The sequence below is a fragment of the Tachyglossus aculeatus genome, chromosome X4 (assembly GCF_015852505.1).
Source record: "Tachyglossus aculeatus isolate mTacAcu1 chromosome X4, mTacAcu1.pri, whole genome shotgun sequence".
NCBI lineage: Eukaryota > Metazoa > Chordata > Mammalia > Monotremata > Tachyglossidae > Tachyglossus > Tachyglossus aculeatus.
Window position 1 is genome coordinate 9,123,977 of NC_052098.1, and position 121,896 is coordinate 9,245,872.

The following is a 121,896-nucleotide window of genomic DNA, read 5'->3' on the forward strand; positions in this document are numbered from 1 at the left end:
CTTTTGGGGCAGAACACCAAGACACGCACCAGCAGCTGCAGCGGCCCACTGTCTTTCTCTGCCCAGAAGGCCAGATGCCCGCTCTGCAACCAGAACCAACACACTGAGGCAAGGGCTGCGGGAGGGGTGAGTGTCTCGTGGGTGGGACCCAGGTGCTCCGCTGTGGATGGGCATCATAAGTGGATTCCTCCCATGTAGGGAGAGCACATGGTGTGAGCTAGCCACCCACCATGTGCGCGGGTAATGTAATGAATTCCTCCCATGTGGGAAAGTAAGTGGATTCTTCCCGAGTGGGAAATGCACATGGGTGAGAACTAGCCACCTCACCCATGCACGATTAACGTATGATTGTGTTCCTCCTGTTAGGGAAGCTCGAATATTGCTAATTGATTGCATTCCTCCCGAAAGGGAAGCTCAATCCATTGCACCTAAACAACTAAATAATTCAATTCGCCACGTGGAATAAATTTTATATAAAACTCAGGCTTTCCATCCCTGGCCTCTCTCTCGCCTCGCCGATTACTGAACAAACCCGTCCCCGGACGACGGGTGACAGTGCCACATTCCAGAGAGGTCCCGCCAAGGTCAAGAACTAACTGCCTCCAAAGCCATCTTCCTTCCTGGCTAATTGATGTACACATGCAAGCTGCAGCGCTATTGTGTATTCATTCACTCATTCATCCGATTATATTTACTGAGCACTTACTGTAAGCAAAGCACTATACTAAGTGTTTGGGAGAGTACAATAAATAATAATAATGATGGCATTTATTAAATGCTTACTATGTACAAAGCTCTGTTCTGAGTGCTGGGGAGGTACAAGGTGATCAGGTTGTCCCATGGAGGTTGGGGGGGGGGGGGGGGCTCACAGTCTTAATCCCCATTTTACAGATGAGGTAACTGAGGCCCAGAGAAATGACTTGCCCAAAGTCACACAGCTGGCAATTGGTGAAGCCAGGATTTGAACCCATGACCTCTGACTCCAAAGTCCATGCTCTTTCCACTGAGCCACGCTGCTTCTCTAAATAGAAAATTAAACAGACACATTCCCTGCCCACAGCGAGCTGGTGGGACCTGTTAATAATAATAATAATAATATAATAATAATAACAATAACAATAGTGGTATTTGTTAAAGCACTTTCCATGTGCCTGGCACTGTTCTTCACACTGGAATGAATTCAAGCAAATCGGGTTAGACACAGTCCCTATCCCACATGAGGCTCACAGTCTTCATCCCCACTGTATAGATGAGGTAACCGAGGCACAGAGAAGTGAAGTGACTTGCCCAAGGTCACATAGCAGAGAAGTGGCGGAGCCGAGATTAGACCCCAGGTCCTTCTGGCTCCCGGACCCGTGCTCTACCCACTAGGCCATGACATGTCTGCCACCTGTGTTGTATTCTACTCTCCCAAGCACTTAGTACTCTGTCCCTACATAGTAAGCATTCAATAAATCCTACCAATTGACTGATGAGTATAGGGCCTACTTTTGTCCAAGGTGACAGAACAGTTCCCTTCAGCCACAACAGCGAAGATGACAGCAGTAGCATTGGTGGTTCTTCTAGAACATGTGTGTTTCCTGAACGTTTTGGCTAGATCGTGCCAATAGAATAAGGGAGCATTCTTCCTACAATGCGAGCCTGTCTGCTTAAAGCATGATACACTAGCAGCAAAAAATCATCACGTACCTGAGCTTGTGTGCAGAGGAAAACAAGGTATACGCTATACCACAACTTTTCCTTAGTACATGGTTCCACAAAAATGGAAACAACCCCCCCCCCCCCGCCCCAGGCCTCCATGCACCCCCCCCCCCAATACACACACACTCTCTCTCTCACTCAATCATATTTATTGAGCGCTTACTGTGTGCAGAGCACTGTACTAAGCGCTTGGGAAGTACAAGTTGGCAACATATAGAGACAGTCCCTACCCAACAGTGGGCTCACAGTCTAGAAGGGGGAGACAGAGAACAAAACCAAACATATTAACAAAATAAAATAAATAGAATAGATATGTACAAGTAAAATAAATAGAGAAATAAATATGTACAAACATATATACATATATACAGGTGCTGTGGGGAAGGGAAGGGGGTAAGATGGGGGGATGGAGAGGGGGACGAGGGGGCGAGGAAGGAGGGGGTTCAGTTTGGGAAGGCCTCCTGGAGGAGGTGAGCTCTCAGTAGGGCCTTGAAGGGAGGAAGAGAGCTAGCTTGGCGGATGTGCGGAGGGAGGGCATTCCAGGCCAGGGGGATGACGTGGGCCGGGGGTCAATGGCGGGTCAGGCAAGAACGAGGCACAATGAGGAGGTTAGCGGCAGAGGAGTGGAGGGTGCAGGCTGGGCTGTAGAAGGAGAGAAGGGAGGTGAGGTAGGAGGGGGTGAGGTGATGGAGAGCCCTGAAGCCAAAGGTGAAGAGCTTCTGCCTGATGCGCAGATTGATTGGTAGCCACTGGAGATTTTTGAGGAGGGGAGTAACATGCCCAGAGCGTTTCTGGACAAAGACATTCCGGGCAGCGGCATGAAGTATGGATTGAAGTGGGGAGAGACCCGAGGATGGGAGATCAGAGAGGAGGCTGATGCAGTAGTCCAGACGGGATAGGATGAGAGCTTGAACGAGCAGGGTAGCGGTTTGGATGGAGAGGAAAGGGCGGATCTTGGCAATGTTGCAGAGCTGAGACCGGCAGGTTTTGGTGATGGCTTGGATGTGAGGGGTGAATGAGAGAGTGGAGTCGAGGATGACACCAAGATTGCGGGCTTGTGAGACGGGAAGGATGGTAGTGCCGTCAACAGTGATGGGAAAGTCAGGGAGAGGGCAGGGTTTGGGAGGGAAGACAAGGAGTTCAGTCTTGGACATGTTGAGTTTTAGGTGGCAGGCAGACATCCAGCAGGAGATGTACTGAAGGCAGGAGGAGATGCGAGCCTGGAGGGAGGGGGAGAGAGCAGGGGTAGAGATGTAGATTTGGGTGTCATCAGCGTAGAGATGATAGTTGAAGCCGTGGGAGCGAATGAGTTCACCAAGGGAGTGAGTGTAGATCGAGAACAGAAGGGGACCAAGCACTGAACCTTGGGGAACCCCCACAGTAAGGGGATGGGAGTGGGAGGAGGAGCCTGCAAAAGAGACTGAGAATGAACGACCAGAGAGATAAGAGGAGAACCAGGAGAGGACGGAGTCTGTGAAGCCAAGGTTGAATAGCGTGTTGAGGAGAAGGGGGTGGTCCACAATGTCAAAGGTTGCAGAGAGTTCAAGGAGGATTAGGATAGAGTATGAGCCATTGGATTTGGAAAGCAGGAGGTCATTGGTGACCTTTGAGAGGGCAGTTTCCGTGGAATGTAGGGGACGGAAAACTCGTATAGGAAAACTACAAATTCTGCCCGTGGAGGGAGGGTATGTTTAATCTGTAAATATGATTAAATTTGATTTTCAATCAGTCAAGCTACGGTATTGCTGAGCCCTCACCGTCTGCAGAACACTGTAGTAAGAGCTTGAAGGAGTACGATACAGCAGAGTTGGTAGACACATTCCCTGCCCACAAGGAGCTTAAGGTCTAGAGGGGGCAACAGACATTAACATACATAAATAAATTACAGATACATACCTAAGTGCTTGTGCTGCTGAGGGTGGGGTTAATATCGAGTACTTAAGAATACAGATCCAACTGCATAGATTTTTTTGTGAGTCAGGAGATTGATATCAGTGCATTGCTACAGCCCTGGATAAACAGGCTGGAGTAATTAAGAGCTGCACGGCTTCATTGCTAATTAAATGAGGAAGTAACACTTAGCAACAGCAGGAGGTTCAATGGGGGTTTCCAGCAGTAGCAAAGAATCCACATCTTAAGGTAGACAGGCATTGTAACTGGCTGAGAGGCTAGTTGTAACATTAGCAATAGTAGTAATTTATTTATCTATATTAATGTCTTTCTCCCCCTCTAGACTGTAAAGCTCATTGTGGGCAGGGAATGTGTCTGTTTATTGTTATATTTTACTCTCCCAAGCTCAGTACAGTGCTTTGCACACAGTAAGCGCTCAATAAATATGATTGCCCACTAAATGCAACAGTATCATGAGACAAATCCCCTGCCCACAAGGAGCTTACACTTTAATGGATCAGAGAAGAAATCCCTCCTGGTCAGATGGATATCTAGCCTGGCCTTCAGGACAATAAGTTAATTGCTGGCCAATCAGTGAGAATATTGATAGCTGAATGTAGGAGAGGGTATTTAAAAAAAATAACTAGAGAATTGGGTTTTCTGAATCTGCTGTCTGTAAGGGAGAAGATGAACATATTTGAGGGGGCTAAAACAGGATGGGCAATGGACCTGAAAGGGGATGGAGCCAGAGAAGGAGAAAGGGAAAGAAAGACAGGGAGAAAGGGGAACGTGGAAAAGGAGGAAAGGCAAAGGAGAAAGAAAGAAAGGATGAGGCACTTGATAGTCACTTGTTTCCTCCATTCTGTTGAAAGGTGAGCCCAGGTTAGAGGACCTGGGCTCTGTCAGAAGCTCCTTGTGGGCAGGGATTAGGTCTACCACCTCTGGTATATTCTACTCTCCCAAGCGATTAGTACAGTGCTCTGCACACAGGAACCACTCAATAAATACAACTGATTGATTGACTGTCTCTGCCAACATGCCCGCTGTGTGACCTTGACCGAGTCACTTAACTTCCCTTTGCTTCGGTTTCCTCATCTGTGAAATAGAGAGTCACAGCCTGATCTCCTTGCTCCTCAGACTGTGAGACCGATGTGGGACAAGGACTATGTGTAACCTGATTATCTTGTATCTACTCCACAGCTTAGTACTGAACTCAGCACTTAGTAAACAATTAACAAATGCCGCAATTATCGTTATTATTATAAAGCTCCTCAAGATCAGGAAGGGATCTTTTCATCCTAATGTTTGTTTGGTCCTCTACACCTAGTAGATGCTCAGTAAATACTGATGATGATGATAATGATGGGGGCTGGGGCCAGAGGGAGGGAGAGAGGAGGAAAGAGAGAGGGGGGAAATGGTAGGAGGGGGAAAGGGAAGTAGGGGGTGGGTGAAGAGATGGAGAGAGATAGGGACAATGGTAAGACTCAATGGTAAGACTTTACTTTTTCCATCACCATCCTCTGCTGCTGAACCTCCACTCCAGCCACAGGGAAACCCTTCACAGGTCCCACTTGAGGCCTGTCAGCTAGCAGGAAAGAGACCAGACAGTGTCTTCATCCCGCCTAAAGCAGGACCTCTGGTCACCTTATTGCTGGGAGGCCATCTCATGAAGGGAATGTGCAACAAGGTATTAGGTGGGATTGGCTTAGTGGATAGAGTACAGGCCTGGGAGTTAGAAGGACATGGGTTCTAATCCCTGCTCTACCTCATGTCTGCTGTGTGACTTTGGGAAAATCACTTTGTTTCTCTGGGCCTCCGCTGCCTCATCTGTAAAATGGGGATCAAGAGGGTGAGCCCTATGTGGGACAGGGACTGTGTACAACCTGCTTAACTTGCACCTACCCTAGGGCTTACAATAGTGCATGGCATATAGTAAGCACATAACAAGTACCATTACTATTATTAGTACTATTATTATGATTGTTTGAGAGAGTTTAAGAAGGCATTTATTTTATGCATGCAAGGTCGTACTTTGCATTGCGTTAAGATACACTTTTATATATGTAAAAAGTGGATCTGGCTTTTAATACTATTTTTTTTTACCTAGTTACACCTATAGAATCCACATAAATCCAAAATAAATTACTCCTTTGGAGAGGTAACTTCTCTACGTCAGACCCTTAATGGCATCTGTATCAATAAAGTCCTCTCTCAGGTCTTAAACGCTTCATCACACCATGGAATTGAGACTTACCCCCAGCATTATCAGTCCCCTGCAGTGATCATTCAGCGAGCACGATCCAAGTCTAGAGCCTCCGGGTAATTATGTCTACATCACTGGTTGTAGCCTACACTGTTAATGGACAAAAAAGATTCCAATTTGTACTTCCCAAGCACTTAGTACAGTGCTCTGCACATAGTAAGCGCTCAATAAATACGATTGATGATGATGATGATGATTAAGATGAAGGCATTCAGTTTGGCCTCGTGTTGTAAAATTGGAATTGTTGCTCTGCTGTCTTTGTTAAGGATCACTGACATTATATTTGAGAACTCTTCTCCTTCATACCTAATTCTTAGATTCTCTCACACTTTCCCAGAAATATGTCAATACTGGTAACAGTTTTGGAAAGAATGGAGTATTTCCAATTCTCCGAAAACACAAGGGACTATTCAGCAGGAAAGTGGTGATCCCAGTTCTGCCATCCATATCGTGTGTTTTCACTCTGCACGTTTGAGCAAGAACATTGTTAGGGAATTAGGGAAAGCTCGTCCAACGACATGAGCCTGTTTGGACACAGGAGGCCAGAGTGTTGGAAGAAAAGAGTTCATTCATTCATTCAATCGTATTTATTGAGCACTTACTGTGTGCAGAGCACTGTACTAAGTGCTTGGGAAGTACAAATCAGCAACATATAGAGATGGTCCCTACTCAACAACAGGCTCACAGTCTATAAGGGGGAGACAGACAACAAAACAAAACAATTAGACAGGTGTCAATACCATCAGAATAAATAGAATTATAGCTATATTCATATCATTAAAAAATAGAGTAATAAATATGTGCAAATATACACAAGTGCTTTGGGGAGGGGAAGGAGGCAGGGCAGAGGGAGGGAGGGGGTATGATGGGGAGGGGAGGAGAAGGAGGGGAAAAGGGGGGCTCAGTCTGGGAAGGCCTCCTGGAGGAGGTGGGCTCTCAGTAGGGCTTTGAAGGGAGGAAGAGAGCTAGTTTGGCAGATTTGTGGAGGGAGGGCATTCCAGGCCAAAGGTAGGACGTGAGTCAGGGGTCGATGGCGGAAAAGGCGAGAATGAGGCCCAGTGAGGAGGTTAGCGGCAGAGGAGCGGAGGGTGCGGGCTGGGCTGGAGAAGGAGAGAAGGGAGGTGAGGTAGGAGGGGGCGAGGTGATGGAGAGCCTTGAAGCCAAGAGTGAAGAGTTTTTGCTTGATTCGAAGGTTGATAGGCAACCATTGGAGATTTTTAAGGAGGGGAGTGACATGCCCAGAGCGTTTCAGTAGAAAGATAATCGGGGCAGCAGACTGAAGTATAGACTGAAGCGGGGAGAGACAGGAGGATGGGAGATCAGAAAGGAGGCTGATGCAGTAATCCAGTCAGGATAGGATGAGAGATTGAACAAGCAAGGTAGCGGTTTGGATGGAGAGGAAAGGGCAGATCTTGGTGATGTTGCAGAGGTGAGATCGGCAAGTTTTGGTGATAGCTTGGATGTGAGGGGTGAACGAGAAAGCGGAGTCGAGGATGACACCACGGTTGCGGGCTTGTGAGACGGGAAGGATGATAGTGCCGTCTACAGTGATGAGAAAGTCAGGGAGAGGGCAGAGTTTGGGAGGGAAGATAAGGAGTTCGGTCTTGGATATATTGAGTTGTAGATGGTGGGCAGACATCCAGATGGAAATGTCCTGAAGGCAGGAGGAGACCTGAGCCTGAAGGGAGGGAGAGAGAGAGCAGGGGCAGAGATGTAGATTTGGGTGTAATCAGCGTAGAGACGATAGTTGAAGCCGTGGGAGCGAATGAGTTCACCAAGGGAGTGAGTGTAGATAGAGAACAGAAGGGGACCAAGAACTGACCCTTGAGGAACCCCTACAGTAAAGGGATGGGAGGGGGAGGAGGAGCCCACAAAGGAGACTGAGAATGAATGGCCGGAGAGTTAAGAGGAGAACCAGGAGAGGATGGAATCTGTGAAGCCAAGGTTGGATAGTATGTTGAGGAGAAGGGGATGGTCCACAGTGTTGAAGGCAGCTGAGAGGTTGAGGAGGATTAGGATAGAGTAGGAGCCATTGGATTTGGCAAGAAAGAGGTCATTGGTGACCTTTGAGAGGGCAGTTTCGGTGGAGCGTAGGGGACGCAATCCAGATTGGAGGGGGTCTAGGAGAGAGTTGGAGTTGCAAAATTCGAGGCAGTAAGTGTAGACAACCCATTCTAGGAGTTTGGAAAAGAAGGGTAGGAGGGAGATAGGGCAATAACTAGAAGGGGCAGTGGGGTCAAGAGAGGGTTTTTTTAGGATGGGGGAGACGTGGGCATGTTTGAAGGCAGAGGGGAAGGAACCAGTGGAGAGTTGTCTACCTGTGCACGGTGTCAGACTCCATGAGTACAACAGCATAAGCTCATTAAATATGATTGAATGAATGAATGATGTTTTCCTTAACACTGAGTTTTGTGAGAACACATTCCCTGCTTTTTAGGAGGATTGGGTGTACCGGATTAACTAATGATAACAATACAATGCTAAAGAAATAGAAATAGGGAACTTGCTAGAGAATCCTTCATACTTTTGTTTTCCAAATCCCTATAACTGTAAATAGTGCCAGTCATATAATTGAAAGGTTCAAATGCCCTCAAATTTGAACTTGAAGTTGCATCACTTTATTATTAATAATTATTATTATCATTAATTATAATCTATAGTAATGTAATGTATAATATATTGTGATGTAATGCTTAATATAATATTGTCTGTTATTATTAATAATACCACTTTAATAGATAATAGCCCCATTTAATGGCACTGAGGAAGAATCGACCCTCATCTAACACCAATTAGGAATTTATGCACTCATACACTCACCTGAAGCACGTCCGTCCACAACGACTTAAATATCCTACTATTTTAACACATCTACAAATCCATTTTCATTTCTCATCTTCTACCATTCATTCATTCATTCAATCGTACTAGTGAGAGCATACTGTATGCAGAGCACTGTACTAAGTGCTTGGAAAGTACAATTTGACAACAGATGGAGACAATCCCTACCCAACAATGGGCTCACAGTCTAGAAGTAAATTATTTGGTATTTTTCTCCTCTAAGATGTAGACTGTAGAGGGCAGGGATCAGGTCTTCTAATTTGTAGCACTTAGTTCAGAACTCTACATGCAGTGAGCACTCAATAAATAACAACTGATTGATTGTTTGAGGAAACATCAGCAGTCAAGTATTGACAATGCATTTTCCTTCCTGGTCGTTTCAACACTCGGAACTGGTGCTCACCAGATGACTTGGCCATCTGATCAGACTACTTTGCCACAGTCTAAAGAGCCTGAAAGAAGACTAGATGGACAAGAGACTGATGGCTAGCTATGGATTTACCCTCTATCCTCATGACAGCCAGCCTGTGTTGGCAGAACCTGGAGTCCCCCTGAAACCCGCAGCAATCATAATATAATCAGAGAGGGAATATTTGTCTCGCCTTCCTGGAGGGAAAATATAATTATTAACTTGGTATAATGCCTAGGGTATACTGACACAGTATTATTCAGTATTTTTTAATAACCATTGCTGAGGCTATTGTTTCTTAGTGATAGGTAATCCGTACTAGTATATGCTGCAGGAACAGTTGAGTATTAGAAACTTTCTAGAAGTCTGAATGAAACTCAGCTGAAGTTTTTCTGATATTTCTGGACATTAGAAATTTGTATAAAAATAGCTACATGTATCTACATCTATAAGTATTATTTAAAGAGGGGCGATGCAAACTGAACACATTTACGAGGTATTTTAATTTAATTTATTTTAGGAGGTTGTTTTAATTTGAATCTTGGGAGTACATCTTGTTCCCAGGAGATAAAGAGGCTCGCTCCGCTATGATGTGGTTTAAAGTGGGTGCCTGGCCATGTTGATATTATCAATCAATCAATCAATCAATGGGATTTATTGAGTACTTGGTGTGTGAAGAGCACCATACTAAGCACTCCAGAGAGTATAGTACAACAGAGTTGGTAGACATGTTCCCCTGCCCACAAGGAGCTTACATTCTAGGTGGAATTATCTAGGAATTATCTAGGTGGAATTTATCTAGGTGCCCAGATTATTTTTGTACAGAAACACTCTGGGCATGTCACTCCCCTCCTCAAAAATCTGCAGTGGTTGCCTGAGCGCGCCGCCATAGACGCCCGGGACTCCGTTCCCGAGAGGCCCGCCCGCACCCCCCGCCCCCCCACCCGCCATCACACCGAGTGGCCCCCAATGTCCCAGGAATGAACCTCTCTTCTCCTCAGAGCGCCGCCATCGACGCCCGGGACTCTGTTCCCGAGAGGCCCGCCCGTCCGCCATCACACCAAGTGGCCTTGCTGCTACCGGAAGGCTCCTCTCCTCAGAGCGCAGCCACTGACGCCCGGGACCCGGTTCCCGAGAGGCCCGCCCGCCATCACACCGCGCGGCCCCCGCTTCTCCCGGAAGGCTCCTCTCCTCAGAGCGCCGCCATTGACGCCCGGGACTCCGTTCCTGAGAGGCCCGCCCGCCCGCCATCACACCACGTGGCCCCCACTGCTCCAGGAAGGCTCCTCTCCTCAGCGCGCCGCCATAGACGCCCGGGACTCCGTTCCTGAGAGGCCCGCCCGCCATCACACCGCGTGGCCCCCGCTGCCCCAGGAATGAGCCTCTCTTCTCCTCAGAGCACGCCGCCATCGACGCCCGGGACTCCGTTCCCGAGAGGCCCGCCCGCCCGCCATCACACCTCGCGGCCTTGCTGCTCCCGTAAGGCTCCTCTCCTCAGAGCGCCACCATTGATGCCCGGAACTCCGTTCCTGAGAGAGCGCCGCCATTGACGTCCGGGACTCCGTTCCCTAGAGGCCCACCCGCCCGCCATCACACCGCGTGGCCCCTGCTGCTCCCGGAAGGCTCCTCTCCTCAGAGCGCGCCGCCATGGACGCCCGGGACTCCGTTCCCGAGAGGCCCGCCAGCCCGCCATCACACCACGTGGCCCCCACTGCTCCCGGAAGGCTCCTCTCCTCAGCGCGCCACCATAGACTCCCAGGACTCCGTTCCCGTATGTACATATTTATGCATGTACATCTCTGTATGTACATATTTATTACTCTATTTATTTATTTATTTTACTTGTACATAGCTATTCTATTTATTTTATTTTGTTAGTATGTTTGGTTTTGTTCTTTGTCTCCCCCTTCTAGACTGTGAGCCCACTGTCGGGTAGGGACCATCTCTAGATGTTGCCAATTTGTGCTTCCCAAGCGCTTAGTACAGTGCTCTGCACATAGTAAGCGCTCAATAAATACTATTGATGATGATGATGATGATGTCAACCTACGAATCAAGCAAAAACTCCTCACTCTCAGCTTCAAGGCTCTCCATCACCTCGCCCCCTCCTACGTCACCTCCCTTCTCCCCTTCTCCAGTCCAGCCCGCACCCTCCGCTCCTCTGCCGCTAACCTCCTCACTGGGCCTCGTTCTCACCTGTCCCGCTGTCGACCCCCAGCCCACATCCTTCTCTGGCCTGGAATGCCCTCCCTCCACACAACTGCCAAACTAGCTCTCTTCCTCCCTTCAAAGCCCAACTGAGAGCTCACCTCCTGCAGGAGGTCTTCCCAGACTGAGCCCCCTTTTTCCTCTCCTCTTCCCCATCCCCACCACCCTACCTCCTTCCCCTCCCCACAGCACTTGTATATAGTTGTACAGATTTATTACTCTATTTTACTTGTACATATTTACTACTCTATTTTGTTAATGATGTGCATATAGCTATAATTCTATTTATTCTGACGATTTTTTCACCTGTCTACATGTTTTGTTTTGTTGTCTGTCTCCCCCTTCTAGACTGTGAGCCCGTTGTCGGGTAGGGACCGTCTCTATATGTTGCCAACTTGTACTTCCCAAACGCTTAGTACAGTGCTCTGCACACAGTAAGCGCTCAATAAATATGACTGAATGAATGAATGTGGGATAGATTTAGGCCCATCGAGTGTCAAACTGGATTGAGTAACCCACTTCAGGGGTTAAACTTACCCATACGACTTGTGTGCTGTGGGATCACAGCCCAGCCACCAGGGTGAAGGCATCAATGAGTGGTATTTACTGAACTCCTACTGTCTGTGAACCAGTGTACTAAGCTCTTAGGAGAATGCATCAGAAGCAAGACACCCCTTTCTGGCTCTCAAAGAGTTTATCATCTAAAGGGGGACACAGACAGAAACTCTTTTCTAAAAGGGTGCATAGGAGGATAGAAAGGCAAGTAGTTCAAGTGTATCAGGGTAAAGTAACAGAATAAGTAATTGACTCGGCAGATGATAATCCAAATAAAAATGTACATCTGTACTTAAGTATAGGGCTAAAGCAAAATCCACATGTCCTGTCACACTCACACTACTACGTTGGAGGTTCCCTTTATTCTTGTTTATAGAAGATTGCTTTTCTGAAGCCTCATTTACAATGCAATTGGAATCAGATACCTTTATGGAACCGCAGGGGTACAAAATTGTTCACTAAAACCAGTAGGAAGGGGAGAAATGCTAGGCACAGTAATGAGAAAGCCACTTTCCTCAATATGTCTCTGCTTTCACCCATACCTAATTTAATGGTTCACTGCAATGTAAAAGGTAAAATCAGTCTGCTGCTGACTCAAAAGCCCCGTGCATGCTAGGCACAAAATGATGTCTTTGGGGAGACCCTGTCACTTTCAGATGTCTTGGTTTAAAGAACACTCCTAACAAGCACTATTAGAGGTACTAGTCAAATCTTCCTCTTCTTCTTCTAGACTGTGAGCCCGCTGTTGGGTAGGGACCGTCTCTATATGTTGCAAACTTGTACTTCCCAAGCCCTTAGTACAGTGCTCTGCACACAGTAAGCGCTCAATAAATACGATTGAATGAAAGGATGAATGAATCTTCCTGACAGCTCTGCAAAACATTGCAACACTTGAAAGAAAGGCCTTTCTCCTCTAGGAAGTGTATTCTGCTGCAAGGCTTCTGATGGCTTATTCAATTGTATTTATTGAACGCCTACTGAGTGCAGAGCACTGTACTAAGCGCTCGGGAGAGTACAATACGGCAATAAACAGACACATTCCCTGCCCACAACGAGCTTACAGTCTGGGGCGGGTGGCGGAGGGAGACGGGCTTAATCATAAAGCCAGGTGCTTCCATTCTCCATCCCCCAGCACAACCTCCACACTTGCAATCCGTGAACTTCACCCTCTTCTGCTCTTCACTCCCTCTCCCTCAACCTCCACAAAACCTATTATGAACAGGGAGGACAGTGCTGACATTCGGAGCGCTTAGTACAGTGCTCTGCACATAGTAAGCGCTCAATAAATACGATTGATTGATTGATTCGGAGCCCCACAGGGGAGGAGGACTGTGTTTAATTCCCACCTGCGTATTCTCTCCCAGTGCTCAGTACAGTGCTCTGCACACAGTGAGTGCTTAATAAATACTTCTACTACTATTAGAACAGTGCTATGCACATAGTAAGCACTTAATAAATGCCATCATTATTATTACTAAGGCAAATGGTGTGTGGTCCTGTGCCGGCATTACTCATACTCCAAACTGGGCTATATTTGCCCCATGCAGGTCTGAGACAACACAGTTAAACCAAAGATGGAGGTGGCAGAAATTCTCCTGGTATATACCAGGGATTTATTGTGACATGAAGGTATAAAAGCACTGGAGAAGCATTGATCTAGTCATCTTTAGGACTTATGTATTTATTCAGATTCAAGCAGCATGGCCTAGTGGAGAGAGCACAGGCTTGGGAGTCAGAAGGGCCTGGGCTCTAATTCTCACTCTGCCACTTGTAATAAAATGAATAATAATGATAACTTTGCATGGCTAACTCATCTGTCAAATGGGGATGAAGACTGTGAGCCCCCATGTGGGAAAGGGACTCTGTCCAACCTGATTTGCTTGTATCCACCCCAGTGCTTAATACACTGCCTGGCACATAGTAAGTGCTTAACAAATACCACAATTATTTTTCAATCAAACATTTAATTATCACTCTGATTATTCTCTTTGTAAATATGTTTTATATCCATCTCCCCCAGTGAACTGTAAGCTTCTCTTGCACAATCATTTATTTCTGTTGTACTTTTCTAAACGCTTAGTACACCCAGCAAGTGCTCAGTAAATACCATTATTACTACTATTACACCTTGTATAGAAATGAGAGGCTTTCCTCACAACTTAACACTCTGTACTGTTTCCATAGTATGAAAAGCAGCATGGCCGAGTGGAAAGAGCAGGGCTAGGAGTCAGAGGACTTGGGTTCTAACCCTGGTACTGCCACTTGTCTGCTGCGTGACCTTGGGCAAGTCACTTAATTTCTCTGGGCCTCAGTTCCCTCATCTGTAAAATGGGGATTGAGACTGTGAGCCCCACGTGGGACAAGGAACTGTGTCCAACCCTATTTGTTTGTATCCACCCCATCACTTAGTATAGTGCCTGGCACAGAGTAAGCACTTAACAAATACCATAATTATTATTATTATCATACTCTCCCAAGCACTTAGTACAGTGATCTGCACACAGTAAGCATTCAAAAAATAAGATCGATCAACTGATTGTATGTACGTCAGTGTTGTGTAGCTGAGGGTGGGGAGAATAAAGGGTGAAAATCCAAGTGCAAAGGCAATGCAGGAGGGAGAGGGAATAGGGGAAATGAGGGCTTATTCGGGCAAGGCCTCTTGGAAGAGATGGGATTTTAATAAGGCTTTGAAGGTGGGGAGAGTAATTGTTGGATATGAAGGAGGAGGGAGTTCCAGGCCTGAGGTAGGAAATGGGTGAGGGGTTGGGGCCGAGATAGAAGAGATCGAGGTACAGTGAGTAGGCTGGCATTAGCGGAGCGAGGTGAGGATTGCTGGGTTGTAGATGGAAACAACAAGGTAAGGTAGGAGGGGGCAAGGTGATGGAGTGTTTTAAAGCCAATGGTAAGGAGCTTCTGTTTGACGCAGAGGTGGATGGGCAACCACCGTAGCTTCTTGAGAAGTGGGGGAAAATGGACTGAACAGTTTTATAGAAAAATGAACCGGGCAGCAGAGTGAAGTAAGGAGGAAGGTGGGGAGAGACGGGAGGTGGGGAGGTCAGCGAGGAGGCTGATACAGTCATCAAAGCAGAGTAGGATAAGTGCTTGAATTAATATACAGTTTGTACGGAAAGGAAAGCGTGGATTTTAGTGGCCAGACGTAACACTGACTGCTCCTGCTCTCCCTGGACCAACATTCACTCACTTCATTATTCATTGAGCACTTACTGTTTGCAGAGCACTGTACTAAGTGCTTGGGAGAATACAAAAGAGTAAGTAGAGTCGCTCTCTGCCCTCAAGGAATTTACATTATAGCACCCCTCCCCTACCTCAGTGCATTACTCACCCACCCCCATCACCACCAGGACTATTTTTAGCCCAGTAGCAGCAGCAGTGACGGCCACTACAGAGTAGGAGAAGGGGGAGGAAGGGATGCAACCCTTATGATTAAAGTGGCCCTGCCTGGAAGCAAGTGTGTTTGGGGGGGGGGGGGGGGGTTGAGGGGCAGGGGGGAGAGAAGGGGGTGGTGAGGGTAAAGAGTTTCTTCTCACCGAAAACTAGGGGGTGAAGAAATGAATATCATTGCTTGTCTCATCCCCCATGAAATCAGGAAGTAACATAAATGTGAATTCTCACAACCAGATATTTCAGCTGTTAACGTGCTAGAAAGAAACAGTATACAACTGGAGTTAACTTCCACCAGATCTTTGAGCTGTTCATGTGCTAGAAACAGAATTACACTAAAGTTAACTTCCATATTAGCAGCCCCAAGAGGACTTCACGTCTGAGGATGCAAGACTTCTTAAGAGTGATGATAGTTATTAAGCCCTCACTATGCACAAAATAAGTAAGTGCTGAGGTAGATACAAGATAATCAGATCTGCCACGGTACCTGTCCCATATGGGGCTCACAGTCTAAGAGGAAAGGAGAGCAGGTATCTTATCAATATTTTACTGAGGCACAGAGAGGTTGAGTGACTTGCCCAAGCTCACGCAGCGGGCCCAGTGGCAGAACTGATTCACTGATCCATGATCACTCCACTAGGAGGCCTTTCTTGTGTAACTTCAAAGCTCAATAAGAAAACAATCCCCACTTTGAAAATTAGCCAGCAATTCTACTGACATTCCTTTGAAAATGTCCACTTCACACAGCCTGCTATAAGGAGAAGCAACATGGCCGAGTGGAAGGAGCAGGGGCCTGGGAGTTGGACAACCTAGGCTCTAATCCCGGCTCTGCCAGTTGACTGCTGTGTGACCTTGGGTAAGTCCCTTAACTTCTCTGTGCCTCAGTTCCCTCAGCTATAAAATGGGGATAAAATACCTGTTCTCTCTCCACCTTGGGTTGTGAACTCCATGTGAGACAGGGATTGTGCCCTGCCCCAATTATGTTATATCATCCCCAGTGCTTGGCACATTATAAGCACTTAACAAATACCATTATTATTATTATCTAGGATGGCCACTGCTGACACCAAGGATTCCAGTCACCCTTTTGCCAGCTCTCCCCACACACAATGAGAAGTGGATAGATCACAGGCCTGGGCTGGGCAACATTGCCAAGATCCGCCCTTTCCTCTCCATCCAAACCGCTACCCTGTTCGTTCAAGCTCTCATCCTATCCCGTCTGGACTACTGCATCAGCCTCCTCTCTGACCTCTCATCCTCATGTCTCTCCCCACTTCAATCCATACTTCATGCCGCTGCCCAGATTATCTTTGTCCAGAAACGCTCTGGGCATGTTACTCCCCTCCTCAAAAATCTCCAGTGGCTACCAATCAATCTGCGCATCAGGCAGAAACTCCTCACCCTCAGCTTCAAGGCTCTCCATCACCTCGCCCCCTCCTACCTCACCTCCCTTCTCTCCTTCTCCAGCCCAGCCCGCACCCTCCGCTCCTCTGCCACTAATCTCCTCACCGTGCCTCGTTCTCGCCCGTCCCGCCGTCGACCCCCGGCCCACATCATCCCCCGGGCCTGGAATGCCCTCCCTCTGCCCATCCGCCAAGCTAGCTCTCTTCCTCCCTTCAAGGCCCTACTGAGAGCTCACCTCCTCCAGGAGGCCTTCCCAAACTGAGCCCCCTCCTTCCTCTCCCCCTAGTTCCCCTCTCCATTCCCCCCGTCTTACCTCCTTCCCTTCCCCACAGCACCTGTATGTATGTATATATGTTTGTACATATTTATTACTCTATTTATTTATTTATTTATTTTACTTGTACATATCTATTCTATTTATTTTATTTTGTTAATATGTTTGGTTTTGTTCTCTGTCTCCCCCTTCTAGACTGTGAGCCCACTGTTGGGTAGGGACTGTCTCTATATGTTGCCAACTTGTACTTCCCAAGCACTTAGTACAGTGCTCTGCACACAGTAAGCACTCAATAAATACGATTGATTGATTGATTGATTGTTGTCTGCTGTGTGACCTTGGGCAAGTGACCTCACTTCTCAGGACCTCAGGTACCTCATCTGTAAAATGGAGATTGAGACTGGGAGCCCCATGTGGGACAAGGGACTGTGTCCAACCCGTTTTGCTTGTATCCACTCCAGCACTTAGTACAGTGACTGGCACAGAATAGGTGCTTTACAAATACCGCTATCATTACAAATACCACTATTATTGGAACAGACCAGCTGAAAACCAGACTGCCAAGTCTAAAACCAAACAAATAATAATAATGGCATTTATTAAGCACTTACTATGTGTAAAGCACTTGTTCTAAGCACTGGGGAGGTTACAAGGTGATCAGGTTGTCCCGGGGGGGCTCACAGTCTTAATTCCCATTTTACAGATGAGGTAACTGAGGCATAGAGAAGTTAAGTGACTTGCCCAAAGTCACACAGCTGACAGTTGGCGGAGCCGGGATTTGAACCCATGACCTCTGACTCCCAAGCCCGTGCTCTTTCCACTGAGCCACACTGCTTCCTACTGCTGGTAGGATGGTCATCCTATTGCTTCCTACCAGGAAGGGGAGGCTATAGGCTGAGCCAGGCAGGGTAGCCTTGGGCAGTAAGAGATGTAGGAAGCTGCCCAAAGCTGACATAACAGTCTTGCCCAACAGTTGAGAAGTAGTGGGAGTGCTCAGAATGGGGCAATGAAGTCAGGGGGGCGGTAGGAGAATGGTGATGAAAGTTTCATTTGCACTTTCTACCACCTCACTCACCCCTACCTCCAAGTTGGCCCCTATGCCTAAAATCCATCGGAAACTCTTGTCCAAGAAGTCCCCGAATGAACCCTCTTTTCTCCCACTCCCTTCTGCATCACCTATCAATCAATCAATCAATCGTATTTATTGAGCACTTACTGTGCGCAGAGCACTGTACTAAGCGCTGGGGAAGTACAAGTTGGTAACATCTAGAGACAGTCCCTACCCAACAGTGGGCTCACTATCTAGAAGGGGGAGACAGAGAACAAAACCAAACATATTAACAAAATAAAATAAATAGAATAGATATGTACAAGTAAAATAGAGTAATAAATATGTACAAACATATATACATATATACATATATATCTATGCACTTGGTAGTCACCCCACCCTCAGCCCCACAGCATTTACATACGTACCCGTAAATTATTTATTTCTATTGATGTCTGTCTCCTCCTATAGACTGTAAGCTCCTTGTGGGCAGGGAATGTGTCTCTTTATTGTTAAAGTATACTCTCTGAAGCTCTTAGTGCAGTGCTTTGCACACAGTAAGCACTCAATAAATACGATTAAATGAATGAGCAGGTAATGTGTCTGCCAACTTTGTTGTACTGTATTCTCCCAAGCAGTTAGTGCAGTGCTCTGTACACAGTAAGTGCTCAATAAGTACCATTGATTAATCAATCAATCAATCGTATTTATTGAGCGCTTACTGTGTGCAGAGCACTGTACGAAGCACTTGGGAAGTACAAGTTGGCAACATAGAGAGACAGTCCCTACCCAACAGTGGGCTCACAGTCTAAAAGATGATTAATGATGTACCTGACCATATCCTCTCTCAGATTCCTGATGAGGGGGGAGTAGAATTGCGTTACACAACAGTTCCACTCAAAAAGAATCCAGTTAAATGTTCTGACCATTATTAAGTCACTCTTTTTAAATTGTAACGGAGGGAATGACCAGCCTTGCACCAACTAGCTATCGGAGTCATTGGTTAAGCTCATTGGGGGCAAGGATCATGTCTAGCAACTCTGCTGTCTTGTGCTCTCCCAAGTGCTCAGTACAGTGCTCTGCACACAGCATGCACTGGTTCAATAAATACAATTGACGATGATGATGATCAGTTGCCTGACACTCAGCTCTTGGCTTCTTTAAGCCCATGAAGTGCAGTTCTGCAGCTTTCTCCCTATCTGGCCAAATCAGAGACTGATGAGAACAATCTGATAAGAAGTTACCCTAGAAACAGCCCAGACAGGCAACAGGAAACAAATGTGGGTTTGGTGGTGATTGGCGGAAGGTATTTTGCCACTATAATTAATGCTCTGATAGGGCTCTTTTTCATTCCCAGGGCCCTTAATGTCATGACATAATTATTTTCGGCACAGAGACTTTCATTTCTTTTTCCTGGTGTTTTTCTCAATTGATCCCAGCCTAAGTAACTGGGATAGGCCCATCTTGAGGCTCCCATTTGCACAGCTGGAAGCATTAATGGTTCATACTTCATGCTGCTGCCCGGATTGTCTTTGTCCAGAAACGCTCTGGGCATGTTACTCCCCTCCTCAAAAATCTCCAGTGGCTACCAGTCTGCGCATCAGGCAGAAACTCCTCACCCTCGGCTTCAAGGCTCTCCATCACCTCGCCCCCTCCTACCTCACCTCCCTTCTCTCCTTCTACAGCCCAGCCCGCACCCTCCGCTCCTCTGCCGCTAATCTCCTCACCGTGCCTCGTTCTCGCCTGTCCCGCCATCGACCCCCAGCCCACGTCATCCCCCTGGCCTGGAATGCCCTCCCTCCCAACATCCGCCAAGCTAGCTCTCTTCCTCCCTTCAAGGCCCTACTGAAAGCTCACCTCCTGCAGGAGGCCTTCCCAAACTAAGCCCCCTCGTTCCTCTCCCCCTCGTCCCCCTCTCCATCCCCCCGTCTTACCTCCTTCCCTTCCCCACAGCACCTGTATATATGTATATATGTCTGTACATATTTATTACTCTATTTATTTATTTATTTATTTTACTTGTACATATCTATTCTATTTATTTTATTTTGTTAATATGTTTGGTTTTGTTCTCTGTCTCCCCCTTCTAGACTGTGAGCCCACTGTTGGGTAGGGACTGTCTCTATATGTTGCCAACTTGTACTTCCCAAGCGCTTAGTACAGTGCTCTGCACACAGTAAGCGCTCAATAAATACGATTGATTGATTGATTAGTGGTTGCAAGACACAGTGATTCACCTGGCAGCAAAGATTATAAGCTCCTGGTGGGCAGGGATCATGTCTACCAATTTTACTGTACTGTACTCTCTCTCCCAAGTAACTACTACAAACCAATCCACACACTCCGCTTGTCTATGACCAACCGACTCTCTGTGCCTCAGTCTCTTCTATCTATAGGTAGCAGCGTGGCCTAGTGGAAAGAACACAGGGCTGGGAATCAGGGGACCTGAGTTCTAATTCTGACTCTGCCACTTGCCTGCTGTTTGACTTTGGGCAAGTCACTTCACTGCTCTGGGCCTCGGTTACCTCATCTGTAAAATGGGGATTTACACAGTGGGCCCTACATGGGACAGGGACTGTGTCCAACCTGAATACCTTGTATCCACCCCAACGCTTAGAACAGTGTTTGGCACATAGTAAGTGCTGAACTAATACCATCTATCCCACCACTAACCTTTTGCCCACATCCTCCCTCTGGCCTGGAACTCCCTCCCTCTTCATGTCCGACAGTCCACTGCTCTCCCAACCTTCAAAACCTTCCTAAAAATCACATCTCTTCCAAGAGGCCTTCCCAGACTAAGCCTTTTATTTTTCCTATGTGCCCTCCCCTCTGCGTAGACTATATGAGCTTGCCTACGTACCCCTTAAGCACTTTGATAGTCACCCCAGCTGAACAGCTTTTATGTACCTATCCAATATCTAGCTATCCCTGTAAGTTCTCCGTGGGCAGGGATTGCATCTACCAACTCTGTTGTAGTGTACTTTCCCAAATGCTTAGTACCGTAAGTGCTCAAAAAATACCACTGATTAATCGATCAATTACAGAGCTCTGCACACTCAATAAGCACTCAATAAATCCGAATGACTGATTGGGCCAGTAGGGAACTGGGACAGCTGCCTGGAGTCATGGGAAACTGGGAGCTCCACCTTCCCGCCATTGCCGTCACTTCTCTGGCTGCTGGCCCCCTGTCCCAAGGTGACCCTGGGGTACCGGCCATCTCAAGGTCAAAAGCTATCTCATGACCACCTGAGCCAGCAGGCAGAACTCGGAAGTGAGGGTGGGATACCGCCCCCACAACCAAATCTACTAGATTGACAGCCCAAGCCGGGAATACAGAAGGTGTCCCTCGCCCCCGTGCCAATCAAATTAGATATGGAGGAGGGCAGAGATTGGATAGACTGAGGCCGGAAGCTGGAATGGCAAGGGGCACAGGTGATAAATACCTGTCGCCTCTGACCTTCGGGGTCAGAACACCAAGACACGCAGCAGCAGCCCACGTGTCTCTCTCTGCCCAGAAGGCCAGATGCCCGCTCTGCAACCAGAACCAACACACTGAGGCAAGGGCCGTGGGACGGGTGAGTGTCTCGTGGGTGGGATCCAGGTACCCCACTGCTGATGGGAATCATGAGTGGATTCCTCCCATGTAGGGAGAGCACATGGTGAGAGCTAGCCACCCACCACGTGCGCGGGTAATGTAATGAATTCTTCCCATGTGGGAAAGTAAGTGGATTCCTCCCGAGTGGGAAGTGCACATGGGTGAGAGCTAGCCGCCTCACCCATGCGCAATTAACCTACGATTGTGTTCCTCCCATGTAGGGAAGCTCTAATATTGCTAATTGATTATATTCCTCCCAAAAGGGAAGTTCAATCCATTGCGCCTAAACAATTACATAAATTCAATTTGCCTCACGGAATAAATTTCATATAAAACTCAGGCTTTCCGTCCCCGGCCTCTCTCGTCTTGCTGATTACTTAACGAACCTGTCCCCGGACGATGGGTAACACCCCACCACCGCCCTGAAGGTTGGGTTCCCTGGGACAGAGCATCACTTCAATTCTCAGAAGATCTGCTCACCAATCTGCAGCTCTGCCTAGTGGATAGAGCATGGACCTGGGTTCTAATCCCAGCTCCGCCACTTGTCTGCTGTGTGTCCTTGGGCAAGGTCACTTCACCTTTTTGGGCCTCAGTTACTCATCTGTAAAACGAGGATTAAGACTGTGAGCACCATGGGGAAGAGGAATTGTGCCCAACCCAATTTGCTTGTATACACCCCAGTGCTTAGTACAGTGCCATGGAGCATAGTAAGTGCTTAATTACTAGTATTTTTATTGTTATTATTATTATTGTCCAGGCACCGAGAAGGATGGGCAATGGTCTCACTCAGGCAAATATAAAGGTAACACATATGCATTTCTTAATCACGACCACAGCTTTCTCCCAATCTGGACTTTGGTTCATTATTGTCCTTCAGGGCCAAAATCAAAAATCATGTTTTTTTGTTTTTTCAATCAAGCTATTGATTCATTGGGGTTTGTACTTGGGCTGTGGCTGTTTATTTAGGCTTGTGGGAAGCATTCAATAAAATGGATTATTTTAAAGCTGCTAAAACTAAGACAGCATGCATTAGACCAGAATTCTGTTAGAGGGAATATGGCCAATTCCTATTTAAGTCGTGCCCATTCATTGCAATCAGACTCCAGTTTCCCCTGATCGATACTTGCAAATGGAACCATTCAACACTTCTCTTTATTTCTCTAAATTATGACAATGATTTCTGATGGTCCTTCACCCAATTAGAAAGTTGTACTACTCACGTACACATAGTCCATATAACTGCAGCAAAACTATGACGGAACCTCATTTTGTATAACGAGGCGTTAAAAGGAAACTTTGGCGTAAATTTTTAGGCTCTAATTTTGGCTAAAAGGCTTAGCCAACCCTATATGGTTGAAGGCAGTTTTAAAGCAAGAATAGAGTAAAAGGTTTATTTTCATGAGCTAATGACAATTTACTAAGAATAAGGAGAGGAATGCCGATTTAGCTATTGTTTTATTTGTTTAAGCTAAAATTTAAAAAGGCAGTTTACCTTGTTGGTCCTTAATTACAATCCAAGGATGTGTTTAAACAACTTCCCTTCTAGCTCTTGGTTAATTGCTTAGTTCCTCTGCTTTACTGTACTCACAGGAGTTTGCAAATTTCTTTCTCACTGTTTTCACTGCTAACAGGATACTTTTTTTTGGCAGGGAACATGCCTGCCAACTCCATTAGGTCAAACTCTCCCAAGTGTTTAGTACAGAGCTCTGCACTCAGTAAACAGTAAATATCATTGATTGATTGATTGATTGATCATTTTCAGCTGGGAGGTGGATAGGTAACAACAGACTCTTTCTAATCACTGTTCTTGACAATTTGGCAATATTCGGCATTTGAAAATCACATCTCTCTAACCTCTGCTGCCTTCACTGACTGCCTCCTACCTTCCCGAAGAATGAAATACTGCCAGCTCTTACCATTTACAGCAGTTAAAGTATCCCAAAACATCTTGAATGGCAGATTCATGACTGAAGGATTAGGGTCAAGGGTGGTGAGGAGATCGCCCAATAAGATCGTGACAGAGCTCATGTTCTTTTGACCTGTGCAGGTTTTGAGCCAAACCTGTGTGCGGAGGAGCAAATATCCCGCCTATCTAATGTTGTTTGAATAAGTTTTGTGATGAACAGTGGCTGCCAAAGACTTGTCCAAAATGAGCCTTTCTGCAATGAAAATATGCAAAAAATGGAGGGAATGCACCAGGAACCAGGAGTCAAATACACAGTGGGTGACCACAGAAAAGCAAAACCATGAAGGTAAAGCCCATGAATGACAAGGGCCCTCTGTATTCTTTCCAAAGGGAAATGGAAAGGAAAACCAAGTTCAGTCAAGTTAACAGGATGGTAAGCAAGGTAGTTACAGTAATTCCTTTATGTCGCAGATTTGAAACACGGTTCTTAAAGGAATTGATGAAATGGAAGTGAAAAGGAAAAAGGTTGAAAAATACTAATGCAGAATTATATACAACTGGAATTCTTCTCAATTATTTTTTCGTGATTTCTGGATTTGCTGAAAGGATTAATCAATCAACAAATCAATTGTATTTATTGAGTGCTTACGGTGTGCAGGGCACTGATACTAAGAGGTGGGAAGACCATATATAACTGAGTTGAAAGACACATTCCCTGCCCATAACAAGCTTATGGTCTAGAGGGGGAGACAGACATTTATATAAATAAATGAATTACAGATATGTACGCAAGTGCTGTGGGGCTGTGGGAAGGGTGAATAAAGGGGGCAAATCCAAGTGCAAGGGTGATGCAGAAGGGAGTGGGAGAAGAGGAAATGAAGGCTTAATCGGGGAAGGCCTCTTGGAGGAGATATGCTTTTAACAAAGCTTTGAAGGTGGGGAGTGGGATCATCTATCAGATATGAAGAGGAAGGGCATTCCAGGCCAGAGGCAGAATGTGGACAAAGGGTTAACAGCGAGATAGGTGAGATCGAGGTACAGTGAGTAGGTTGGCAATAAAGGAGCAAAGTGTGTAGGCTGGGTTGAGTAGGAGAGTAGCGAGGTGAGGTAGGAGGGGACAAGGTGACTGAGTGCTTTAAAGGAGCTTCTGTTTGATGTGGAGGTGGATGGGCAACCCCTAGAGGTTCTTGAGGAGTGGGGAAACATGGACTGAATGGTTTTGTAGAAAAATGATCTGGGCAGCAGAGTGAAGTATGGACTGGAGTGGGGAGAGACAGGAGGCAGGGAGGTCAGCAAGGAGGCTGATGCAGTAATCAAGGCAGGATAGGAGAAGTGCTTGGATTAACATGGTAACGGTTTGGATGGCGAGGAAAGGATGGATTTTAGCGATGTTGTAAAGGTTGAGCCGACAGGATTTGGAGACAGATTGAATATGTGGGTTGAATGAGAGAGATGAGTAGAGGATAGTGCCAAGGTTACAGGCTTGTGAGACAGGGAGGATAGTGGGGCTATCTAAAGTGATGGGAAAGTCAGTGGGAGGGGAGGGTTTGGGTAGGAATATGAGGGGTTCTGTTTTGGGCATGTTAAGTTTGAGGTGTCAGCAGGACATCCAAATAGAGATGTCCTGAAGGCAGGAGGAAATATGAGATGGCAGAGAAGGAGTGAAATCAGGACTGGAAATGGAGATCATTCGCATAGAGAAGGTAGTTGAAGCCATGGGGCCAAATGAGTTCTCCAAGGGAGCGGATGTAGATGGAGACTAGGTGGGGACCCAGAACTGAGTCTTGAGGGGCTCCCACAGTTAGAGGGTGGGAGGCACAGAAGGAGGAGCCCATTATCAGTCTCTTTCATGGGCTCCTCCTCTTCCTCCCACCCCTTAACTATGGGAGAGGAGAGGAATGGTAGGAGGGAGTTGGGGCAATAACTGGACAGAGCCATGGGGTCAAGAAAGGGTTTTTTTTTAGGATAGGGAAGACATGAGCATGTTTGAAAGCAGTGGGGAATAAACTATTGGAGAGTGAACAGTTGAAGGTGGTGGTCAGTGAGGGAAGAAGGAGGGGGCAAGTGCTTTGAAAAGGTGCGAAGGGATGGGGAAGGAGGTGCAGGTGTAGGGGATAGATTTTGAAAAAAGGTGGGAGATCTCCTCTTGAGATACTGCTGTGAAAGATGGGAGAGTTGGAGGGAGGGACTGGAGAGAAGTAGGAGAGATTTTTGGGAGATCATGTCTGATGGTTTCAATTTTCTCAATAAAGTATGTGGCCGGGTCATTAGGGGCAAGCGATGGGAGAGGCGGGGGGAACAGGGCTGAGTCTCCTAGGCTGTAAGCTTGTTATCGGCAGGGAACCCATCTACCAACTCTGTTGTATTGTATTCTCCCAAGCACTTGGTATAGTGCTCTGCACACAGTAAGTGCTCAATAAATACCACGGATTGATTGATTGAGGAGGGAGTTAAACATCTGAAACAACTGGTGATTAGTTCACGGATGCCCTAGTACAAAATACACTTGAGAGTTCAACGGCACATTAAGTTATACTTAGCCATTTCCCTGTCTGAAATTTATTTTCATGTCTGTCTCCCCCATTAGACTGTAAGCTCCTTGAGAGCAGGGAGAGTGTCTGTCAATTCTATTGTATTGTACTCTCACAAGGGCTTAATACAGTGCTATGCAAAAAGTAAGAACTCAAGAAATACCGTTGATTGATTGACTGATGGATTGACCCAAGCCTCAGGATCCCTGGAACCTAGTCCCAGATCTGCTTTCTGCCTCACACTGTGACCCAGGACTCACTGCCCCTCACTGTTCCCCAGCTTTTCCTAGATTAGACTGTAAGCTCCTTGAGAGCAGGGAGAGTGTCTGTCAATTCTATTGTATTGTACTCTCACAAGGGCTTAATACAGTGCTATGCAAAAAGTAAGAACTCAAGAAATACCGTTGATTGATTGACTGATGGATTAACCCAAGCCTCAGGATCCCTGGAACCTAGTCCCAGATCTGCTTTCTGCCTCACACTGTGACCCAGGACTCACTGCCCCTCACTGTTCCCCAGCTTTTCCTAGTTACAAACTGGGGTAAATAATAAGAGGAGCTGGGAGGGAACGGGGGACTCTTTGCACTAGGTTTCCCTAACACTGGCTACCAATTTCATTCCAAGAACAATTCTAGGGGATGCCCTAAGTGTACAAACCCCCCCCCCCATTTATTATTAGTATTACTATTATCAATAATAATAATTGTGGTATTCATTAAGCACTTACTATGTGCCAGGCACTGTACTAAATGCTATGGTAGATACAAGATAATCAGGTTGGACACAGTCCCACATGGGTCTCACAGTCTAAATAGGGGGGAAAACAGGTATTGAATGGTTATCTTGGAGTTTCCCACAATAATCTCTTATAATTGACCATCTTCATTGTTAAGGATAGTCCCCAAAAGTTTACTACACTATTTAAGCCTTTCCTAGTAGGGCACTTTCTTTTCAGAGGGGTGTATGATCATGTTCACCAATCTTCTACATCTGCAAGGTAAGTGGATCCTCTGCGCTCTATGCCTGATTTGTTTACCTTGAATGCACTCCAGTGCTTGACATAGAGAAAGCCCTCAATAAATGTCATAAATACTCATTCTCGATTACCCAAAAATTTTGAGATACAGAGAAATGAAACCTGCTCCAGATTATAATGGTCTCATTGACAGAATGGGGATTTTACTTTCCAAGCCTCTCATTTTACCGCCTGTTGGTAATTCTTCAGCCATAGAGCCTCCCCCTCTGATGAAGCACAGGGTCAAGGAGCTGCCATTTATTTGTTTTGCTGGGGGAGGGGCATGGGTGAAGTACTTCTAATGAATATAATAAAGATGGTATTTATTAAGCCCTTATTATGTGTCAAGCACTGTGCTAAGCACTAGTGTAATCAGATCAGACACAATCCTTGTCCCACACAGAGCTCACATTCTAAGAGGGAGGGAGAACAGATATCTTATCCCCATTTTACGGATGAGAAAACTGAGGCCCAGCAAAGTTAAGTGACTTACCCAGGGTCACAGAGGAGGCAAGCGGTGGAGCTGAGGCTAGAACCCGGGTCTCTTGACGCTAATCCCGTGCTCTTTCCCATTTCTCTAGTAACAGTTTGGGTCTAAATACTTTACAGATCCAACCCCGTGAGGGTCAATTCCCCCATCACATCTCTGAGAAGCTTACGACTGAGGATGGAGTTTTTCCATTTTGTAATGCTGACACTGCTATTCCGCTCTCCGTACCTGTGCTTCAAGAGGATTTCTGGTCAAATACTTACACCACATTTTCTCATCACAGCTAAATCCATCATGGTTCAGGGGAAGAAATTAAGATTTTCCTGCTGATAGAATGATAGAGAAAGAAGAAAGCAAGATGTTATCTTTAAGAAGGATGCCTGATGTGAGAGAAGCTCTATCTTTTAGCTGCTGTGAGGAAATCATGTGAAAAGATAAAGCGAAAATTACTTACATGTAAAATTAGGAGGAGAGTAAACCTTTAGGGAATGAGGCAGAACCAATTACATTTGGAGGCAAATCTTTAGGATTTAATTACAACTTTATGTTGTATGTCTACAGAAGAGGGTCAACTCATTTCAGCCCCATGCAATTTTCCTAGTAGGCATGAATTAAAGTGAAACAGTTATTAGCATTGCAATAAAGCTATACACAGAACTGTAAAATAAGGGAGAAGGGTTAGTGTAGCTCAAGCAAATGAAAATGCCCTTGGATTTCCTAACTGATTTGAAAATGAGTTTCCCAATGACTAATTTTAAGTCACTATGAGCTTTAACGGTGGGCCTCCTACAGGTCTCCGCTGTCCAAGGGAAGGCCCATTAGACAGGCATTGCTTAAGGTTAACAACAACTTACTGAGACACCTATCTTAAGAATCCTCCATCGACCTTACCCACATTTTTATCATTCTAGAACTGAGGATAGCACCGCTGGAAGTCCAGGTTCAAATGCCTCCTCACACTGCTTCTTGTAATTGAACAGAGTCAGACTGAAATAGCACTTTTTCCCGGGGAGCAAAGAATCCATACAATATTCACGTATCCACAATGGGCTACAGTAATGGGGCAATTATCCATGCCTCCTTCAAAGTACTCACCCTTGCCGCTTGCCATAGCTTTACCCCTCTCTCTAGCCAACCCTTTTAACAGAAGATCATAGTAAAGAAATAGACCCATATGATTTGCATCCCCTTTCCTCCTCTTAGAAGGGGGAATGCTAATCCGTTTAACTAGTAATGAGCACTGAAATGGCCCAAATTCAATCAATCAATCAATAGTATTTATTGAGCATTTACTGTATGCAGGGCACTGTACTAGGCGCTTGGGAGAGTACATGATGTAGTGGGTAGGGCACGGGCCTAGGAGGCAGAAGGTCATGGGTTCTAATCCCAGCTCTGCCACTTGTCTGCTGTGTGAATTTGGGTAAGTCACTTCACTTCTCTATGCCTTAGTTTCCTCATCTGTAAAATGGGGATTGAGACTGGGAGCATGTGGGACAGGGACTGTGTCCAACCCTATTTGCTTGTATCCACCCCAGAGCTTAGTACAGTGTCTGGCATACAGTAAGAACTTAAATACCATTATTTGTTTTTACATTACATTTGTTTTACATTACATTTGTTTTACATTACAACTTCGTAGGCATGTTCCCTGCCCACGAAGAGTTTACAACCTAGGTGGATGCAGCCATCTGAAGATAAATGAGGAGAATCAGAGAATCTGGAAAACCCACAAACTTGATCACTGAGAGTGATCATAAAGCAGGAAGTTTCAGAAGTAAGAAATGGGACCAATAGAGTCCTGGATGGGCCAAGTCTAGCCCATGGATCATAAGTCTTAGGGATGGGTCCAAAGTGCAACCCAGTGGCCAATCCACCCCCTCTCCACCTCCTGTCTGCTACCAGTCTACGTGCCTAAGGAGAAGGGGGAAAAAAAGAAAGCTACATGCACATTTATGATGAAAGAGATGGAACAATAGTCAATTCAGGGTTCAGTAGGCTTTGTTATATCTGGCATGCTAGGGGAATTTTACTTAGGGTTAAAGAGAGTCAAGGCTGATCAGGTTGGGATTTAGCATAATCACAGAGAGGGTTACTGTGTGCAAAGCACTGTACTAAGCACTTGGGAGAGTACAGTACAACAAGAAAGCTCCAGAAGGTTTATAAGGAGTCACAGCACAGGGATCCCAGAGGTGTTCAGAAGGTGCTAGCAGATGCCTTAAGAATAAAAGAAGTGGGACAAACGTTTCATTAAAGTTGAAAACCCACTGGCATGGTCAGCAAACATCTGCACCCTCCTGCAAAGACTCAGAATCATATTACAATGCCTCATTTAGTGATTGATGGTATTAGAATTTATCTTATAAAAATTAAACAATTGTTGAGTTTAGTGACATTACCATTATGGTATATAGCATATAAAGGAATTTACTATTCTAGAGGTTTTGGAATGGATCTTACTCTGTGACAGGGAAAATATGGGAAAATGTACCCCATGATAAGACCACATTTTCCAAGAGCATACTTGGTTCTGTCATCTGGATAGGTCCCTATTTCAACATTCATCGTGGCTTAGTGGATAGAGCACAAGCCTGGGAGTCAGAAGGACCTGGGTTCTAATCCCAGCTCTGCCACTTGTCTGCTGTATAACCTTGGGCAAGTCACTTCACTTCTCTGGGCCTCAGTTTTCTCATCCATAAAATGGGGATTAAGACTGGGAACCCCACATGGGACAGGGACTGTGTCCAACATGACAGCCTTGTATCTACCCCAGTGCTTAGAACAGTGTCTGGCACATAGTAAGTGCTTAACAAATACCATATTTTTAAAAATTCCAGTATTAATCAAAGTGGATGTTCATTTTCTTCCAATAATAATAATAATAATAATAATAATAATAATAAAGGCATTTGTTAAATGCTTACTATGTGCCAAGCACTGTTCTAAGCACTGGGGGGGATACAAGGTAATCAGGTTGTCCCACATGGGGCTCACAGTCTTAATCCCCATTTTACAGATGAGGTAACTGAGGCCCAGAGAAGTTAAGTGATTTGCCCAAAGTCACACTGCTGACAAATGGCAGAGCCGGGATTAGAACCCATGACCTCTGACTTCCAAGCCCAGGCTCTTTCCACTGAGCCATGCTACTTCTTTTCCTACCATTAGAAAAAGATAGTTTCTCTTTAGTACAGTAAATGCTCCAGTTTACCATATGCTACCAATAGGAGATACTAGAAAGTCTTCTAGACCAAATGCATTCTCCATTTGTCAAGAAAATTCAAACTCAAGGTACACTTGCCATGATTTTTTCATGGAAACCCCTCTAAAATGGCTAGACCCTATATCAAAGTTTTGGAAAGAAGACTCCAAAGAGGATGAAGGTCCGTGGTGAAAAACAGACAAAAAAGCTGTGATGAAAAGGAGAGTAAAATTCCAATGTGTTTGCAAAAGTCTAGTTGAATTTGGATTTGCAAGGATTTGGATCATGCCTACCCACTGTATGGAGTTCTCCTAAGCGCTTAGTACAGTGCTGTGCATGAACTGCTCAATAAATATTATTGATTTTTTTTAAGAAATAATGAAGGTAGCATGTATTCTAAACAATTTATGTAAATGAAAGGCAGGGAAAATGTGGACACCTCCATTTCCGTGAGATCTATTTTCAGTTCTTGGGCATTTGGATCATGATTAACAGCATGTCTTCCTTCATTTCCTATCAAACCCCCAAATTTCAAGTGCTTGAACAGTTCTACTTTGGAACCATGATCTAAATGCCTTTTTACCGATGGAGGAATAATAACTGTGGCATGTGTTGAGGGCTTACTATGGGCCAGGCACTGTACTAAGTGCTCGGATGGATACAAGGCCCTGTCCTACATGGGGCTCACAGTCTTAATCCCCATTTCACAGATGTGGTAAGAATAGTTAAGTGACTTGCCCAAGGATTTATAAAAGATTGAATTCCCTTAGGCTGTGAGCCACATGTAAGACAGGGCAATCTGTCCAATCTGTGTATCTTATATCTACCCCAGTGCTTAATACCAGTGCTTGGGCCACATTAAGCACTTGACAAATAGCACACTCATTATTATGACTATTATTAAGTTGGGAGAAAAACACAGAATCACTATTTGGTCAGAATTGATCCTACTGAGTATTAATTTCAGGACCCTCAAGTTTACCAGGAAGGTGAAAGATAAATATTTTTATTCTGAATACAATATTAGACTAGTAAGTCATTAAACCTGCAAGAAAAATATCCTATCCAGAAGGCTTTATTATTTTTTTTCCATCTAAAATATCACTAAAATTCCACATCCCTATGACGGGGTCAATATCGGAAAGATTACATGAAGAAGAAGTGGGATCTGTGTTTCCATACTGATGTTACTTGCTTTGCTGCAACTTTTCTCTTGGCTAATAACTGGAGTTAGGCAACGGAACAGGCAGGCCATGGAAGACCAACTGCAGAAAAGCTGGGTCACGTCAACCTCACAAGGCAAGCCACTCTGGTATGATAAAAAGCAAACTTCGCTCGAGCAAGAACTAGCTCAATAATCTAACTTGATCCCCCCAATGAAATCAAAAACTTAAAATATCAAGGCTTAGTCTCAATAAGAGCTGCTCACTTATGCAACTGAATCTGTCCTCTCCTCTCCATCCAAACTGCTACCATGTTAATCCAAACACTTATCCTAGCCTGCCTCGATTACTGCATAAGCCTCCTTGCTGACTTTCCTACCTCCTGACTCTCCCCACTCCAGTCCACTCTTCACTCTGCTGCCCTGATCATTTTTCTACATAACCATTCAAGCCATGTTTCCCCATGGAAACTACTCAAGAACCTCCAATGGTTGCCCATCCAACTCAGCATCAGACAGAAATTTCTTACCATAGGCTTTAAAAGCACTCAATCACCTTGCCCCCTCCTACTTTACCTCCCTGATTTCCTACAATGCAACCTGCACATTTCACTCATCTGACACCAACCTACTCACTGTACCTCAATCTCATCTATCTCACCACCATCTATCTCACTATCTCACCCATGGCCTGACTCTGGCCTCCCTCCCTCTTTTTTATAGTATTTGTTAAGCACTTACTATGTGTCAAACACCGTTCTAAGTGCTGAGATAGGTACAAGTTAAATAGGTTGGACACAGTCCCTATCCCACATGGGGCTCACAGTCTACGTAGCAGGGAGAATGGGCATTATATCCCCATTTTACAGTCAGGGAACTGAGCCACAAAGAAGTTAAGTGACTTGCCCAGGGTCTCACAGCAAGCAATTGGCAGAGCCAGAATTAGAACCCAGGTCCTTCTGACTTGCAGGCCCGTGCTCTCTCCATTAGGCCATGCTACTTCATATCCAACAGACGATCACTCTCCCCATCTTCAAAGCCTTAGTGAAGGCAAATCTCCAAGAAGCTTTCCCCGACTAAGCCCTCATTTCCACTTCTTCCACTCCCTTCTGCGTTGCCCTCAGCCCCATAGCACTTATGTCCCTATCTGTAATTTATGTATTTATATTACTGCCTGTCTCCCCCTCTACACTGTTAGCTCACTATGAGTAGGGAATGTGTTTACCAACTCCGTTGTCCTCTCCCAAGCACTTAGTAGAGTACTCTGTACACAGTAAGTGCTCAATAAATATGACTGATTGAAGTTACCCCAGCTCAATCCCCAAGAGCCTGGGACGCAAATGTGTTTTACACAAGAGAGAGCAAAGTCACACTGGTAGGTGGTTGCAAAGCCGAGACTAGCACACAGTCTAAGGTCACTTCCAGAACATGAAGCAAACACTCTCTTTTGTTCTTGGTACAGCAGCCACTGCAATGCAGTGTCAAAATAGTGACTTTAAACCCGGAATGGGCTTTTGTTGCTGAGTTCAGCACTAAGTGGTCTCTATGAAACCACAGATCAACTAGCAGACACCCACAAAAAGCTGAGTAAACACAAGAGAAAAATACATTTCCCAGGGGCCTCAGGATGCAGCTTAGTCTTGTTTTGTCTGAAAACTTCGTTCTTTAAATGCAAGACAACCCCCCACCCACTCGAAACAAAGCTCTTCTTTTCACTCTCTGAATTGAATATTAATTCTTCCCCTGTTAATTAACAATGATACAATTTCGATACAAATGTCAACTACCACATTATCTTCTTTCTGTGATCCTATTAAGCTATTTTCCACCTGCTCCCCTCATTGCTTAGGGCCAGGGATTGGTCTGATCTGGCGGGGGTGTGGGAGGGGAGAAACAGGCTGCTGCCACCGCCAGGTTTGCTGAAACTGTCCCCCCTAATCCCTTGTCTCAGCCCCACTGCTCAGGGAACCAAAGGAAAAAGAAGGAAGAGAGATAGAGAGACATAGGGAAGTTGGGGGATAAGGTACATGGAAAAGGGCTGCATTGGCAGCCAGAGATGAGACTGGTTACAAGGAAACAGTCAAGAGGAAGAGACGAGAGAAGGGAGAGCAGATGGGGAGAAATCCGAAAATGGCTATATTCCCATAGGTTTGAATCTAAACTGCACTTTCTCCCAGACAGGGCAGTCTTCTCGGGCAATTTTGAAAGGAAGAATGTTATCAGCGTGGCCTAGTGGAAGGAGCATGGGCCCGGAAGGCCTGCTGTGTGAACTTGGGCAAGTCACTTAAATTCCTTGTGCCTAAGTTTCTCCAACTGTAAAATAAGGGTATAATACCTGTTCTCCCTCCTACTTAGACTGAGTCCCATGTGGGACAGGGACTGAGTCCAACCTACTTACCTCATTAACTTTTTTTGTTGTTTTTATGGTATTTGTTAAGTGTTTCCTATGTGTCAAACACTGTTCTAAACACTGGGGTAGGTATGAGCTAATTAGGTCGGACACAGTCCCTGTCCTACATGGGATCACAGTCTAAGTTAGAGGGAAAACAGGTATTGAATCCCCATTTTACACCTGATGAAACTGAGGCACAGAAAGTAAAGTGGTTTGCCCAAGGTGACACAGCAAGCAATTGGCAGAACCAAAATTAGAAGCCAGGCCCTCTGACTCCCACTCCTGTGCTCTTTCCACTAGGCCACTATACTTCTCATTATCTTGTATCAACCCCAGTGCTTAGTACAGTGCTCAGCACATAGTACGCACTCCACAAATAGCAAAACAGGGATTGGGTCAGACCTGATTAACCTGTAACTACAACAGTGCTTGGCACATGGGAAGCACTTAATAAATAACATAACTATTACTATTCATTCATTCATTCAATTGCACTTATTGAGCACTTACTGTGTGCACAGCACCGTACTAAGCGCTTGGAAAGTACAATTCAGTAACAGACAGAGATAATCCCTACCCAACAACAGGCTCATGATGTGGCTCAGAAAAAAGTCAGATACAAAGTATCTTTGCTTGACTGCTTTCAGAATGCCCTAATGAAAATGAAAATTCAATATCAATCATTCAATCGTATTTACTGAGTGCTTACTGTGTGCAGAGCACTGTACTAAGCGTTTGGGAAATACAAGCAGTCAATCATATTTACTGAGCACTTACTGTGTGCAGTGCACTGTACTGGGTGCTTGGGAGAGTACAATACAGCAACATAACACTTTCCCTGCCCACAATGAGCTTACAGTCTAGAGGGGGAGACAGACTTTAATATAAATAAATTGCAGATATATACGTACGTTTTGTGGGGCTGGGAGAGGGGATGAATAAAGGGAGCAAATCAAGGTGATGCAGAAGGGAGTGAGAGAAGAGGAAAGGAGGGCTTAGTCAGGGAAGGCTAGGAGGAGATGTGCCTCAGTAAGGCTTTGAAGAGGAGGAGAGTGATTGTCAGATACGAAGTGGGAGGGTGTTTCAGACCAGAGGCAGGATGTGGGTATGAGGTCAGAGGCAAGATAGATGAGATTGAGGTACAGCGAGTAGGTTAGCAATAGAGAATCGAAATATGTGGGCTGGGTTGGAGTACAAGAGTAGTGTACTTCCCAAGCGCTTAGTACAGTGCTCTGCACACAGTAAGCCCTCAATAAATACGACTGAATGAATGAATGAATGGTGAGTTGAGGTAAGAGAGGACAAGGTGACTGAGTGCTTTAAAGCCAATACTAAGGAGTTTCTGTTTGATGCGGAGGTGGATGGGCAACCACTGGAGGTTCTTGAGGAGTGAGGAAACATGGACTGTAAGTTTTTGTAGAAAAATGATCCGGGCACTTTTAGTTACCTAAGAAGGTTTTGCAGCTAATATATTAAGAATGCAAGTATAAGTCGTTGACTAGGGTTCTCAGGGATTCTATTCTCAAAGCACCCTCAGAGAGAAACTTAAACAGCCAACAAAGAAATTCTTGTACTGGCAGTTTATTTCCTGATTGAGCCACTTCCTTCTTCAAGCATTTTCTTATCTTAATCAATGTGCATTATGAAATTAACATGAGACTTTTGGCCAAGTCTTTTACAACTGACACCAACAGCCTTGTCATTTTAACCAATTAGCCTCTCCCACTGTTTGTAGTACCAAGTAGAATTGTCATTTTAACCAATTAGCCTCTCCCACTGTTTTTAGTACCAAATAGAATTTCATGATCATGGACAGCCATAGTACTTACTGAGCACCTACAGAGCACTGTAGTAAGCACTTGGGAGAATACAATGGGGTTAGAAGATGTGATCTCTGCCCACTAAGCGCTCTGGCTCACTATTACTTTCCCCTCTTCGAAGCCTTATTGAAGACCTTCCTTCCAAGAGGCCTTCTCGCACTAAGCCCCACCTTTTCTCATCTCCCACTCCCTTCTGCGTTGCCCTGAATTGCTCCCTTTCTCTTCCCCGCTCCCAGCCCCAAAGCACTTATGTGCATATCTGTAATTTTACTTATTTGTATTGATGTCTGTCTCCACTCTAGACTGTAAACTCATTGTGGGCAGGGAATATGTCTGTTTAGTGCTGTACTGTACTCTCCCAAGTGCTTAATACAGTGCTCAGCACACAGTAAGCGCTCAATAAATAACGATGGAATGAAGGAATATTATGTCAGTGCTAACTGGGGATCTAGGCAATTCTAAATTTAGTTTCAACAAGAGGACAAGTACATACAAGTATCCATTCCCAGCCCCTACCTGTGCTCTGAGATGGTAAGATAAGAGACTGTGAGCTCATTGTGGGTAGAGATTGCCTCTTTTTATTGCTGTATTGTACTTTCCCAAGCACTTAGTACAGTGCTCTGCAGACAGTAAGCACTCAATAAATACGATTGAAAGAATGAATTAAATTGGGACTATATCTTAGGCTACACATCTGGATGAGTGGGCGGATGATCACGGCAGGGGTGAAGAGGGAATGGGGCCAGGTGGCTTCAAATGAAGGCAGTCGGTGGGAGTGGGCAACAGCCAGGAGATGCACCGCTCAGTGTCTCCAGTGCACCACCAACCCCCGCAGGGTCTGGTCCCCCACTCCCATCTCTGCCAGGGCTGTCCATCTCAGAGCCACTCTCCAATGCTCTGAGAGAGCTTGCTCCATATGCATGCGTCCAACTCCATCCTTCCGCACCTCTTCAAAATACTTGCCCCCTCTTTCCATTCATTCATTCAATCCTATTGAGTGCTTACTGTGTGCAGAGCACTGTACTAAGCGCTTGAGAAGTACAAATCGGCACCACCTTCAACTGTCCACTCTCCAGTGGCTTCGTCCCTACTGCTTGAAAACATGCTGACACCTCCCCATCCTAAAAAAATCCTCCCATGACCCCATATCCCGCCTACCGTTCGTCTCCAAACTCCTTGAGAGAGTTGTCTACGCATGTTGACTCCATTCGTTTCCTCCAATTTTCTCCTTGATCCTCTCCAGTCTGGCTCCCACCCCCTTCACTTCAAAGGAACTGCTCTTAAGTCACCAATGATCTCCTTCTTGCCAAATCTATTGGCCTCTACTACATCTTACTCCTCCTTGACCCTTCATATTGGTTATTTTGTCAACCAATCAATAGCATTTATTAATGGTTTACTGTGTGTGGAGGACTGGGAGAATACTAGTGGGAGAGTGCACCACGGCATAGTGGATAGAGCATGTGCCCGGGAGTCAGAAGGTATTGAGTTCTAATTCCGGCTTCGCCACTTGTCTGCTGGGTGGCCTTGGGGAAGTCACTTAACTTCTCTTTGCCTCAGTTACCTCATCTGTAAAATGGGGATTAAGACTGTGAGACGCATGAGGAACAGGGACTGTGTCTAACCCAATTTGCCTGTACCCACCCCAGCACTTAGTACGTGCTTGGCCCACAGTAAGCACTTAACAAATACCACAATTATCATTATTATTATTATTACTAAGCATTTGGGAGAGTACAATTGAATTAGTAGATATGACCCCTGCCCTCAAGGAGCTTACAATCTATTGGGAGAGACAGACCTTAAATACTTTACAGGGATTTTGAGTAAGCATCGAGGTGACATGGAAAGGCTAAGGTGGGTGAGATGAGAGATGAATAAGAGAAGTCCTCCTGGGGATGTGACTGTACAAGGGCTCTGAAGATGGAAGAGCAATGATCTACCGGACGTTAAGAGGTCAGGTATGAGCAAAAGGTGGGAAACTTATATTGGTCCTTTGTTTTTCTCCAGAGTTATTACATTGCACATTTTATTGCACCCTGATTTCTTGGCAGTCACAGCCTTTGTCTTGGCTTCCAAAAATTATTCAATCAATGGCCTTAGAGTGTTTTCTCTGTGCAGAGCACTGTACTAAGCACTTGGGAGAGTACAGTACAACAGAGTTGGTAGACATGTTCCCTGCCCACAACAAGAAGCAGCGTGGCCTAGTGGAAAGGGCATGGGCCTGAGAGTCAGTGGACCTGGGTTCTAATCCCGGCTCTGCCAAATGCTTGCTGAGTAACCTTGGGCAAGTCACTTAACTTTTCTGTGCCTCAGTTCTCCTGTTCTCCCTTCTATGTAGACTGTGAGCCCCATATGGGACAAGGTCTGTGTCCAACTTAACCTGTACCTACCCCAGAGCTTAGAAAAGTGTGTGACACATAGTCCTTAACAAATAATATATATATACATATATTATATAATATAATAATAATAATAATGAAGGTATTTGTTAAGAGCTTATTATGTGCAAAGCACTGTTCTAAGCACTGGGGTGGATACAAGGTGATCAGGTTGTCCCACGTGGGGCTCACAGTCTTAATCCCCATTTTACAGATGAGGGAACTGAGGCACGGAGAAGTTAAGTGACTTGCCCAAAGTCACACAGCTGACAAGCAGCAGAGTTGGGATTAGAACCCATGACCTCTGACTCCCAAGCCCATGCTCTTTCCATTGAGCCACGCTATAAAATAATAATAATAATAATAATAATAATAGCATTTATTAAGCGTTTACTATGTGCAAAGCACTGTTCTAAGCGCTGGGGAGGTTACAAGGTGATCAGGTTGTCCCACGGGGGGCTCACAGTCTTAATCCCCATTTTACAGATGAGGGAACTGAGGCACAGAGAAGTTAAGTGACTTACCCAAAGTCACACAGCTGACAATTGGCAGAGCTGGGATTTGAACCCCTGACCTCTGACTCCAAAGCCCGTGCTCTTTTATATATATAGGGGGGTGAGGGCAGGGAGGGAGGAAAAAAAAAGACTGAGCAGCCCCATGTGGGATATGGCCTGTGTCCAACCTGACTTAGCTTGTATCTACTCCAGCACTTAGAACAGTGCTATGCACACAATAAGCACTCAATAAATACAACTGGTTGAGTGAAGTATGGACTGGAATGAGGAGGGACAGGAGGCAGGGAGGTCAGCAAGGAGACAGATGCAGTAGTTAAGAAGGGACAGGATAAGTGCTTGGATCAGCATAGTAGCAGTTTGGATGGAGAGGAAAAGGTGGATTTTAGCAATGTTGTGAGCACAGAACCATCAGGATTTGGTGACGGATGAATATGTGGATTGAATGAGAGAGATGAGTCAAGGATAATGCCAAGGTTATGGGCTTGTGAGACAGGGAGGATGGTGGTGTTGTCAACAGCGATGGGAAAGTCCTGGGGAAGACAGGGTTTGGGTGGGAAGATAAGAAGCTCTGTTTTGGACATGGTAAATTTGAGGTGTCAGAGGCACATCTGAATAGAGATGTCCTGAAGGCAGGAGGAAACGCAAGTCTGCAGAGCAGGAGAGAGGTCAGGGGTGGAGAGGTAGATTTGGAAATCATCCACATAGAGATGGCAGTTGAAGCCGTGGGAATGAATGAGTTCTCCAAAGGAGTGGGTGTAGTTTGAAAATAGAAATGGACCCAGAACTGATCCCTGAGGGTCACCCACAGTAAAGGAATGGGAGGCAGAGGAGGAGCTTGAGAAAGAGACTGAAACTGAGTGCCCAGAGACACTCAGGAGGAGTGGAGGAGAACCAGGAGAGGACAGTGTCAATGAAGCTAAAGTTAGATAACGTTTCCAAGAGAAGGGGACGGACAGTCCGAAGTGTGGAAGGCAGCTGAGAGGTTAAGGAAGACTAGGATGGAATAGAGGCAAAATGTTCCAGCCAAAATAAATTGAGAAAGTACCAACTTAAACACAAGAAGTTTCATTTACTCTTGAGAGCAGTGATTAGTCTCATGGAAACCGATAACAAGGATAAAATGTCTTAAATGTTTATTTTAATTTTCATTGTCAAAAATCACTGACAGTTTTTCTAAAGATCATTTTTGTTTTATAACAGAAAAAGCATGTACCCTCTAAAATCCATTCAACTCTGGGGACTTTTTTTTAAAATCCCTGTTTTAAAAAAGCAAAACATATATCGACAAATAGAAAAAAATCTTTGTAGGCTAGTTTAGTGAACATAAATGCATTTTACATAGGAAAGTAATTTTTATTGGCGAATTGAAAGTGAAGACTATTAAGTTTACACAATTAATTCCTGACAGATTGCAATACTATTATGCTTATATATACTTTTTTCAGTTACCAACACTCCCTGGCGAAGACTAGGAGTGGCATAGGAAACAGGGATTTTAGTTCTCATACACTTATGGAGAGAACTAATCAGAATCTTCATCATCAAGATACTCTTCTGCATTACTTAATGTTCGCACAATATCTGGAAGGAAAAGGACACAGAATTTGAAGTTGTTTACACACTGCACAACCGCTTTTTACGTTAGGATGCTAAGTCAACATTCAGAGCTAGAATAAAAAAGAAGGAATAATGTTCTGCAGAACAACGTCCAGTAAAATACAGGATAAAATCTACTAGGCATGGAAAGAGGTAAAGGGAGATGGAAGCATGTAAAAAAAATAGTAAAAAGAAATAGCCAAAATTCCACTCCAATGATTCCCTCTGAAAGGGTTAAAAACCAGGAATGCAGCTGGTGACTGGAAGTTTTTTGTTTTTAGTTTTTTTGGTCAATGCCACAGTTTCCTCTCCTTCTCCCAGGCCACCTGTGTTGCTTTTGGGTGGCTGGGTAGCATGGCTACCCCAGTAGCCACTTGCTCACTCACTTGGGGCAACTCAGAATTTGCCTCAGGCAACTGGATGAAAAGCTAGGTATTTGGTCATTGCTTGGAGGAAGATTAACCCCATGGAAACTGAGCAACAAACAGAGGAGTCCAAGACTGAGAAAAGAAATAAAACGCTAAATGTCATGAAGACAAACAATAAAAATGCTTCACAAACACACTTCTGGAGCAAGGTAGTATAGGGTTCACAGTGAGGGGACCCTGACGGTAGAAAAGGCAGATACTGCCCTGAAACAAAATCATTTCTTTGTGTAAGGGTACAATAGAAGTGCTTTCCAGGGGGGTCAAAATGAAATATTAATGGGGATATTAGGCCTGACAATCAGAAAAGCATTTGGAACCAAATGGCTTGAGTCCCAGATCACTGAAATAGATGGATGGAAGTAATAATAAACACAAGAGCATATGTATAATAGTAGTCTTTAAGCCCAAAATAAAAGTAAGAAAAATGATCCAGGAATGGAAACTATATATGCTCAGCACCCATATTTAATGAAAGACCTTGGAATGACAGATCTAAAAAGTTCCATACTCAGCCTGACCATTGGGTCTATCTAACCTAGTATCTGTCCCCAATAAATACAAGAGGGTTTAGCATGTTCTAGTGGAGAGAGCATGGGCCCAGAAGACAGAAGGACCTGGGTTCTACTCCTGGCTCTGCCACTGCCGTTTGATCTTGGGCAAATCACTTCACTGGGTAGAGTTCTACCAGATAACATTCCAAATTTTTCACAATCTTCACAGACCATTTGCCAATTAAACTATCTAAACCTCTGTTTAACCATCGACATCTTCTGATCAAATTATTTTGAGCCTTCAAGTATTCAACCAAATACTTCTTGAGAACATATTGATATTTCTGACCTGCCCAACTTCCTATATAGTAGCAAAGGCTAACTCCTACAATGCGAAAAACATGCCCGCTTTCATTTGGTTCTTAAATTGTAACGAAGAGGCGTGCCAGGACTCAGGGAAACAACAGGACAGCACTGCAGATGCAGTGTGAAATGGCAAACCCAGAGGAGCTGTAATTTTGAATAAAGGGAGTAAGGCATTTGGATTGTTCTCAACTCCTCCCTATCTATATTGTCAAGCCTAGAAAACAGAGTCTTTTTGGTTAGTTTTATTGGTGCCTCTGCCATTGCAGAGATGATAATACCAAAAATGGTTACAGAGCTGCTTTAATTCTGTTTAAACTGGCAACCAGTTAACATACAGAGAAAAGGACTTATGTTGGGAGTTTTTTCAATGTGATTTTAAGCAAAGGTGTCACACAGCCTAACAGCAAAGGGGCAGAGGCACAAAAGATTCAACATCAGATCTAAGCCAGAAGTTGGTCTTCTCTTGCATGCAATGTGCACAAGACTGCTGGTAACCCAGAAGTCTTTTCAACCATTCATTCATTCATTTCATTCATTCATTCAATCGATCGTATTTATTGAGCACTTACTGTGTGCAGAGCACTGTACTAAGCACTTGGGAAGTACAAGTTGGCAACATATAGAGACGGTCTCTACCCAACAACGGTCTCACAGTCCATCACAGTCTCTCCTTTGAATATGAAGAACAACTAAATGATATGAAATGTGTCTCTTTCCTTCCTTATGCTGCTGAGCTTCTAACTCGTGGAAGAGACAAAATTCAATTTCAAGTCATAAAGCCACGTCATTCTAATATAACTACTTTCCAATCAGGAAAAGAGAGCAGTGGGGAAAAAAGCAATATATACAATTACCTGTCCCTTGTTTCTTTTTAAGCAAAGAGGCACAAGAAGCATTGGTAGCCATATCCAGGGCTAACTTCTTCTCATTGTTTTTTAAATCTGTTCTAGCCCCTAATCAAAACAAAAAAGGGTTATTAGCAAATTTATGAAAATGATATATACGGAGTCGTAACAAATCTCCCCAAATAAAAAGAGGTGAAAAATACTACCTACCCCCCTTCCAAAAAGTGCTTTTTTCAGCTCACAGAAAGCAAAGAACAATTTTGGCACAAAGGAGAATTTTTCAAGAGTTATGAAGCAGTGAAAACAGGCGATTATAATAGCTTGTTGTGGCATCCTTAATTAAGAAGTTTGTTGCTGCAATTGCTATGATTACAGTCAATTTACCACATTTTTATTATAGCAGTTACTTTAATGTTTCTATGAAATTGCCGTTGAAACGTTGTGTGAGTAGTTTCCAACCCCAAGAGTAAAAGCTGAATCATCAAATACATGAAGCACCAATAATTACATACATTGATGGGATTAAGTGACGTACGACCACCTCTTCTTCTCAATAATTCTCAACAGTGCTCTGCACACAGTAAGCGCTCAATAAATACGATTGATTGAATAATTCAAGAAGTTCTTTAAAAGAGAAAAAGGGTGGGGCAAGGATAGTTCTTGAGTGTGGACTACAGATCTATCCTATTAGTCCACAGAGCCCTGTTCGGAATCAATCATCCAGCCAATTTTCTTTCTTTTCTTTTTTTCTTTTTCTTTTTCTTTCTTTCTTCTTTCTTTTCTTTTCTTTCTTTCTTTCTTTCTTTCTTTCTTTCTTTCCTTTCTTTCTTTTCTTTCTTTCTTTCCTTTCTTTTTCTTTTCTTCCTTCCTTCCTTCCTTCCTTCTTTCTTCTTTCTTTCTCTCTCTCTTTCTCTCTCTCTCTCTTTCTTTCTTTCTTTCTCCCTCTCTCTCTCTTTCTCTCTTTCTTTCTTTCCTTTCTTTCTTTCTTTCCTTTCTTTCTTTCTTCCTTTTTTTTTTTTTGTTTTAAAAGAAAACTCTCATAGGCAGTATGGTCCTTGGGTCTCAAGATCACAAAAAGTTTGGTACATTAGGAAATATGGGATTCCTGGTCAGCCCTCACTCTAACCCCAGCTGAGTCTGGAATTTTGTCTTATCTTCTGTAGCAGCCAAGAGCACCCAGTTTTCTCTTCTCCATCTTTGAAAGGAAAGGGGATTCCTCTGTCCTGCTCCCTGCTCCAGATAAGCCGAACGCAGGCTGAAATAACAGGACCAGTCATTCCATTCTTCCTTTCATTGGTCCCATCTGGGCCCAAACTGACTTGAGAGAGAGGAGCAGCCCGGCCTAGTGCCAAGAACACACGTCTGGGAGTCAGAAGACCTGGTTTCTAATCCCGGCTCTTCCAGTTGCCTGCTGTGTGCCCCTGGGTGAGTCGCTTCACTTCTCTGGGTCTTAGTTTCCTTCATCTGTAAAATGGAGATTCAGTGCCTATTCTTCTTCTTCCTTAGTCCAACCTGATTAACTTGTATCTGCCCAGGCGCTTTGAACAGTGCTTGACCCATAGAAAGGGCTTAACAAATACAATATATATATATATATATATCTACCTATATATATACCTTTCATCACTATATATAATATATATATATATATATAGTGATGAAAGGTGGAAAATGAGCTTTATATAAGCATTTCACATCCCTGTACCCACTATATTTGCAGGGGCCACGATCACCTCCAGCCCAGGGAGGCTCAACACAGAGGAGACAGTCTCTAGACTGTGAGCTCACTGTGGGCAGGGAATATGTTTGATGTTATATTGTACTCTCCCAAGCGCTTAAATTGGACACAGTAAGCCCTCTATAAATATGAATAACAATAGGCCCCCACTGTCTCAGCTCTCCTTCCCATGGTTGGGTCATGGCTCTGCTCTTGCAGGGCTCTAGTTTTCAGATTCTCCCCTTGTCTGGGTTTATATTAAGGGGAGAACCTGCTGGTTATCACCAGGAGCCACGTTCCTCGTTGTGTGACGTGCAGCCAGTAACGAGCTTTCCTTGCAAACCCATTTTGGTTGTGAGGTGGGAGTGCCCTCCGACGAACTAGGGCCGGCCAGCTTCTTCCCCACTAGCCAGTCCCCGTTCTCAGGCTGCGACCCAGCGGTAGCACCCTCGGGCAGTAGCTGAGTTTAGGGACTCACTGTCCATGTGTAGGGAAGAAAATTCGCTCCCTCTTCTCTGGACTGGAAACCACAAAATCTTCATCTCCCCACCAAGAAGTATGAGGATTGAATCAGTCTTAAGGGTGAAATGCATGTTCCGGTCTGAAATGGACAAACTAACTCTATGATATATATAAACAATTTCAGTGAAAATGCTTACCTTTTGCCAGAAGCAGCTCTACAATATCTGCATAACCCTTCCAAGCAGCAGCATGCAAAGCTGTATCACCCAATTTGTTCTATGGAGTAAAAGACGAGAAAGCTGCACTATTAAATCAGAGGATTAAAAAACTCAATCTCAGAAGCACATTTATTTTTGAAGTCAATACGGAACGGGGAGAGATCTGTAGAAAATTAATATTCTTAAAAAAAATAGAAGATGCCTTTGAAAGATAACAGAATAAGTGTCTTACCTGTTGGTTTAGTTCAATATTTGGTTGGGTAAACAACACTTCCACTACATCTAAAATATAAATTGAAGTGAGTGGAGAAAAAAACAGAAATAAATTGATGAAATAAAAAGCAATAAGGAAAATTAAGAGTAGCATTGTTTAGTGGACACTCCCAACTTTGATCAGCTAAAGAAACTCCAGATCATTAAAGTGTTTAATGATTATGTTGAATTAAAAATTGCCAGTTACAATTAAGTCTGAAAAAAAATCAAAACAGTTAAGACAATGATTTCTTAAATAATATTTTCATGCTACATATTTCTAAATCACACACACGCTTAAAGCATTATTTTAATTTTCAAGATGTTGGTCATTTTCCAAGTCATTTTCAAGATTGAATACCTGTCTTTCAACAAAACACTACTTTGAAAATGGGCTAATTAATGTAAAATAGGCATTATGTACAGGGTCTGATTTAATATTTTTTTTCCCGCTTGCCAAAATGAATTACATTTCAGACTTTCCTATGGCATAATTGATTAGAATAGGTTAAGCAAAAGCTGGTTCATTACTTTGAACAAAAAAATCCAGACTGTCTCTCTCCCCGCCTCATGCGTAAGTGTGGATCTCTGTACTATCTTCTTTAGATGGCAAGCTATGTGAGAGGAACCACATTTCTTACCCAGAATTAAGCCAGAGTAATCTTGTTTATGATTTTGTCTTCTCTTCAAGAATCTAACCCATCTCCCCTAGTGATGATCCAAGAACTCTTTGGGGACACAAATTGTCACTCCTCCACCTCCTACTTTAATTTTAAGGGTGGGAATAAGAACGAGATTGCTCCAATTGAGCCCAGGTAAGGAAAACTGTTCCCTGTCCAATAAGGGAACTCTGGAGAAGCAGCGTGGCTCAGTGGAAAGAGCACGGGTTTGGGAGTCAGAGGTCATGGGTTCTAATCCCGACTCTGCCACTTCTCTGCTGTGACCTTGGGCAAGTCACATGACTTCTCTGTGCCTCAGTTACCTCATCTGTAAAATGGGGGTGAAGCCTGTGAGCCCCACGTGGGACAACCTGTTCACCTTGTATCCCCCCAGCGCTTAGAACAGTGCTTCGCACATAGTAAACACTTAACAAATACCAACATTATTATTATTATTCTCTGTGCCTCAGTTACCTCATGTGGAAAAAGGGGATTAAGATTATGAGCCCCATGTGGAACATGGACTGTGTCTAACCTGATTAACTTGTATCTACCCCAGCAATTAGAACAGTACCTGGCACATAGTAAATGCATAACAAATACCATAAAAAAAAATTAAGTTCCAAGACTCTCAGAAAGGAACAGGGCTCTTTGTTGTTGTTCTTTAATTTCAGGGCCAAGTGTCAAAGTTGGAGTTAAATGTTTTGGATTTAACAAGTCCGAATGTTACAGTCTGGTGTGTTCCAACCACAATTCCAAAGCCACATGTGACCTGTTAGGTCATTCAACGGTAGTCTGTGACTTCCTCCATCCACTTCCTAGCCTCGGTTACAGCCAATTGTCAGAAGCCCAGAACCAGGCTCCCAGTGTGCAGAACAACTGAAAAATGCTATCAAGAGCGGCAAGCACAGCCCTCTCTTCTCTGAAAAGAAGGAAGCCAGAAGGGAGCACACAAACTCCCTGCATAATTTTTCATTCGGTTTAAGAGCGGAGAGCTGGAGTCAGGGTGGAAAGGTAGCTTGACCCCAAAGTGCAGAACTGGCTTGGAGGAAAAGTCTTAGTGGCAGAAGGTGTGGTCCTAGAGGCCCACGTTCTCCATGGGACACCTTTTCCTACTCCAGTTTCCCTTCTTTTCTCTCCCCTGCACCCAGCAGGTTTAACTGGTTCCATTCCCAATTACAGAGTGTCCCCCACCCCGACCCTCTGGCCAGAAGCAGCTACACCACATTGCCCTAAGTTATTTGCATTTACAGTACTTCACAAATGTGTGATAAAAACAACAACACAGTACCTTTGTGGCCACCATGGCAAGCCCAGTACAAGGCGGTGCTTCCAGCTTTGTCTAGGCCATTAACACCAACTCTGTTGTCCAAACATTCTCTCAACCAGCTCAAGTTGCCTGAAATTGTTTAAGAGCAGAGAGCAAATGAGGGAACTTATTTTGTTGTCTTTAAAGTAATACCCCTCAACCCAGATTTCTATTAAAAATAGGGTATTAGCCAGCCCAAGATGATTTAAATCTCTAGTTAGTCATATCACAAAGATCTTCTTTTTGTTGTTTTTCGGTAAAGAGGACGGGTCTGGGAGTTAGGAAACTTGGATTCTAGCCCCAGCTCTGTCACTGGTCTGCTGGGGGGGCAATGGGAAAGTCATTTAACCTCTCTGGGCCTCACCTTCCTAATCTGCAAAGTGAGGATAAGATACCTGTTTTCACTCCTTCTTGAACCCTGAGCACTCCCTGGGGCAGAGATTGGGTTCAATTCTGATTATCATTCAATCAATCATATTTCTTAGCAGCTAATAAATCCTTAATTTATTCATTCTATCGTATTTATTGAGCACTTACTGTGTGCAAAGCACTGTACTAAGCGCTTGGGAAGTACAAGTTGGCAACATAGAAAGACGGTCCCTATCCAAAAACGGGCCTCATTAATATTATTAGATTATCATGGAAATCATTAACAGGCTTGATGGTACAGTTGGAGGAAGAATCGGTACAATTCTTCCATATATGTGCTTGTTTAGTAAACACACCTTCTGCATAAATCATAAAGTGCAACCAAATTAGAGAAGAACTTAGAAGCAATTACAGATTGTGCATGTACTTTTACAATCTGGCACCCAGGCCATTTAGAAAACAGATCAGTGAACGGCTGGCGACTGACTCAAAGATGTATCCCTTACATACTAAACTATTAACGATACATCGGATCAGTCAATCAATGGCCTGTATTGAGCGCTTACTGTGTGTCAAGCCCTGCGCTAAGTGCTTGGGAGAGCACAACACAACAGAGTCGGTAGACATGTTCCCTGCCTACAACGAGCTCACAGTGTAGAAGGAACCACTCTGTTAATTTTAAAAGTTTGGAAAAATATCCAACTGCTTATCCTAAATCTGCTTTGAGACATGATTCTAAGGGATTTATTACCAAATTCAATAAAGATCTCAAAATTAGCCCTGAAGAGATCTCACAGAGATCTAGTTAGACATATACCCACCTCTTTTGGCAGCTTCATGCAGTGGGTTATCAATGGATTCAGCTTGCTCGGCCACTAATTTGGAAAAAAAAAAACAGAAATGAAATTAACAGAATCAATCCATAATATTTATTGATTGCCTACTGCATACTCAGCGCTTGGGAGACTGCAACAGAATCAGTAGACAATGATCCCCTTTCTTCAAAGAGCTTACAATCTAATGGGGGAGAGAGACACTAAAATAAATTAAAGAAGGGAGAAAGTAATGGAGGATAAATGTAGTACATAAGTGCTAATATGGTTATTGTTATTATGGCATTTATTAAGCGCTTACTACGTGTCAAGCACTGTTCTAAGGGCAGAGGTAGATAAAGGTTCAACAGGTGGGGCACAGTCCCTGTCTCCCGATTATATATGTTTGTATATATTTATTACTCTATTTTACTTGTACATATCTATTCTATTCTATTTATTTTATTTTGTTAGTATGTTTGGTTTTGTTCTCTGTCTCCCCCTTTTAGACTGTGAGCCCACTGTTGGGTAGGGACTGTCTCTATATTTGCCAACTTGTACTTCCCAAGCACTTAGTACAGTGCTCTGCACACAGTAAGCGCTCAATAAATACGATTGATTGATTGATTGTCTCCCACAAGGCTCACAGTCTAAGGAGGAGGGACAAGTACTGAATCCCCATTTTACAGATGAGGAAACTGAGGCACAGATCAGTTAAGTGACTTGCCCAAGTTCACACAGCAGGCAACTGGAGGAGCCAGACTTAGTGACTGCCTGTCAACCTACGAATCAAGCAAAAACTCCTCACTCTCAGCTTCAAGGCTCTCCATCACCTCGCCCCCTCCTACCTCACCTCCCTTCTCTCCTTCTACAGCCCAGCCTGCACCCTCCGCTCCTCTGCCGCTAACCTCCTCACTGTGCCTCAATCTTGCCTGTCCCGCCGTCGACCCCCGGCCCACATCCTTCCCCTGGCCTGGAATGCCCTCCCTCCACACATCCGCCAAGCTATCTCTCTTTCTCCCTTCAAAGCCCTACTGAGAGCACACCTCCTCCAGGAGACCTTCCCAGACTGAGCCCCCTTTTTCCTCTCCTCCCCCCATCCCTCTGCCCTACCTCCTTCCCCTTCCCACAGCACTTGTATATATTTGTACAAATTTATTACTCTATTTATTGTACTTGTACATATTTACTATTCTATTTATTTTGTTAATGATGTGCATATAGCTTTAATTCAATCAATCAATCGTATTTATTGAGCACTTATTGTGTGCAGAGCACTGTACTAAGCGCTTGGGAAGTACAAGTAGGCAACATATAGAGACAGTCCCTACCCAACAGTGGGCTCACAGTTTGTTCTGACGATTTTGACACCTCGTCCACATATTTTGCTTTGTTGTCTCTCTCCCCCTTCTAGACTGTGAGCCCGTTGTCGGGTAGGGACCGTCTCTATATGTTGCCGACTTGTACTTCCCAAGCGCTTAGTATAGTGCTCTGCACACAGTAAGCGCTCCATAAACACGATTGAATGAACTTAGAGCCCATATCCTCTGCCTCCCAGAGCTGTGGTCTTTCCACTAGGCCATGTTGCTGAGTACTTAAGTGCTTAGAAGGTGCTGAAATAGCGGTTGGGGGCTATAAAGCAGGGAGAATACAAATCAAATTGGAAAGGGCTCCTGGAGGCGATTCGCTTTCAGAAAGGCTTTGCAGATGGGGAGTGCAGGGGTCTTCTAGACTGTGAGCCCACCTTCTAGACTGTGAGCCCACTGCTGGGTAGGGACCATCTCTATATGTTGCCAACTTGTACTTCCCAAGCACTTAGTACAGTGCTCTGCACACAGTATGCACTCAATAATGCGATTGAATGAATGAATGAATGAATGAATGGTCTGCTTGATGTAAAGGGGAAAGGAGTTCCAAGCAGAAGGGAAGGTTTGAGCAAGAAGTCAGCTGCAGGGGAGGTGAAGGCAAAGCACAGTGAGTGGGTTATACAATCTTCCCCGCTAATGGTCTGGGAAAACTAGAGGTTCATTCAACAGTGGTGTAGTGAATGAGGCCATTTTTTTATGAGAGCAAGCCCTTCATCACTCCATCACAATTTTTCTATTTTCTGAGTAGAAGAAAATGAGCACCTAATATTTTCTGCCATAAAGGCAAACCGAAAAGGAAAGCAGCTGCCTCAGCTACATTCATTCAGACTCTGCTTTCAACCAAAATATTTCGGCAAACACGTACAATACAATCTGAAATTCCTGATGTGCATTTTGATTCTCCAAGGACGGCGCTATTTATAAAAGCCTGGAAAACATGACTTATTTTGACATTCATTTTGGCTGTTTCTAGTTCCCTGTGGGACTGAAAGATAAACAAAGCGAGAAAAAGAAATCTTTGTATCTTCAGGGAAACTGCAGTGCAGTGCAATCCAGCCTGGCCCTCCCAGGTTTGCTAGCTGCTTCCAGGCCCAGCAGAAGGAGCACCCAGGCGAGCACTGTCCCACCATCTTAGCATTCCCACTGCTGGAATTGAGGGGAGCCCTGGCCCACCATTTTAGCAAACCCACTGCTGGGATTTTGAGGCGAGCACTGTCCCAACATCTTAGCAACCCCACTGCGGGAACTTTCTCGGGAAGCCTTGCTTGGCTTCTGGGGAGCCACCGGAGGCCATTTCTCCTCTCTAAAGCAACAGTGAGAGGGGAAAGCAACCTTTTCAAGGCACTGGCCTTTTCAAACTATCCTTACCTGGCTCCAATCACTCCAGTCACCGTGAGAATTCCCTTCTCATTCTGTCTCTCTACCTGTCCAAATACCGAGCGCTTAAGTGAATATTTCTGTACAGGTGAGGTTGGTTTTATTTACATATACCTATATAAAACCATAATAATAATAATGGCATTTGTTAAGCGCTTACTATGTGCGAAGCACTGTTCTAAGCACTGGGGAGGCTACAGGGTGATCAGGTTGTCCCACGTGGGGCTCACAGTCAATCCCCATTTTACAGATGAGGTAACTGAGGCACAGAGAAGTTAAGCGACTTGCCCAAAGTCACACAGCTGACAATTGGCGGAGCCGGGATTTGAAACTTTGGACCACTGACTCCAAAGCCCGTGCTCTTTCCACGGAGCCACGCTGCTTCTCTATTTGTGAAGGGCTTACTATGTGCCAGGCACTGTACTAAGCACTGGGGTGGAGACAATGAAATCGGGTTGGACACAGTCCCTGTCCCATGTGGGGCTCACAGTCTCAATCCTTGTCACCTGAAAAGTTGGGTGAAGGTAAGCTTCCTTTGAAAGGGAAGGGCAATCCTAAGAAACAGCGAATGGTATTACTATTTGTCGGGTCAGTGGGGTTGGCTAGCTCCATAGCAGGCTGGAAGAACTTCCAGGAGACTAGTGATGTTGGGTTCAGGACCAAAGTGGAGATGGAACTTAGAGAAGTAGCGTGGCTTAGTGGAAAGAGCACGGTCCTGGGAGTCTGAAGGGTCATGGGTTCTAATCCCGGGTCTGCCACTTGTCTGCTGGGCAAGTCACTTAACTTCTCTGTGCCTGTCACCTCACCTGTAAATGGGGATTAAGACTGTGAGCCCCATGTGGGACAACTGATTACCTTGTATCTACCCCAGCGCTTAGAACAGCGCTTGGCATATAGTAAGTGCTGAACAAAGACCATCATTATCATTATTATAGAAAACAATGATTGGCATCTGTTGTTCTCCCCTACCTCACTGTAGGCCAGCCATAGGTCTACCAGAAATTTGCATGATTTCCAGCTGGCTAGTCCAACCTTATTTTCAAGGGCCTAAAGACTCTAAGACGGACATTTTTCATCGGTTTTATTTTCAACACAAATTCCAACCTTTGACTACCACAAGTGAGCTCTCTAAGAAAATGGAATCAATTTCAGTAAAGCATCGGTCTTCGGTGAAGAAAGGGTGCAAAGCCAAATGCAAGGGTGACGCAGAACGGGGTGGGAGAAGAAGAAATGATGGCTTAGTTGGGGAAGGCCTCTTGAAGGGGATGTCCTTTTAATAAGGTTTTGATGGTGGGGAGAATGACCGTCTGTCAGATATGAAGAGGAAGGGCTTCCAGGCCAGAGGCAGGATGTGGGCGAGAGGTCAGAGGCAAGTTAGATGAGATCGAGGTACAGTGAGTAGGTTGGCATTAGAAGAGCAAAGTATGTGGGCTGGGTTGTAGTAGGAAAGCAGTGAGGTAAGGTAGGATGGGGCAAGGTGACTGAGTGTGTTAAAGCCGATGGCAAGCCACGGCCTCCAATGCTAACAGGTAGTTTAGTTCCCAGAATGAACACGTCCACGAATCGGATAACTGAAATAGAATCAGAAGTGCTCATCCAGCCAACAGAAGTATAAATACAGTTTCAAAGTTTACCATAGTTGCTCGGTATTAGGCCAGTCCTGCCCTTACAGGTTCCTTTCCACCAATTGGTGTCACTCTAGAAAAAGGAAAAGCCGGCATGAGTGGCATTTCACCCTTGCATGCAAAGTTTTCGAAAATCATTAGGCCAAGAAAGATTTGGTCATCAGAATACACATTTCTCAAAATCTACCAATGCCACCCCCGATTCCTTCTACTCCCTGGATCTCTAGGCTACGAGAACCCAAGCACCTGCTAGCAGAAAGCACATTTAAAAATTTTCCAGAATCCTCATTCCCAAGAAAACCGAACAAAAAAGGGAATAGAATGAAAATGCATAGCAGAATCCCTTTATTTTAGGGCCACTGTCTGATTAGACCAGTTACCCAATTTCCTTTAGACCCTGGGCTTATTTTCAATGACTTAAAAAAACACACCTGTACAATCTGCCCTCAATCTATGAGTTTTCAAATTTCAACAAATGGCCTCTCTGATCTTTCTAAATTAGCATCAAGTTTCAGTTTTATGGCTTTGTGGCACAAGTTCTATTTATCTCCATTTACCACCTTCAGAAATACAGTGTCCCAGAGGTGATCAAGAATGTAACCCCATCCCCACTCAGCATCTGACTTCTCCCACTGTGCCCCTCTTTTTTAAGTTTCCTCTCCTGTCTCCCCTGAAATAATGTTCCAATTTACCAGAGTCTGTGAGCCCCACCCCTAAACCCCACATCGCCAGACTCTGGCCCCTAGAATCAATGTTTGCTGCAACTCCACCTTCCTTCCTCCCTCCCCAAAGCCTTCCTTTTTTGTTTTCTCGTTTGGTTTTTTTTTTCTTTTTTTTGGTACACATCCAGGCCGACCCTTTTTCCTGAAATCTCCTCTCCCTGCCAGGGAGGGCACAACCACAAGGGGAAGGTGGGGAAGGAGGCCCAGCGGGGGACAGTTACTGCCTTTAGGATTAATAGCATTTATGAGGCACTTACTGTGTGCAGAGCACTGTACTAGGCGCTGGGAAACAGTACACAGGTGCACAGATACAGACCCTGGCCCTGGAGGGGCTCACGATCCCCTGTGGATGTGTGACCCTGGCTGTGTGTGTACAGCTGTGTTTAGAAGGAAAAAAATGGTGCCAAACTTTCAGCTGGGGAATTGAGAGGCAATAGATTCAGGAGAACAGGGGGTTGGGAAGAGGACACATGGAAGCCACGCTGCCCCTCTGCCGCCCAGCAACTTTTTTTTTTCTGTATTACAACAGATATACATAAAAGGCCAAGCCATCCCCCTCCCCAATTTTGGTTTCCCACCCCCACTGGGGCTGCCACCATCACAGTGTGAATCCAGTGTGGAAAGAAGCCCGGAAGGAGAACTCGGTTATACTAAGCACTTCCAAGTGCTTATTTCAGTGTTCTGCACACAGTAAGCGCTCAATACCATTGGTTGATTGAGAATAAGTATGGTATTTGTTAAGTGCTTACTATGTGTCAGGCACTGTACTAAGTGCTGGAAGACCACCCCCTTCGCCTCCTCATCCCACCTCGGACGGGCAGGGAAGAAGCTGGCCTGGTCAGGTACAGCTGTGGTGTTAAAAAAAGAATTGAAAAAAAAACCTAACCCAGTACTAGTTAGAGGGGAGGAGATGTGCAGTTCCATGGGGACCGTGGAGATGTGGTGCTTGAGGCTCACAGAAGCCATGGGGCAACAAGGGAAGAAAGTTTAAAGAGGCAACCTTGCCCAGTAAAATCCATTCATGAGCCCATTTGGGGTTCAAATAGAAAGGATTACTTGCTTGTTTGCTTCATGGTATTTGTTAAGCACTTACTATGTGCCAGGTATTGTACTAAGCACTGGGGTAGAAACAAGCTAACGTGGGACACAGTCCATATCTCACATGGGGCTCACAGTCTTAATCCCCATTTTATAGATGAGGTAACTGAGGCCCAAAGAACTGAAATGACTTTCCCAAGGTCACACAGCAGAAAAGTGGCAGAGCAGGGACTAGAACCCAGGTCCCTCTGACTCCCATGCTCTATCCACTAGGCCACATCCAGTGTGTAGGTAGGAATAATGCACAGTCTACAATGCAATACTCTACTATTATTTAGGTACTGTAATTTTAACTTCTCATGTGATTTTTATGTATGACAGTTGCCGGTATTTACGATTTAAATGCATTCATATATCTATATTACTCATCTGTTCATAATTCTGGTCATCCTCTATTTATTACACTGCTCCTAGGAGAAAATGTCTCTCACACCATTTTGACTTAAGACACAATGTTCAAGAGAAAACTTTTTCATAAACTCAAATGACTTCCCCGTAGGTGTGCTCAGTTAACCCAAGATATGCCCAGGGACAAAACATATTATGAAACTCACCATGTCGGTAATGTAGATAATATCCCCTTCTTCAAAATACAGTTCATCAGGCTGGAAGAAAAAAGGGAAAAAAATGAAAAAATGGTTTGGGTAGGAGATTAACAATACATTTAGCAGGGAAAATAATTGAAAATGTCACTGCTTTTAAATCCTGTAGAATAATAGGAGTTACCCCAGATGAATCAGAAGAGAAATCATATTTTAAACACTAATGGCAATTAGATGCAAACAGAGGAAGCTGGGTTACTCCCTGGGGATTTCAAGCAACTGTTTAAATAGCAAGAAGAGTAAGTTCGATTTACTCTTTATGTTCTTCAGACAAAAAAAGGATTTTCCATTGAAAAAATTAGGCACTGCTAACAATTTCTAGCGACAAACTGTGCTCTGTGTCCTGTGAGCCTTCAACAAACACTTGTTGGTGGGGAGGATCGTTTCTCCTTGTAGAAATTCCAAAATACTCTGCAAAACTTTTCTTGAAAGAACAAAGTGTCTCTGTAATGAGATCCTGAAAGAAATGAAGGAAGTCTCAGCTCTCTCCTGAAAGGCCAGGCGCCAACACCCGCTCTTCTTTCTGCTGGGAAGCCTGTTTATCTCATTTCTTCACTAACCGCATGGATATACTGGGGTCCTAGGAGCCAGGTAGGGTGGCCCGACTGCCTTGCCGGACTCTGGGTGAGGTGTGGCACATGACGTCAGACACTTTACGCTGGGCAGGCAGTGTAATGCAATGATGTCATATGTGCCATTTGCCCCCAAGTCCGCCCAAAGCCACCCAAACCTAGCATGCTTCTCCAGGTGGGATCCTGGGGCCCCCACCTCCCTACTTGATCCAGAGCTGTCGCATTCCTTTCCCAAGATGCCGTGGACGCAGGGGCCGCTTCCGAACAGCAGAACTTGATGGAAGAAGCTGACGCAGCGGGAGGCTGGGTGCTGAAAACAAAGATACTGGACGTGAAGGCACCTGGTGCCAAATTCACACAGGAAACAATAGCTGAAAACTGTCCAAGCTGAGACCAGATGATTGGTCACCTTAGGACACGACAAGCTACCCAGTCTTCCTCCCCAGAAGAACAGAGGCCAAGCTGAAATCTGTGCCGGATGTCTCTGGGCTTCTGTGACATCAGGGCTCCAGGGAACGCATGGGCCCCCTTCTCCTTTCCCACCACGATCTCCAGGGAGAAGCTCCACTGGAATGGAGGGTAGGCTGTAGCTTACCTTCCCAATGTCGCATACGTTGGGAAGATCGTGACGGTTTTTCACAACGGACCACTGGTGCAGAGTTGCCCGATGACCATACCACTAAATATTGTTCCACATTTGCTGGGTTGCTTTTTTTTAAATGGCATTTATTAAGCATTTACTATGTGCTATACACTGTACTAAGCACTGGGGTGGATACAAGAGAATCAGGATGAACACGGTCCCTGTCCTACATGGGGCTCACAATCTAAATTTAAATTTTCTCACTCATTTTATTTGGTTGCAGATGTTTGCCCATCTGCCCTCCTCCCTCACCCACTTTTAGACTGTGAACCCCTTGGGAGCAGGAACCGAGTCTGAATCTGTGGCCCTGATGACTTTCCAATCTCCCGAGGTTATATCCATTAGCTGCCACTTTAGTGCCATGTGAACTCTTGGAATACGCACAAACTTCCAGAGCAATTGGGACCATATCTTAGCTATCCCAAACTGGGATGTACATATTCCCTTTTCCTTCCTTCTGCTATCTGTAATTCATTTTAGTGTCGATCTCTCCCACTAGATTGTAAACTCCTTGAGGGCAGGGATTTCATCTCCCAATTCTACTGAACTCTTCCCAAGCACTCAGCATGGTGCTTGGCACACAGTAGGCACTCAGTAAATACTACTGGTCGATTGAATCAATATCCATGCATTTTTCCTAGGGTTCTGCTCGGTGATTTGCACACTTGCTTAATAAATGCTATTGAACTACTAAGTCAACCCTCAAGCTTAAAGGGGCAGGCTTATGGGGTAAGGAAAGTACCCCAATTCAGCCAATAGTAAGTAAGGGTAAATTTGCCAAAAGGGCTTTTAAAATAGTGTGTGTTAAGCGCTTACTATGTGCAGGCATTGTACTACGCGCTGGGGTAGATGCGAGCTAATCAGGTTGGACGCGGACCCTATCCCACATGGGGCTCACGGTGTTCATCCCCATTTTACAGATAAGGTAACTGAGTCACAGAGAAGTGAAGTGACTGGCCCAAGGTCACCAGCAGCCAAGTGGCAGATCCGGGCTTATAACCCAGGTCCTTCTGACTCACAGGCCTGTGCTCTATCCACTAGGCCATGCTGTCTCTAGATGTTAAGGCAGCTGCACAGGGTTGAACAACAATCCCTCTCAGGGCCTCTGTATAGCAACTTCAAATTCAGATCAGCTTCTGTATTTCTAAGTTCAGAGTCACTCACCATCCACCACAGTCCCAGACAGCTGCTCCAAACACCAGGCCACCCATATGGCTGCCGGGACTGCATTGCCAGGGAGAAGGGAAGGACATTCTTTTTCCTGCCAATTGCCTAATTCAGACTCTGTGGGCCTCAGCAATCCATAAAAACAGGATAATGTTCACATACTCCATCGAGGAAAATGTTATGCACAATAAACGAAATACAAACTCGAGGCTGGAGGAACGAAGAGAGTATGGATTACAGACACATATGACAAATGGACCAAATTGTAAAAAAAAAACCCCGAAACGTTTTATTGCTCCAGAGAAAGAGAAGACTTTCACTTTGTGAAACCAATTTGTCAAAAGCTGTAGGAAATAAATGAAGGTGGCTTTGCCAAAGCTCATTAAGTAGCCTACATACATCTTTAAAGAAGTACAAAATACACACAACCCTCTTTTCTGTATATATTTCACTAACCTTTGATCAGGCAGGTAAATAGTTCCCATCTGCAATTTGTCTTAATAGATCAATGACATTTTTTTCCACTTTTAGCACAGCAACTCACTCTGGCTGTCACCACGTTTTCACTATTTAATGTGATAAAATTACCTTTATTAGGCACGATGAACCCGTTTCCCTTTCTGAAATCAAGCACCCACTCAGAAATTCTCTTTTTCACATTAAATATTCATAACAAGTTTAAAGACTCCAAAGCAGCGGGTGAAATACTGAGCAGTTACTGTGTGTATTTTTAGCTCTTGCAGTGAGACACCACAATAACCACCTTCCTTTATTCTCTTCCTCGTCTTCTAGCAACAGTGAAAAATCCAAAAGGCCTAAACAGCAACACCTTTAGGTCACTTAGCTTTATAAACCAATGCAGTGGAACATATAAGTGTTGATCAGATAACAGTCTTAACTTTATTTTAAGAAAAACTGATACATGTACACATTAAAAAGCCATTAGAGAAGCAGCGTGGCTCAGTGGAAAGAGCACGGGCTTTGGAGTCAGAGGTCATGGGTTCAAATCCCAGCTCCGCCACTTGTCAGCTGTGTGACTTTGGGCAAGTCACTTAACTTCTCTGTGCCTCAGTTACCTCATCTATAAAATGGGAATTAAGACTGTGAGCCCCCCGTGGGACAACCTGATCACCTTGTAAACAGGTGATCAGAACAGTGCAAAACAGTGCTTTGCACATAGTAAGCACTTAATAAATGCCATTATGATTATTATTAGCCAAGGGTGTTTGCGGAAAATACCGTTCATCTTCTATTCCTTCTTCCTTTATTAGAGGTGAGGAGGTAGAAAAGAGGGCAGGGAGGGGAGGAGATATCAGGGAAGCAAAACGAGAGTGAGGCCCAGATAGTCTGAAAATTTGGGGCCAGGAATGGGGTCTGCCTGCCTCAAGCCAAGACCCAGAACTGGGAAATCCAGAACCGGACCAACATTCAACAGGGCCTGAAGGGAACTGAACCTCACTTTTCAAGGGGCAGAAGAGTTGGGGGTAAGGCTGTGCTACAAATTCCAGAGGCCAAAAGGGTTAGCAAATAGCCTGTGCATGTAAGGCAGGGCCTCTGCTGCTAGCCTATCGTTCTCCCAAGGAGGCACAAAACTATGAAGATAAGGTACTAGCCAGCCTACTACTATCAGAGCCCAGTCTAAGACAGCCCCACCTTTTATTTATTTGTCTGTGTGTGCATGCCTGTGCACATTTATACACATGACTTCTCATTTTCAAAGATGAAGCTACTGACAAAATCCTGCCCACGCATACGAGTGTGGCTGAAAAGACCACTGCATAAGTAACACTTCCCTCCACATCGTGTGCATACAAAAGCACTTCCTCGCTGTGCCGACATGTTTCTCCTGATGAGGGCCTGTGCCTGCTTTCAAGCCTGCTTCTTAGTATCTCCATTTTCATGAAGTCTTTGCTTAAGGGGAATGATCCCTCTCCCCATTGTGGTCCACTAGGCTTCTCTGTCAGCCACAAAGGTCCTCCAACAGTCTATTGCTAGAGACTAGGCTTCCCCAGTTCTTTAAATTGTTCACTCTACCCAGTCTGCTGGCATGGGCCCCACTTCCATCATACAGCAGCCAGTTGGATAGCCTTCCATTCTCCTCACATGTGCCACCCAGCGAAGTTGTGTTGTTGTGCGCTTTGCCTCAGTGATGGTTAGCTGTGTTCCAAGACTTCACTGTCCATCATCCTGCTTTGTCATTTGATGTTGGGGTGCAGATGACCCTGGTGAAACTGCTCAAAAAACTGAATGTGTCTTCTGTAGTAGATCCAGGTCTCAGTCATAGAGAAGGGTGAAATCACTACGGCTTTACAAACCTTCAACTTCGTGTGGAATTTGATACCCTGTCATGGCGCCACATTGTCTGTCAATCTGCCAAAAGAGATGGGCTTTTTTCCTACTTTTTTCTACTTCCTTACCTATCCGTGCATCATCAAAATAGTGTACTGCCTAGGTAGCAGAATCTGTTGACCACATTAGGTTCTATGTTGCAGTTGAAAATCTCTAGTTGGGTATAGGGCTTCCCGGGGGTAGACTGGTACTTAACCTCAGTTTTCTTCAGATTTATCGGTCTAGAGCGCTGTGATGAATCTCCAGTGACTCAATTATTTGCATGACTTCTGTGTCTCAAGAGCACAGTCATCAGCACGTAGCCATTCCTGGCTGGCTGTCTCAGAGACTCTTGATGATCCATGCAGCTCACTAGGCCACAAGCATTTCCTGTTGGATTGGGAGTGTATTCTGACTCCAGCTTGAAGATCCCTTGTTGCATCTTCAGGTATAGTGGCAAAAATTGATTGAGTAGGAGGGAAAACACTTTATTAACAACAATAATAACCGTGGTATTTCCTAAGCACTGTGCCCAACGCTCTGCTAAGCACTGAAGTAGGCACAATACAATCAGATCAGGGGTTCACAATCCAAGGGGGAAGAAGAATATGTTACAGATGAGGAAACTGAGACACAGAGAAGTTAAGTGAATTTCTCATCGCCACACCGCAGGCAAATGGCAAACTGGAATTAGGACTTGGGTCTCCTGACTTTCAGGCCTATGGTCTTCCCACTAGACCACACTGCACAAAAATGATCCTAAAGTCCTTAGTAAAATGACTGTAAAGATGCTTATTAATGTCAGATTTGGCTATATTATGAAAAGACAAGGCATTTAAAACCCTAAGGTTATTTCAACCCTAGCAAGGTGCAGTGTTTTATTCAGAAAATTGCCACTAAATATGATCATTTTCCCCACTGCTCTGGCTCTATTTATTTTCAATAATGAGGGTACTTTGTAGAAATGGAAGTCCCTGCTGGCTAGACACAGCCAGAATTGTTTCTCAGCAGAGGCAGCAAAGCTGCCATCATGATCCCCTCTGTGGACACGGCCATAGAGAATTTAGCCTCTTTCTCAACAGAAACCCTCTCTGTCCATTTGCCCCTGCTCCCTCCCTCTCTCCCTCCCTCCCTCTCTCCCTCCCTCCCCAAAGACACAATTTTGATATAGCTTTTAGTATTTTCTCTTTCAGAGGGGACAAGGAATATTATTTCCCGATAACTTTAAAGATACAATTATTCTCTCCAGTTACATGAGGAAACCATTAAATGTCTGATTGTTGTTAGTGCCAAAAAAGTTGTTCTTCCCTAAACGTTTTGAGTTCAAAGAGATTTCAAAGTTAAAGTTTATATTTTCCATTAAGAAACCACCATGAGGGCACCTAGGGAGATTTTTTCAATATTACTGCCATGAAGGAGAGCTATTTTGAAAATCTGACAGCATATTTGTGGATAGACACGAGGAAAAACGGAACCACAAGAAGAAACTAGTCCATCTTATTCTGATCTCACCCTTCCCAACCTTCCATTTAAAGAATCAGTGAAAGCTCACATACTGAAAACTGACTACTGGGCCATTAGAATGCTATCGTCCCATGAGACTGAATTAACCCTTCAAGGAATGGGAATTTTGCCATTTGTGCCCCCAGTACTACACACTTTTAAAAAGTGAACTGCTGAAAAGCAACAAGGTAAATGGTTGGCACTGGCATTTCAAACACAGACTTTCAACAAGATCCTTCCTTCAAATAATCTAAATGGGCTGGAGTATCTTCATGGAAAGTTTAAATTCTACAGGCCTGAGGGGCCCTGAGCCACTCATGGGAATAAACGGGATATGCTCTTGTTGAAACTTTACCACCATTCAAACATTCCAAGTTCATTTCCTAAGAAGTTCCTGGCTATTTAGGATTAGAGGAGCTGGAAGAAAGGCACTTCTGACAAGTCTGTTTCTATTATTACAATTATTATCAAGACTTACTGAACATTACTGTGCTAATAGTGTCCCCAAAGTAAAATTAGATAATGCTTTCTGTCCAGAGGGCTCTCCCTTTCAAATGAACGAACTTCCAAATGCTTTCTGCCTGAAAGCCATTTCATCCAGTAGTGGAAAGGAGCAGTGATGGCTGATGAGGGCAAACTGTAAATCTCCTGGGAAAACTGGGAAAAGTTTTAATACAACCTGCTAAAAACATATTGTTAATCCTGAAATTAATAAGGGTATATACCCTCTATCTAGAGCTTCATAGAGCTAGGTAACACATCAATCAATCGTATTTATTGAGCACTTACTGTGTGCAGAGCACTGTACTAAGCGCTTGGGAAGTACAAGTTGGCAACATATAGAGACAGTCCCTACCCAACAGTGGGCTCACAGTCTAGAAGGGGGAGACAGAACAAAACCAAACATATTAACAAAATAAAATAAATAGAATAGATATGTACAAGTAAAATAGAGTAATAAATATGTACAAACATATGTACAGATATACAGGTGCTGTGGGGAAGGGAAGGAGGTAAGGCGGGGGGGTGGAAAGGGGGAGGAGGGGGAGAGGAAGGAGGGGGCTCAGTCTGGGAAGGCCTCCTGGAGGAGGTGAGCTCTCAGTAGGGCCTTGAAGGGAGGAAGAGAGCTAGCTTGGCAGATGTGCGGCAAACTAAATGGGCTACATGAATGGGCTAAACACATGAGGTAATACTTGGTTTTTATGAGGGGTTTTCTTCCCAAGTATGTTTCACACAAAAAAATCCTTAATCCCCATATCATCTCCACCGGAATTTTAGTACTAAATATTTAGTACTAAATAGCTAGCTCATTTGTGTAATGCCTTTTGCCTTCTCAACCAGGGTTTAATCTACAAGGTTGACTTTCAAACAAGTTTTTGGTACAAGTATATATTAGCTGAGGTGTAGGTTCTTCTCATTTCCTCCATTTCCAACTCTGCCCTCAGGTTACTGAGTGAGAAAACTTAAGGTGCTTCTTCAGAACTAACTTTTCTCTGAGGAATATCCACAGAAGATTTGAGAGGTTCGAAATGGCATTCTCGGTGTAGTTTATGTGACTGGATGAGAGGCACTATTCCCCAACTGGACAATGACTTAAATGTCGGCAGCACTTGAGGTTTCCGCAGTTCTTTCTCCTTAGTTAACTCATTTTACCCTCACGACATCCCTTTGAGGTAAGTGGAAGTTGGCATTGTCAGTCCCATTTTACAGATGAGGAAACTGGAGGACACAGAGGTTAGGTGACTTTCACCCTGAGGAGAGAGTTGAAAGTGCTTCCCCTTACGTGATTCATGATGCAACTTTCCCAAGATGGCAGCCACACATGCACAGGGCTGACTTCAGGTTAACAGCCGCCCACTTGAGACTAATCATGCCCCCACGCCGGTCACTATGCACGCGCATGCTCGATACTCCTCTGCCTTCCTCCTCTTCTTCTTCAGAGCTGCTGGTGCCGGATGGGCTGGATCTGAAGTCCACGGTGAAGCTGGACTCAGAGTGTACTGCTGGGATTGGGGGGGGGTCCAGGGTAGTGGTGGGGGGCACAGCAGAGTCCAGGCGGCGGGGGAGCAGGCGAATAGGTGGTAGAAGGCTGTGGTGGCAGTGGGGGAAAAGCAGGGGGGAAATGTCCTGGACTGCTGCCGCCACCATCAAGACTATGGTGGTGGACCTTGGGTCAGTCTGGGGGCAAAATAGGGACCAGGCAGGTGAGAGAAGGCTGTGGCAGCGGCGGTTGGAGGGATAGAGGTCCTGGGGCTGGAAAGGGGCATGGGGAAGCCCCTGCGACGGCAAAGGGAGGAAGACCCAGAGCCGATGCAGGGGCAGAAGGATCTGGAGCTGTTGCCGGGTGGGGGCACGCAGAAGACCCCAGCCAGAACCGCTCCAGATGGTCACTGGCCAACAGAGCCAGGGAGGTGGGAGGAGAGGGGGATGGAAGAGGGAAATCGGCGATCCCGCGGCTCCCATCGCTTAGATAAATAAACAAACAGGCCTTTTCAGAAGCGTTTTTTCAAGTTTTATTTCAGAGGACAGCGTTGGGATAGAAGAGTTACAGAGGTGGAGTGGGGGAAAGGGGAGGGAGGGTCACTGGAAAAATGAAGCCTGAGACCGTTGTCGCGCATATGCAACATCAGAAAGGGTGGGGAAACTCTACCTGTGTGTGGCAGCCATCTTTAAAAAGATCTGATTTGGGCACCACCTTGTTAACGCCTCAAATATCAGCCTCTTGGGAGGGTCAGGAGGCACGCGGCCACAGCAGCCGCGTGCCACCTCGAAGAATTGCTTACCTCGCTTACACATACGTTGGTCTCCTATCGTGTGGGTTAGGTCATTTAAAAGTGAGGCTATTTAGTAACATGAGACAGCCCGCACTGACACTCAATCGTATTTATTGAGCGCTTACTGTGTGCAGAGCACTGTACTAAGCGCTTGGGAAGTACAAGTTGGCAACATATAGAGACAGTCCCTACCCAACAGTGGGCTCACAGTCTAAAAGACAAGGCACGTAATCCCAAGGACAGCCACAGAAAAAGAGCAGGCGTTCAGGAGATGGCCTCCACATTCATTCACTCATTCATTCCATTGTATTTATTGAGCACTTCCTGTGTGCAGAGCACTGTACTAACCACTTGGGAGAGTATGACAGGACACCTAATTTATACTGTGTCAGTGCCACTGTCTAGGAGAGAGAGATTCAGGCACCCAGTGAGTACTAAATAAACATTACCTGATGACAGTGGAGGAGGAAGAGAAGGAAAAGAAGCAGGTGAATGAGAATTATCACTGGCCTTCCCTATTAAAGCAGTCAATTACAGTGCACCCAGTGAACCAAACATGCAGCTTGTCATGCCACATACACATCTTTGACGCTTGTTTATCCAGTCCAAAGGCTAAGGGCCGGGAAGAAGAAATGGGGCTTACCCTAACACCCCATTTTGAGAGGAAGGCAGGATCAAATCACGTAGGGCAGAGTTGTAGGTAAGTGAAGAGAATCAGTTTGAAAAATCAGTGATTGCACAGTCTAATGAAATCGGATCCTTTCTGAGGAGGAAAGCGGCAGGGAGTTTATGGTACTGGCTAAGTGAAATAACTTGTGGTTTGAAACGATCTGATAGGCAAAAACAGAATACTTACAGTTCTAGGTTCAAATGTATACAGAGCTCTGAAGACCTTGACCTGGCCTAAAAGAGAAAAAAAAAATACCCAATAAATTATCTAAGAAAGATCCATAATGTTGAGAAAAGCAACGTGGCTTAATGGAAAGAGCACGGACTTGGGAGTCAGAGGTTGTGAGTTCGAATCCCGGCTCTGCCACTTGTCAGCTGTGTGACTCTGGGCAAGTCATTTAACTTCTCTGTGACTCAGTTACCTCATCTGGAAAATAGCGATTAAGACTGTGAGCCCCACGTGGGACAACCTGATTACCTTGTATCTACCCCAGTGCTTAGAACAGTGCTTGGCACATAGTAAGCACTTAAATACCATCATTATTCTTCTAGACTGTGAGCCCGTTGTTGGGTAGGGGCTGTCCCTATATGTTACAGATTTGTACTTCCCAAGCGCTCTGCACACAGTAAGCGCTCAATAAATACGATTGAATGAATGAATGAATATCCTCCCCTTTCCTTTTACGGCTCCAACCATCAACATTCACAAGGCTTAAGCTAGCCTCTGTGGAAACAAGTTCTACTAGAATTTGATCAGTTTGAAACAAGTCCTTTTTGCACATTGCCGCTGAACACCTGAGAAGATCATGACACCTCTGCAACTACTTGGTACATGATAGCTTACCCAACCTCCTTTGCTGGACACTGAAGAGAAATCTAAACTCACTAAGGGAGCTGGTTATGGAACATTAATGGAAGATGCCAATGTGACGTGTCCATCACGTCTCGATACCCTCATAGCAATGGCTTTTAAACAGCATTTGCACAGATCTTTCAAAAGAGTGAGAGAAAGGAGGGGAGAAGGGAAAGGGAAGAACAAGAAAGGGGAAGAAATGGGTTGGATGTCAATAAACCAGCTCTGCCAAGGAATCTCACTCCAAGACAGTCTGTGCATGGTTATGAGGGAAAAAGTGAGAAAAGAGGTCCCGTACATAGGAGTGATGCTATTAGTAAAAGAATGCCTGCACTCAAAGAGCATAAGGAACACTTTAACATGGAGAAAAGAGTGGCTTTGTTAAGACTTTAAAGGATGGGTTTGTGAAGGGCGTTGAAAAAAGGTCTTGCATATTTAACTGGGACTGCAGTTTGCAGGGGCACTACCCATAAGCATTACTTGCAACCCCCTGCAAAGTTACTAGAAAAGAGTTTTGCTCAGAAACATCTGCCTATCACTCGGTGCGTTCCACTTTTTACATGCGGTGACATTTAGATGTTCTGGTACTGCCAATCCTGTCACAGAGCACATTTGCCCTTGGTGCGTATCATCCACCTAATTATCCTGGCAGTTTAGTCGGCTAGAGCTGAAATAATAATTATGGTATTTGTTCATTCATTCAATGGAATTTATTGAGCGCCTACTGTGTGCCAAGCACTGTTCTAAGTGCTAGGGTAGATACAAGGTAATCAGGTTGTCCCACATGGGGCTCACAGTCTTACTCCCCATCTTACAGATGAGCTGAGGAACAGAGAAGTTCAGTGACTTGCCCAAGGTCACCCAGCAGACAAGTGGCAGAGCCGGGATTAGAACCCACGTCCTCTGACTCCCGAGCCCGTGCTCTTTCCACTAATCCACGCTGCTTCTGCTGCATGGGGAGGAAGTCCAGTAATCTCAACAAAAGGAGAGAAATAAGCAGGAGGAACATATGAAATTTATATCAAAAAGCCAAACAGGGCAAATTGTTGCTTCTCTCTGCCCTGCCAGAGGACTTTACGCTCACTTGCACGAGTGCAGGAGAATTCTGGTTGCCAAGAGGCTGTTGGTGACTGGAAATGCTGACCAAGCAACAGGGAGTCAACCAGGCTGTACTGTAACTAGAGTTGCCTCCTGCATAAAAGCTACCATTATAGTTTTCTCCATAATCAGTTTCAAGAATTTTTGACATTCTTCCAATAATCCATACTGCTCTATTGTTTTTTTTAGAAGACAAGACATTTCTACAGAGTCATCCTTTGTGCTATTATGTAGAACTAGTTCTACAGTTTCTGTCAAATGATGTGGAGGGTGGCCATGGGAGAGGGTGGTTTGCGGGGGCAGGGGGAGAGGAGGAGGCTGGCAGCAGCTCTAGCAGGATCAGAGGAAGAAAGCTAGCTTAAAGGAGCTTCGGGAGAGAAGAAGTTGAAGGAAAAATGACACAGTGAGCGCTGGGTAGCCCAGCTCTACCGTTTTCTCCCCATCCCTCCCTGCCACATGGGAAAAAGACCCTGTTGTGGAGGGTTGGGGAAAGGCTTGGCTGGCCTCCTCTTGCTTCTCTGATAAGAACTGTAAGCACTTACTATGGTGCTAAACATTCTACTGAGCGCCTGGGGTAGACATGAGACAAGTCAGAAACAGTCGCTGTCCCACACGGGGCTCCGTCTTTCTCTTTCCCCATACCCGACTTTTTCCTCTCTCCTTAGCCCCCCTCACTCTTGATGATTATGGTATCTGCTAAGTGTTCACTCGGTGTCAAACAATGTTCTAAATGTTGGGTTGGATACCGCCCCTTTCGCGCTCAAGGCTCCTAATCTAAGAGCGAGCGAGAACAGCTACTGAATCCCCATTCTTACAGGCTAGGAAACGGACACAGACAAGTGAAGTGACTTACCCCAAGTCACAAAGCAGGCAAATGGAAAAGGCAGGATTGGAACCCAGGTCTTCTGACTCCCAGGCTGGGGCTCTTTCCACTAGGCCATGTTGCTTCTCCTTTACTCCTCTACCCACTGATTGTTGCATCCACTGCTCCCCTCCCCCTCACGTCCCCATGCCACCTTATATAAAATGCTTAACCTTTCCTACTTTCGAAAATGAAGGGGGAATAATACAGAGCAAGTGATAAAAACTGGGGCCAAATTAACGAATTTAAATGGGAAGTATGAATAAAGAGAAATGACTCATAGTTCAACCATGTCAAAATAATTTAATGATATGTCACCCACTGATTTGAAATCTTTTTTGGTCAACTTGCCAAAGCAGATTCAACTACCCATATATCTTCTGGAAAAGCAATTCAATTCATTCATTCATTCAATCGTATTTATTGAGTGCTTACTGTGTGCAGAGCACTGTACTAAGCGCTTGGGAAGTACAAGTTGGCAACATATAGAGACGGTCCCTACCCAACAGCGGGCTCACAGACTAGATGGGGGAGACAGACAACAAGACAAAATATATTAACAAAATAAAATAAATAGAATAGTAAATATGTACAAGTAAAATAAATATAGTAATAAATCTGTACAAACATATATACAGGTGCTGTGGGGAGGGGAAGGAGGTAGGGCGGGGGGGGATGGGGAGGGGGAGAGGAAGGAGGAGGCTCAGTCTGGGAAGGCCTCCTGAAGGAGGTGAGCTCTCAGTAGGGCTTTGAAGGGAGGAAGAGAGCTAGCTTGGCGGATGTGCGGAGGGAGGGCATTCCAGGCCATGGGGAGGACTTGGGCCGGGGGTCGACGGCGGGACAGGCGAGAACGAGGCACAGTGAGGAGATTAGTGGCAGAGGAGCGGAGGGTGCGGGCTGGGCTGTAGAAGGAAAGAAGGGAGGTGAGGTAGGAAGGGGCGAGGTGATGGAGAGCCTTGAAGCCGAGAGTGAGGAGTTTTTGCCTGATGCGTAGGTTGACTGGTAGCCACTTGAGATTTTTGAGGAGGAGAGTAACATGCCCAGAGCGTTTCTGCACAAAAATAATAACAATTATGACATTTGTTAAGCCCTTACTATGTGCAAAGCACTGTTCTAAGTGCTGGATGATCCGGGCAGCAGCATGAAGTATAGACTGAAGTGGGGAGAGACAGGAGGATGGGAGATCAGAGAGGAGGCTGATGCAGTAATCCAGACGGGATAGGATTAGAGATTGAACCAGCAAGGTAGCGGTTTGGATGGAGAGGAAAGGGAATTCAATGGGACCCAGATTGTCAAACAAGTTTCTGGGTTGCACTGGGGATAATGTTCTAGTGCAACAAGATTAGAAAGCAAGTGCAAAAATCAATTAAGGCAGTTACCCTCTTTGATTTGAGCCTTACTTAGAATCAATCAAGGATTTGAAAGTGGATAAATTTAAGGTGGAATGGAAATAATCATGAGATAATTGTAGTCAAGTGCTTCATGAAAGGGATCAGACTTCAACAGGAAAAAAAAATGACCTTTTGGAAATCCAATTTTACCAAAGTAAAGCCATTAGGAGGAAGGAACCAACAGGAAAAGAGGCAAAGGAGACCAAGCAAACTGGCTGACTTTCAAAAAGACAATCAACTGCAAACACAAGTATAAATCTGAACGGTTCATAAGGACAGGAAGGGTAACAAATACCAAAATTACTGAAGTTCAGAATGCTACAGAAACCAGAAAATGAAACTGGAAAACTGCAGATTATTAAAGAGGAAGTAAAGGAACATTACCATTGTATAAGGGCAAGATTAGAAAAGCCATGAGTCATAAACTGTAGCAGAGCTCCTGGGGGAGGGAAGTGGGGGCAGGGATCATGTGTACCAACCCTATTGTACTGGGCTCTTCCAAGCACTTAGTTCAGGGCTCTGCATACGGTAAATGGACAATAAATAGCATTGATTGATTGACATTTGTCAATCCTGTAGGGCAAGAGGAGAACCACAAAAAATGTTCCCCTCTCCCCCTCCCCTCCTCCTGTCCAGCAAACAGGAAGAGAAAGCTGATAATTGATGACTGTAGAAGTTTTTCCCCACAACTTCCGTCTAGTTCTTTTTTTCCCCGCTTTTGTTTTACAAAAAAGCTCAATTATGAAATTAAGCAGAAGACATCCCAATTGCAAAGGAATGTTGTTGGCAAGCTAAAGGTGGACCAGGGAAATTAACAGTCAATCAATTGCATTTATTGAGCACTTACTGTGTGCAAAGCACTATATTAAGCACATGTTTTGTCTTATGCCGTCGAGCCGTCTCCAGCCCACAGCGATGCCATGGACACATCTCTCCCAGAACGCCCCACCTCCATCTGCAATTGTTCTGGTAGTATATCCATAGAGTTTTCTTTGTAAAAATATGGAAGTGGTTTACCATTGCCTCCTTCCGCACAGTGAACTTGAGTCTCCGCCCTCGACTCTCTCCCACGCCTCTGCTGCCCAGCACAGAGGAATTTTGAGTTGTAGCAGATTGCCTTTCTTTCACTAGTCACTGCCCAAGCTAGGAATGGAATGGATATGCCTCTGCTTGACTCTCCCTCCAGTAGTCAAGACTAGCAGAGTACTAGAAACTCTCCAGGTGTGACCCTGAGAGGGGTACTAAGCACTTGGAAAAGTACAATACAATAGCATTAGCAGAGACATGACCCACCCACCAGGAGCTTACAGTCTAGAAGGGGAGACAGACACTACTGTAAATAAATAACGGATATGTACAGAAGTGCTGTGGGGCTGAGTGTGGGGTGAATATCAAGTGCTTAAAGGGTAATAATGATGATGATGGTACTTGTTAAGCGCTTACTATGTGCCAAGCACTGTTCTAAGCACTGGGTACAGATCCAAGTGCATATATAACAAAGAAGGGAGCAGGATTAGAGGATAAATGGGTCTAATCAGGGAAGGCCTCTTGGAGGAGATGTGCTTTTAAGAAGGTTTTAAAGGTGGGAATGGTGGGCTGTCATATATATACAGGGGGAGGGAGCTCCAGGTCAGAGGGTGGATGAGGGCGAGGGGTCAGTGGTGAGACAGACAAGATCAAGGTACAGTGAGTAGGCTGGCATTAGAGGAGAGGACTGGGTTTCAGTAGGACATCAAGTTCCACGACAGGGAGGTGCATTTTTTGTTATAGCACATTTTCCAGGCAAAATCCTCCGAAATAATGTATCAGGCAGGGCTTGAAAATATCTTCAGGAAAATCTCTCTCTCAGTTTGAATTACTAGATTGCCTGATCTGATGAGCAAGAGGAGAAGCCAGGGACGTGGGAGGCAGAATTTCCCTGTGAATCTGGGGAGGAAGGAACTCGGGATTTCCTCCCGAACCAAAGCAAGTGTGGGTGAACCTGGAGCTGATCCCTGTGGCAGGGGGACCCCAGTCTGGGCCACCACAGCCTGGGGTCTCCCGACCGGTCCTGTTGCTCCTGCTACCTCTGCCGCCCTCGGAGCTGTGAAGGTGGGGGGTAAAAGGGGGTGGAGCAGGAGAGCTGCCATTACTGCTGCCCTAAATAAAAAAATTCTTTGGCGCTGGGTTCCCCCCTTCTAGACCGTGAGCCCGTTGGGTAGGGATTGTCTCTATTCATTGCCGAATTGTACTTCCCAAGTGCTTAGTACAGTGCTCGGCTCACAGTAAGTGCTCAATAAATACGATTGAATGAGTGGATATGACTTGTATTTGTCAAGTGCTTACCATGTGCCAAGAACTGTTCTAAGCACTGGGGTACATACAAGGTAATCAGTTTGTCCCACGTGGGGCTCACAGTCTTAATCTCCATTTTACAGATGAGGTAACTGAGGCACAGAGAAGTGGCTTGCCCAAGGTCAGACCGCAGACAAATGGTGGAGCCGGGATTAGGACTCGGGTTCTCAGACTCCCAAGCCCATGCTCTTTCCACTAAGCCACGCTGGAGGAGGTGGTGGTGGGCATTCGTTTTATTTTAAAATAAATAAAAAATTAATCCCCTGGCACTGGTGAAGTCAGCTTCTACCTTCCGAGGCCCTAACCCTAACCTACCTCCCGCCCCCAGAAGAATATACTAATTTTGATTTTTCAGAAACATTCTCTCTGTCTCTAATGAAGTTTTCAGATAATGTCAGCAGGAAGTGCCTGGTTTCAAACCAATCCAGTAGTAGGGGTAATGGAGCTGGGGAAGAGGAGCAAATAAAACAATGTAGCTCAAGTTGGTAGCAACCAATCAAATGAGGCGGTTCAAAACTCTATCTTAAATTAATCTCTTCAACTGAGTGAGGGAAGATCAGAAAGGGGAACCTGGGTTGTAGTTTAGGCAGTCACCATCCCTCTTGTTCACCTGGAAATCAGCGATATAAGGTAGGATAATAATAATAATAATGTTGGTATTTGTTAAGCACTTACTATGTGCAAAGCACTGTTCTAAGCGCTGGGGAGATACAAGGTAATCAAGGTTGTCCCACGTGGGGTTCACAGTCTTAATCCCCATTTTACAGATGAGGTAACTGAGGCACAGAAAAGTTAAGTGACTTGCCCAAAGCCACACAGCTAACAAGTGGCAGAGTCGGGATTAGAACCCATGACCTCTGACTCCCAAGCCCGTGCTCTTTCCACTGAGCCACGCTGCTTCTCATGGGGTGAGGGGATTCAGTGCTTCACAAATGATGGTAAGGACTTTCTGTTTGATGCAGAGGTGGGCAATATTGGAAGAATATGTAGAAAAAATGAGAGTATTTAAATGAGCGGGGCCTGCTGACACATATCCTAAGGTGTGCAGGAAACGGCAGACATTGAGGAGCCACAAGCCTCAACTGGTGAAAACTCTGAGAAGAGAGAAGTCCTTGAGGATTGGAATAGGGTAAATGTGGTCATCTTTAAAAATAGAATGACCCTAGTATTTCAGGTCAGTTCAACACTGATCCCTGGGCCATTATACATATCAAACGATCAAAGGATCATAAGTCTACAGAAATCATCAATAGTTTTGGGTTGGTTTTTTTTTTAATTGTAGAGGGTGAAATTCATTTCCTGCTACATAAGAACGCTATTTGTTCAGACCAATGGTACATCCAGCTCAACATTCTCTCTCCAACAGGGGCAACTGGATGCTGCAGGAACTGTGCGATGTGATGGTGGCCCTCCATGACAGCAATCCTTAATGATTAGAGATGGATTATCTAACATCACTAATTTTTCCCCTCTATATTCCTAACTTTCCCTCCAGTCAATCATTACAAACTGCTTATCTTTGAATTTATCCAAACCCTTGTTAAACCTGAAGATATTTTCACCCTGCATAATTTCTCATGGTCCCAGATTCCACATGCTTACCACCTCCTGTGCGAAGAACTGTATCCTGTTTGTTTTTAACCTACCATCTTTCAACTTCAATGGGTCACTTCACGTCCTGGTGTCATGGAATTTGGTGAACAACAATTTGGCCTTTCCCCATCCCTCTCCCTTCATGATTATGAAGATTTCGATCATGCCCCCACTTAGTCTTTGATTTTCTACTATGAAAAGGACACTTGGTTCTCCTATACGCAGAGGTTATATTCCAAACCAACTCTGCATTAAGGAAAATTCACATTTCAGTATGGCCGCCTTCACCAACGCCATGCACACAGCACTGCACTGTGCTCTATCCAGATTGATGCTCACTGTCAGAAGAACATTTCTTTATTCCCCAAAAGTGTTCTTTCCAAAACAGATGGTGAAAACACATGCTATGGAAGAACTGAGTATATCAATCTCTCTGTACCCTTGATCATCTTAGTTGCTCTTGTCTATATCTTCTCCAGTTCTATTATTCCCTGAAGAAGAAAAGGCAATCTAAACTCCATGCAACATTCCAAGTGCAGACATACCATAGCTTTTGCTCTGACAATGAATAATTAGGGTATTTGTTAAGTGCTTACTAGGTGTATGCTGAAGTAGATACAAGATAAACAGTTTGGACACAGTCCCTGTCCGGCATGGGGCTCACAGTCTAAGTGGGAAGTAAAACAGATATTAAATCTCCATTTTACAGGTAAGGAAACTGAGCAAAAGTGCTGAGAAGTAGCAGGGGAAGTGCTTCAGGGTGAAGAATTACAAGGTAAATGCCCAGATCAGGGAAAATAATCCAGATTACTACTACGTGATGATGATGGGCTCTGGGTTTTCGGTCATGAATCAGGAAAAGGGATACTGGAGTCACTACTGATTGCTCTGTCAAATTTATCATTTGGAGCTGTGGCCGCTGCACAATAATAATAATAATGATGGCATTTATAAGCGCTTACTATGTGCAAAGCACTGTTCTTTGAAGAGTCAAATAAATGCTTGGGGCTTGTCAGGAAGGGGATAGAAACCACAGCACCTAGTGGAAAAAGTGCGGGCCTGGGAGACGGAGGATTTGTCTTCTAATCCTAGCTTTGCCACTTGTCTGCAGCATGGCTCAGTGGAAAGAGCACGAGCTTTGCAGTTAGAGGTCATGGGTTCAAATCCCAGCTCCGCCATCAGCTGTGTGACTTTGGGCAAGTCACTTAACTTCTCTGTGCCTCAGTTACCTCATCTGGAAAATGGGGATTAAAACTGTGAGCCCCCGGTGGGACAACCTGATCACTTTGCAACTTCCCCAGCGCTTAGAACAGTGCTTTGCATATAGTAAGCGCTTAACAAATACCATCATTATTATTTCTAGACTGTGAGCCCGTTTTGGGGTAGGGACCGCCTCTCTATGTTGCCAATTTGTTCTTCCCAAGCTCTTAGTACATTGCTCTGCACACAGTAAGCACTCAATAAATACGATTGAATGAATGAATAAATGCTGTACGACCTTGGACAAGTCACTTTCCTCATCTGCAAAATGGGGATTAAATACCCATCTTCCCTCCCCGTTAGACTGTGAGCAACAAGTGGGACAGGACATGTGTCCAACCTGATTATCTTGTACCTCCCCCAGCAATTAGTACACTGTTTGGCACATTGTATACGCTTACCACATACCACAACTATTATTATGAGGGAAGTGATCTTTGCTGAAGCCTTCCAGAGATCAGTTCTGGGGCTGGTTCTGCTCAAGGAAAAAAATTATTGGTGACCTAGATGAAAGACTGTCAAATCTGATTGCTAAATTCACAAACGAGACTAAATTGTAAAGGGTTGCTATCACTTTACAAGTCAGGAATCAAATTCAGAGTGACTGTGATCAATTCACCTTGTAACCTCCCCAGCGCTTAGAACAGTGCTTTGCACCTAGTAAGCGCTTAATAAATGCCATCAAAAAAAAATTAGAAAAACAGTCCGACAAAAACAGGATAAAATTCAACAGGGCCAAGAGCGGAGTAGTCCACCTGGGGAAAAGTATACGAGACAACTGCAGGGCAAGGAAAAGCTGGCTAGGCACAAGAACAGCAGAAAAAGATCTGAGGGTCACAGTCAGCCACAGTCTGAATAGAAGTCATGAAAGTAGTGTCATATTTTTTAAAAAAAGCCAACGTGGCACTGGAACATATTAATAGGAATATGACATGCAAAAGCCAGGAAGTAATACTTCCTCTACACTCTATACTGTTAGACTCTTATTAGAGTATTGCTTGGTCACTGAAGTTCAAAGAAGATGGAGAAACTGGCAAAGTTCCAGAAAAGAGACACAAAAATAATAACCAGAGGGATAGAAAATAGACCCTCTGAGAAAGTTAGAGGAATTGAAATGATTTAGCCTGGAGGAGGGCAGACCAAAGGATGCCTTAACGGTCTTCAAGTGTACAAAGAGGCTCCTGCCAAGCTCTCTGCCCTGCCAAAGATGAAGTGGCCTGAAAGCTGGAGAAAGGTCAGTTGTACATAAAGAAAAACTTCACGATTATCGGTACTAAATCCATAGGCTCCCGGGGAGGTTGTTGAGCCTCTGTCCCTTAAAATCACAAAGAAATGAGCGGATAGTCATCAGTCCTGAATGGTGAAGTAATTCACCACCCTGGAGGCAAAGGACTGTTCCAAACTGCTCTGTGGAGTCCATATGGTAGGTCTTTCTGCATTACATTTTATCCCATCTCTCTGTGGCAGATGTTCTTTAACCCTACAAGTTCACAGGTTGATGAAAGGGAAAGGAGGGAACTTTGTTTATGGGCAGGTAACATGACTGCTAATTCTGTTGTATTCTTCCAAGTGCTTAGAACAGTGCTCTATACATAGAAAGCACTCAAATAAATACTACTGATTGTTTTAGTGCCTTTCGTTGAGGCACCTCAGTTATCTGGATTGGTTATTAAGAGGAATCTCCTTCCTGTAGATCTTTTAAGATACTACTACTAATAACATAATAACTTTAATTTGTTAAGTGCTTATCATATGCCAAGCACTGTATTAAATGCTGGGGTGAATAGAAGACCATCAGATAAGACAGAGTCCCTGTCCCACACAGGACTCATGGAGGAGGGAGAACAGGTACTGAATCCACATTGTACAAATGAGGAAATCGACGCAGAGACAAATTAAGTGATTCGTCCAAGATAACACAGCAGGCTAATGATGGAGCCGGGATTAGAACCCAAGTCCCCAAACTCCTGGCCTGTGTGCTTTCCTCTAGGCCATGCTGCTTCTCTGCAATACAATAGATAATACCCATAAACTTGGCATTATCCCCGACTCTGCCCTTTCATTCAGCCCACATAGTCAACCTGTCACCAAATCAATCAATTCAAGCAAAAAATACACACAGGGTTTCATTTAAATCCTTTTCCTTGGGTTACTTCATAACTCAATCTCTATGAAAATGTCCATTTCTTCTCTCAAAGATGCCATTTGGGATTGAAATTTTTTCTTCAGAGAGAACAGACTTGGAAAAATAACGAGCCGCCTTCGCACATAGTAAGTGCTTAACAAATACCATCATTATTACAAGAGCTAGGCAAGTTTGTACCTGATCCCATTCTACCACCTCTTCTGTGGAAAGGAAGCTTACTCCCTGGCCACTGTACAGAACTGATGTGCTGGATAGCTTTGGGTATTAAAACTCCATAAACGACTAATGTAGTTTCTCTCCTTAGATCTCAGAGTTCAGCAAGTGAGAAACTACTCCAACTTCTTCCAATAACAGACAGGATTAAGTGTGAACGCACTGTTTAAAATTGTAGTCTGTGTCAATTCTCCTCTTCCTATGCTGGAGCCGACAAATGTTAAAAAAAAAGCAGCAGCAGACTACTCTGGGGGAGTGGGCAACATCTGATAAATACAAATTTGACACGACAGGATTTCCTCTATTGATAATCTCACTTAACCTCTCTGCCTCCCAGAATACTGTGAGGATTAATCCAATTTGGAAAGATGCACAGCTCCCTGCAAATTCTGAGTATCCTTTCAATGAACACAGCACCGGGCTTTTCAGTAGATATGTTTAAATGATCATATTAAACAAACATGATGAACAGGATGTTTTCTGTTCAGCGACAACACTTTGGGACCCAGCCAACTAATGATCCTCCAGAATCAAGGCCATCCTTTCTGTTTCTTAAGTTAAAGGAAACAGCTGTACTATGCAGGGCCAAGATAACTCCCTCTGGGCTTTGATGGATTACAGCTCCCATAGAACGCCACTATTAGATGAGAGCAGATTTCTAATCATTTCATTCCAAATAAGCATGAATTACTAGGCAATTATGATTAGAAGATGAAATCCACAGAAAGGAACTTTTCGTCCAAGGCCAGTGATGGGCAAGGGTGTCAGCAGCCCTGCACATGCTTGTTTTCATACTCTAGACATAAATGAAATAAAAGCCAATGAATACTGTGTTTAAAAGGAAACAAACATCTTCTGACAATCCAACATTACCATCACCTTCCATCTTTCATTCCCCCCTTCAGTAATTTTAGACTTCTTCTTTAATTGCTGCACCACTAATGAAGAGCTGTTTTCAAGTAAGTGGCTTGTGTTTTCTTGACAAGAAGTTACTGTTTGCTAACAGTAAGTCTTTTCTAACCCATCTTTCCCTTCTCTGTGCCTATGCTTTTTGGTACCATCCTGCTATTCTTTAATATTAGTAAGCTCAGTTGCACTGCTTTAGCTTACCTTATACTACCTCCATCTTCTCACACACCCCTATCCCTCTCCCCACAGCATAAAAGGAGACTCCCAGTTAGTAGAGAACAAAACTGCAGTGAGAAGCTGCTCATTGGCTAATAAGTGCCATGGGACAGAAAGGACAACGGCAAACATGGAAAGATTCCCTCACCGCAAGTTAGAGGCTGAGTAGCATTTTCTGAAGTGGATTTGGAGGGATTAAGGTGAGGAGGAACCTGAAGGCTTCAACACCCCCATCAACTCTGGAAACACAAAACCGCTTCCTTAATAGGATGGACCCTCCGGCCAGGGCAGCAGTGGGAGAAATGACAAGCAACCCAATGTGCTTTTAACTCGAAGGTTCGGTTAACCAAGAAAGCAGCTAAGAACTCCCCCTTGCTGCCCCAAGGGTATGAGGAAATTCCTCTACAGTCAACCTCAGAGTTCGACTTGTCTCAGTGGTAAGCTGACCCGCCCAGATTCTGACCCTGGACATTAGGGAAGTTATTGGTTACACTGTTTCATCTGATTATTTCTATATTTCCACGGTACTGTCGCTAAGCAACCTAAACCACGGCTTGAAACAGAACCACCTCTTACAAGGGAGGTCCCAGAAACAGATCCGGGAAGGTATCACTTTTGTCTTGGGTCATGCAGTATCTCAGAACATATTCCGGTATTATCTACCAGTAGGTTCTATCTCTTCTTAGCAATCATAGCACAGAGACTGACATCAGGAAGAATGAGGTTATCATCTAAGATGATAAAGGTTAGAGACTGCCCCCTACATTATCTCAGCCTGGACCGATCAATCAATGGTATTTACTGAGCACTCACTTTGTGCAGAGCACTGTACTGAGTGATTGGGAGAACATGACACAAGGCAGTCAGGAAAATAAGCAGGCAAAAACCAGATATTAGGCTTAAATTTAACATATTCTGGCATTCCCTCTCCATCTTTGGGTTTTCATGGGAATCTACTTGAGGGGTGATGGAGGGTGTTCACTGTAGACGGACGAGACAAGGAATGGGAGAGGAACGGGAGAAGGTGTGGACAGCTAGGGGGTGAGAGCCGGTGGGGCCAATGCAGATACTGGTTGTGGGTTGAAGAAAACTGAAAAACAGCAGGCCTGAAAAAGTCACCCAAAGTAGTCACGATCCAGAGGAGTAAGAAGAAGAGAAGCAGCATGGCTCAGTGGAAAGAGCCCGGGCTTTGGAGTCAGGGCTCATGGGTTCAAATCCCGGCTCCGCCAACTGTCAGCTGTGTGACTTTGGGCAAGTCACTTAACTTCTCTGTGCCTCAGTTACCTCATCTGTAAAATGGGGATTAAGACTATGAGCCCCCCGTGGGACAACCTGATCACCTTGTAACCTCCCCAGTGCTTAGAACAGTGCTTTGCACATAGCAAGCGCTTAATAAATGCCATTAAAAAATGGCTCTGACATATATGTAGAAGTTAATGCCAGCTATTGCTGAGAGAAGAATGTTTTGTAGGGCCAAAGGTTGTTTCTAATCCATCTCCAAGGATGCATGAAGAATAATGTCCCTCTGACAACCAGACAGAGTTTAACTACCAGGAAATGCTGAGGAAGCACTTCAGCTGTTGTTACTCAACACAACCTCCCGGCAAAGTGACTCTGATGAAGCTGCACTGTAACTCAGGCTGGGCCAACCTGTTTAGGGTGGGAAGCGGCATCCAACCAGGAGCGGAAATCGGGGCCACTCCTCGTCTGACTCATCCTGGGAAGGGAGTGGAGGAAAGGGGAGGAGAAGGAAGAGGACAAACAGAATAGGAGGTGGAGAACGAAGAGGAGACAGGCGCTAGAGCCGAGAAAAAAGGAGAAGACGAAAGAAGTGCCAAATAACCCAAATGAAAAGAGGACCAAGAGAGGCGGCGACTTGGAAGTCACCGGCTTAAGTCAGGGTCGCGTCAGGCCGTAAGCAGTCCCATTATCATCAGCTCCTGGATTTAAGAGCAAAACCCTGCTCTCTGATCCAGGGGCATGAGAGAAGGGGACTGCTTTCAAAGCCACACTAAAATAAGTCTCCTCCTCTCTTCCTCCACCCCTCCACCTCAGTGAGGGATCACAGGGATACCTGGGTCCCATTCCTTACCCTCCATCAGTTACTCTCTTGGGGAGCTCATCCATTCCCAGAGCTTCAGCTAAATCTCTCTAGAGGCAACTCAAATCTATCTCTCTAGTCCTGCTACCCAATCCTGCATCTCCTGTTGCCTCCAGGCTATCTCCACTTGAATGGCCCACCTGCATCTCAAACTCAACATGTCCAAAACAAAACTCTTCATCTTCTCCCAACTTTACCATCTCATTGACTCCTGTGACTCAAGCCTGACTCCTCACTGTCATTCCGCTCTCATGTCCAATCAACTGCTGCTAAGACCCCTGCCTAATTTTCCTCAAAAATATCCCACGGATTCATCCTTTCGGCCGAGCATTTGTCATGCCACGACTGGACTATTTCCCCTCCCCTATGCACTTAGTACAGTGCTCTGAAATACGGTGAGCACTCAAATACTATTGACTGATTGGTCTTCCTGCCTTTGGCCTCTCCCCACTTCAGTCCATACTCCACACTGCTACCTAAATCATCTTCCCAAAACATGTCTCAACATACATCTCCCCTGGCCTCAAAACCCTCCAATGACTACCCTTCTCCCAAGCAAAAACTCTTTTCCATTGCCTTCAAGGTGGAACACCAGCTCTGTCCATTACCACCAGCATTATCAATGGTATTCTTGAGTACTTACTGTGTGCAGAGCACTGTACTCTGTGCTTGGGAGAGTACAATAGACTCTTCACCTTACTTATCTCTCCTTACCTGCTACTTCCCTGCTCTCACTCTTCATTCCGCTCATGTCCACCTCTTGGATGTGCCCTGCTCTAATAATAATTGTGATATTAATAATAATAATAATAATAATAATGGGATTTGCTAAGCGCTTACTATGTGCCACACACTGTATAAGCGCTGGGGTGGATATAAGGTAATCAGGTTGTCTCACATGGGGCTCACAGTCTTAATACCCATTTTATAGATGAGGTAACTGAGGCACAGAGAAGTTAAGTGACTTGCCCAAAGTCATACAGCTGGCAAGTTGAGGAGCCTGGACTAGAACCCACATCCTCTGACTCCCAAGCCCGTGCTCTTTCCACTGAGCCATGCTGCTCCTTATCTTATCGTGTGCTTGCTAAGCACTGCTACAACATAACAGTACTCTGCACATAGTAGGTGCTCAATAAATACCATTGATCAATCAATCACTGATAAGAGCAGAGAACTGATAAGGAGCTTACAGTCTAACAGAGGCATCTGGGCCTCTGGTTGGAGCACAGTGATTTAAATAATTACACAAAGGCAAAAATATAATACTTCATATAGTGACTGTGGTTCAAGGAGACAATCGGGTTGATTAATTCACTTTAGTATTGGAAGGGGCAAGGGGACAATCAGTTTACCTGGAAACAACGCTGTAAATGGGAGTAATACTTTCCTCACAAGAGAAACAAAATGAAGTTATAAGTAAAAAAGTTTCCAGGATTCAATGCAGCACTGCAAAGACCACTTGCTGTGTTAACACTGACTCCTGGAAGAAATGATTTCTGTTGTATCTTTTTCATTGCCATACACCCAGTAATAATAATAATGATAGCGATCATTACCATTATTATTATTGTACTCAAGTACTTACTATGTGCCAAGTACTTACTATGTTCTAAGTGCTGGGGTAGATATAAGTCAATCAGATTGGACACAGTCCCTATCCCACATGGTGCACACACTCAAACTATGTGCTTGGCACATAGTAAGCGCTTAACAAATGTCATCATTATTATTATTAATCAATCTCCATTTTACAGATATGGTAACTGAAGCCCAAAGTCACACAGCAGACAGGTGGTGGAGCCGGGATTAGAACCCAGGTCCTTCTGACTCCCGGGTCTGTGCTCTATCCATTAGGCCGGACTGCTTCTCTAGAAATTCCTCACAGGAGTGGGCCTTATCAGGACTAAGAGCTCCTGCCTGGGGTTGCCAGGTCAGTCAGTCAGTCATATTTATTGAGCACTTACCGTGTGCAGAACACTGCACTAAGCACTGGGAAAGTATGACATAATACAATGGACACATTCCCTGCCCACAACGAGCTTACAGTCTATCGGGTCACCAGCAGTCAGAACAATCTACTCCTTGTGGGCATTAAAAACCTTTGAGTTCAACACCCTGAGGAAAGTATGCACCCTTCTCCCCCATGCTTGAATCCCCCAGGTTGGTCTCTCTCCCCCTCAACAAGATGAGAAGTGTATCATGTGACACTGTCCTGTCTATGACTTAATCAGTGGTATTTATTGAGCACTTATTGCCTGCAAAGCCCTGCCCTAAGTGCTTGGGACAGCGCGAAACAACAGAGCTGGTAGACACGTTCCCTGCCAGCTTAAAATACGTAGATTCAAATTTCTCCCTTATCCCCTCAAGTTCTTCCACTAATGTAGCTCTCTAGATTTTGATCACTTTCCACTATTTACTTAATTCTCTATGCATAATAAGGTCCTACTGATTTCTTAGTAATTCAGACCTCACTTGCTGGGTAAAGGTAGCTGAAAGAACATGGCCAGAGAAAATTTGGCCAAATTTTTCACGGATGCTGACTCAATGTTCCTTCTGTCACAATGGCTGCTTCCTGGGTATTTTAAAGTCCTGTCTCTCCCCATTCCATACGTCACTCCTCTGACCAGATCATCTTCCTACAAAAACGTTCAAGACATGTCACCGTGCTCCTCAAAAATCGCCTATCCACCTCTGTACTGAACAAAAACTCCTCACCATTGGCTTTAAAGCACTCCATCACTCTGTCCCCTCCTACAACCCAGCCCACATACTTCGCTCCTCTGGTGTAAACCTTCTCACTGTGCCTCGTTCTTTCCTGTCTCGCTGCCAACCCCTGGCCCACGAACTGCCTCTGGCCTGGAATGCCCTCTCTCCTCAAGTCCGCCAGCAATTATTCTCCCCCCCCACAAAGCCTTTTTGAAGGCACATTTCCTCCAAGAGGCCTTCCCAGACTGAGCACCATTTTTCCTCATCTCCCACTCCCTTCTGCGTCACCGTGACTTTCTCCCTTTGCTCCTCCCCCCATCCCAGCCCCACAGCACTTATGTATATATGAACAATTTTATTTATTTGTATTGATGTCTGCCTCCCCGCTCCCCCTTGACTGTGAGCTCGTTGTGGGTTGGGAATGTCACGGTTTATTGTTGTACTGTACTTTCCCAAGCACTTAGTACAGTGCCCTGCACACGGTAAGTGATTAATAAATAGGATCAAATTAATTAAAATTATATTTATCCCTACCCATCTATGCATGAATAATTATGAATGTCACCATGGCACCTGGGTGTGTGGTGGCATTTTTAAAGAAAATTCCTCATTACTTATATCAAAAACGTCAGTGTCCAGAATCCTTGAAAAGGCGGATTTAAATCTGGTTGAAAAATATGTCCACGGAGACGCTGATAAACCCAGATTTGGAGAATTAATAGGAATCTCTTTTAATGATATGCAAAAAAAATCCTTCGTTTCCATGATCCTTAGACAAACAAGGCGTTTGTCGGGCTTTGTGGTGAGGGGGCAGGTGAGGGGGTTGGGGTTTTTTTGAAGTCACCTACTACACTTAAAGTTTGACTTTGGATATAAATATGAATGAGACATCCTTTTATACAACAGAAAAAAATAGGCAAGGGCTGTGTAAAATATTTATGATACTTTGTTTCCATCAACAAAGTCGATATGCTATTTGGTGGGATCAGCAGAGCCAGTCATCAATAGAGTATCAGGCTTCCAACTAAAATTAAATATCAAGCCTGTATATCAAGCCACATTCCTGACATGAAACGGCTAAATAAAATTGCTTTTTGCAAAGTTTTAGGTTACGGTATCTTCCCTAGGGAACAAAGCCTTTTCCTGCTCTGACTGATGTTCCAAGCCAATTCTATGGTGAGAACAGTGCGGCCTTTGGAAATCAAGGGCCCAGGGCAGAGGGAAATAAGTTGTAGCAAATATATTAGGAAGGAAATGAGACAGGGAAGGAAGGAGGGTGGGAGAAAAAAAGGAGGAAGGAAGAGAGGAAAGATGGCCGCTGCTGCTTCTCTTCTCCCTGCTTATTCTGATCACAGTCTTCTACCTAGGCTGTCTCAAAGTTAAGAGGGGGGCTGCTGCTGGCCCTGCACAGTGGGACCCTCCCAGGCTGAGGGCACACGCCCGTACACAGCCTGCGTTAAACTAGACCTGAGACCGGATTGATGACAGTAGGCTAGTAAAGTGGGGGAAGAGCAGAGCATTTGTTGGAAATCCTACAACCTCAAGGTGAGGGAGCATCCACTGACGATTCAAAACAAAAGGAAACACTTTTTTAATATATATCTGTTCAGCGCTTACTATGTTCCAAGCACTGTACTAAGAGCCGGGGTAGATAAAAGCTAATCAGATGGGATGTAGTCCGTGTCCCACATGGGGCTCGTAGTATTAATCCCCATTTTAAAGATGAGGGGACTGAGGCACAGAGAAGTAACTTGCCTAAGGTCACAGAGCAGACAAGTGGTGGAGCTGGAATTAGAACCCAGGTCCCAATCCTGGGCCAGGGCTCTATCCACTTGGCCATGCTGCTTCCCTTCGTCACATCACGGGTGGTACGTAAGAGGCTTGAAAGTTGTACAGGCAGAAATTAATAGTTTGGATAGATTCATGGATGAGTAGTCCATAATGGGTTACTAAGTGGGACAGTGAAGGATGTTGGCGAGTACATTCCCAATAATTAAACTGGACGTCACAGAGGGCAACCATTACAGGGTTACACCAAGTAACCTGTTGCCAGGCAGCGTGGCCTAATGGAAAGAGCACAGGCCTGGTAACTAGAAGAACCTGGGTTCTAATCCCAGTTCGGCTCGCTATGTGACCTTGGGCAAGTCACGTAATTGCTCTCTGCCTCAGTTTCCTCAACTGTACCGTGGGGATTAAACCTGTTCTCCCTCCTACTTAACCGTGAACCCCATGCGAGACAGGGACTGTATCTGACCGAATTAACCTGTACCTACCCCAGGGCAGAACAATGTTTGACACACAGGGAGGCAGCGTGGCTCAGTGGAAAAGAGCGAGGGCTTTGGAGTCAGAGGTCATGGGTTCAAATCCCGGCTCCACCAATTGTCAGCTGTGTGACTTTGGGCAAGTCACTTCACTTCTCTGTACCTCAGTTACCCCATCTGTAAAATGGGGATGAAGACTGTGAGCCCCCTGTGGGACAACCTGATCACCTTGTAACCTCCCCAGCACTTAGAACAGTGCTTTGCACACAGTAAGCGCTTAATAAAAATGCCATCAAAAAAACACAGTAAAATACCACCAAAAGGGGAAAAAAAGGCCCCTCTAGTTCTGCTTCAGGGAAATTCCCGCTTCTGACCGTTTTTCTTTATTCATTCCCCCCTCCCAGTCCACAGCACTTCATTCATTCATTCAATCGTATTTGAGCGTTTATTGTGTGCAGAGCACTTATATCTATATCTGTATTTCTTTATTTATATTAGTGTCTGCCTCCCCCTCTAGACTATAAGCTCACTGTGGGCAGGGAATCTGTCTGTTTATTGTTCTATTGTACTCTCTCAAGCGCTTTGTACGGTGCTCTGCACACTGCAAGTGCTCAATACGACTCACTGACTGACAAAATGATGTTGGGTTCATTCAATCATATTTATTGAGTGCGTACTGTGTGCAAAGCACTGTAGTAAGCGCTTGGGAGAGTACAATATAACAACGGACACATTCCCTGCCCACAACGAGCTCACATCCGCCAAGCTAGCTCTCTTCCTCCCTTCAAGGCCCTACTGAGAGGTCACCTCCTCCAGGAGGCCTTCCCAGACTGAGCCCCCTCCTTCCTCTCCCACTCGTCCCCCTCTCCATCCCCCCGTCTTACCTCCTTCCCTTCCCCGTAGCACCTGTATATATGTATATATGATTGTACATATTTATTACTCTATTTATTTAACTTGTACATATCTATTCTATTTATTTTATTTTGTTAATATGTTTGGTCTTGTTCTCTGTCTCCCCCTTCTAGACTGTGAGCCCACTTTTGGGTAGGGACTGTCTCTATATGTTGCCAACTTGTACTTCCCAAGCACTTAGTACAGTGCTCTGCACATAGTAAGCGCTCAATAAATACGACTGATTGATTGATTGACAGGCCAGTGCTCTGAGCCAGGAATGGCACAGTAAATGGTCTTTACAGGTAGGCAAAAAACTCACCTCTCCTCTGTGAAGCCTCAGATTGCCCCTGCCTGGCCCCAGTAACTCCAATCACTTCATTAATCCCTCAACACTGGTATACATTGGTGCTGCCACATTTAGGGATCTGGCATCCAAAAGGAATCGCGGGGAAACTCCAATAGGGTTTTAAAAGCTCTGAGCAGCTGTCCACTGATGACAGGACCAGGTTGCAAACTCTCAAAATGGGATTAGCATATTTTCTTCACCTCCTGACCCTTCCTCTGCACTGACTCCCTCTCGGCCTTTAGGGGAGACAAACTAGAAGTTTTTTCCCCCAAGGTGAGAAGGGAATGTTAATAAAAGACACAGAAGGCCATGGCAGAGTGTTTCAGTATGGAAGAGTTTAAGAATCACTGGTAATAGTATATGATGATGATGATGGCATTTATTAAGTGCTTATTATGTGCAAAGCACTATTCTAAGCGCTGGGGAGGTTACAAGGTGATCAGGTTGTCCCACGGGGGGCTCACAGTCTTCATCCCCATTTTACAGATGAGGGAACTAAGGCACAGAGAAGTGAAGTGGCTTGCCCAAAGTCACACAGCTGATAATTGGCAGAGCCAGGATTTGAACCCATGACCTCTGACTCCAAAGCCCATGCTCTTTCCACTGAGCCACGCTGCTTCCCCAAGTATATAAATTCAGGTAGAACATACACCTGTTTCTGTCTTGGCTATCTCGTATTTTCACATTTATCTGTTGTTTTGGGTATCTGTCCCATTTAAATTGTCCTCATCTCTATTATAGGCAATTACAATGAGGAATTACGAGAGAATTCAGAATTCATGCTACGAGAAGTAGCATGGCCTAGTGGAAAGAGCACGGGCCTGGGAGTGCTCTGGAAGGATCTGGGATCTAGTCCAGGTCCGCCACTTGTCTGTTGTTGGATCTGGGCAAGTCACTTCACTGTGCCTCAGTTACCTCATCTGTAAAATGGGGATAAAGGCTGCAAGCCTCTCGTGGGACAGGGACTGTCTCCAACCTGATCTTAATCTACCCAAACACTTTAGTACATTACGTGGCACATAGTGAGCACTTAACAAACACCATAAAAAAAAAATTCAAAGGCAAGGTCCTTGTCCTTGAGGAACTTAAAATCTAAAATAGGGAGAGGCAATTCACAAGGAAAATTTCAATTCACCAAGACAAACCAGGAGAAAACTACAGCAATGATAAACGATATAAAAACAACTGCCTTTCTTCAGGCAAGGCCTCTCAGGGCCAGATTGCACCTCCTCCCCATTTTGTGGTTCAGAGTCTTTCCATCTGATCTGAGAGGGCAACTTGTGCCTCTCACTCATGGTTATGGGGGTAAGATTTTTGTCTCTTGCGGTGGTGAGCTGGAAGGCAGGCAGGCAGACTAACAGGCCTTCAAAGAGTCTAGGAGCTTTGGTGGGAGGAAGCTCACCAGGCTACATGGTCCTGGGCTTCTACCTACTCCCCACAGGCATAGGAATGGAACTTCAGCTCTCATGGGGGTGGGCAAGGCCTGTACTAAGCGCTTAGTACAGTGCTCTGCACACAGTAAGCGCTCAATAAATACGATTGATGATGACTATGGGCTCTCCCCAGATGCTGTGAGCCCTGGTGGGGAGGGAACTCACCAGATGCCATGCTTTCTTCACCCTCTACCTCCTACAATACCTAACAGGTCCTGGTGGCTGCCTAATACTGACTTGTAGGACCCACACAACTGAAGACAATGTAAAACTGACAACTCAGGTTGGGAACAGCAATCAGGGGGTCTTATTTTAAGCAAAAGCTGCTGGGCTGACCACAGAACTAAAAGAATCGATAAAGCCTTCCTCAGGACATCGTGCTTTCATTCTCCTCTGTGCTCTGAGCACCCCCACCGATGCCCTGCTGATTGTGGAAGCTTTTTTGCCTTGTGCCCTCTCTGCTCTCCCCCTACCCCCGCCATTTTTTATGGTATATAATAATGATGGTATTTGTTAAGCGCTTACTATGTGCCAAGCACCGTTCTAAGCGCTGGGATAGATACAAAGTAATCAGGTAGTCCCACGTGGGGCTCACAGTCTTCATCCCTATTTTACAGATGAGGTAACAGGCACAGAGAAGTTAAGTGACTTGCCCAAAATCACACAGCTGATAAGTAGCAGAACCAGGATTAGAACCCATGACCTCTGACTCCCAAGCCTAGGCTCTTTCCACTAGCTTCTCTTAATAATGGTATTTGTTAAGCACTTACTATGTGCCAAGCACTGTTCTAAGTACTGGGGTAAAAACAAGGTAATCAGGTTGTCCCTCATGGGGCTCACAGTCTTCATCCCCATTTTATGGATGAGGCAACTGAGACACAGAGAAGTTAAGTGACTTGCCCCAAGTCACACAGCTGATAAGTGGCAGAGCCGGGATTAGAACCCGCAACCTCTGACTCCCAAGCCTAGGCTCTTTCCACTAAGCCACGCTGCTTCTCTTAACAATGGTATTTATTTTATTTTGTTAGTATGTTTGGTTTTGTTCTCTGTCTCCCCCTTTTAGACTGTGAGCCCACTGTTGGGCAGGGACTGTCTCTATATGTTGCCAATTTGTACTTCCCAAGCGCTTAGTACAGTGCTCTGCACGCAGTAAGTGCTCAATAAATACGATTGATGATGACGATGATGATGTTAAGCACTATGTGCCAAGCACTGTTCTAAGTGCTGGAGTAGATACAAGGTAATCAGGTTGTCCCACGGGGGGCTCACAGACTTAATCCCCATTTTACAGATGAGGGAACTGAGGACCAGAGACGTGAAGTGACTTGCCCAAAGTCACACAGCTGATAAGTGGTGGAGGCTCAGTCTAAGTAGGAGGGAGGACAGGCATTTACCCCCATTTTCCTGTTGTGGAAACTGAGGTACAAAGAAGTTAAGAAGTGACTTGCCAAAGGTCATACAGCAAGCAATTGGCAGAGCTGGGATTAGAACACAGATCTAGGGGCCGGATCGGCCATTCGGGTGAACATTGCTCTGACACCAATAGTGAGAAGGGGAGGGTATATCCCACCACCAGGAGGTCACGTGCTTGAGTCGGTTTTCCTGTAGCGGTGGTGGTTCGTACTGAGCCATCCACACTCTCTCACCAAGTGCTCCTGTGCCCGGTGGCAGAGCCCCTTCCTTCCTCTCCCCCCTCTCTCCACCCCCCACCCCGTCTTACCTCCTTCCCTTCCCCACAGCACCTGCATATATGTATATGTTTGTACATATTTATTACTCTACCTATTTATTTTACTTGTACATATCTATTCTATTTATTTTATTTTGTTAATATGTTTGGTTTTGTTCTCTGTCTCCCCCTTCTAGACTGTGAGCCCACTGTTGGGTAGGGACTGTCTCTATATGTTGCCAACTTGTACTTCCCAAGCGCTTAGTACAGTGCTCTGCACACAGTAAGCGCTCAATAAATATGATTGATTGATTGATTGGCAGGCATTACAAGACGGATGCTGGGGAGAAGGGTTTAGTTGTAGTCTGGAGGCACAGAACAGAGTATCTCTGAGCCCTCGACCGCAGGGGATCCCACTGGGCCCGCACCCATCAGTATGATCCTCAGATAGGTTTAGAGAGGTGGGGCAGGGGAAGGTGACAAAGTCTTTTCCATTTTATTGTGAAGATCAAGGGAAAAAGCAAAAGACAGAGAAAGGTTTACGGTCCTTGCAACCAACAAGAGATGATTAAATTCCCCAAATTCAAAATTATGCAGTGCTCATCGTTTCTGTTGGTTTCTCTGTTAGTTCGCATCCCAACTCTGGGGGTAATTCTGCTTCTTTTTTTTTTTTTTTTTAAGATCTTGCCGGACAAAAAGACCCGGCTTTTTTTTTCTTTTTCTCTCTCACATTCATTCATTCAATCGTATTTATTGAGCGCTTACTGTGTGCAGAGCACTGTACTAAGTGCTTGGGAAGTACAAGTTGGCAACGTATAGAGACAGTCCCTACCCAACAACGGGCTCACACACGCACATGTTTTTCGGGACGAGACACTGTTGCAAATCAATCAATCACTCAATCGTATTTATTGAGCGCTTACTGTGTGCAGAGCACTGTACTAAGCGCTTGGGAAGTACAAGTTGGCAACGTACAGAGACGGTCCCTACCCAACAACGGGCTCACACACACACGTGTTTTTCGGGACGAGACACTGTTGCAAATCAATCAATCACTCAATCGTATTGAGCGCTTACTGTGTGTAGAGCACTGTACTAAGCGCTTGGGAGAGGACAAGTTGGCAACGTACAGAGACGGTTCCTACCCAACAACGGGCTCACACACACACACGTGTTTTTCGGGATGAGACACTGTTGCAAATCAATCAATCACTCAATCGTATTTATTGAGCGCTTACTGTGTGCACAGCACTGTACTAAGCGCTTGGGAAGTACAAGTTGGCAACGTATAGAGACGGTCCCTACCCAACAACGGGCTCACACACACACGTGTTTTTCGGGACGAGACACTGTTGCAAATCAATCAATCACTCAATCGTATTTATTGAGCGCTTACTGTGTGCAGAGCACTGTACTAAGCGCTTGGAAGAGGACAAGTTGGCAACGTATAGAGACGGTCCCTACCTAACAACGGGCTCACACACGTGTTTTTCGGGACGAGACACTGTTGCACACGAAGAGAGACTCTGGAAAGCTGTCGGTTGGGGCAACTTGTACTTCCCAAGCGCTTAGTACAGTGCTCTGCACACAGTAAGCGCTCAACAAATACGATTGATGATGATGATCTGTCTCCAACGAAGAGGACTCCACCTAGCCAGCCTTACAATCCAGATTTATAGAGAAGCAGCGTGGCTCAGTGGAAAGAGCTCGGGCTTTGGAGTCAAAGGTCATGGGTTCACATCCCCACTCCGCCAATTGTCAGCTGTGTGACTTTGGGCAAGTCACTTAACTTCTCTGTGCCTCAGTTCTCTCATCTGTAAAATGGGGATTAAGACTGTGAGCCTCACGTGGGACAATCTGATCACCTTGTAAGCCCCCAGCGCTTAGAATAGTGCTTTGCACATAGTAAGCGCTTAACAAATACCATCATTATTATTATTATTATTATTTATCCTCGAACGAAAGCTCGCCAAGGTGCATTTGTTGCACAGGCAAACTGGAAAGTTTCAAATAGGAAGAGACGCGGGCGCTTGAAGCCGCCACGAATCCTCCCACCACCAGCACGGTCCAAAAGACAGTTGGCCGAAGGCTTCCTCCTACGACCCCCGAATCGGTTGCTTTTTGTCGCCCCTGTGCCTCCGGAGAAACCGCATACGGTTTCTCTCCATCTCCCCCATCTTCCCTCCTTCCCTTCCCCACAGCACCTGTATATATGTATATATGTTTGTACATATCTATTACTCTATTTATTTTACTTGTACATATCTATTCTCTTTATTTTAGCGTGGCTCAGTGGAAAAGAGCCGGGGCTTTGGAGTCAGAGGTCTTGGGTTCAAATCCCGCCTCTGCCAATTGCCAGCTGTGTGACTTTGGGCAAGTCACTTCACTTCCCTGGGCCTCATCTGTAAAATGGGGATGAAGACTGTGAGCCCCCCCCCCCCCCCCCCCCGCGTGGGACAACCTGATCACCTTGTAACCTCCCCAGCACTTAGAACAGTGCTCTGCACATAGTAAGCGCTTAATAAATCATCATCATCATCAATCGTATTTATTGAGCGCTTACTATGTGCAGAGCACTGTACTAAGCGCTTGGGAAGTACAAATTGGCAACATATAGAGACAGTCCCTACCCAACAGTGGGCTCACAGTCTAAAAGGGGGAGACAGAGAACAAAACCAAACATACTAACAAAATAAAATAAATAGAATAGATATGTACAAATAAAATAAATAAATGAATAAATAGAGTAATAAATATGTACAAACATATATACAGGTGCTGTGGGGAAGGGAAGGAGGTAAGATGGGGGGGATGGAGAGGGGGACGAGGGGGAGAGGAAGGAAGGGGCTCAGTCTGGGAGGAAGGGGCTCAGTCTGGGCCCCTTATTATTATATTATATAATTATATATTATTTATTATATATTATTATAAATCCCATTATTATTATTATTAGTATGTTTGGTTTTGTTCTCTGTCTCCCCCTTTTAGACTGTAAGCCCACTGTTGAGTAGGGACTGTCTCTATTATGTTGCCAACTTGTACTTCCCAAGCGCTTAGTACAGTGCTCTGCACATAGTAAGAGCTCAATAAATACGATTGATGATGATGATGATGGTGATACGGTTCCCTCACCCCACCGACCAGGCACTTCCCACTTTTCCTGGCACTTTGACAGGGTGACCCAACGACATGCACTCAAAAAAAGGGGAAGTGGCTAAATATATATGTACGTACATACTTACTCTATTTACTTATTTATTTTATTTTGTTAGTATGTTTGGTTTTGTTCTCCGTCTCCCCCTTTTAGACTGTGAGCCCACTGTTGGGTAGGGACTGTCTCTATTATGTTGCCAACTTGTACTTCCCAAGCGCTTAGTCCAGTGCTCTGCACACAGTAAGCGCTCAATAAATACGATTGATGATGATGATGGTGATACGGTTCCCTCACCCCACCCGACCGACCAGCCACTTCCCACTTTTCCCGGCCTGACTGCACTTTGACAGGGTGACCCAACGACATACACTCAAAAAAAGGGGAAGTGGCTAAAAAGTCGTTCCGAAGGGGGGGGTGTTAGGACCCAACCCGGCCCGTTTTGATCCGAAAAGCTCCGCAGCGCGCCCATCGCGGGTACCCCCCGCGACCCCTCCACCCGCACCTCGTTTCAAAGCCCACTTTGCTAGACGCCAAGTTGCTCCGGACCGGGAAACCCGAGTGGAGAAGGGAGAAGGGGGGGACGGGGGCGCCTCCCTTACCTGGTTTGACGGGTTTCGGCGGCGGCTTGGACATCTCCCTCCCTCGAGTGCGCGTTCCGAAGTGCCTCCCCGACCTCTGCTCTTCTCCGGCCAGCGGCGGCCCGCGCCTCCTCGGGAGCGAAACAGCGACGGGCGGCTGGCTCCGAGGGGGCGCCGGAGGCTCGGGCAACGAGGAAGCGATCGCTACATCAGCAGAAGCTCATTGGCTCCCGGGCTCTGAAGCCTCACGGAGGAGGCGGAAGCGCCGGACCCGGTGGCGAGCCGAGGCCACACCCCGTCCCCGCCTCCGCGGGGCTGGGAGTTGCCCCCCGGGGTCGGTCGGCTCGCCCGCTCTACCTCTGCGGAGTCTGGGGGCAACGCGGCGGCATTGGCCACTATCCTTCATCCCCCGGGGCCGCGGAAGAAAAGGGCGCCCAGGTGAGTTCCTGGCCCTGCTGAGAGCTCACCTCCTCCAGGAGGCCTTCCCAGACTGAGCCCCTTCCTTCCTCTCCCCTTCCCCACAGCACCTGTATATATGTTTGTACGTATTTATTACTCTATTTATCTTGTACATATCTATTTTATTTATTTTATTTTGGTAGTATGTTTGGTTTTGTTCTCTGTCTCCCCCTTTTAGACTGTGAGCCCACTGTTGGGTAGGGACTGTCTCTATGTGTTGCCGATGTCCATCCCCCATCTTATCTCCTTCCCTTCCCCACAGCACCTGTATATATGTATGTATTTATTACTCTATTTACTTGTACATATCTATTCTATTTATTTTATTTTGGTAGTATGTTTGGTTTTGTTCTCTGTCTCCCCCTTTTAGACTGTGAGCCCACTGTTGGGTAGGGACTGTCTCTATGTGTTGCCGATGTCCATCCCCCATCTTATCTCCTTCCCTTCCCCACAGCACCTGTATATATGTATATATGTTTGTACATATTTATTACTCTATTTATTTATTTATCTTGTACATATCTATTCTATTTATTTTATTTTGGTAGTATGTTTGGTTTTGTTCTCTGTCTCCCCATTTTAGACTGTGAGCCCACTGTTGGGTAGGGACTGTCTCTATGTGTTGCCGATGTCCATCCCCCATCTTATCTCCTTCCCTTCCCCACAGCACCTGTATATATGTATATATGTTTGTACATATTTATTACTCTATTTATTTATTTATTTTATTTGTACATATCTATTCTATTCATTTTATTTTGGTAGTATGTTTGGTTTTGTTCTCTGTCTCCCCCTTTTAGACTGTGAGCCCACTGTTGGGTAGGGACTGTTTCTATGTGTTGCCGATGTCCATCCCCCATCTTATCTCCTTCCCTTCCCCACAGCACCTGTATATATGTATATCTGTTTGTACATATTTATTACTCTATTTATTTTATTCGTACATATCTATTCTACTTATTTTATTTTGTTAGTATGCTTGGTTTTGTTCTTTCTCCCCCTTTTAGACTGTGAGCCCACTGTTGGGTAGGGACTGTCTCTCTATGTTGCCAATTTGGACTTCCCAAGCGCTTAGTACAGTGCTCTGCACATAGTAAGCGCTCAATAAATACGATTGATGATGAGGATGATGATGATGAGCTCTTATTTATCTTGTACATATCTATTCTATTTATTTTATTTTGTTAGTATGTTTGGTTTTGTTCTCTGTCTCCCCCTTTTAGACTGTGAGCCCCCTGTTGGGTAGGGACTGTCTCTCTGTGTTGCCAATTTGGACTTCCCAAGCGCTTAGTACAGTGCTCTGCACATAGTAAGCGCTCAATAAATACGATTGATGATGGTGGTGAGCTCTCTCGGAGTCGCGTCCAGTACGTCATCCTCATCAATCCCGCCATGTGCCCCCTCTCCAAGTGGGCCAAGGGGCACCCTTCCCTCCCCCGTGCTCTCGGTGACTCGATTAGGCCGTCCCCCGGTGTCATAGCTGATTTTACATCCTCCCGCTGTCGCCTCAGTGGGAGCGTATGGCCTGGACCCGGGCCTGGCCTGTTAATAATAATAATGATGGCATTTGTTAAGCGCTTACTATGTGCAAGGCACTGTTCTAAGCGCTGGGGAGGTTACAGGGAGATCAGGTTGTCCCATGGGGGGCTCACAGTCTCAATCCCCATTTTCCAGACGAGGGAACTGAGGCCCAGAGAAGTGACTTGCCCAAAGTCACCCAGCTGACAATTGGCAGAGCTGGGATTCGAACCCGTGACCCCTGACTCCTAAGCCTGTGCTCTGTCCACTGAGCCACGCTGCTTCTCTAAGCCACTTAGAGAAGGCTCTATTTATTTTATTTTGTTAGTATGTTTGGTTTTGTTCTCTGTCTCCCCCTTTTAGACTGTGAGCCCACTGTTGGGTAGGGACTGTCTCCATATGTTGCCAACTTGGACTTCCCAAGCGCTTAGTCCAGTGCTCTTCACACAGTAAGCGCTCAATAAATACGATTGATGATGATGATGATCAATCGTATTTATGGAGCGCTTACTGTGTGCAGAGCACTGGACTAAGCGCTTGGGAAGTACAAATTGGCAACATATAGAGACAGTCATCATCATCATCAATCGTATTTATGGAGCGCTTACTGTGTGCAGAGCACTGTACTAAGCGCTTGGGAAGTACAAATTGGCAACATAGAGAGACGGTCCCTACCCAACAGTGGGCTCGCAGTCTAAAAGGGGGAGGTGGCCGCCAGGGGGCGACTGGCGCCGGGCCTCCGAGGCCGTTCCCGCGGGGCCTCAGTTGGGCAAGAGCCCGGGCCTGGGAGGCAGAGGTCGTGGGTTCTAATCCCGCCTCCGCCACTCTTTTTTTGGGGGGGGGGGGGGGATGGCATTTGTTAGGCGCTTACTGCTTTAGAGAAGCAGCGTGGCTCAGTGGGAAAGAGCACGGGCTTTGGAGTCAGAGGTCATGGGTTCAAATTCCGCCTCTGCCAGTTGTCAGCTGGGTGACTTTGGGCAAGTCACTTCACTTCTCTGGGCCTCAGTGACCTCATCTGTAAAATGGGGATTAAGACTGTAAGCCCCCCCCGTGGGACAACATGATCACCTTGTAACCTCCCCAGCGCATAGAACAGTGCTTTGCACATAGTAAGCGCTTAATAAATGCCATCATTATTATTATTACTATGTGCAAACCGCTGGGGGGGGGGGATACAAGGTGTTCAAGTTGTCCCACGTGGGGCTCACAGTCTTCATCCCCATTTTACAGGTGAGGTGACTGAGGCTCAGAGAAGTGAAGTGACTTGCCCAAGGTCACACAGCGGACATGTGGCAGATCCGGGATTCGAACCCACGGCCTCTGACTCCAAAGCCCGGGCTCTTTCCACTGAGCCACGCTTGTGACCTGGGGCAAGCCGTTTCACTTCTCGGGGCCTCAGTTCCCCCCTCTGGAAATGGGGATGGAGACTGTGAGCCCCACGGGGGGCAACCTGATCACCTTGTATCTACCCCAGCGTTTACAACAGTGCTTGGCGCAGAGTAAGCGCTTAACAAACACCGTTATTATTATTACCCCTATAAAGCGAGGGGGGGATGCGACGGTGAGAAACTAAACCTCCAGTCGGTTCTCAATCAGAGGAGCAGCGTGGCTCAGTGGAGAAGAGCCCGGGCTTTGGAGTCCGAGGTCATTGGTTCGAATCCCGGCTCTGCCACATGTCTGCTGTGGGACCTTGGGCAAGTCACTTAACTTCTCTGAGCCTCAGTTCCCTCATCTGTAAAATGGGGATTAAGACTGTCAGCCCCACATGGGACAACCTGATCTCCTTGTAACCTCCCCAGCGCTTAGAACAGTGCTTTGCACATAGTAAGCACTTAATAAATGCCATTATTATTATTATTATTATCAATCGTCTTAGTTAATGGAGAGAAATTGAGAAGCAGCGTGGACCTGGGTTCTAATTCTGCCCTACCAACTGCCTGCTTTGTGACGTTGGGCAACTCACTTCACTTCTCTGGACCTCACTTACCTCTTCTGGAAAATGGGGATTCGGTGCCTGTACTCCTTCCTAGTTGGACTGTGAGCCCCATGTGAGACAGGGATTGGGTCCAATGTGATGAATGTGTAACTGTCCCAGCGCTTAGAACAGTGCTTGGCACAGAATAAGTGCTTAACAAATAATTTGAAAAGTGACCCAATCAGAATAACAAAATATGAATAAGGTGGTGACTTAACTCCTCTGGGGAGAGAGAGGTTTGAGAAGCAGCATGGCTCAGTGGTAAGAGCCCAGGCTAGGGAGTCAGAAGTCATAGGTTCTAATCCCGGCTCTGCCACCTGTCAGCTGTGTGACTTTGGACAAGTCACTTAACTTCTCTGTGCCTCAATTCCCTCATCTGGAAAATGGGGATTAAGACTGTGAGCCCCACATGGGACAACCTGCTTACCTTGTATTTCCCCCAGTGCTTAGAACAGTGCTTGGCACATAGTAAGCACTTAACAAATACCAAAATTATTATTATTAATATATTTGCCGGGTGTTGGGAGTTAAACATGTTTGGAGGCTTTGGGGGAGGTTGGGAGAAAGGTACTTGGGGGAAAAAGCAATCCTGATAATCGACTCAAGAATAACTGAAACTAAGCAATCAGTGAGTGATTTTTTAGCGCTCACTGTGTACAGAACACTGTGTTAACTGTCCTGCAATGCAAATAACTTGGAATTGAGCCAAAAAACAAAATGGAAAAAAGTCGTTCAACTTTTTAATGTTACATTGGTTTTTGAATTACTGAGTTTTAAAAACACTGAGTTTAAAAACACTTTTTTTAAACCTGGGGCACTGCAGATCTGCTCCTAAAAAAGAACCACCAACCCATATGCACCAGCCTGTGTGATTATTGGCTGGATGATGATAAAATATTCTAGACTGTGAGCCCACTGTTGGGTGGGGACTGTCTCTATATGTTGCCAACTTGTACTTCCCAAGCACTTAGTACAGTGTTCTGCACACGGTAAGCGCTCAATAAATACGATTGATTGATTGATTGATCAGAAATTGGATTTCTGTAGCACCTGTCTTCTGAAGAACCCAAAACTCATTGTAAAAGGGTATTTTTTCCGATCAGATTACATTTTTGAAGACGGGAAAGTGTTCACCATGCTAGGTGAGAAAGTGAAGGATGAAGGGGCAGTTTTTTTTAAGGTCGGCCCTGGTCGGAATTTAATACTCCTCCTCCAGTTTGATTCCCCTCTCTGCTTTTTCTGTTGTGCCTAGTTACACCAGAGAGAGGTGGGGAGAAGATTGGGGGAGTGAGAAGAGGAAAATGAGAGGAATGAAGAGAAAGGGGAGAACGGAGAGAGCTCAGAGACCAGCCAACATAAGGCACTTTCTAAAAGCGGTTAGTACAGTGCCCTGCACACAGTAAGTGCTCAGTAAATACGACTGAATGAATAAAAGACCCCAAGATACTAGGAAGTGAGCAGTGTGGCACTGTAAAGAGGGAATTAAGTCAGATCAATTTAATTTCCTTATTTCATAGAGGAGCTTGTCATAAAGACTGGGAAAAACCAGGAGCACAGTTGAAACCTGCACCATCAAACTGAAGGTGGAATTGCCCGAGGTTCCTGGGACTCACTGAAGAGCTTGCCAGATCACAAAGCCTGCTACTTTTAGACTGTGAGCCCACTGTTGGGTAGGGACTGTCTCTATATGTTGCCAACTTGTACTTCCCAAGCGCTTAGTACAGTGCCCTGCACACAGTAAGCGCTCAATAAATACGATTGATTGATTGATTGCTACTGGGGTGCCAAGTCCTGGCGGAGCAGCTACCGAACAGCGCTGTTTAACCGGACTTGCTCAGAATCGCAGTGTAGCTTTAGATCTCAGCGTGGCATAACAGCCGTGATCTCTGTTGCACAGCAGGAACAGGAGGAGCGCAGGGAACACCGTTAGGATGTTTCTACTTGTTTTTGACAACTGTCCGAAAGCATTGGCCATCATAAGCGCTTAGTACAGTGCTCTGCACACAGTAAGCGCTCAATAAATACGATTGATGATGACGATCAGAAGGATTAGAGCTAGCAAGTTAGGACGTCCCTTTCTGCCCTTGCCATTTCAGGCCCCTTCTTCTTGTTGCTCTGCTCTCCACCCAGAGCACAAAGGTGGTGGTGGGTTAGAGCAATGGGCCGGGCTGTACAGTGCTTGGAACAGAGTAAGATCTTAATAAATACCCCAATTATTGTTAAAGAGGAAATTGTAGGAAAAATAGCAGGTTCAAGGCCTGGGGGCATCATATCCCCAAATTCCAAAAGTTACTCATGACCTATTTCCATCATTGTCAGAGTTTGACTCATATACCCTTCCTTGCTATTCCTCCTTCCTTATTGATGTTTCCTTTTCTCCACCCTCCACCTCCCCAAAGCCTATACAAATTCCTTTCCTTTTTTCTTGCTGGATAAAAATCAACTTGCCTCCATGGGCTTCTTTTCCAGTTCCCTACTTGAGCTGGGCGCCTCAGTCTTTGTTGCCGGCATATACAAAATGGCCGTGCCGGCATTTCTGGATCTTTAGGGTGCCCAGGCCCCCTGTCACATGGTCTTTGAACCCCATCTTTAATTTTATTCTTTAATTTTATTCTGCTCACAGGGCTGGAGTTGGGCTACAATTAGTGCTAGCAAGTGGAAGGCACAAAGAGTCAGTCAATTGTATTTATTGAGCACTTACTGTGTGCAGAGCACTGTACTAAGAGCTTGGGAGAGTACAATATAACAATGAACAGACACGTTTCCCACCCACAAAGAACTTACAGTCTAGAAGGCATGGAGATATACATGCAGAGAAGCAGCGTGGCCCAGCGGAAAGAGCACGGGCTTTGGAGTCAGAGGTCCGGGTTCAAATCCCGGCTCCGCCACTTGTCAGCTGTGTGACTTTGGGCAAGTCACTTAAGTTCTCTGCGCCTCAGTTACCTCATCTGTAAAATGGGGATTAAGACTGTGAGCCCCCCGTGGGACAACCTGATCACCTTGTAACCCCCCCAGCGCTTAGAACAGTGCTTTGCACATAGTAAGCGCTTAATAAATGCTATCATTATTATTATTATGCAGAGGTGAGAGGGCTCCAGTGCTGTTCTCGCCTGTCAGTGCTGCCATGGCAACGCCTCCTCACCATTACCTGGTTTAGCCTGTTGGAAAGGTTAAAAAAAATGGGGAGAAATCGGAGGGAGAAATGAGGGAGGTGGAATGGAAAAGAAAGAATTCTGGGAAAGGATATGGGCGACAGAGAGATCCTGTCCAGGAGAAATAGAGAATCAGGAAGGGGATGCTTTCAAGGACAGATAGGGCGCACAGCACTATTGATGCCTTTTTATTTGTAATGACGTCTGTCTCCCCCCCTAGACTGTGAGCCCGTTGTGGGCAGGGATTTTCTGTATTGCTGTATTGTACTTTGCAAGCGCTTAGTAAAGTGCTCTGCTCACAGTAAGAGCTCAATAAATGCGATTGACTGAGTAGACTGTGAGCCCAATGTTGGGTAGGGACTGTCTCTATATGTTGCCAATTTGTACTTCCCAAGCGCTTAGTACAGTGCTCTGCACATAGTAAGCGCTCAATAAATATGATTGATTGATTGATTGAATGAATACTTTAGCATGGATTAGTGGAAAGAGCCCAGGCTTGGGGGTCAGAGGATGTGGGTTCTAATCCCGCCTCTGCCACCTGTCTGCTTTGTGACCTTGAGCAAGTCACTTCTCTTTGCCGCAGTTACCCCATCTGTAAAATGGAGATTAAAAGTGTGAGCCCACGTGGAACAACCTGATCACCCCATATCTACATAAAACAGTGCTTGGCACATAGTAAGCACTTAACAAATACCATAATTTACTTTTTTTAATTTAAACTCAGGCCAAAGCAAATGTTTCTTTCATTGTTGCTAGTAAACCTACTGCTGTTGAGTGTGTATGACCTCTTGTGGTTGGATCTGAATACACAACCCACGGTTTTGAATGTCCGGGAAAATGTACATGCAACTTCAGTTGAATATTTCCAACCCCCTTTGACCAGCAATCCCTGGTAGGTGTCTCAGTTTGCTGACTTGGATTTATTTTTTATTTTAGAAAACAGAAAGAACTCTTAATTCGAAAGCACAAATGGTAAAATCATTGGTCATTGGAATCAGTGGGTAAGTATCTTCTAGCACTGGGGAAACTCTAGAGATCTAAGATTTATTCTTGTGCCCCTTGTTAAATCTGGCCCTGAAAATATGGAAAGCTTTTTCTTTCAGCCGCGTGCCCCATGTCCTTCCCTCAGTGTGTGCATTCACATTTTGTTGCATTCAAGAAGGCAGTGTGTCGTTGGGTGGCAGGGGTGTGAAAAATGTGTATTTTGTATTAATACATCTTGCAACCCATAAAGGAAAAGGTGGCATTGAATGCACCTCTGGGACGCAGTCTTATAGAGCATCAATTATCTGCATTCCCCATGCTCAACTTGTCCCATAGTTAAAATTTTATTTCTTTCCGTAAGGGTCTTTTCTTCAATAAATCAATCAGTGGTATTTATTGAGTCCTTACTGAGGGCACACACTGTATTAAACTCTTGGGAGAGTACATTGCAGTTGCCAGACATGATTTTTGCTCTCAAGGAGGTTTCAGTCCATAGCCTAGTGGAAAGAGCCCAGGCTTGGGAGTCAGAAAACCTGAATTCTAATCCAGCTCTGCTGCTAGTTTGCTGTGGACCTTGGGCAAGTCACTTAACTTCTCTGTGCCTCAGTTGCCTGCTCAGTAAAATGAGGGTTAAATCCTGCTTCCTCCTACCTAGACTGTGAGTCCCAGGTGGCACAGGGATTGTGTCCAACCTGATCATTTCATATCTCAAGATAAGAGGATGTTATAACCTCATATCTCAAGAGAAGCAGCGTGGCTCAGTGGAAAGAGCGTGGGCTTTGGAGTCAGAGGTCATGGGTTCAAACCCCGCCTCCGCCACTTAGCTGTGTGACTTTGGGCAAGTCACTTAACTTCTCTGTGCCTCAGTTACCTCATCTGTAAAATGGGGATTAAGACTGTGAGCCCCCAGTGGGACATCCTGATCACCTTGTAACCTCCCCAGCACTTAGAACAGTGCTTTGCACATAGTAAGTGCTTAATAAATGCTATCATTATTATTATTATCTCCCCCAATGCTTAGTATAGTGCTTGGCACATAGCGCTTAGCAAATACCATAATTATTATCATTATTATTACTATTATTATCAATGTCATCATCTACCAAATTCGGTCTCTCTCTATCCAAAGTCGTGGTGGCTAGCTCACTGGCTTGGGAAAGATTTCTTTATTTTTATTTTTGCATAATGCTGTATTTGTTTTCATGTTGTCAGCACTTCCAACAGTGCTTGGCCCATAGTAAGCACTTAACAAATACCATAATTATTATTATTTAAATGTTTTTCATGGTCCTGGTATTTTTCTTTCTTCTTTGGCTCAGTGTGACAAATGGTGGGAAGACGACCTTGGCTAGAAACCTTCAAAGACAACTCCCGAACTGCAGTGTCATCTCTCAGGATGACTTCTTTAAGGTACCACAAAAACTTTTTCGAAGTATAAAGCACTGGGGGCCCTCCACTGTAACCAAGCTAGACGATACAACATTGCAAAAGGCTATTGAGGGAGTTTGTGGAGTCTCCATCACTGGAGAGCTTTAAGAGAAAATAAAACAACCATGATTTACTTATTCACCTACATGAAATTGGAAGGCTGAACTCCCTCAAGATCCCTTTCAGCTCCATTATTCTGTGATTTTTATGATGTAAGGTGCGTTCAGAAAATGGAACTATCACTGAACGGATGTGTAGATTAAACAAAGTGCTTCGATAGTGTGAATAATGGTAATGAGATATGATAGCCAGCATTTTACCCACTAGATAGCTCTGATAATTGGCATTTCTGCTAGGCCCCAGTAGAAAATCAGTTCTGGTTTATTGAACTCCTCCATCCAATGTAATGAGGTAATAATGATGAGAATATATTTGAAGGCCTTGCTTGGTAGGAAGGAGGCTGTGGTTTTTTTGTGTAAAGTCTGCCTGGGGGAGTCCGAGCGGGGATAATCTGAGGGCCTTCTGCTCATCTGACCAGCAAATAATCCTCCCTTTAACATCCTCAGTGGCTGATTTCGGGATTAGATTTCCAGAGGCTGCATGTCTACCAATCCCTGAACATACAGCACGGCCATGGTTCAAGGATTCTCACCTCTAAATGAATGGTGGAGTTCCCTCTCCCCACTGCTGACTGCTCAATAACAGTAGTAATAGTAATAATAATAGTAATGTTGGTATTAAGTGCTTACTATGTGCCAAGCACTGTTCTAAGCACTGGGATAGATACAAGGTTATCAGGTTGTCCCACTTGATTCATTCATTCAATCGTATTTATTGAGCACTTACTGTGTGCAGAGCACTGTACTAAGCACTTGGGAAGTACAAGTTGGCAACATCTAGAGACGGTCCCTACCCAACAACGGGCTCACAGTCTAGAAGGGGAGACAGACAACAAAACAAAATATATTAACAAAATAAAATAAATAGAATAGTAAATATGTACAAGTAAAGTAGAGTAATAAATCTGTACAAACATATATACAGGTACTGTGGGGAGGGGGAGGAGGTAAGGCGGGGGGAGGGGGAGAGGAAGGAGGGGGCTCAGTCTGGGAAGGCCTCCTGGAGGAGGTGAGCTCTCAGTAGGGTCTTGAAGGGAGGAAGAGAGCTAGCTTGGCAGATGTGCGGAGGGAGGGCATTCCAGGCCAGGGGAAGGACGTGGGCCGGGGGTCGACGGTGGGAGAGGCAAGAACGAGGCACAGTGAGGAGGTTAGCGGCAGAGGAGTGGAGGGTGCAGGCTGTGTATATATATATATATATATATATATATATATGTTTGTATGTATTTATTACTCTATTTTACTTGTACATATCTATTCTATTTATTTTATTTTGTTAATATGTTTTGTTTGGTTCTCTGACTCCCCCTTCTAGATTGTGAGCCAACTGTTGGGTAGGGACCGTCTCTGTGTGTTGCCGACTTGTACTTCCCAAGCGCTTAGTACAGTGCTCTGCACACAGTAAGCGCTCAATAAATACGATTGATTGATTGGGCTGTAGAAAGAAAGAAGGGAGGTGAGGTAGGAGGGGGCGAGGTGATGGAGAGCCTTGAACCCGAGAGTGAGGAGTTTTTGCCTGATGCGTAGGTTGATTGGTAGCCTCTGGAGATTTTTGAGGAGGGGAGTAACATGCCCAGAGCGTTGCTGCACAAAGATGATCCGGGCAGCAGCGTGAAGTATAGATTGAAGTGGGGAGAGACAGGAGGATGGGAGATCAGAGAGGAGGCTGATGCAGTAATCCAGTCAGGATAGGATGAGAGATTGAACCAGCAGGGTACCAGTTTGGATGGAGAGGAAAGGGTGGATCTTGGCGATGTTGCGGAGGTGAGACCGGCAGGTTTTGGTGACGGATTGGATGTGAGCCACCCACTTGTGGCTCGCAGTCTTGATCCCCAGTTTACCGATGAGGTAACTGAGTAACAATAATATTTGGGAGGTGCTTACTATGTGCCAAGCACTTCTTTAAGTCCTGGGGTAGGTACACTCAGGTCGGGCATAGTCCCTGTCCCACATGGGACTCTCAGTCTAAGCAGGAGAGAGAACAGGTATGAAATCCCCATTTTACAGTTAAGGAAACTGAAGCATGGAGAAGTGAAGTGACTTGCCCAAGGTCCCACAGCAAGCAATTGGCAGAGCTGGGATTAGGTCCTCCGTCTCTCAGGTCTGTGCTCTTTCCACTAGGCCATGCTGCTTCTCATGGCCAGAATCCTAGGTCTTGTAGTTTAGATAGAATTAGATGGGTAGGAAATTGCTGCTGCTTTTCCACTTAATTTGGAAGAAGCTTCCCAACTCTCTCTCTCTCCTCTTTCTTCTCTCTACCCTTCTCCCTCATTCATTTTCATCCTCCTCTCTTGCCCTTTGTCCAGTGAGACAGAGCTCCATATGCCCCTTTCCAGAAATCTTTGCTATTTTATTACAGTAGCATGAAATTATAGTATGTGTGTGTGTGTTTGCATACATATTGTGCCCTTGGAATCAGAGCAAAAGTTGAAACGATTAGATGATTTCAAAAAATGAAAATTGTATTTTGTAAACTAGGTTTTATTTTAAGGCCGGTATGGTCTTTTCGGAGCACAGTTTCACCTTACATTTTTCTTTTATTCCCCAGCCAGAATCTGAGATAGAGATTGATGAGAATGGATTTTTGCAGTATGATGGTAGGTTGATAAGCATTATGCACTGAATATTACACCAAACATTATGCATTTTATATTTAGAAAATTAAACATCTGGTATGAGTAAATGGTAGTCATTTGAGAGTTTGAAAATTTACTCTGCACACATTTAATTAGTGTACTTTTAATGCATTTGTAAGATAAACACTGTTTTTGCGATTTTCTCTATGGATTTTTGTTTGGATTCTGTGATTTTCAAAATTTACTGTATTAAGGTTCCAAGCCACAGAAGAATTACAATGAACCTTTAATTCTTGAGGCACAACACAAGAGGGTACTTAAATGATTGTGAATCACATTGCAGATTCAAACCATTGCTATGGAAGGATAGACGAAATCAGTCAATCAGTGGTATTTATTGAGCACTAACTGTGTGCAAAGCACTGTACTTAATGCTTGGGAAACCACAGTAATAATAGTAGTAGTTGTGAAGCGCTTACTTTGTGCCAAGCACTGTACTAAGCCCTTGGGTAAGTATACTGTAGTTAGATTGGACACAGCATTTGTCCCACATGACGTTCATAGTCTGAGGGAGACAGAACAGGTATTGAATCCCCATTTTACAGATGAGGGAACTGAGGCACGCAGTTTGATTTTTTTTTATAGCATTTGTTAAGCGCTTACTATGTGCAAAGCACTGTTCTAAGCGCTGGGGAGGTTACAAAGTGAACAGGTTGTCCCACGTGGGGCTCACAGTATTAATCCCCATTTTACAGATGAGGGAACTGAGGCCCAGAGAAGTTAAGTGACTTGCCCAAAGTCACACAGCGGACACGTGGCGGAGTCGGGATTTGAACCCATGACCTCTGACTCCAAAGCCCAGGCTCTTTCCACTGAGCCACGCTGCTTTTCTTTCACCCAAAGTCACACAGTAGGCAAGAGGCAGAGCCAGGATTAGGTCCTCTGATTTCCAGGCCCGTGCTATTTCCACTAGGCCACAATACAGTAGAGTTAGTAGATATGATCCCTGTAGAAAAAAAATAGGCAGAGTGTGACTGTGGAGTCAGTTGATGGAGTGGAGAAAATAGGGCATTCATTTCCAATCAATCGTATTTATTGAGTGCTTACTGTGTGCAGAGCACTGTACTAAGCGCTTGGGAAGTACAAGTTGGCAACACATAGAGACGGTCCCTACCCAACAGTGGGCTCACAGTCTAGAAGGGGGAGACAGAGAACAAAACCAAACATATTAACAAAATAAAATAAATAGAATAGATATGTACAAGTAAAATAAATAAACATGTACAAACATATATACATATATACAGGTGCTGTGGGGAAGGGAAGGAGGTAAGGCGGGGGGGATGGAGGGGGGAGGAGGAAGAGAGGAAGAAGGGGGCTCTGTCTGGGAAGGCCTCCTGGAGGAGGTGAACTCTCAGTAGGGCCTTGAAGGGAGGAAGAGAACTAGCTTGGCGGATGTGGGGAGGGAGGGCATTCCAGGCCAGGGGGATGACATGGGCCGGAGGTCGACGGCGGGACGGGCGAGAACGAGGCACGGTGAGGAGATTAGCGGCAGAGGAGCGGAGGGTGCGGGCTGCCCTGTAGAAGGAGAGAAGGGAGGTGAGGTAGGAGGGGGCGAGGTGATGGAGAGCCTTGAAGCCGCGGTTGTATGTCTACAAGTCTACTGCAGTGTCTAACCTTCTATCTGGCTGTGAGATTTGGACCTACTCCCGAAGATACGTCCAACTTCTCGAGCAGTTTCACCAGCATCCCGTGAACCTGTACCCAGCCTCAGATGACTGACCAAAATTACCGATCACGTGGTCAACCTCGCCAGCGTTGAAGCGATTATCATAACAACACAGCTTTCCTGGGCGGCACCTGTGGAGAGAATGGAAGACAACAGGATACCCAAGCAGCTGTTGACTAGTGAACTGAAAGGTTGCCCACCCAAGCCTGAAGAGTAGGCTACAATATTTAAAGAGATAGTGAAGCACAATGCGGCATACCGTTGGATTTTAGAGAAATCACCACAGCAGATGCTCATCAGGAGCGTGGTTGCTTTCTTTAAGGAGAGGCTTTACAAAGATCAGCTTATCAAGAGGCAGTCTTGAAAATAGGAATAGACCATGAACGGGGTAAATTGATTAACATAGCAACATCTCTTTACACGTGCACAGAATGGAAGGGTTATGCATCAGCCTTATCAACCATATTCGTGTGGTTGAAGCTGCGTGGCCTGGGGGTCAGAAGACCCGGATTCTAATCCCAGATTTGCCACTTGTTTGCTGTATGACCTTGGACAAGTCACTTCTCTGTGCCTCGGTTACCTCATCTGTAAAATGGGGATTCAGGACTGTGAGCTCCATGGACTGTGTCCAATCTGATTAGCTTGTATCTACTCCAGCGCTTAGTATAGTGCCTGGCATATAGTGTGGCTCAGTGGAAAGAACCCAGGCTTTGGAGTCAGAGGTCATCGGTTCAAATCCCGGCTTTGCCACTTGTCAACTGGGTGACTTTGGGCAAGTCACTTAACTTCTCTGTGCCTCAGTTACCTCACCTGTAAAACGGGGATTAAGACTGTGAGCCCCATGTGGGACAACCTGATCACCTTGTAAACTCCCCAGCGCTTAGAACAGTGCTTTGCGCATAGTAAGCACTTAATAAATGCCATTATTATTATTATTATTATTATATAGCGCATAACAAATACCATAAAAACAAACAAAATTTTTGATGCCTGAATATAGAGTAGTTTGCACAGTCCTGGATCAACCACAAAGCCCAACTTCACTCCAATAGCTACGGGAATAGAATCAGTCAACTCTTACTCACCAAATCATGGAGTACCTTGTGAAACTTCACAGAACAGCAAATGCGCTTAGCAGTTGCCAGATCCCTAGTTTATTCAGCGTTTGTAAGGCCAGTAAATCCAGAATAGATGGTGTTCTTTGCACTTTTCTCGCATCTGTTGGGCTTCAGAGCTGTACTCCATTTTGGTTTGAAACCACCTGCCAATTTATGACTTTTTTTTTAGTGGTGTATCCGGAGGGATTTTGTCTGGGATATTGCAAGAAATGGAAGGCAGTAAGAGGGCCCACTACTTTACTCTCTCACCTTTCCTTTTGAATGTGGTGATTATGAGAGCATTTTTGAAGTTTTATGGCATCTCCTCAGTGTTTCATATTCATTCAATTGTATTTATTGAGCGCCAACTGTGTTCAGAGCACTGTACTAAGTGCCTAGCGCATATGTGGTGGAGGAGCATATGCAAATGTCTAAAGAGGTGATTTCTGCAGGAATGCCATCGGATCTAGGTGCTCTTTCATTTTTCACAGTTTTGACAGAGGAGGTTACTTCCTCAAAAGTCTATACTGAAAAAGGCATGACTTTTCACATTCTGGCAGGTTTTTCTGTGCCTCTGGGGATCTCCTCAGTAATGGAGGGCATGTTCAGGAATTCATTACATTCCTGGCCATCTTGTAAGATTCCCCCCTCTTTGTCTATGGTGAGTGTGGTTCCAACTGTTCTCTTCAGTAGCGCTATCATCATCATCATCATCAATCGTATTTATTGAGCGCTTACTGTGTGCAGAGCACTGTACTAAGCGCTTGGGAAGTACAAATTGGCAACATATAGAGACAGTCCCTACCCAACAGTGGGCTCACAGTCTAAAAGGGGGAGACAAAACCAAACATACTAACAAAATAAAATAAATAGAATAGATATGTACAAGCAAAATAAATAAATAAATAGAGTAATAAATATGTACAAACATATATACATATATACAGGTGCTGTGGGGAAGGGCTATGACACTTTAGTAATAAGGTAATTACTAAAAATAAGTAATAGAGAAGCAGTGTGGCTTAGTGGAAAGAGCCCGAGTGAGCTTGGGAGTCAGAGGTTGTGGGTTCTAATCCCGGCTCCGCCACTTGTCAGCTGTGTGACTTTGGGCAAGTCACTTCATTTCTCAGTGCCTCAGTTACCTCATCTGTAAAATGGGAATTAAGGCTGTGAGCCCCACGTGGGACAACCGCATCTACCCCAGCTCTTCAAACAGTGCTTGGCACATAGTAAGCGTCTAACAAATGCCATAATTATTATTATTCTGATTATTATTAAGGTAAAGTCCTTAATTAGGTGGTCAGCATATGCCAGGTGTCTTTAGCTTTGGGGTCCCACTGCTGGTCATGCATGAGTCTCAGCTTAATCTGTACGTCCCTTCACAAATTTGGTAGTGTTTCCATTTTATTATGATCGTGAGGAGGTGCGAGTTGTCAGATGCTTTAGGGGGCTTCCTTGTGGACATACTGGACCACAATTTCAAGGGAGTCCACAGGCAAAAATGGAGGGGCTCAGTGTGGGTAGAGGCACTGCAGATCTAGCAAGGTGAAGAAGTAACAACATAAACTGCCAGAGTGAACTACTGTGACGGGTGGGATTTTGAAACCAAAGTGAGAAGCAGTGTGGCCTAGTGGATAGAGCAAGGGCCTGGGAGACAGAAGGACCTTGGTTCTAATATTGGCACTGCCATTTGCCTGCTGTGTGACCTTGGATAGGTCACTTCTCTGGACCTTAGTTCCCTCATATGTGAGATGGGGATTAATACTGTGAGCCCCATGTGGGTCATGGACTGTCACCTGATTAGTTTATATCCACCCCAGCACGTAGTACAGAGCCTGGTACTTAAGAAATACCGTAGATAAAAAAATAATTGGCGAGCAACTAAGATAAATCGCGACGAAATCTAGTGAAACTCATATTGGAAGTTTCCAAAAGTAGAATTTGTCTCCCTTTTGAAAGAAGGATGAAAATACCAAAAAATAAATTTAGATTGCCAAATTTCCAAATATCAAGTGTGTTTGGTTTACTTTTTGCTCTTTCAATTTGGACATTAACGTTAGACTGATTAATAGCCTCATTCATGATATGACCTTTCTTGGAGGCTTGAAGAGTTACTGGAAGATACCCTAGACACCCTATTTTCCCTCCCTTAAAGAAAAATCATGTTTTAGATAAATGATATAAACTTCTTTTGTCACCTTAATTTAAAAAAAAGCCCTTAAAGCTCCATTTTACACCAAAATTATTTGCCATTAGAATTTTTCAAGGGCAAATATAATTATATGCTTATGTAGTATTTACAGAGCACCATGAACATTTAAAATGCATCATCCTAAACCTCTTCATTGTGATGCTTTTGTGTTCCCAGTGCTTGATGCTCTTAATATGGAAAAAATGATGTCCACTGTGCATTCCTGGATGAAGAATTCCCAACATGCTGTGGAGTCACGTGACTCTGAAAGTACTGAGGGAGTTTATATTTTGATTATTGAAGGTTTTCTTCTCTTTAATTATAAGTAAGCAATTCTTCATTAACAATAAACAATCCTACTCTGATGTTGACTCCAAAGAAGTGGGAAACATTTGAGAGCTGAATGTGTTTATTCCCTTAGGCCCTTGGATACTATATGGAATAGAAGTTACTTTCTGACTATTCCGTATGAAGAATGCAAGAGGAGAAGGAGGTGAGATTTAGAATCATCCCAGATGATTATTCTGTCCTCCACATAGATAATAGTGAAATCTGATTGATTTTTTTTAAAAAAAAAAACCAAAGTATTCTGCAGATGATAAATGCTGGATCAGTTGTAAAGTTTAACGTTGTAGCTGAAAGCTATTTGAATAATTTTTGTAGGTGCTCATGGGAAGCAGCATGGCCTAATGGATAGAGCACAGGCCTGGGACTCAGAAGGACCTGGAATCGTTCATTCATTCAGTTGTATTTATTGAGCACTTACTGTGTGCATAGCACTGTGCTAAGTGCTTGGGAGAGTACAATACAGCAATAAACAGTCACATTCCCTGCCTACAATGGGCGTACAGTCTAGAGTGGGGGAAACAGACATCAATACAAATAAATAAAATTACAGATGGGTACATAAGTGCTGTGGGGCTATTCAGAATGCATTTCTAAATCTTGATGTGTTTTTGTATAGTGCTAGAGTCTATGTACCACCAGACCCACCGGGGTACTTTGATGGACATGTATGGCCCATGTACCAGAAATACCGAAGAGAAATTGATGACATTGCATGGAACATTGGTAGGTAGCTATCTCTTTGTGGGTGACAGGACGACCAGTAGGATTTTGCCTTTATTTGCTGATTGGCATCACAAGTTTCAATAACTACATTATGTTATGGAACAGTGTTTCTCATATGGGGTTTGGCACCAGAGGAGAGTTTCAAGGGAATTAGCACTTTTCTACCTATCAGTTTACATGCTATACTATTTAGGAACTTATTCAACCACCTTTCCTTCTTTCTCTTCTTCTTCCTCCCAGCTATAATTTATTTCGTGTTTGTCTCTCCCACTAGATTAGAAGATCCTTGAGGGCAGGGATTGTGCTTCTAGCTGAATTGTACTCTCCCAAGCAATCGGTGTCACAAGCCCCTGGCGTGTACCAACCAGGACTTTCCTGGACCAGGTTAGCCTCCGTGACACATAATAGAGTCAAACGAAACCACCAAGGTTACTGCGGAAAGCTTTACTTAGTTGTTTTTTTTTTTTTACCAACGCGCAGGGGAGTGACACATGCACACTCTCACTCACACCCACTCCACCAAGGGTCCATTACCGGTTTGCTGCTCAGGGGAGCCCGTTTTGTCGATCCCGCGGCGGAAGGTTGGGAGAAGTTCCCGGCTACGCGGACCGCTGACGCTACCGGCCTCCTCTGTGTGCTGCTTCCCCCAAACGCTGCTTCCCTCCTCGTTATTCAAAGCGACCACCTTTTATCTGCCTTGGGCATTGCAGCGGCTCTATGTGGAAGTTGTCGATTTGGTCCAGGCCCATTCTTGGGTACAGCAGGGAGAGAAGGCCACACGGGCCGGTAACGACCTGTCCTGAAGTAGAGCACCCCACTTCTTTTGTGAATTTCTTCTTCTTCGTCATCGTCGTCATGGGATCACAAACAGTCACTAGTAAAGCAGCTTGTTGCGAGCTGACCACCTCAGAACAATACACATAGTAGGGGAAAATCAATACTAATGATGGATTGTTTATACAGAAACCAGAGCTCCAGAACTCTGAACAGCTGGTAGTGACCTCAGCCAACCAAAAGATCTAAAATCTTTAAAGTGGGGGTTCAATCCTGTTCTTCATCCTATTTAGTCTGTGAACCCCATGTGGGACAGAGACTGTCTGACCTGATTATTTTGTGTCTACCCCAGTGCTTAGTACAGTGCTTGACACATAGTAAGTGCTTAACAGATTCCACCACCACCATTATTATTATTATCATCATCATTATTATCTTCTCCACTCCCCCATTTAAGATTCCCCACATTGCCAAGAGGAGATAAACTGTGGAGATTGTAGGTTTTCACTTGTTGGGTTTTTTGGGGGGTGTCAAAGGGCCATACTGAGCCCCAGGGGACCCTGACTGGGAGGCTGGTTAAAAAGTGAAAACATTTAAGAATCAGGGGAGTTCTTTGTGAAAAGGGCTTTGATGTCTGCATCTATTTTACTGAAACTGTGAAAGCAGCATGACCTAGTGAAAAAAGTACCGGCCTGGGAGTAAGGAGATCTAGGTCTAATCCTGGCTCTGACACATGCCTGCTGGATTTTTTTTTTTAACTATGGTGAAAACACCCCAAATCTCCCACTCTACACAAAGTTCTGATGATCTTGTGTCTAGTCCAGTGCTTGACACATAGTAAGCGCTAAACAAATACCACAGTTGTCATTATTAGGGGAAATCTTGAGAGGTTCTTCCTTAAGTAAAATATTTGAATGGAAAATGTCACTGCACCTCATGGAAACGTTTGATAAGAAGCTACCTTACGACTAGGAGAATGGAAATCTCTTTTTGTGTTGAGGGTGTTCCTGTTGATTTCAGGAGTTCAGCCCAGGGATCTGTGAGGTTAAAAGCCCCAGACAGAAAGTGCACAACATAGGGAGTTCCCAGCCCAACCCCTTTCTGTTACCTTTTACAGTTAAAATTGTTGACTCACTTCACGGGCTCAGCTTTTCTGTAGAGTTCATGTGTAAGACCGATCACAGAAATGAAAAGAAAGAAATTTGGGACTGTGGCCTGCAGAGACAAAATGAAGGACGAATGCATCAGCAAGTTAATCGGTGGTATTTATTGAGCACTTAACTATGGGCAGTGCACTGTGCCAAGTGCTTGGGAGAGTACAATATAGCAAAGTTGGTAGGCCCGTTCCCTGCAAACAAGGATCTTACAATCTAGAGCGGGAGACAGGCATTAATTTAAATAAATAAATTACACTTATGTAAGTTAATGAATTGGCTGTACATATTCCTTAGTAATGGTGTTTATTAAGCTCTTTCTATGTGCACAAAGCACTGGGCTAGATAAAAGATCATCAGACCTTTGTGTAGAGTGGGAGGTTTGGGGTGTTTTAAGTACAGTTTTTTAAAATCCCATGATTTAGAATATCCAGAATAAAAAAGTAAGTCCAGTTTCCGCAGTATTCCAGATAGTCGATTTCCTTTATTCAGAGTAGCAAAGCTCTTTTGGGTCCTTGAGGTCAGCTCGCTGACCTTTAATTAGTCAGTCAGTCAATGTATTGAGCGCTTACTGTGTGCAGAGCACTGTACTAAGAGCTTGGGAGAGAACAATCTAACAATCACATTCCCAGCCCACAACGAGCTTACAGTCTAGAAGGGGAGGCAGACACATAAATAAATAAATGACAGTTACGTACATGAGTGCTGTGGGGCTAACGGAGCAAGTCAGGGAGACGCAGAAGGGTGGGTATACTAAAGAGAGTGGGCCAGCTATTCCAAAAAAGAGGGATCATCAAGTTTGGATAACTGGGTTTTCCAAATGTGTGGAAACCCTAAATTCGGGAGGTTTTGGAATATGATTTTTCTGTATGAGTTATATGGCAAGCAGTCCCATTCCATTGAATTCCTTCTCCAATACTGGCTTCATTCTGAAGGAGGCAACCAACTGCGTGTTCTTGGCTCTGGATCTATTCCGGCTGTTTTAGCTAACTGGTTTTTAAATAGGTTGTGGTTGTACGTTCTTTATTTTAATACATTGGCAGTAGATGTCATTTTCACACCCTTTTTAAGCAGCTAAGAAAGCCTGCTGTTCAGTTTAATAATCTTATGGATACATATCAGTGTTCTTATTGTTTGCTTCCCAGTTTATTTAGATGGTACCAAATCCGAGAGAGACCTGCTTTTACAGGTGTATGATGATCTAATAAAGGAGCTGGTAAAGCCAAAGTGTAAGTATTGCCCTATTAAACTGGGTTAGGGAGGAGGAGCCAGGAAACTGCTTCTTGGCTGCCATCCTCCAGGGTAATGTCAGAAGTTTCATAATTTTCTGGAATTTAAATAAAATAAAATATGGTATAGCTTTGAATAACATTCAGGCTCTCATGTAGAGTATTATATAAGCTTTGTTCCTGGGGTGGTTTCTTTTGATTTTGAAATCTTAATGGCATCCTCATTGGTCTTTGTTATTTTCCTTCGTTCTGTTGATATTTTAAGGTTAAATATTTTTAGCAGATGGGTATGTAGAATTTCAGTGTGGCCAGATTACCCTTTCCGCTGACTGGCACAAGTAAAACAGATGGTTTTATATGTTTTGATTTCTTCTTGTTTTAAAATCTCATCTTCTTTACTCTCCCCACCTACACGCACATAGACACAAAAAAAGACAGTCAACAAAAACTCATAATTCCTACTTGCTAATTTCTCAAAACTAAGTCTACCTAAACTGTTTTCATTCTTGCCGTCTATCGGCCTAGGTTCTAACTATCTTGAACAGTTTGCATTCAATCGAAAGGGCTGCCACTCCCTTCCAGACTAAAATGGCAATCTAAGGAAGATATATGGCTGTTGCCACAGTAGTAAAAGAGGGGTTTCAGCTCCCTTCTTCCCTGGTGAGGTTCACTTCCCCCATCTACCCTGACCCAGCAGGGCTTGCAATTCACAGAGCTAAAATTTTCTGCTGCGATGGCAATTTCTTACCATCTGGGTTGATCCCAGCCCAGTACCTTTTAGTGACTGACCTCTCTTCCAGGAACAGCTAGCTGATAGATAAGGACAGATACCTGGAGGTACAGGGACAGAGTTCAGGGCTGCGAGGGAAGTTGGGGGCATCAGGGTTCTGCCTCTGACTCTAGGCAATCTCCCAGGCTTCACTTCTGAGTCCGAAATGGAAACTGCCTCTGCTGCGCTTCTCGACTCAATCAGTCATTCAGTGGTATGGGAGCGCTTTCTATTTGCAGAGTACTATACTAAGCGCTTGGGAGAATACAGTACAACAGAATTATCAACCACATTCCCTATCCGTATCAAGCTTACAATCTAGAAGCAATCTATACCCACTTGCTTCACCTACCTCCAGTTTATTTTAATGCCTGTCTCCCTTGCTAGATTTTAAGCTCTTTGAGGACAGGGATAGTATCTACTTTATTATATTCTCCCAAGCGCTTAGTTCAGTGCTCTGCACAAAGTGCTCAATAAACGGCATAGATTGATTAATTGTAACCCACATTGCTTTGAAGTACTATCTCTCTGGAGTAGATTGTTCTATCACATGCAAATAACATGTATTTTTCCATTTCCAGTGTCTTGAGGGGTGGGCAAGCCTTCATTTTCAAAAGTAACTTCGTAAAGATGGAATACAATTGGATTCTTCCCAGCCTGTATTAGAAAAGTATGGAGATGTGATTTAATCAACTGTAGCCACTGCACTCTGCAAACTTTGATCCTGCCAAACTAATCATCATTATGACCTTAATGGTTCATATATCTGTACAATATGCTATTTGTCATCCGTGTAATCTCACTGGATCACAGCTGTATTCATAAGAGACTTATTCTCCCCAGTTTTGAAAGCATGCAGTTCAACTCTGTGATTTCATAGAACAGAGATATTGTAAACACCTACTAATCATCTCTGTGGCTGGCGTTATGATAACTTTATGCCACATACCCGTGTATTTGCCCTTTAAAATAAGGGTGAATTGGACAGAATTGAAACGGTTTCAGGTAACCTCTTGCTGTACTTTGTTTGCTCAGAATAGTAATCCAGAAAGTGATTTGGTGATTGATATATATTTGTATGTGTACACACACACACACACACACACACACACACACACTACCATGAATGCACTCTGAACTTGAAGTTTGAAGTCTCAGTTGGAGATTAACTTTGAGGATGCTGCTAGAAGTTTTTTGTTTTTTTTTAAACTACATTCAATGCAATGCAGGGGTCCTACTGTAATAGAAGCAAATTTGTTGTAATTCATTTTGTTCAGCTCTTCAATAAGAGTCCTGAATATCTGTGGCTTGACATTTTCAGCCAAAAGCAATATTTTCCTCGAATTAATCAATCAATCAATCGATCATATTTATTGAGTGCTTACTGTGTGCAGAGCACTGTACTAAGTGCTTGGGAAGTACAAGTTGGCAACATATAGAGACAGTCCCTACCCAACAGTGGGCTCACAGTCTAGAAGAGTGGGCTCACAGTCTAGAAGATTAATTGTGTAAGATTAATTGAATTACTGAGACTTTACATTTTAAATCCAATTCTCTCAATGCCTAAAATTAATCGTTTGTCGTGTTAGCCTCTTTGGAAAGGTCCTTCACTCTACTGGCCCACTAGTGGACTATTCATTTTGTTAATGATGTGCATTATAGCTATAATTCTATTTGTTCTGACGATTTTGATTTCACCTGTCTACATGTTTTGTATTGTTGTCTGTTTCCCTCTTCTAGACTGTGAGCCCGTTGTTGGGTAAGGACCGTCTCTATATGTTGCCGACTTATACTTCCCAAGTGCTTAGTACAGTGCTCTGCACACAGTAAGCGCTCAATAAATACGATTGAATTAATGAATGGTGCTTATGTGGTTCAGACATAGCAACAATACACTAAATAGTCCTCCAGTGGTCTAGAAGAGTGAATGGTCCTTCCAAAGAGTCTAACTTACTACCAATGTTATTTTAGGCCCTGCGAGAATTGGACTCACTGTTTCCAAAGTTACTCGTTTGTTAGGGGAAAAGCCATTGCCTCAAAATATTTGAGTCAATTAATCACTCAGTGATATTTATTGAGCACTTCCTGTGTGCACAGCACTGTACTTGGTGCTTTGGAGAGTAATAATAATAATAATAATACTATTATATATAATAATACTATAATAATAATAATAATTATTAAGTGCTTATTATGAGCCAGGCATTGTTCTAAGCACTGGGGGAGATACAAGGTCATCAGGTTATCCCACATGGGGCTCACAGTCTTAATCCCTATTTTACAGATGAGGTAACTGAGGCACAGAGAAGTTAAGTGACTTGCCCAAAGTCACACAGCTAAGTGGCAGAGGCGGGATTAGATTCCATGACCTCTGATTCCCAAGCCCGTGTTCTTTCCACTGAGCCACACTGCTTCTACAGTATACCAGAGTTGGTAGACACAGTCCCTGCCCACAAGGAGCTTACAGTGCTTACAGACTGAAGTTTACAAAATCATGAAAAATGTGGGCAGATCAGATAACATTGATTTGCCCCAAATCCCACAGTACCAGAACTAGGGGTCACCCACTCACACTGAAGGGTGGTTGGTTCATAAATAAAAAAGAAGCATTTCTTCACTCAGTGAGGAGGGGAAAGGAAGGGGGCGGGGTGTGTGATAACCATATGTGGGTAGAAATAGTAGGTAAAGAGGGGTTTGGGAAATTCATGGATAAGAGGTTCATAATGGATGACTAGAGAGAGAGTTAAGAATGTAAATGAGAATATTTGGAACCAATCAATCAATGGTATTTATTGAGCGCTTACTTTATGTAGAGCAGTGTACTCAGCACTTGGGAGAGTACAATATAACTGTGTGACTTTGGGCAAGTCACAACTTCTCTGTGCCTCAGTTACCTCATCTGTAAAATGGGGATAAAGATTGTGAATCCCACATGGGACAACCTGATCACCTTTTATCCTCCCCAGCACTTAGAACAGTGCTTTGCACATAGCACTTAACAAATACCAAAATTATTATTATTATTATCAAGCATACACTCTAGAAGGATTCCACGATTCCATCAAACCTGTTGCCACAATTACAGACAGAACCTTGGGCTGGAAAGACCACTGGTCTGACCCAATGATAGCATTGCTTTGTCATCCTATAGTCTTATGTTGGAAATGTACAGAAATACAAGGCTACGTGAAAATAAAAATGGTCAAGATATTGAGCTGTATCCATATTTCTGGACTCATTTTTTTGCCAGACCAAATCCTACCTCAGAATTTGGACAGATTAAACCTGCACTGTTAGATCTGATTCCTGAGGCTGTGGACCAGTTGAACTATGTCCAATTCTGATCTTCTTCAACCTAGACTCCAGACAGGATGCGAAAACAGTAAGAAACAGACCGCATCCCACATCCATTGAGAGTTCTCAAAAGCCGAACAATCCAGCCTAAAAAGACATGCACTTATCTCTTTACACGTAGGCAAGATTTAGTCTCTCACTCTTCAAATAGGGGGAACAAAAATCGAAACAGTGAAGGAGTAAATGCAAATTCCGATGATGGCATCTGGAAGGATGTTTGTGAAACCCCACCCCACCTTGCTCCAGAGCGATTGTGTACTCCTTCCACGTTCCTGTTAACACAGGCGCTGCTTTTTTTTTTTTTGGTATTTAAGCGCTTAATGTGTGCCAAACTCTATCTAGCGCTGGGGTAGATACAAGATAGTCAGATCTGTCACATTCCTTGTCCCACACGAGGCTCTCCCAAGCGCATAATACGGTGCTCTACACACAGTAAGCGCTCAATAAATATGATTGAATGAATGAGGCTCACTGTCTAAGGGGGAGGGGGAACAGATACTGAATCCCCATTTTACAGATGTGGAAACTGAAGCCCAGAGAAGTGAAATGACTTGCCCAAGATCACCCAGCAGGCAAGTGGCAGAGTTGGAATTTGAATCTAGGATCCTCCGACTCCCGGGCCCGGGCTCTTTCCAATAGGCCACACTGTTTCCTACTTGGGTGGCGGGAGGCTGGATGCTTTCATATGCTTTCACCTTTCTCCCTTGTCTTGCCTCTGTTACTTGTGGTTACAATCCATCGTTACCATTGTCTTTATCTGTCTTCTCCAACTACACTGTGATGCAGGACAAGGACTGTAACTGATCTGGTATGTTTTTTCCCCACCACAGTGCTTGGTACATATTCAGTACTTAATAAATACCATAACTGTTTCAGACCCCACCCCTTACCCTGTATGCAGCCACGAATTTGGGTTATTTCCAGACTAAGTCCTTAAGAAGGGGTTGTAGGCTTTCTTAAGTCTACGGAGAGATGAGTCCATTTAAAATAGAGTCACTGGCACAAAAGGAAATTTACCAGCCCAAGGAGATCTTATCCCCCCAGTTCTTCCCTAATGTGTGTTTTCACTGCGTTTCGGATAGAGCCGTACTGGGCAATTCAGAAACATTCTTCCAACGACGTGAACCTGTCCAGAAAAGAGTGTACATGGTACCAGTCAACTGCCCACAGAGAGCTTACAGCTTATGGGGGAGCAGATATTAAAATAATGTACAGAGAGGAGAAATAGTGAAGGGTAAGGAGAGAGATGCATGTGCTGTGGGGCTGCGGTGTGTGTCAAAGTGCTTAAGGGATACACAGCCAAGTGCAGAGGTGATGCAGAGGGGATAGCGGGTAGGGGAAATAAGGGCTTGGTAGTCGAGGAAAACCTCTCGGAAGAGATGTGGTTTTAAGAGGATGAAGGCAGGGAGATCAGTGAGGAGAATGATACAATAGTACAATCATGATATGATGCATGTGTGAACCAGGGTAGCAGCTGTATGTGGGTGGGGGGGAGTCTGTGGAATGTTTTCACCTCCTAGTAGTAGTAGTAGTGGTAGCATTTATCAAATATTTAGAGAAGCAGCATAGTCTAGTGGAAAGAATAAGGGCTTGGGTGTCAGGGGACCTGGGTTCTAATCCTATCTCTGCCAAATGCTTGATGTGTGACGTTGGGCAAGTCACTTAACTTCTCTGTCCCTCAGTTCTCCAGTTTTCCCTCCTACTCAGACTGTGAGCCCCATGTGGGACACAGACTGTGTCCAACCTAATTAGCTTGTATCTACCCCAGCGCTTAGAACAATGTTTGACACATAGTAAGCGCTTAACAAATGCCATTAAAAAGAAAAAGTACAGAATGATGAAAAGTTACTATCCCAGTCCACAAGAAGCTTCCCCTCTAGTCAGACACAGGTGAAGAAAAGCTAAGATAAAGCTACATCCCACGGTACAGTGGGGTTACGTACCTCGACAGTGTTGTCATATCATGAATCATCATCATCATCAATCGTATTTATTGAGCGCTTACTATGTGCAGAGCACTGTACTAAGCGCTTGGGAAGTACAAATTGGCAACATATAGAGACAGTCCCTACCCAACATTGGGCTCACAGTCTAAAAGGGGGAATGGCTAAGGAGTGTGACAGAGTGGAAAAAGCAGGGGGCTGGGATTCAGACTGCCTAGATTCTATTCCCTGCTTGGCCTTTGGTCTGCTGTGTGACCTTGGGCAGGTCACTTAACCCGTCTGGGGATCCATTTCCATGTCTGTAAGGTAGGGATTATACCACCTACCTTTTTTCTACCTCCCGGGGATGTTGTTAAGACGAAAGTGAGATAAGTACTGAAAAATGCTTTAGAAAATCCAAGTTGCTGTAAATATCATAGGGTGCTTACATGTTATAAATTATAATAATTTAGAAAATCCTCTAGATGCAGTATATTTTGATGTTAAACATCACCAAACTATTGTATTTGTTTTAAAGTAATTCAGAGCGTAATAGCACAACACTACCACGACATCTTTCTGTCATGAACTCTAAAAAGCCATCCACTTGAAATATGAAAAGTACCACCTAGAAGAGCTTCGGGACCCAAACCCCTAAGATGACCCAGATCCCAGCTTTACTACAGTGCTCTGCACACAGTAAATGCCCAGCAGATACGATTGAATGAATGTTTTCTTTATATTAGTGTCTGTCTCCCCCCTCTAGACTGTAAGCCCATTGTGGACAGACACTGTGTCTGTTATATGGTACTCAATTGCTTGGTACAGTGCTCTGCACACAGTAGGTGCTCAAATATGATTGACTGACTAAGGGTTCCTAGTTTCAAATAACACTTTGAACTTCTGGAAGGAAAATTCTAGAAAGTTCAGTGTTTTGTGCCCTAAATTACGCCAACTCCAAGGCTTTTGATCTTCTTTCAGTGTGCTTGTAAAATATGCCCACGCCCTGCAGACTCTCCTAAATGTTTTTCAGTAGCTTGGTAAACAGGGACTGTATGGGTGGAGGAGGAGGTGAAGAAGATAAATTTTTTAAAAAATGAAATGCTTTCAGCATTCTTTTCCTTTACTGTATATCAACAATTTTCATTTGATTGAAGTACTGCCCAGAATTTTAATTTGTTTTCGTTTTTTAAAGGTTGTTTTTAGTTCCACTGCATTTGTTCTCCTTCCCGCTAAGATTGGGAGCCCCCATGCGGGACAGGGACAGTGTCTGACCTGATTATCTTGTATCTACCCCAGTGCTTAAAACAGGGCTTGACACATAGTGAGCACTTAGCAAGTATACAATAATAATAATAGTAAAACTCAAATAGCACAGATATTTTGAGCATGCAAAAATGGCATTA

At 44.7% G+C, this 121,896-nt stretch overlaps 2 protein-coding genes and 1 non-coding gene across 4 annotated transcripts; 1 reads left to right on the forward strand and 2 right to left on the reverse strand.

Moving 5' to 3' along the window:
- Window positions 1-40,117: 40,117 nt before the first annotated feature.
- OSTF1 (osteoclast stimulating factor 1) lies at window positions 40,118-93,161 on the reverse strand. Its single transcript, XM_038770060.1, has 10 exons — window positions 93,014-93,161; window positions 65,160-65,206; window positions 55,269-55,319; window positions 52,904-52,967; window positions 48,535-48,588; window positions 47,327-47,434; window positions 45,357-45,406; window positions 45,104-45,182; window positions 42,737-42,835; window positions 40,118-40,582 (listed from the first exon to the last, which is right to left on the reverse strand). The coding sequence occupies exons 1-10, from the start codon at window positions 93,045-93,047 to the stop codon at window positions 40,524-40,526; spliced, it is 645 nt and encodes a 214-aa protein (XP_038625988.1). The 5' UTR covers window positions 93,048-93,161; the 3' UTR covers window positions 40,118-40,523.
- On the reverse strand, window positions 70,278-70,415 carry LOC119948449. Its single transcript, XR_005456844.1, has one exon. It is a non-coding gene; the product is annotated as a small nucleolar RNA SNORA7 (small nucleolar RNA).
- Window positions 93,162-93,328: 167 nt separating the features above from the next.
- On the forward strand, window positions 93,329-118,831 carry NMRK1 (nicotinamide riboside kinase 1). 2 transcript variants are annotated; one of them, XM_038770062.1, is made up of 9 exons: window positions 93,329-93,430; window positions 101,033-101,097; window positions 102,400-102,490; window positions 105,173-105,221; window positions 110,395-110,542; window positions 110,639-110,710; window positions 111,182-111,288; window positions 114,362-114,445; window positions 118,574-118,831. In XM_038770062.1, exons 2-9 carry the CDS (start codon window positions 101,066-101,068, stop codon window positions 118,657-118,659), a joined length of 669 nt encoding a protein of 222 aa, XP_038625990.1. In that variant the 5' UTR covers window positions 93,329-93,430; window positions 101,033-101,065; the 3' UTR covers window positions 118,660-118,831. The 2 variants fall into 2 exon arrangements, with proteins under 2 accessions (XP_038625990.1, XP_038625991.1); XM_038770063.1 differs by lacking the exon at window positions 118,574-118,831 and adding an exon at window positions 115,796-116,570.
- Window positions 118,832-121,896: the final 3,065 nt, after the last annotated feature.

What these genes read in the sequence shown, in the direction of transcription:
- OSTF1 (XM_038770060.1), bottom strand. Translation starts at nt 93,047, where the DNA reads ATGTCCAAGCCGCCGCCGAAACCCGTCAAACCAG. An exon ending in GCCGAAACCCGTCAAACCAG is followed by an intron (nt 65,207 to 93,013) that starts GTAAGGGAGGCG and finishes TTTCTCTTTTAG; the next exon opens with GCCAGGTCAAGGTCTTCAGA. An exon ending in ATATTGAACTAAACCAACAG is followed by an intron (nt 45,183 to 45,356) that starts GTAAGACACTTA and finishes TTTACTCCATAG; the next exon opens with AACAAATTGGGTGATACAGC.
- NMRK1 (XM_038770062.1), top strand. Translation starts at nt 101,066, where the DNA reads ATGGTAAAATCATTGGTCATTGGAATCAGTGG. An exon ending in CTCAGGATGACTTCTTTAAG is followed by an intron (nt 102,491 to 105,172) that starts GTACCACAAAAA and finishes TTTATTCCCCAG; the next exon opens with CCAGAATCTGAGATAGAGAT. An exon ending in GAATGCAAGAGGAGAAGGAG is followed by an intron (nt 110,711 to 111,181) that starts GTGAGATTTAGA and finishes GTTTTTGTATAG; the next exon opens with TGCTAGAGTCTATGTACCAC.